Source organism: Hylobates moloch, unplaced genomic scaffold, assembly GCF_009828535.3.
Source record: "Hylobates moloch isolate HMO894 unplaced genomic scaffold, HMol_V3 SCAFFOLD_1, whole genome shotgun sequence".
Classification (NCBI taxonomy): domain Eukaryota; kingdom Metazoa; phylum Chordata; class Mammalia; order Primates; family Hylobatidae; genus Hylobates; species Hylobates moloch.
This window is the reverse complement of record NW_026652276.1, coordinates 55,545,708-55,689,886: the sequence shown is the minus strand read 5'-3', so window position 1 is coordinate 55,689,886 and position 144,179 is coordinate 55,545,708. Positions and strand designations below refer to the sequence as shown.

Genomic DNA, 144,179 nt, shown 5'->3' with positions numbered 1-144,179 from the left:
CTTTTCCTAAAATGGTTGATGTGGTCCTGAGAGCAAGATAGGAGTGTTAAATAATTATTGCCAGGGTTTGTCAGTATGTTACTGGCAAGTGGTAAGGAATAATAATAAAACAGAGAAGAAACTGAAACTGTTGGGTGTGTGTTTGTGTGTGAAAGTTTACAAAGGGCAGCCAAGCAAGGTCTCCCTAGGAGAAAACTTGTCAGTAGAGACCTGAAGGAAATGAGGGAGCTATGGGATGTGTGGAGGACTGTTTGACACAGAGGAACTGGCAGTTTCAGCAGGCCTGAAGCAGAAAATGTGCTCAGTGGTTGAGAAACAGCATGGAGGTCAATATGGCCTAGTAGAACAGAACATGAAGCAAAATAACCCCGGGTATTCACCCAAATTTGAAATAAAGGTCAACTTTTAGAGAAACTTGCAACGTGAATTCTGGTTTTAAAGATTTGCACTCTCTTAAGAAACTATTTAAAGAACTGAATCTTACAAGGCACTAATCCTAATTGCTACATCCTTGTTTTACAATGATTCTTGATGTATTTAACTGTTTGATCACTTGCTTCCTGAAGGCATATTCATCTGACAATTTGATATGATAGCTTCACTGGAAGCAGGAGTTTCAAGTGGGGCAAACTGTTCATTCATCACAGTGTTTAATATGATGGTATTATTGAGCAATACTTCTTAATCAAAATCAGCAAGACTCTTGCTACTTGAATTTATGGTGGAAGTCTTAATTCACATGTTTCATCCTCTGGATTTCCTCCTCTCAGCTTAAATTAAAAGATAGCATTTCTCCTGTCTGATAATTGGCTTACTACTATCATTTTTTGGGGGATTATTTATGACATTACTTTAGGGAAAATTTGATTAATTATTTAATTATTATTAAATATTTTTCAGAATTAATATGTTGTAGTCTCATTACAATGTAATGACATTTTAAATTAGTTAGAAGCAATTTACTTCTTAAGGAATAAAGATCTCTGTTTACATGAAAACTCTAGAGTAGGATAGATAGGTGTCCATAAAGAATATGTTGGTTATAAATCCTTTGGTTTACATAGATTTCCAGGTGGAACTTCTTTTGGATAAACTCAAGCAAAAGGGAGCAATTCGACGAGCACTGTTTCTCTACAGCAGGTCCCCAAGTCACTCCAAGAACATGACTATTTCAAGGGGGGGACTGATGCAGTGTGAGGAATTGATAGCTTATCTGCGGGTAAGAGATAACTTATCTGCTACCTTGCTGTTCCTTTTTAGTCATTAGTTTTTCTTTTTTATCTAAATGATTTTCATTTTCTGTAAATTAGTGTTAGATCTAAAGGAAAAACAGAAAAATACACAAAGGAAATTTAGCTTTGTAAAGTGTCAAACCTGAATTATGGACTTCTACTTCTGGCAGATTGGATATTCCAAATGGCCTTTCCACAACAATACTACTGAACAAATTATGATAAACATATTTCTTAAATGCAACTGGACTTTCAAGACATTAAAAGAAATCGCCAGAGTCCAGAAAAAAAAAAAAAAAGAGCAATCAACTAAAAAACTCCAGTGGCAAAAATCTGAATTGTGAGTTATAAGCAAATATATGAGCCAGAGTTGCTGGCAAAGGATGAAGCCTAAGGAGAGGGCAGGTGGTAATTGCAGACACCAGCACAGGAATTCTGACAGTTGTATAAGGCTAAGTGTTCTTACGACAGAGGTGCATCTGATTCCAGCAAGAGCCAAATGTGAAACCTTGCTGAAGGGGATCAATCCAGTATGGGCCCCAGGATTTCCACAGGTTAAGTTTGATCAAATATGAATTCATTACACACACACACACACACACACACACACACACAGAAGCCACTAGAAGAAGCATCAGATTTTAGACCCACAAAGGCCAGTTACAGAGTACAAATTTGTATAAAATGTTTAAAGAAACAAAGGGGCTGGCACAGTGGCTCAAGTTTATAATCCTGGCACTTTAGGAGGCGACAGCAGGAGGATCACTTGAGGCCAAGAGTTTGAGACCAGCCTGGGTGAGACTCTATTTTATTTAAAGGAAAAAACAAAACAAGATAAAAACATCAGTAAATATTTAGACAACAACATAATTAATGAACTTAATTTAACCGACATATAGAATCTACACCTAACAATTAAAGGATATGAGAACTGACCATGCATAGGCCATAAAGGAAGTCTAAACAAATTTCAAAAAGTAATTTTATAGAATACATGCTATCACAGTGCAGTTGTTAGAAATCCATAACAAAAAGATCAACTGGGAATTGGGAAGTGTGATTTTTAAATAACTTATGGGTCAAAAACAAGATCATAATAGAAATTTACTTGCAATTGTATTACAATGAAAATATGACATCAAAATGTATAGGCTGTCACAACAGTAGAATGTAAAGATAAATGTATAGCCTTAAATGCTATTTAATTTAAATGGAAGTTAAGAAAAAATGAAGGTAAGAAGGAAACACCACAAAATTAAGAATTGAAATGGGACATCACAGATAAGGGAGGAATTAACAGAATATTATGAATAACCTTGGGCCAGGACATAGGAAAACTTTTAGGCAAAACATGGAAATTCTTAGAAAAACAATACAACTGTCATAAGAAGGAACAGAAAACCTAAATAATCCTCTAAACACTTAACAAATAGAATTGACAGTTAATCTTTACAAAACGACAAAGCCCAGATGGTTTTATAGGCAATATCTACCAAACATTCAAGAACAAGACTTCTCAATTTTAAATAGCTCTTTGAAAGAATAAAAAAACTAAAATATTTCAAAGTCAATCTGTGAAACTAGTTTAATTGGTTCCTGGACTGGTCGAGAATAGCACCAGAAGGGAGAATTTCATTCTAGTCTTACAATAGATGTAAACTTACTAAGCCATTATAAGCAAATAAGTCTTAGCAGTTTGTAAAAAAAGATACGTAAACCAAGTTGGATTTATCCTAGAGTGGGTTAATATTAAGTCTAAAAATGTAATTTACCACATGAATAGATTAAAGAAGAAATATGTGACTGTCTTATTTAAGTACAAAAAAGGTTTTAGAGTAAATTTTAAAAACTTCATGATTTAAGAAGCAAGACAAATACCCCAAATTATGACGAAGAAGAAATAGAATCTGACATTTAAACAAAGTCTGTCAATACCTATTAATTGGTCAAGATGTGAATTAAGAATTCTTATACATTGCTGACGGCAGTGTGAATTGTTTTGAAGACTTTGGAAAATAATGTGGTACTACAGAACTGACAAATATACTTGTCACTATGTATAAGAATAATCACAGCAATTTCTGTAATAGCAAACAAACAAAACCCATAAACAATCAAAATAGCCTTCGACAGAATGGATAAATGAATTGTAGTATATTTACATGATGAAATAGTACTCAACAGTACAAAATTAATGTAGGCTACATGCAATAGAATGGATGGATCTTAAGAGTGTAGGACAGAAAGCAAGTCACAGAAGACTACATGTAATCCTATTGAGAAGGAATGCAGAGGGAGGAAGAGAAAGAAGTAAGTGGGTAGCTTCAGCAGTATCAATAATGTTCTTATTATGTTGGGTGTGTGTGTTTGAGTGTTCATGTTGTTAACATGTCTCGTACTTTCGTGTGAATCAAATAGTGTATTGTAAAACAAAATTGACTAAAGATTCTTACTTGATAAGGATAATCTTCTTTTGGATATTCTATTTCTACATAAGTATAATTTTCCGGAGAATTTTGTTAGAATTGAAGGCTTAGGGATGAATACAGCTGGCTTTGTAATGTGCACTTATGGATTTCTCCAGATAGTTTAGGTTGATGTTATCATTAATTCAAAGCGTTTCCATTTCTAGGATGAATCCGAATTTAGAGACAAACTCACTCCAATTACTATTTTTATGGAATATCGGTTGGATTATAGAACAGCTGCTGATACAACAGGCTTGCAACCCATTCTTAACCAGTTCACGCCTGCTAACATTAGTCGACAGGTACTGTACTCAGTTTACCACTAATGTGATATTTTTTTTACAATTCGTGTTTTTAAATATTAGAGGAGATTTCCTTTATCATATTGATAGATGTTTAGTCAAAGTCAGAAGGTTAGGAATCTGAATTTTCTATTTTTTTTTCTTTTTGCTTTTTATTTTTTTGGGAATCTGAATTTTCAAGTCAGAGATATTTAAAGCCAGTCAACATGGAGATATACAGAGAAAGACAGGATCACATTTCATATACATGAAATAGGAAAGTAATTCAAGGAGAACGGCAAAGTGCCAGTCTGTTTACATAGTATTTTAGTATTTTGCTAAATATATTTGATATCTATGTTATCTTTGATATTTTAATTTTAAAAAGTGCATATATAGTAAATAAATAATTCTTTTCAGAAAACCAAAGAAAGCAACAAAATTTGATAGGTGGTATTCTAGTTTTAGAAAATCTTATGTGTAATGTATTTAAATATTGTTAATTCTAGTTACTATTTCTCCTTTTTAAATTACATGTTCATGTTTTTACATTAATATTTCTTCTTTCATAACTCTTTGCCCTAAATTTAGTTTGTCATTTTTTTTTTTTGTCTTTCTAAGATCCCATAAGCTCTTTTTTTTTTTGGTTTGTTTTCTGTATCTGTGACAATAGCAAAAGGCAAATTAAAATATTTTTTAAAGTCTTTTCTAATTTTTATATTTTAACAATTTCATATTTCATCCTGTACCTTAATAATCATAGTATATGTGCCATTTTCTAGTATTCATTAACATAGAACTTATAACCATACTTCTGTGTTTATATTCTTTACATCTTTTATTTTTAATGAATGCACAATAATGTTGATTAATAGTTTAATAATGACCATCTGAGCCTCTTAATGTCTGTCATTCAGTATTATACTTTCTTTAAAAGTTAATTGTTACTTGTCCCTTTATATTATGTGCTTTCATATATGGGTTATGGTTATTTTCTGTTTATAGTTTTATAATTTTTTAGAAATCTTTTATTATCATTGTTATCACTGCTTTTGATTAATTTTCCAAACTCTCCATCCAATTTCTTTAATGCCAATACCATATTAAAACCAACTGATCAAGTAGGCTAACTTTTGAAACACCTTGGAGGGCAAAAATAACTGCAGTAATATTTGACTTCCTTTTTTTCCCACCTATTCTCATTCTTCATTGTTTGAAAAAAATTTTTTTTGGTCTCCTCTGTGTCCTACATTTGTTCCATCAGTGACATTATTAACTTTTAGGTATGTTTCTTTCTGCATTCTTAGCTTTGTTATTCACTCTTGTTTTTATGTTAATTACTTACCCCACCATTTTTATCATTTCCTTTTCTCTAAAATGGATCCTTCTTTTCGCTGGTTACATTACAAACTCTTCTTTGCACTCTCTTTTTGCTGTCAAATAGAAATACAAAGTTTTAATTGTAATTTTAAATTTGTAATTTTTAATTTGCTGGTTAGCAACATTTTTTTAAAAGGTAGAAAAGGTATAGGTGAAATTTATTTTAAAAATATATCTATATTAGTTTTCTAGGGCTGTCATAACAAAGTACCACCGAATGGGTGGCTTAAACAACAGAAATTGGTTCTCTCCTAATTTTGGAGCCTAGAAGTCTGAGATCAAGAGTCAGCAGGGCTAATTTCTTCTGAGGCCTCTCTTCTTGGCTTGTAGACAGTCACCAGTCACCTTCTTGTGTCTTCACATGGTCTTCCTTTTGTGTGTGTGTCTGTGTCCTAATCTCTTTTTAAGCATCAGTCATTGGATTAGGGCCCACCTTAAAGACATTTTAACTTAATAACTTCTTGAAGGACCATATTGCCAAATACAGTTCCATTCTGAGATACTGGGGATTAAGGCTTCAACATACATATTTTGGGGGGACACAGTTCAGCCCTTAACGATATTTAAAATATTGTCATTTTTACATGGAATCAATTAAAAATTATCAGTGGAATATTTTGCATTCTGTTTCTTACTGTCTTCAAAATCCCGAATGTATTATATACTTTTAACACATCTAAATTCAAATATTTAGGTTTTATTAGAAATTTTTTTTGTATTTAGAATCCATATAATTCACAGTTGAAAAAGTAGATTCAAATACTCAAGTTGTTCTAAACATACTAAATGTTTTGCAGTAAGAGAATTAAGCATCAGCTTTTAACATTAATTAAAATTAAATAAAATTTAAAAATCAGTTCCTCAGTGACACTGAGCCCATTTCAAGTGCTCAGAAGCCACATGAGGCTTGCAAGTGGCTACTATATTGGACAATGCAGTTCTAGTGTTTCCCATTCTGCTCCCTAATCCTTTGGTGTTAGAGATTTAGTGTTTTCTGCAGAAAGAGTTGGGTTTTTTTCTCTCATTTTTTTTCATTCAAATACACATCAAGTTTTTTTTTTTTTTGAGACGGAATCTTGCTCTGTTGCCAGGTTGGAGTGCAGTGGCGCAATCTTGGCTCACTGCAACCTCCGTCTCCTGTGTTCAAGCGATTCCCCTGCCTCAGCCTCCTAAGTAGCTGGGACTACAGGAACCCACCACCACGCCCGGCTAATTTTTTGTATTTCAGGAGAGACGAGATTTCACCATGTTGTCCAGGACAGTCTCGATCTCCTGACCTCGTGATCCACCCACCTTGGCCTCCTAAAGTGCTGAGATTACAGGCATGAGCCACCGTGCCCGGCCTCAAATACATATTAATTTCTTAATTTGTGCAAGATATAACATATATAACTGTAGAGATTTAGTTGAGCATGGAAGACATTGCTTTTCCATCTCTGAAACTATCTTTCCTGACAGCATATTTAAATACTATGGCTGCTTCAGTGCCAGCTAAGTCCTTTTTTTCCCCTATAGAGTGATATTAGCCAAATATCTCTATATTACAGTTTTATTAATATTTTATACATATGTCTCATTGCAAACTTAAGATACTCATCTAACATTCTAACTGGGAATGTTATACCTTATCACTAGTTAATTTGTTATCTGCAAAGTCCACACTTTCTTCCTGATCTAATCAAGCCTTGATTTATATTTGGCATAATGTAAAGAATCACCATATAGTTCTTCTAATCGTCCTTTTTAAAAAAGGCTTATAGCAACTGCTTATATCTAGGTAATTGAATTAATTCACATATATTTTTGTGTTTCCTTCAAATTAAAACGACAATTAAGAATCTTTGTCCAATATAGTAGCCACTTGCAAGCCTCATATGGCTTCTGAGCACTTGAAATGGGCTCAGTGTCACTGAGGAACTGATTTTTAAATTTTATTTAATTTTAATTAATGTTAAAAGCTGATGCTTAATTCTCTTACTGCAAAACTTTTAGTAAGTTTAGAACAACTTGAGTATTTGAATCTACTTTTTCAACTGTGAATTATATGAATTCTAAATACAAAGAAAATTTCTTTCTTTTTTTTTTTTTTGAGACGGAGTCTCACACTGTTGCCCAGGCTGGACTGCAATGGCGTGATCTCGGCTCACTGCAAGCTCCGCCTCTCGGGCTCACACCATTCTCCTGCCTCAGCCTCCTGAGTAGCTGGGACTACAGGTGCCCGCCACCGCGCCCGGCTAATTTTTTGTATTTTTAGTAGAGACGGGGTTTTACCGTGTTAGTCAGGATGGTCTCGATCTCCTGACCTCGTCATCCGCTCGCCTCGGCCTCCCAAAGTGCTGGGATTACAGGTGTGAGCCACCGTGCCTGGCCTACAAAGAAAATTTCTAATAAAACCTAAATATTTGAATTTAGATGTGCTAAAAGTATATAATACATTCTGGATTTGGAAGACAGTAAGAAATAGAATGCAAAATATTCCACTGATAATTTTTAAGTGATTCCATGTAAAAATGACAATATTTTAAATATTGTTAAGGGCTGAACTGAGTTCCCCCAAAATGTGTATGTTGAAGCCTTAATTCCGAACATTCTTTGTGACTTGGAAGTTTACAATCATCATCCTTTTTTTAAAGGACTCTATTATTCTTTTCCTTTAAATCCTTTTCTCTCTTCTTTTTGTCTGCTTCTGTGCTTGAAGCCCTTTGGATGTTACCAATAGACAAAGCAAAAATGGCCTCATCTTTATTTTCCATTCTTTTCTTAATTTTTATGTTTCTTCTTTCACATCCTATCCAGCTCCTCTGCTTTTTTCCCACTGTTTGTCTCTTTTGGGTGTTTCCATTTTGCTCTAGCTGGAACATTCTCCTGGCCAGATCTAGTGGGGAAAAAGTTCAGGTCTTTGCTTTTTTCACCTACCCTGATTGGCTAACTATAATGCTTCAAGTTCCTTTTCCTTCATCTTTTTCCAAATGACCATGCAATGCTGGACTCATTTTATCCAGTTTGTTTTGCCCCTTGGTCTCTCTGCCTGTCTGAATTGCTGCTGAATATCTACAGCTCCTTATTCTTTTATCCTCTGCAGCCCTATTTCCTGATATTGGTAGAGGCACAGTCCATAATGAGAAACTCTAGAAGGGAGTCTATTTTGCCCAACATCTCACAACTTAACTAGCAGCAGGGTAAAAATGAACCCTCATTTCTTGACTATTACTTTCTCTTCTACACCAGTCTTCTTTCAAAGATGGTAACAGCTTAATCTGAGATAAAACTGAAAGGTTCCAAGGAAATGTATTATATTCCTATGAATCTTTTTCTTCTTTCTCATTCTTGACTGGCTACACTGACCTGTTTAAAAATAAGTGGCCATGGTCTCTTCTGCATTCAGGTATACAAACAAGCTGATGAGTATATGAAAATATATACATGTGTACATATAGGCATAACCACATAGATATTGATAAACACTGCTTATGCCACCTGCATTGGTATTTTTCATGTAGAAAAATAAAATGTGTTTTTCTAGGCTCACATTCTACTTGACTGTGGTGAAGACAATGTCTGTAAACCCAAGCTGGAAGTTTCTGTAGATAGGTAAGTTTTGCTTGAAATAATAATGTAGTAAGAAATTTAAATGGAAGGGCACATTTTTCTATTCAAAGGACTAACATATTTTAACGAGAATTAGTTATACTGGAGAGTAATGCGTGATTTTCTATAATACTAAAACTATCAATATTGAGCTTCTGAAGAAAATATCCACTGTGTTTTTCACTAGTTACCTGGGTTGAAAGAGTTATTACCATTCAACTTTGGGTAATATCACAAAGTAATATTGTATCATTTTAAAGATACACTTCATGGTAAACATTCTTTGAACTCAAGGAATATCCTTACCATTTTGTAAGGCATATGAATTATAAAGAATATTGTGAGAATTCTGACACATGTTTAATTTAGCTTTTAGAAAAATATTGGGGAATTACAAAGTACATATAATTCACTTCAGTAATAGATATGAATGATAGTGATATATTAGTAGCATCAATGTTTATTTTTATTGAGAGACGCATTGGATTTTCACCCAGTGTGCTATTTTCTGTTTCCTGTCAAGCTGTGAAGTAGTCTTAAAATATCTTGAGACACTGTTGAACATGTCAGTGCTGTGTATTTATCTCTTGTTTCTTTGAACAGTCATACTTTCCCCATGTAGTCTTTTTTTTCTCAGTCTGGATTTGTATTGTTAACTTGTAGTGATCAAAAGAAGATCTATATTGGGGATGACAACCCTCTGACATTGATTGTTAAGGCTCAGAATCAAGGAGAAGGTGCCTATGAAGCTGAGCTCATCGTTTCCATTCCACTGCAGGCTGATTTCATCGGGGTTGTCCGAAACAGTGAAGTAAGCAGGCTGCCTCTTTAAAAATTGAAATGCACTCACAGATCTTATTAACATTAATGAGCTGTTCCCCTATTTAGTGAAGCACAAGCTTAGCTGTTCTACCTAAGGCTAAATTGCTAGACAATGGAGTGCCTATCTTACATAATTCCTTTTAAGCCTAATACTTTGCATAATGCATTGATATGACATTTTTAGAATTGCAAGCTAAGTGCCTGGAAACGAGGTTAGATAGATAAAGTGTGTAAGCCTGTCCATCAAATTATTTGTCAGAGGCTATATGGTTATGTATGGTAGTCCTCTAGGGATCTTTCAGAAACACTTCTGCCTTTCCATGTGGCAATTGTACCCAATTCTGGCTTTTTCCTTACCTCCTGGTTTGCTCAACTAGATTTATTTGCTTAGGACAAGAAACTGAAATATCCAACTGCATGATACTTTATTTCTTTTCATATCCATTTTTATTTTTTATTATTTATTTATTTATTTATTCATTTTTTTGTCTATCAAAGGCCTTAGCAAGACTTTCCTGTGCATTTAAGACAGAAAACCAAACTCGCCAGGTGGTATGTGACCTTGGAAACCCAATGAAGGCTGGAACTCAAGTAAGACAATTTAATTAAATGGATTTTTCTACCTGGCAAATAGAAAAGCATATTGTTCTCTGGGCTCATGGTAATTTTTAAAAACAAACACTTCAAAACAATGTCATTAAATTGGTTTCGATATAATAGTTAAATGATTAGCAGAGTTTTGCTTAGTTTTAACTAAGATATGAAAACAATTGGTTGTACTCCTACACGGTTTGCAATCAGCTGCTCTTTATGCCTCCTTCACTTTAGCAAATGGATGAGAACATGGTTTAAACTAAGGACTGAAATAATAATTTTTGCTATTTTACACTGATGCCTTAATGGATCCTGAAAAGCTACTCTGGCAACTACCAAGACTGTCAATCCTAGGTGAGCTAGATTCCATCACAGGCCCCACACAGAGGATCAAAGCAAAGGTCAGTTCAGGCTCCCCTTCAGATGGTGGAGCAGGGTGCCCAGGAGTTTGAAAAGAAGCAGCCAATGGCTTGCTTTCCGAATCCTCTAAAAAGTAAACAAAATATACCTTGTAGAATTTCTAGTCGCAAGGGCAAAATGGCAGTATATGCTGTGTGACTTTTTCAATAGAATTTATTTAATGACATATTGATACTGGTACTTTGAAGATCTGTAGTAATACAGGTCTAAATATTCCATATTTCTTTAGTATGTTTTCTATTACAAGTCATTAGTGTTTCTAGATGTACGGTATCTTAGGGATGAGAACTTGAACAAATTACCCTAAGTTCAGTTTTTCACATGTATTCAATGTTTTATTAACAATGAGCATGCCTTTTATTTTCTCATATTCTCATTCTCTCTAGCTTTCTGGTTATTATATAGTTTCTGCTTATTCCAAGTAGCCAGTTCCAGGTTTTGTGGAGTGGGAAGCAGTACCCAGGAAGTACTGTTTTTAAATGTCATTTATATGATCCCCAAGAAGACTTCTTTTTTGTACCTGGTGGTTCAATTGTTTTATTTAAAATCTACCAATTTTCTGCCTGCAGGAATTAGGATATTTGGTGTTGGGAGTGTTATGAGAGGTGTGTGGAGAAATTCTGGTTGTGGCCCTACTCATGCCTTCTTTAGCCAGGTTCCCTTACTCTAGTAAACCATCCATTTCTTCTTTCCTGGCCTGTGAACACAGCACATACTTTGGTTGTTAGCTTCGTGTTATCAAAGTTTTGTACCCAGTTGCTAGACTTTCACTGGATCAACAAACATTTAGTTTTGCACTTTTTAGAAAGATGGTTAGTATTATAAGGAGGTATAATTATGATTAATAATTGTTGTTAAATAGGCTCTCTTATGGATTGGCCCAGGTATATTATGTAAAATAGGTTTGATAGAAAATAAGATTTAATTATCTTTGTTCAGTATTATTGTAAGCTCAGAAAAACCCCATTTTAGAACATTATTTTTTATTTAGACATTGAATTTGAAATTTTGCTAATTAGACATTGACTAGCATTACTATCTTTTCCTCTCTCCTTCAGCTCTTAGCTGGTCTTCGTTTCAGTGTGCATCAGCAGTCAGAGATGGATACTTCTGTGAAATTTGACTTACAAATCCAAAGGTATGAAAACAACTTATATTCACTTATAACTATCAAATAAATATTATTTGTTGTAAATATACTATGTAATATACTTTAAACATAAAGTAGCACAGATTAAATTTTATTGCTTGATTATAGCATTTTAAAATCAATATTTACATTATAAGAATAAATTTTATTGTCAGATTTGAGTTTGTAAAACAAAATTTAAAATCCAGAAATAAAATGTTCATCTTCTTGGAATTAAATGTTAATGAAAATAACTATTTTGAGGTATAAGCTTCACACTTGTTTCTTTTGTTTGTTAATTTTTAGTTTCACTGGGTTTGCCTCTGTATGTTTTTGGTGGTTATGCATAATTCATTTTTGGTTTTTTTTTTTTTCTTTTTCAGCTCAAATCTATTTGACAAAGTAAGCCCAGTTGTATCTCACAAAGTTGACCTTGCTGTTTTAGCTGCAGTTGAGATAAGAGGGTCAGTATGAATACTTAGTTGAGTATCTCATTCTTATGATTGCTTTTTAAAGGTAACTATCAGGCCTTAGCCTCTTCTGGACAGTAGACCCTACTTGTTTAGTGGTGGTTTTACTAGGGCATTAGCTTCTGTAGAAATAAAATCCTAGGTATGTTCCAATCCCCCAATACTGGGTGATCCTCAAAAGGAACAAGACATGGCAACAACATGCACAAAATAATTTTATTGAACTTTTACACAAATTGTCGATTCAGCTGTTACATGTACATTTCATAAGAGCAGTTTTTGTGCATGTGTGTGTTCATTAGTTTTCTTTTAAAGTATTTTTTAAAATTAGATCTAATTTTATTTATTTGAGTAATGAATACGGGGTACTTTTGAAAATGAACTGACTATATCATTTTGATATTCATGGTAGGTTTTCTTTGGTCATTGTTTAGAGTCTCAAGTCCTGATCATATCTTTCTTCCGATTCCAAACTGGGAGCACAAGGAGAACCCTGAGACTGAAGAAGATGTTGGGCCAGTTGTTCAGCACATCTATGAGGTTTGCAGTTGTTAGATTTTACTCAAACCTAGTGAGTGAGCCAATGAAGAGAGGAACAACTAAGCTACCTTTAAAAAAAAAAATTCTATGTAATTTTTATGTAAACTCTACATTGGTTAAGTATGTGTCAGATTTCTTTGAATATTTTCCCTGTACATAAATTCATTTTTATTTGACAAATAGCTTTGTTTAAATAAAGCAGTTTATATAATTTGTTGCTTAAAATCAATTAGTTCTACTTGAATAAAAGAAATGTCATTGGTACTTTCTCACGGGCGTTTTGTAGTTCTGGCTAAAAATTGAAAATACCTATGGCAAATAACCAAAACTGTTTCTATAGGAAGAAATTTTCTTTGTCATCCTTCATTAATAACTTTTAAATATTTTGTGTTTTGTTTATACATACATACATATATATATATATGTGTTTGTTTTTTTTTTTTTTTTTTTTTTTTTTAGGTGGAGTCTTGCTGTGTCGCCCAGGCTGGAGTGCAGTGGCGCGATCTCAGCTCACTGCAAACTCCACCTCCCGGGTTCAAGCGATTCTCCTGCCTCAGCTTGCTGAGTAGCCGGGATTACATGTGTGCGCCACCATGCCCAGCTAATTTTTGTATTTTTAGTAGGGACAGGGTTTCACCGACAGGTTTCACCACGTTGGCCAGGCTGAACATGAACTCCTGACCTCAAGGGATTCGCCCGCCTCTGCGTCCCAAAGTGCTGGGATTACAGGCATGAGCCACTGTGCCCAGCCTTGTTTATATTTTTATCCTGACACATATTACTCTGTGTTAGAGACAAATGTTGAGTTTGATCATTTTTTGCATAAAAATGGTCACATTGTAATTAGAGGTTAACTGTGGAAACTGCTATTATTCAAAACCTATTGCTAACATGATTTCTAAAGTTGATGTAGGGGAAGGATTATGGAATAGATTTTTGCCCAAGGTGTAGATGCATTTTCTTTTTTCTCCTTAGCTGAGAAACAATGGTCCAAGTTCATTCAGCAAGGCAATGCTCCATCTTCAGTGGCCTTACAAATATAATAACAACACTCTGTTGTATATCCTTCATTATGATATTGATGGACCAATGAACTGCACTTCAGATATGGAGATCAACCCTTTGAGAATTAAGGTAATATGCTTAATAGCAGCTCTTCATTACAATGATATTTCATTGCCTTCTTTCTAAACCTATAAAAGAAATTCATAAAATAAAACAACTATTTTAATATAAAACCCACTCTGCAAAAAATGGTTTAGTTCATAAGCAGTACACTTAGGATAAGTTCATTTGTATAATGGGTAAGAATTGATTCTGTGACATCCTAGTGAACCACATCTTCATGGAGTGCTTACTGAGCCTCATGAGATGTCTTTCAGTGACTCAGTTTGACCTTGGCTCCATCACATTGTTGTTTGTTCAAGGCATAATATCACATCAAGGGTGTTTTGTTGTTAAAATGTCTACCTTTGGGATAAGCTATACCATTTTACTCATGATTCTCTTGACTTTTGGATATAGTCATCTCCATCACAGATTTGCACTAGACACTATTATACAATATGGTCTAAGGAAATGTAAAGAAACAAAATAAAAGATATACCCATGATTGACATCACAAATGTACTGTGGAATTTCAGGCCATTTCTGTGTGTTTCATCAGTTTCCACTCTAGCTAAACAAGGGCTGAAAATAATGGTTAGGGAGAAGCTAACTTTTTTGGTACATATTAAAGACTCTAATCTTTATTTTCTGTCCTTACTGCTCACCATATACTCAGTGGTAAATATTCTGTCATACTAAATTTTCATTCACTGTTTTTTAATCATATCTAAGAGTTTATATCAAAATGCTGATATAAAATGTTTTTCATTATCATTTACCACCATTTTGTTAATGTGATTGCATTAGATCTCATCTTTACAAACAACTGAAAAGAATGACACGGTTGCTGGGCAAGGTGAGCGGGACCATCTCATCACTAAGCGGGATCTTGCCCTCAGTGAAGGAGATATTCACACTTTGGTAAGTGCCATTCCAAATATGTGCACCATAGACATTTAAAAATATGTGACTATAGAACTGATGCCAAAGAACATTTCAAAAATAACAACAGCTGTGCTTGAACAACTACATTTATTTTTATACCATGCATTCCTCTTACTTTCCTTTTTCCTAGTCAGATTAATGCCATATTTTCTTCAAATGATCTATTTTTGTAGATAGCTAATAAAACTAGTTTATGTCCCAACTTGATTTTCCTACTCTAGTTCTTTAACTGTCCTCTTTCTTGGCCTCCTCCTAATCTCTGAGGCTTTAGTACAATACTAAAAATTCCAGAAGGTCCCAACAAAAATACATTGGAATAATAATTAGCACTTGATTAACCTTTGTTGAGTTAGTCTATATAATGGCTATAATGTTTTTAAAGGCAATTGCCTTTTTTTTTTTCTTTTAGTTAACAAATCTCCAGATCTCTAGTAGAGAACCTGGTATAGTGTTTTTTGTTTGTTTGTTTTTTGACACAGAGCCTCACTTTGTCACCCAGGCTGGAGTGCAATGACACAAACACAGCTCACTGAGGCCTTGACCTCCCAGGCTCAAGCAATCCTCCCCTCTCAGTCCCCCAAGTAGCTAGGACTATCGGTGCTCACCCCCATGCCCAGTTAAGTTTTGTATTTTTTTGTTGAGATGAGGTTTCATCATATTGCCCAGCTTGGTCTCGAATTCCTGAGCTCAAGTGATCTGCCCACCTCAGCCTCCTAAAGTGCTGGGATGACAGGCATGAATCACCATGCCCAGCACTGTTTATGTTCAATAGTGATCACTAGTTATTTTTGCATCACCAAATTCTGTGGTTCTTGTTAATCCTCATCCATTCAATTGCCTAGTGGCTTTGGTTCACTTAATCACTTCCTTCTATTGACTCTCATGGCTGTAAATACCATGTGGTGTAGATGCTTCGATTCATATTTCCAGTCTGATCTTCTGCATTGAATTTCAGATTCCAATATCCAACTGCTTACTAGAAACTGCTTTTAAATATCTAATAGGAATCTCAAACAATTGTAAATATATACCCTTGGGTTTTCCCAAGTCCGCTCTTTCCATAAAGTTGTTAGTTGATTTTAGTAAATATCAACTTCATTCTCTAACACCTGGACCTCATGCTTGACTCCTCTCTTTCTCTCATATCTCACGTGTTGTATTTCAGCAAATTGTATCAATATTTTCTTTGAAAATACCTAGAATCTGGCCCCTTCTCACCAGTTTCATCACTGACACAACCTAACCCAGGCTACTTTCCCTTCTCGATTGGACTATTGCCAAACCCCTAGTTGGCCTCTGTATTTCTGCATTTCTCCCAACTATACTTTGTATGCTATAGAAGCCACAGTGATCCTTTTAAATATAGGTCAGGTTGTGTCACTCCAGTGCCTTCCCATCTAACTCAATGAGAAAGCAAGAGGCTACAATGACCTTTAAGCCCAACATCAACAGGCCCTTCCTGCCTCTCTGCTTGCATCTCCCCTCCTTACTATTCTTTCTCAAATTTTCCACCTTGCTTTCATTGAACAGATAGCCCCAAGCATGTTTATTCCTCCATGCTTTGAAAATTGCTCTTCCATCTGCATGGAATTCCTTGTCTAGATATCCTTGTGGCTTATTTTCCCATATCCTTCTTGTGTCCTTAAAAGTAAAATTATGTCAGAGAACTTCCCTGACCAACCCATGTGAAATAGAAACTGCCTTCTACTTCCCAAACCCACTTTTGATCTTGCACTTTCTGTCCTCCTTCAGAATCTGTTTTGAGACAAAACTTACACAAAATTAACCATTTTAATGATTTTAAAGTGTATAATTTAGTGTTTTTTAGTATAATTACAACATTGAACCACCATCACCACTATAATTGTAAACATTTTTGTCACCCCAAAAAGAAATGCTGTACTCATTAAGCAGTTTATCCACTCTCCCCTATCATCAGCCCCTGGTGACCACTAATCTGCATTCCTACTGATTTGCCTATTCTGGACATTTCATACATATATTATCATACAACATATGGCCTTTTGTGTCTTGCCTTCTTTTAACATGTTTTTCAGTTTTATTGAGTTTGAGACAGAGTCTTGCTGTGTCACCCAGGCTGGAGTCCAGTGGCACAATCTTGGCTCACTGCAAGCTCCACCTCCCGGGTTCACGCCATTCTCCTGCCTCAGCCTCCCGAGTAGCTAGGACTACAGGTGCCTGCCACCACACCTGGCTAATTTTTTTGTATTTTTAGTAGAGACGGGGTTTCACCGTGTTAGCCAGGATGCTTGATCTCCTGACCTCGTGATCTGCCCGCCTCAGCCTCCCAAAGTGCTAGGATTACAGCCCACCAGTACTTCATTTTTATGCCTGAATAACACTCCATTGTGTGGACATACCACCTTTTGTTTATCCATTCATCAGTTGATCAACATTTCGATTATTTCTACTTTTTGTCTATTTTGAATAGTGTTGCTATGAACATTCATGCATAAATTTCCATGTAAACATGTTTTTCAGTTTTATTGAGAATAAACATAAGAGTGCAATTGCTAGGTCATGTGGAAACTCTATGTTTAACTTTTGGAGGAACTGCCAAACTATTTTCCAAAATTGCTGCAGCATTTTGCAATCCCAACCAGCAATATATGAGGGTCGTATTTTCTCCACATCTTTGTCAACACTTATTATTTTCTGTTTTTGTTTGTTTTAAAATTTTTATAATCATCCTGGTTGGTGTGAAGAAGTAACTCATTGTGGTTTTGATATGCATTTCCCTGTAGACTGATGATATTCAGCATCTTTTCAGTTGTATATCTTTTTTAGACAAATGTCTATTCAAATTTTTTGCCCATTTTTAAATTGGGTTATTTGCCTTTTATTGTTGAGTTACAAAGAGTTCTTTATATATTCCGGATACTACCTTCATTAGATATATGATTGCACAGGTTTTGTCTCATTCTGTGTGAACTGTGTTTTTACTTTCTTGATGGTGTCCTTTAATGCACAAAAATTTTTAAATCTGAAGTTAAATTTATCTATGTATTCTTTTGTTGCTTGTATTTTTGTTGCCATATTTTTAAAACCATTGCCCAATACAAGGTCACGAAGATTTATACCTAGGCTTTTTGGTTTTATAAGTTTTACACTTACAGCTCTTACATTTACATCCCTGATTCATTTTGAGTTAATTTTTGTGTATGTGAGGTAGGGGTCCAGATTGATTCTTTTGTGTGTGGCTCTCCATTTGTCTGAGCAACGTTTGTTGAAGAAATTATTCTTTCCCCTTAAATGGTCTTGGCAGTCTTGTTGGAGATGAATTGATTATAAATATATGGATTTATTTCTAGACATTCAATTCTATTCAATTGACCTATATGTATATCCTTAATACAAATAACAAATTGTTTTGATTACCATAGCTCTGGAGTTCAGGTTTTGAAATAGGGAAATATGAATACATTTTCTTCCTTTTAAGATTATTTTGGTTATTTAGAGTCCCTTGCAATTCCATGTGGATTTTAGGATCAGCTTGTCCATTTCTGCAAACAAGGTAGTTGGAATTTTGGTAGCAATTTTCTTGAGCCTGTCTCAATCTGGGGAGTATTGCTATCTTAACATTACATATTTTAGTTCATGAACATGGTATGTCTTTCTGTTTATTCTACAATTTTTTCAACAATATTTTGTCACTTTTAGTGTACTTGTCTTGCACATCCTTGGTTACATGATTTCTGTGTATTCTTTTCAATGCTTTTTATTATTATTTTTTTCTTTTTTTTTGAGGAGTTTTTGCTCTTGTTGTCCAGGCTGGAGTGCAATGATGTGATCTCAACTCATTGCAGCCTCTGCCTCCCAGGCTCAAGCAATTCTCCTGCCTTAGCCTACTGAGTAGCTGGGATTACAGGCACCCGCCACCAGGCCCGGCTAATTTTTTGTATTTTTTTAGTAGAGACAGGTTTCACCATGTTGGTCAGTCTGGGCTCGAACTCCTGACCTCAGGTGATCCACCCACCTTGGCCTCCCAAAAGTTCTGGAATTACAAGTGTGAGCCACCGCACCTGGTCTATTTTTATTTTTATTTTTTAGAGACAGGGTTTTATTTTCTCATCCATGCTGGAGGACAGTAGCATAGTTATAGCTTACTGCAACCTCGAAATCCTGGGCTCAAGCATTCCTCCTGCCTCAGCCTCCTGAATAGCTAGGGACTATAGGTGCACCCACCACACCTGGCTAATTTTTAAATTTCATTTTTGTAGAGATAGAATCTCACTATGTTGCCTAGGCTGGTCTTGAACTACTGGCCTCAAGTGACTTTCCCACCTTGGTTTCCTAAAGTGTTGGAGTTAACGTGTGAGCCACTGCTCTTGACCTCAATGCTGTTTTAAAGGAAGTTTGTTTTCTTGATTTCTCTTTTGGATTTCTTATTGATAGTATACTGAAATATGACTCATATTTGCATATTGATCTTGTGTCCTGTACCTTTTCTGTACTTGTTTTTTTAGCTTAAATAGTTTTAATATGGATTATTGAGTGTTTTCTATATGTAAGATCCTGTCATCTACAAAGAGATAGCTTTACTTTATCATTTCTAATCTGGATTTTTTTTTTCTTTTTTAAGAAAGAGTCTAGCTCTGTCACCCAGGCTGGAGTGCAGTGGCATGATCTTGGCTTAGTGCAACTTCTGCCTCCCAGGTTCAAGCAATTCTCCTGCCTCAGCCTCCCAGGTAGCTGGGATTACAGGTGCCCACCATCACACCTGGCTGATTTTTGTATTTTGAGTAGAGATGGGGTTTCACCATGTTGGCCAGGCTGGTCTCGAACTCCTGACTTCAAGCGATAATGCCTGCCTCAGCCTCCCAAAGTGCTTGGATTACAGGAGTGAGCCACTGCATCTGGCCTTAATTTTTCTTACCTAATTGCACTGGCTAGAACCTTCCGTACAATATTGAGTAGAAATGGCTTGATTTCTATTGTCTTATTCCTGACCTTAGAGAGAAAGAAGTATGAAGTAAGATATTAGCTGTGGGCTTTTTATCAATGCCCTTTCTCAGGTCAAGGAAACTCTTTTCTACTCCTAATCATCAACAAATGGTACCACTACTGGATAGCATTGTCGTGAGGTGTATATATGTGATATGTCTAATAAAGTGTGATCAGCATATAGAAGGTGGTGAATATTTATTTCTTTTGGCTGCCAACCTTGAAGTTACTGATTAAAACATTAAATGTGTCAGAGGCCATCAGCATGCGATTTGATTTCTGTAGGCCCTCCATGGAATAACCATTAAAAATTCTGTTTTCTTTCCCACGGGGATGTTGAGATCTGGTTATTATATCTTACAAATATCACCATGTTCTGGGTTTGCCTAAAGAATACTGAGTTCTAGTCATAGAATGAATCTTTTAATATTGTGGATCTTATCTTCCTATAACAAATCACAATAAAACCAACCCTTTCATTTACAAGGAACTACATGTGTGGCAAAAGAAGAAAAAGAAAAGAAACATACCAACCCCTTCACAATAAAAAGCATTCATAGACTCAACTATTAGCTTGTTTATTTTCAAGACAAAAGAATCTGGATAATCTCTTTGGCCATCACACAAAAAGAAAAAAAAATGGCGAATTTTCAAATGTTGAAGAGATGATAGAATGACCTTTTCTTATAAGTAAAGGATTTGTTTTGGCAGGGTTGTGGAGTCGCTCAGTGCTTGAAGATTGTCTGCCAAGTTGGGAGATTAGACAGAGGAAAGAGTGCAATCTTGTACGTAAAGTCGTTACTGTGGACTGAGACTTTTATGAATGTAAGTAGGCAGGTGCAGCATTTAGCAAACATACCCAGTGTTTTCAAATAAATATAAAAGACCTGATATCTGGGAAATCATCTAATTGTTATTTCCAAACAGAAAGAAAATCAGAATCATTCCTATTCTCTGAAGTCATCTGCTTCATTTAATGTCATAGAGTTTCCTTATAAGAATCTTCCAATTGAGGATATCACCAACTCCACATTGGTAAGTCATTGGTTTAGGCGAATAGAATAAATTTACTCAATTCAAATGCTGTACATGCTTTTATTTTGTTTTTTAAAAAACGACAGCTTAACTCTTTTGATAATTTAAACTAATGAAGTTATGTGATAGCATTATAACCTAGTTTAATATTATCATTTTACTCCTCTACCCTGGAATGATTAAAGCTAGACCTTTTAGTTTAGTATCTTGTCCAGTGTAAGAGATTTCTTAGTATATAGTAAATTATATTGGGGAAATTTTAGGAACTTTCCTCTAGAAAGTTAGAAAGTTGGAAATTAACTGCAACAAATGAGGCATTTTGAAGATATTTAAGGAGTAAAAATGGGATCAGCACATGATAAACTGGATTGGATTATTTAAAAATCATTTCAAGCTGAGTGTGGTGCCTCACACCTGTAATCCCAGCATTTTGGGAGGCTGAGACAGGTGGATCATTTGAGGCCAGGATTTCAAGACCAGACTGGCCAACATGGTGAAACCCCTTCTCTATGAAAAATACAGAAAAATTAGCTGAGTATGGTGGCGCAGGCCTGTAATTCCAGCTACTGGGGAGGCTGAAGCATGGAGGTTGCAGTGAGCTGAGTTCATGCCCCTGCATTCCAGCTTGGGGTACATACAGGGTGAGACTGTGTCAAAAAAAGAAAAAAAAATCATTTCAGATGCAATCAGAAGTCAGCCTATCATTGGGAGTTTCATGTGTGTATGTGCATGCTCTTGATATCAAATGTGAAACCACTAAATTATCATATGCAGGAAAAGAATATACTGTGAATTCCATTAAAATAAAATACAATATTTACTCAGATATTTGTTGATTAAGTCAATGGACTGTTTTAAAAACTAAAAGCTTTTTTCCTTGATAGGTTACCACTAATGTCACCTGGGGCATTCAGCCAGCGCCCATGCCTGTGCCTGTGTGGGTGATCATTTTAGCAGTTCTAGCAGGATTGTTGCTACTGGCCGTTTTGGTATTTGTAATGTACAGGGTGAGTAACGGACTTAGAAAGAGAGAAAGAAGGAGAGATGGAAAGCAGAAGAAAAGGGAAAGGGAAGAAGGAAAAGAAGAATGAAAAGTAAGGGAAGGAAGAAAGGGACTGTAATGATGATACTTGATGAGCATTACTTATTATATGAGGGAAGATAAATTGTGTGAAATACAATTTAAATGTTCTTAGTGGTAATATAGTCACTCAAAAAATACTTTTCGTATTCTACACTGATGTGACAGTAATAATGGTTTTTCTTTAACTGACAGATGGGCTTTTTTAAACGGGTCCGGCCACCTCAAGAAGAACAAGAAAGAGAACAGCTTCAACCTCATGAAAATGGTGAAGGAAACTCAGAAACTTAACTGCAGTTTTTAAGTTATGCTACATCTTGACCCACTAGAATTAGCAACTTCATTATAGATTTAAACTTTCTTCATGAGGAGTAAAAATCCAAGGCTTTACTGCTGATAGTGCTAATTGGCATTAACCACAAAATGAGAATTATATTTGTCAACCTTGTCCTTATAAATAAGTTCAGACATACATTTAATAACAGAGGGTGACTTGTGTTTTTAGGTATTTAAATAATAAAATTTCAAGGGATAGTTTTCATTCAATGTATATAAGACAGGTAGTGCCTGATTTACTACTTTATATAAAATAGTACCTCCTTCAGTTACTGTTTCTGATTTAATGTACGGAACTTTATTTGTTGTTGTTGTTGTTGTTGTTGTTGTTGTTGTTGTTTTAAAGCAGTCCAAATTTGGACCTTAGCAATCATGTCTTTTGTATAGGTACTTAATGTTAACACATATTACACTACAGTTTACTTTTCAGGATACTAAAGACTTTATAACTGCATGAACTTGGATTTTTTTAATCACTTATATGGTAGAATTTTATAAACACATACGTGATACCATCAAAATTCTTGCTTTGAATAACAAAGGTACAATATTTTGTTTTAATATGAAAATCTGGTAGATCCTATTACACTTTTGTTTATATTAAATCCACAATATTTTATTACATCTTTAACTTGTATAAATTTTATGTCAAATCCTTCAAGCCAACCTATACTAAAAATTAGTTCCATAATCACAAATGCCTCTTTTGTGTAATTGTTTAATTTCACCCGAATATCATAATGCTTAAAGCCATATGGAGTTGGAAATTATTTCCAAAGCATATTTATTCCATTGTTTTAGTCTGGCTATTTACAGTACAAAAAAAGCATTTTTATTAAAATACTGTGTAGTTCTTTGAGATTGTTGCTTATGCATGTAGTAAGTATTACATTCTTAGAGTAGAGCAGAGTTTTTAGTTAGTACTAATTTATTTTCCTCCATTCATGTACTTTTCGTTATATTTCCAAAACTGTTACTGAGAATGGGTCAAGATCAATGAGAAATCTTTACAGTTGACAGGAACCTGGACCCCTTACCCCAACCTTATGAGTAATGCTTGGAATAAAAACTCTTAAGGCAACTCGCTGATTTACTTCTAGCAATAGCATGATGTTACGGGAATATTACCTCTGTTTAAGCAAGGTAATGTGTAAAATCAGTCTCAGCTATCAGAATAACTTCTAAAAGGTATTTTTATAAGCAGTTCAAGTTATTGAAAACCTTTTAAAGCTTTCTGAAGTTTGTTAGTATAAATTACTTTTCTAGGATTATTAATAAAAGCCACATAGGTGGCAAGTTGTAGTTTTATATGGCTCTGTAGAGTGGTGAACCTTCTAGAGGAATATATGATTTATTCACAGTTCCTCAAGGCCTGGGGATGATGATCAGTTATACCTATTTTTGTGCAATTACATCATGTTGTGCATTAGAAATGGAGAGTTTAATAGCTCTTTAACTGCTGTCCTCATTAGTAATGATAAATATTTCCCTTAAATAATTGACTATTTTGCTGTGTTTTAAAAATGATTGAAATTTATCTTGCCATATCTCATAATTTCATGCACAAGTTGACTGAGCTAATCTTGAGAATATATTCGTCAAATAGGAGCACATTTAGTTGAGGTATACAAGGTAGGACTCTAGACAAGACTCTCTATTTTAGCTTTAGTGAATTTCAAAAGTAATGGGTCTTGGAGTATAGATTTTTATTAGTAGCTTGAAAGAGCTTAATCATATGCAGTAAGTATTTTTATTACCAATAAATTTAAAATTTTTTAAGAAAAATATTTTTATCCTAGGGCCAAGTGTTGCCTGCCACCAATCAGTAAGTTAATCTATAGCAAAATTTACCTTAACAGTTTTACCACCTAGTAACAGTCATTTCTGAAAATATGTTGGATAGAAAGTCACACTTTGACAAAAGTATTAGAATTTGCTTTTCTGCCATCTATTCCTTTTATGGCATCTATCTTGAAAGTAATCTTGTATTGGAGATTGAAAGATGCTGTAATTTGGAAATTAACATGATTTCTTAAATTACCTTTATGAAATATAGTTTTGTATAATAGCATAGATTTTCCTTCAAAAAATGAACATTTATATATCTACAAAAATATGGAAAAGTGTAATTTGAAAGCCTACTTTCTGAAGAAAATGATGGGATTTTTTTTATCATGATTAAATATCAAAAAATTGCCCTATGAAAACTTTAAATCTCTAAAACATTTGAAATACTACCTACCATATTTGTGATTTATTGAGAGTAAAAATCCATTTTGAAATGTAAAATTCTTATGATCTGATTCAGTTTTAAGAAAACATGAACGAACTAGAAGATATTAAAAACATTTGACATTGGTAAGAAATATTGATACTGATACTGATTTTTATATAGGTATTTATTTCAGAATTGATATTTTGAGAAAAATACATGTGAGTCATTTTTTCTTTTTCTCTTTTCTCTTAACGATTATCACTGTAATTCTGAATCTGGAAGGTAAAACAATTAGTCAGAATATTATTGCTGTCATTCTACCTGTGTTATGAAACTACTTATTCATAGTTAATTCTCGTTAACACTTACATTTCCATAAAGAAAACTCAAGTATTAGTAAAAGAGACTTTACTGGCTTAAGAGGGCTGTGAAAGATTTTTGATAGTGAATCATGACCCTAAGGGAGAGATTTGTGTGATGAAAGTATTGTATATAATAGATCAGCGATTTTTGTAAGGCAAACAGAATTTGTAAGTTGGTAGATCTTCCTAAGTTGCAAAATGTAATAATGATGAGCTTGGTGGAGAAGAATGAGTCGTTCTTGGAATACCTGTGTGCAGCCACTACCCATCTCAGTGTCACCTTGTTTGTATTCTTGGATAGCTTGTATATGTAGTAGTTTGATGAATAATTTAAAGAAAAACACCTAAAATTTGAAAAATGATTGTAGGATCAAAAAAGGTAGATGAAATTACTTAATACTCGTGTTTTGGAGAGTACTCCTTTTAGTTTGTTGGTTGGCTGGTTTGAACAATAGAAATATGCAGCATGCAATATATGCTTATATTTCGTTTTAATTTCTGATATATGATGCACTTCTTGGGAGAGGTACTGAATCTTTGATGCTTTTTGTCATTGTTCTCAAGTGCAATATAACAATGTAACCAAATCTAGATAATTTCAAAGTCGTCATTAATTTAGTAAGCCTAATATAAACAAATATGTGTATTATTTTTGTTAGCAGGAGTGATTAAGTGAGGTTATTTACCCCTAAATGGTCCATTCTGCATTGTATTTCAGGCTGGAAATGAATTATTCTTTACCAGTTTTGAAACCCTTTGAAATATCCTAAGGTAACTTGGAAGCTGTGTAGTATATCAAATTAATTTGCTACCTAATAACATAGAAAGTAAATATCTTTGTGGTCACCCACATTGGGTGAGACAGAAAATGAATCTGTTCTAAAATTTGTAATTTGCTAACTTGAGTTAGTGAAAACTGGTACAGTGTTCTGCTTGATTTCCAACATGTAACTTGTGACTGTACAATAAACATAAGCATATGGTGCCACTTCTGTGTATGGAGTTTATCCTTTCTGTAATGTGTTTTTGTTTTTTAATTACATGAGCTAGCAATAATGCGCTAAAAGGTTGACCTCAGAGAGGTAACTTTCTCTAAAATTTCAAATCTTGAATGTCATTTATTTGATGAAAAGAAACACAAAAAGAGCAAAATGTACCACATTAAAATCCATCCTTAGAAAGACAAATATGTATTTGCCTGAAATATAAGAATTATTTCATTTCTAAACAAACATTTCTAAATTCATTACGCTAATCTTTATTATTTTTACGTTATCAGATTGCTTTTAAAATGCACGTTTACATCTTTCTTTTATAGTTTTTAATTATAGTGTATATATGTCATTGCATATATGCAGTTGCAATATACATATGCAAATACCTATTTTTATAAATGAAAAGTACCAAGAAGAAAATTAAGTGTTGAGATGCTTGGGAAATTATACTGAAGTAGCATGATACACCACCGTAAATTACTATGGAAATTATAAAATAGAGTATTGCCAGCATCCACAAGCCCCCTTCTGTCTCTTTCTAATCATATCTCACCCTGCCCTGCAAAAGTAACCACTGTCCTTACTTCTAACACTATATGCTTAGATAGATGTTATATTTCCCCTGGACCAGCAAGTCATAACTACCCCTATCCTGACCACCATACTTGATATTTTGGCTTAAATTAAGATGTAAAATGTACCGCACCTACACATGGAAGTATTTTGAGTGTGAGAATTAGAAAATGGGCAGACCCCTCCTGTCCTGCCTGACTTACTAGTTGCTCTTTAGGATCAAATGAGATAACACATATGAAATGATTTTATTTTTTTTGAGACGGGGTCTTGCCATGTTGCCCAGGCTGTTCTCAGACTCCTGAGCTCAAGTGATCTGCCTGCCTTGTCCTCCCAGAGTGCTGGGATTACAGGCATGAGCCACCATGCCCTGCCTGAAATCATTTTGAAAACCGTTGAAACCACTTGGGTTCAAAGCTCTTTCCAGTCACTTAGAAATTTACCCTCTGTGGAAGTATCTTGGTCCACAGAGGGTAAATTTGTGAGGATTTTGTGAAAATGCAAGAGGCATATGTTAAGTGCTTATCCAGTAAGTCTCTTCCATCATTCGCTTTACTGGTCCAAGAAGAAAATTTTGAGCCATGGAATTCTCTTTTCCCACATTAATTTTAAACATCCTTCGAACCTTATAATGGTGATAAATCATTAATGAGGCAAGCCATTACAGAGAGTTGTATTAGTCTGTTTCACACTGCTATAAAAGAACTGCCTGAGACTGGGTAATTTATAAAGGAAAGAGTTTTAATTGACTCAGTTCAGCATGGCTGGGGAGGCCTCAGGAAACATAATCATGGCTAAAGGCAAAGGGGAAACAAGGCAGCATGATGAAGAAGGAGGAACTACCGAACACTTATAAACCGTCAGATCTCGTGAGAACTCACTATCAATAGAACAGCATGGGGGGAACTGCCCCCGTGATTAAGTTACCTCTATCTGGTCTCTCCCTTGACATGTAGGGATTATGGGAATTACAATTTGAGATGTGATTTTGGGTGGGGACACAGCCAAACCATATGAAGAAACATTCTTGAACAGGCCTGAAATACAATAAAATTCAACCACCGGCAGCCATGTTGGCAAAAAGTGACAGAACTGTATGCATTTTAGAAAAAGAAATTATACTACTTATTTCTAAGAAGTAGCTTTGGTTTTTTGCTTTGGTGATATGTCTATTTATTATGAATAATTCATATAATAGCTAATATAGATACTATATTGATACCCATTTTATTGATTTGAAAATCAGCTCAGAGAATGATTATCAAAGCTCTCAAACTAGCATGTGGTAGAGCTTTGTTATGTCCCCAGGATGTTCTCTCTTAATGTGTTCTACAGTAGTGTCTTTCCTTGCACAAACCACCTAGCCCCTCCATACCTTTTTATTATATCCTATATAATGGACATCATAATAGCTACCTCATTATGTAGTGTTATCTTTGGAAATATTAAATATATGCAAAGTACTTACATATATTAGTATATTAACATATTAGAAGACAGAATGATGGCTGGCAATATTTTCATATTACTGCCAAAAAGAGGTAATAAGGGCTTAAATAAACCAGGCCAGGAACAATGGGAATGGAAAGAAGGAGACATTTAGGATAATGTATGATGTAGAATCCATAGGGTTGGGTGATTGGCTGGACTGAGAATTGAGACAGGAAATAGGAGCCAAGGGGCAGAGATTTGGAAAAGAGCAGAGAGTTTAGGAGGGGAAAAGATACATTATATTTGAGATACTTACGGCATATCCAGATGGAAATTTCCAGCAGTTTCTTGTAAACATAAGCCTTGGTATTCAGGAGAAAGATCAAAGCCAGAGAAATAACATAGGTATTAGTAGAAGCTAATGGATGAGATTGTTCAGGAGAAATATGTAAAGTAAGGAGACAGGAAGAAGGCAGTGCAGTGAATCTTTACATTTAAAAGGAGGATGGGATGGCCAGGGGCCAGGAGGCTTGGCTATAGAAGTAAAAAAAAAGTCAAGAGAGACTGTGACATGAGACCATAGAGAAACAAAGTAAGATGAATGGAGAAGAGTAGGTTATTGGTGACCTTACAAAGAGCCATTTCAGTGGGGTGGTCAGGCACTAAACCCAGATTACAGTGGGTCAAGCAGTGGATAGGCATTAGGCTTGGCTTGGCTTAGAAAGGAAGAGAAAGGGCTGTAGTTTGAGGTGAAAGCAAAAGTAGGAAAGTTTGTTTTACAGATGGAAAATACTTGAGCAGTTTTATACATTAAGGGGCAAAACACATTTTAAAGGATATGATGTAGATACGGAAAGAAGAAAAACTTGAGAGCAGATCTAGAACATATTGGGAGAAGGAGGGTCAGGATTAGCATCAAGAGATGAGACAGAACAATCCCAGGGAATATCTTGGATCAGGAGCAAAATCACAAGTTGCAAACAGCGGCCTGATGTTGTTTTGTTTGGCCTCAAAGTATTTTAAAAATAAATGAACTAGTTGGCACCATTAATGTATTATAAATACCCCAAAGACAGAGATTCTGAATTCTAAGAGCCACAATATTCTTGAGGATAGGAGCCTGTGTTCTTGCTTGGATACAGCATTGGAACTGAGTAAGGTCTGCACTAAGATGGTCAAGCAATTTTGGGGTTACCGTAAATCCTAGAGAGACTTCCGTTTATTTCACAAGACTAAGTTCTCATTACTCATTTGCCTAGCCATTGTAGGAATTTGAGTTTGTAACTCCTGATGAGGAGCCTCCTGAAATCATGAATGGATCAGAATTACCTGCTGAGTTTACCATACCAAACACTCTTTGGCTAGGTTATACCCCAAATACCCTTTGCATTTGTTCAGTTTGTTACTTGTACATAAGCTAAATCTAAAAACAAGGCAACCAGCTGGGCACAGTGGCTCATGTCTGTAATCTTGACATTTTGGGAGGCCAAGGTAGGAGGTTCACTTGGGGCCAGGAGTTCTAGACTAGTCTGGGCAAGACAGTGAGACCCCCATCTCTACAAAAACAATTTTTTTTAATTAAAAACTTTCTTGTAAACAAAGCAACTTGATCACAGATATCATAATACTTTGACATGCTTGATTAGAAAAAAAGATTATAAATAATTTTAGTGACCAAGAACAGAACCATAGCCATTTAAAGTTTAATAGGGGTTTCCAATTTCAGTAATGGCAGGATAGCTTTTATCAGATAACAATGATAAATTCTTAACAAAATAGGGTGGAAAACAATCCTTTGAAGACATTGAAGTTACTGAAAGCAGGCAGAAATTGGAGGGGATTTAACTATTAAAGAAGGCAGCTACACTTACCCCTGAGGTTACTCCCTACGGAGCAGATAGAATACAACAGAAAGCTGTCTTTCTTTCTGGAATGATGAGACTGCCACTATGGCTAGAAATTGAGGAGAAAAATCCAGGAAAGGAAGCAGCCACAGGGTGGGAGGTGGGAAATATTCCCTCAAATCCTTGGCTGAACCCAGCACTGAGTGAGGCTGTAAGGGGCCCAGAGGAAAACAACAGAGGGAAGGCTGAAAGAACGGAGCAGTTATTCAGCTACTACTGTCCACTGCACGAGAAACAAGAGATGAAAGTTCAAGCCTTACTCAGTTGGAGGGCTTCAAAAAACCCATCTTTCCATTGAAACCCCATTGGATCTATGCCTTAGGAATAAGTAGTACATCCAAAGATTAATTAATTCACCCTAGGATGAAGGACAAAGCCAAAACGGGCCCACCCTAACAAACCATAAAACCAAGCTTCCCCAAGTTTATGATACACCTGTAATTTAACTGACTGCTGGTAAAGACTTACTTTCAGAGGAAGATGACACAACACAGAGACTCTGCAATGTATCATCCACAATGTCATGGAGGGGAGGAGGGTGGGGAAGAATGGGAAGAAATGGGAAAATGTGAGAAAATATAGCCCAGAGTTTTGAGAAAAATCAGTCAATAGGAACAGACCCACAAACAATTTAGCAGACATGATTTTATTTTTTCTGTTATTTTTATATTTAAAAATATTTTATCTTTCAATTTGTATTTTTTTTTATTTCAGTAGCTTTTGGTGTACAAGTGGTTTTTGGATACATGGATGAACTGTATAGTGGTGAAGTCTGAGATATCAGTGTACCCTTCACCCGAGCAGTGTACATCATACCCAATGTGTAGTTTGCTATCCCTCACTCCCTCTCACCTTCCCCACTTCTGAGTCTCCAGTGTCCATTCTGTATGCCTTTGTGTACCCACAGCAGATATGACTTTAAATAACTATGATGAAAATCCTCAAAGGTCTGTAGGAAAACATGAATATTATGGATGAAGAGATGGGCATTTCAGGAAAGATTGGGAAACTAATTAAATACACTTGAATGAATATTTTGGGATTAAAAGTAGTATCTGAAATCAGAAATCCATTGGAGGGGGATCAAAAGTAGAGTGAGGTAGCATAGAATAAAAGATCAATGAATTTAGATCAACAGAATTTATCCAAACTGAAGCACAGAGCGGAAAAAAAAAAAAAAGAAAAAATAACAGCCTCAGTGACTTGTGGGACAATCTAACTAGGTGGAAAAACAGTCTCAGAGAAAGAATGGGGCAGACAAATTATTTGAAGTCAAAAACTGCAAATTTGATTACAAAAATAGCAACCTACAATTCTGGAAGCTCAGTGAACCCTAAACAGGACACCTTTTAGGCACATCAAGGTCAAACTCCTCAAAGCCATAAGTTAGAAGAAGTTTGCCTCAACCCCTTCTTAATGTTAATGCCCAGATAATTCATTACTTGGCCAAGGCAGTTACTAGCAGGATTGGGACTAATGCTTACACATTCAAACTCCTGGTCCAGTATGCTTTCTGCTGTGCAACATTACCTAGATTACTAAACATAGCTCATAAAATAGAATTGCTGTTATCTAGTAGTGAATAGGTTGCAATGCCCGAATATCAATTTATGCAACAACAATATTTTTCCAAGTAATGTTTTATTCACTTTCTAAAGTGTTCTGACTTTCCTAAAAAGTTATTTGGTTATGGTCCCTTTCATACCATTTCCTTATCAACCCCATTTTCCTGAAGCATAGCAAATATATAATCAGTTTTAATAAAAGTGTGTTTAGGTTTTGACTTTGGTCATTACATAGTAATTTACCTTCACGTTATTTAAAAATACCTATTTCGTTTCAAAGTAATTAATCTTAAAGTTATTTTACTTACTTTCTCAGATATTAGGGTGTTAAAATGGAGCCTTTAGGGGTTACTCTTTAGTTAATCCTGTATTCAGAATATTAATTAGTTATCACTAAGTTATTCAAAAAGTGTCAACTGATCTACATTATTATTAGTAGTTTTCAATTTGGAGAATTATGCTCTTCACCAGAGTAACAGAAATTATTTTTGATCTTGTGTATGGTACATGGTAAATTTTTCATAGAAAATTCTGCTGGCTTATACTTTTTTTCATCTTTGAACAATGCAGATATAGTTGTTTTTGAGATTATAAGAGACATAAACATCTTTAAAATTCAGGGATATTATCACCTAGTCTGCAGACAAATCAGTAATTTTGAATTTTTCAGTATACTTTAGTGAGGAAATAAAAAGGAAAAAATTATTAAATAAGTAAATTTCCTATTTGATAGTAATACCAATTTTGACTTTCTGACTTGCACCTTGACTATTAAACCAGATCCAAGCACTTCACCTGGTGCTAAATTACTAGCACAAACTGAACCAGAAAGGTCTTTTCTCAATCATCCCACAGGTATTTAATGATTCCCAACAAATAGAGATGACATACCAGTAACTAATTTTACTTTATTTCCAATGGACAGCCCTAGCCTTTCAAGGGAACCCTAAAGCAGCTGCAGTATAGCAGTGATTCAATGACAGAACTGAGAATCTGGTTTTTTACCATACAGAAATAATCCTGTCTTCTCACTTTTAATTCTCCAAATCCAGCTCTTCTCCCTACCGATTCTCTATCCTCTCCTAGTTGCTTGCAGTCTTGTCACTGGATAAGCTTCATTACTTTATCATGTATTGAATGATAAATTAGTTTTACATTGCTGCCAAATCCTTTTAAGGCACTTTGGATTTTAAAGTCCAAACTATGTGTAAGGTAACATATTCACAGCTCCTATGAATTACCTCATGGACATCTTTGGGAGGCATTTTTATGTCTACTGAAACCAGGCCAATTGTCCCATAGAACTGATATTTATGGTTTATTTTTAATAAACATAGAAATAGACCCTACCAGTCTTAAAACTTGAAAAATTTACATTTGTGTTATCTGAGTTCCTTTCTCAGGAAAGCACCAGCAGCCCTCCCAGACAGTATCAAGGAACTGAAACTTAACAGATCACGGCATCTGGACAATAAGATCTCAGACCTCTTTCTTGTCATGATTGCCTAACCAACCACCTGTTTCCTGTTGATGAACTCTTCTGCCTTACTCTTCCCTAATCCCCGTTTTCCAACACATAGTTCCATTTCTTCCCTGCTATATAACCCTTAATTTTAGTCTAGTTTTTGAGGAACTGCCAAATTGTTTTCCACAGCAGCTGCACCAGTTTACATTTCCACCAGCAATGTATGAGCGTTCCAATTTCTCCACATCCTTGCCAACACGTGTTTTCCATTAAAAAAAATTATAGCCATCCTAATGAGTGTAAAGTTGTATCTCATTGTGATTGATTTGCATTTTCCTAATGACTGTTGATGTTCAGCATCTTTTCATGTGCCTATTGGCCATTTTTATATCTTTTTTGAAAAAAATGACTATGCAAGTCCTTTGCCCATTTTAAATATTGTTGTGTTGTCATTTTGTTTTAAGTTGTAAGAGTTCTTTTTATATTCTGTAGGTTGTCTTTTCACTTTCATGATAGTGTCCTTTGATGCATAAATGTTTTAATTTTGATAAAATTCAATAATACATTTTTCTTTCTTTTGTTGCTTGTCCTTTGGTGTCATATCTAAGAAACTATTGCTGAATCCAACATCATGAAAATGTATCCCTATACTTCTTTTAAGAGTTCTATAATGTTAGTTCTTATATTTATGTCCTTGATCCAATTTTAGTTAATTTTTGTAAATGATGTGAAGTAAGGGTCTAACTTCATTCTGTTGCATGCAGCTATGGAGTTGCCCAACATGAACATTACCAGCTGAGGTCAAACGAGAAGATGCTCTTCCTTCTTGTTCAGCTCTTAAACTGGAAATGTGTCCTTTCTGTGGTCTATTTAGCACCATATTTTTCACAGTTGTGTGCTTTTTTCCTGGTGATTTTGTTGTTTAAAACGGCTCTCCAGTATAATACTGGAGTGCTGTCTAGCTCTCCTTAGTACCAGAAGACTGTGATGAGCCTTAGAGGCAAAATACAAGTGTTAGGTAAACTTTGTTTAGACATGAGTTACAGTGCTATTGTCCATGAGTTCAATGTTGTTGAACCAATAATATATATAATAAACATGGTATCTTTAAACAGAAACACACATAAAACGAGGTTATATATTGATCTGTTGACAAAAATCTTGTGATGAGAGGTTCACAGGAACCTAACTTGCATTTCCCCTAGGAGGAATGGTTCAGTATTTGCTAATTCAATGTTTACGGTGACTTAATAGAACATTGACTACCGACAAGAGGTTCACAGGAAACTAACTTGGTATTTCCCCTAGGAGGAATGGTTCAGTATTTGCTAATTCAATGTTATGGTGACTTAATAGAACGTTGACTACTGAGAAAAATGAGAAGTGATTGCATATAACATGCATTTTGTTTTGTTTTTAATTTTTTCTTTTTATCTTCAGATGAGCATCATGATCTAGAAATTGTATATACGTATGAGATACATATAAACAAAACAGAACAATCATATACAAGTTTAACAAAATAAATAACAGTCAACATTTACTGAAGACTTCCTCTGGGCAGAAATTCTAAGTGTTTCACATGTTATTTTATTTTGTTAGCTCCTTTAGGTTCTATTATTTCTCCCCCTATACAGTTGAGGAAATTGAGGCCCAGAATCTCATGTAAATTACATCAGTTGTGAGTGGTTGATACCAGAGCAGTCTGATGCCATGGTCCTCCACCCTTAACCAACAGTTCTGCCTCTTAAAATTGTTTTATTGATTTAATCAGCCAAGTAATCAATCAAACAAGCAATGTCAGGTATCACGGTAGGAGCTGCTGACACAGCTGTGAGCATAATGGTCCTGGCTCTTGTGGGGCTAGTAAGTGAGGATACAGACAAGTAAATGCCCATTTTAAATAATAAGATCAAAACAGGAAATATAGGTTGCCACGCAAGCTCATAACAGAGGCACCTAATCAAACTAAGGGTGTTAGGGAATGAATCCTGGAGGAAGTAATATCTAACCTGAACTCTTCAGGCTGTAGGGGAACTTGTCAGTTAAATGGGTAAAGGAGTAGATTTCTAGGCAGGGAAAATCACATATTTAAAAGTCTAGAGGCAACTCAAATCTAGTTCAAAAGAATAGAAGAACCTCCCGTGTGTGTGTGTGTGTGTGTGTGTGTGTGCAGGAAAAATTTTAAAATGAACCTGAACCTAGGTAGTCAGGGGACATATTGCAAAGGGCTTTGTAAATCATGTTAGGAATTCTGGATTTGTGCTAAGAGTAACGAGGAGGTACCAGTAGGTTTTAAGTGGGGAAGAATTATACGTGTATAGTATTGTGCTTTGCTTTCTGATGGCTCTTGGGGCATTTTTCTAAAAATGATGAATTTCTAACCTTAATGATTACATTGTGTTTAGCATAAACTTTATCATGGACTATGTACCTGAAAATAACTTGCTGGATTAACTGGCATTTTTCATTCCTTTGTAAAACACACAGACAAACATTTAGGGCAAATGTAGTTATCAGCTTACATCCTCCTGAGTGTCTGCCTATGTTTACTCCTATCATTTGGTTGTGCCTGTGCCAAAAGTCAGTTATATTTTTCACAAACTTTTCTTTTTTTTTTGCCAGTTATATGTGTGATAAGGAATATATACAATATGGATTTGAGAGAAGTAAATTTTCCTATTAAAACTAAGTTTAGGCCAGGTGTGGTGGCTCACGCCTGTAATCTCAGCATTTTTGGAGGCTGAGGCAGGCCATCACCTGAGGTCAGGAGTTCAAGACCAGTCTGGCCAACATGGTGAAACCCCGTCTCTACTAAAAATACAAAAATTAGCCAGGCGTGGTGGCATGCACCAGTAATCCCAGCTACTCGGGAGGCTGAGGCAGGAGAATCGCTTGAACCCGGGAGGTTGAGGTTGCAGTGAGCCAAGACTGTTCCATTGCACTCTAGCCTGGAAGACAAGAGCGAGACTCTGTTTCAAAATATAAAATAAAAAAAAATAAAATCTAAGTTTAATACTAAGTATATGAGAAAATTCTACAAGCTTGGGAAAAAAATTGAACATAGAATGACTTGGCACTCTAATTGTGTGGCAAGGGTCTTTGAGAACTTCCACTTAAACTAAACCTGCAAATCATAGTGGTATATCATAATTGTGGTTTATGACTTCAAACTCTAGGATGTGGTTGAAATTCTTGGCCCTACATCAAAAGATTTGTGAACAAATACATATTTATTTATTCTAGGGTAAAATATGTGGCTTAAGATGTATTTAGGATGTATTGACTTTGGTCTCTTGATGAACTTTTTTCATTTGCCAAGTACTATCCCCAGTTGAATCGGATAATATGGCTTTTTTTATATTGCACAGAAATTAAGCATAAACTACACGAATAATGAAGCACTTGAAAACTATTTAAATACTCTTGATTGACAACACTTATCTCTTGAAACAGTCCATAGTATTGAAAGATTTGAGGTCCACCCTCTACTGGGGTCCATGACCCAGTGGCTTTGCCTCCAGAAGGTCTGCTTCTACTATATTAAAAATAACTTGGCTACCCCAAGGCAGGATGACAGAAATCCTGGCAGCATTCCTTTCCTTCTGATCCACCAGTCAGGTTTTTGGAGCCATTTCCATTTTCTCCGTTCTTCTCTCCAGGAGCAGAGGTAACTTGGAAGAGATTGCCATAAAAACAGCTTGATGAGACTAATGGAAACTTGCTGCCTTCAGCGCTGGAGCCCCCTCCCCCAATGGCTCCTGCCTCACACAGACCAGGGAAAGAAAGTCCTGATGGAAGAATGATGTTTAGTGTGAGGGGCCTCACTTTAGTATCTATTTTCCTCAAAATTATGTGGTTCACATACCTTATTTTTGTTTTAAAATCACTAAAAAAGCAATATAAACTCATAGCAGAAGTCTCAAACGGTGCAGAAAGGTAAAGTCACACACTGTAAATGTAGCCTCTGGCAAGACACGGAGCCTCTCTGATCTCCAGTGTTTCCATTTGCTAAATAGGATAATGAGAGCTAATTTGTAGAGATGCTCTGAAGATATAATGAGATAATAGATGCAAAATACCTACTGTTATTTTATTTATGGTTATTGTGTCAGTCCATTTGCATTGCAGTAAACTTTGGGTGACATAAAGAAAAGCAGTTTACTTTGGGTCAGTTCTGCTGGCTGTACAACGCAAGTGTGGTGCTGGCACCCGTTCTGGTGAGACCTTAGAAAGCTTACAATCATGGTGGATGGTGAAAGGGAGCCAGCGTGTCACATGATAGGAGAGGGAGCAAGCGAGAGAGAGAAGGGAGTTGCCACACTTTTAAACAACCAGATCTCTTGTGAGCTCAGAGCAAGAACTCAGTCATTACCATGAGAAGGGCACCAAGCCATTCATGAGGGATTCTCCTCTGTGAACCAAAGACCTCCCACTAGGCCCCACCTCCAACACTGGAGGTCACATTTCAATATGAGATTTGGAAGGGACAAAACATCTAAACCATTAGTTATATATACACTATTTTCATTTGCTTAACCAAAAAATACTTTTCCAGTACTGAGAAGTTTGTTGTTTTCCAGCATATTGAAAACACTGGGAGGGACAAGGTAAGAATGATGAGGGTGGAAAAGGACAATGAACTACGATGGTAAATGGGGTGATGTCACAGCAGGTGACATTTATATTGCACTATGAGATGTCCCACAGGTACTCAAATACAAAGAGACCACAACTGAACAAGCCAGGGCTCATTACTCCAGGCCAGTTAATGTTGATAAGGTCATAAGCAGCCACCTAAGATCTCAATTTGTCAATTTAGGTGCCACACTAGGCATATCTCCTCCTCTTCCAATTAACCGTATCTGTTTATTGTAGTCTTGTATACTGTGTCTCCTACTCTTTTCTTTTCCTTTTCAGTTTCAATGACCTTTGGCATCTCCTGTGGGTTTTGGCAAACACCTCTAAACTGGCATCTTCTCTTCCAGTTTATCCCCCTTTCATCCATCTGCCATACTGAGAGCAAAGTGATTCTTCTAAAATGCACAACTGGTAGCAAGTTTCTTCCCTGATTAATTTCTTTCATTATCATCTACAGTGTAAATTTCAATTTCTGTATACACCATCTAAGTTTATTACAGAAGTTAACAAATACTTGAGCACACAGTAAGTACTATAGAAATGCTTGTTATTATTATTTTTTTTAATGACCTGGTCTCCACTCTCCTCTTCAATCTAAAACACTGTCATTCCTTCATTAGAATAATTGCTCACACTTTTTCAAGCCCACTGTGCTTACACATATGTGGGCTTCACACACACACACACACACACACACACACACACACACATCCAAGTTCCTGATTTCTCCTGTGGGGAAGTCTTACACTTTTTTACATTCTACCTCTCCTGGTGTTTCATCGCCCCTACATACACAAGATATTTTCTTCCAATTCTGAGACCTCTGGACTTGCAATGCTTTTGTTTGTAGCCACCACATTGGGTTCTAATTTGTTTCTGTGTTCCTCTCCCCTAATAGATGGTGAGCTCCTGGAATGCAGGGATTGTATTTTACTTATTCCAAGCACCTGAAGAAATGCTGGCACATGGTAAGCAACTAGTATTTAGTAAGATTTTTTTTTTAACAAATGAAAAGGATAGGCTAGAATTAGACAAAATGTAATTAAGAATATTTTATGATATGGAAAGAAATTCCCACTAGGGCAGAGAAAAGAAGTTTAGTCAAAATCTGGCGCGCTGCAGTTTAACTTCTAGCTAAGCAATGATGGCGGTGATGCAGCAAAGCCTATTTGGCTGAGATCCTGGCTTTTTGATCCGTTGGTGCCACCCACGTTATGTGCTGGATGGGGGTAATCAATATACCACCTTCTCTGCTACTTTGGGCTCAGGTGGAGGGAATTTTATTCCACTCTCTGCAAATCTTCCCGGTGCCTCAGTGGGAAGCGGAGGCTGTGAGCGTCTACTAGCTCCCAGAAGGCCTCCCCTTTCTCTTTCCCCTAGGGCCCTCCACCCGGGCTGCAGCCCCAGCATCCGCGTCCTCTCGGAGCAGCCTGGCCCCAGGTGGCTGCGGGGCGCGGGACCGCGGGGCCCGGCTCGCCCCTCCCCGCGCGTCACATGCGCGAGGATGCGAACTCCCCTTCCCTCCTCCTCCGCCCCCTCCGCCTCTCGGGCCTCTTCCTCCTCCCGGTGAGGGAGTGCTTGGCAGATTGCGCGAGGGGGAGCGAGCGAGCGGGCGCTGCCGGGAGCCCGCAGCCCTGGCGCCCGCCGCCGCCCGGAGCCCCGCAATATGCCGCCGCGGCCCTCTGGCTCTCGGCCATGGCGAGGCTCTGCCGGCGTGTCCCTTGTACCCTGCTTCTCGGCCTGGCCGCGGTGCTGCTGAAGGCGCGGCTGGTCCCGGCGGCAGCCAGAGCGGAACTCAGCCGCTCCGACCTCAGCCTCATCCAACAGCAGCAGCAGCAGCAGCAACAACAACAACAGCAAAAGCAGCTGGAGGAGGCTGAGGAGGAGAGGCCAGAGGTGCCTGGGGCAACCTCCACCTTGACGGTTCCAGGTAGGTCCTGGCTGCCCAGCTCGGTCTTTCAGTCTCGGCCGGCGATCTCTTAGGGCCTCGCCGTCTTCCTCGCCCCTTCCCTAGCCATTCCCATCCTCGTTCGTTCCTGTCACCATCCCTCCCGATCTCTCTCCCCAGACTGGCTGCCCAGCCTTTGGTCCCTTGATCTGGTGTCGGGAATCTGCCCTTCGGGTAACGAGCTTTCTGGGCAGCTCAGAGCACTGCGGCGGGTTGGAGAGGGGTCGGGAAGGCGGGGGGTGGGTGATTGCCTGGATTGATGATCTTTTTCTTTTCCCTCCCTTCTTCCTGAATTCTACCTTCCGCCCTGGGAATGACTGTACACACACACACACACACACACACACACCCCGTTCTTAAATCCCTTAAGCATTTTGTTCTCTATCCTTTTCTCTCCTAGAGACTGAGAAATCTTGCCATGGACACCCACACACCCCTTTTCACCATTTCTCCATGCCTGCTATATTTAAATTTAGCCACGAAGAGAGAAATCTTTTTTATTATTTATTTCTCTTTCTCCTTACCCCAAGAAGGGTTTAAGGGTTCATCTTATCGCAAAGAATGCGTTTAGTACAATAAGATGAAGCAAAACAAAATAGGAGTTTGTAATTGAAGGAAAGGGAAAAGGAGAGGGGGACACATAAGGTGAAGTCTGGAGTGGTATTAGTACAGCAAAAGCCTATCCCTGGAGAGGGAAATCTCCTTACTTGTTAGTAGAACTTAAATGAGGCAGATTCTTGACACTGTTCAATGAAGGTGTAGAAATATGGCTGTAGTATAGGTCGCTATAACAGTTCCACAGTTCCTTCCTCTTTCCCCCCATTAAAGCTCCATCGGTAAGCAAATAGCTGGATTATCCATGTATATTGCATCTTCCTACCCCGCAACCCACTTCGCTTCCTGGCTGTAGATTCTGTCTGCTATTTGGAAAGAAAGCCTCCAATTTTCTGGCACGAGGGCTTAGGTTTTGTGAAACCAAAGTGAATTTTATTATGACGTTTGTTTTTGTTTTAAAATCCTGCCTTGTAACACTATATGAGTGCTGAAAATCAGATTTTAAAGAGTGGAATCAGCATCACATTTTGTATTGCTTGCTCATCATCAAAAAGCAGTACACAGGCATGCCAGCTGCGATTCATGACACAGCCAGGATGATTTAATTTATCAGAGTGCTCTGAGCATAGGATGAAATCACCAAAGTGTTCAGGAAAGCATGTGTTTCTGACACCCCCTTAAACCAATTAATAACACTCAAGTGTGGCTAAAAGTCTTGAAAGGTATACAGTGTATGGTGGTTTTCCTACCCAGCTTTTAATAACTGAAAGTGATAATATGGTTTGGGTGAGGCTGCTGTTAGACATACTGTTCTCTAAAGTTAAGGAAATTGGATATATCAGATTGATTGGCCTCATTAATAGAGATATTTCATAAATTCACTATGAAGCAGAAGTCTGGGAGAGTGTTGGTGGGTTTTATGGTTTGCAGTATATTTTATTTCAATGTACGTTTCAGGAATATTAAATGAGTTTTGACTACTATAATATATATATGTTGTGATTAGGGTTATGAATAACTGCAATAATATGAAACCTGAATCCAGCATGCAAATTAAAATGTTTGCTTTCTGATATTTGTGAGGGAATATTCTGAAAAAGATGATTGTCTGGGAAATTAGCAGTTTTTGTTTTATTTACCTATTAGATTGAGATAAAGGAACCACACTCTTCAATAGATCAAACTAGAACCTGAAAAGTAACCTATGATGATTCTTCTTCCTCAAAAACTCTAATTACCCAAGCCAGTGGCAAACAAGGGAGTAATTCAATTGACTGCTGTTTTAGTTATTGGAATATTGAGTCTTATAATGCAACACAGCTTATAGACAAATGAAGTTAAAATATTCCTTTGAATGCATTGTGATCTCTCCATTGAACTGGTCTTCCTGTTTCAACCTTTGTTTCCCTACTGCCTGTTCTCACACAGCTAGGGATCTTTTAAAAAAAAAAACATTAGGGTCATTTCTGCTCACACTGCTCCAATGGCTTCCCGTCTCTCTCATACTAGATGCCCAGATTGTGAAAATGGCCTACCAAGGTCTAGATCCTTTGTATCCTCCTTTTCCTCCAGTCTCCTTTAGCCCTTACCCTAACTCGCTCCACTGTAGCCACACTAGCTCTATTTTCTTTAGCTTGCAAGTGGACCCAAGTGTTTGGCCTTTGCACTTGCCATTTTCTCTGCCTGGAATTCTGGAACTTCACATTTTTCAGGTTTGCTCAAGTGTCTCAGTAACTGACAGACCTTTTCCTGGCCAGGTGTTTAAAATAGTAATCTGCACATTCTTTTTGCTCTTACCCAGATTAGTTCTCCTCCATGGTACTCATTATTCTCAGCTGTTCTAATAAGCCTGTTTTTCCCTTGATAGAACATAAGCTCCGTGAAAGCATGGACTTTGTTTTGTTCACTGCTATATTTCTAGTATCTCGAAGAGCACCTGGTTGGTACCCATAGACATTCAACCATTTGTTAAATGGATAGATGGATGGATGGATGGATGGATGGATGGATGGATGAATGAATTCACTTTCTCAGCATTTGTTCTTCTTCATTGGAGAAATTCTCCATTGGAGTTTAGCGGGGGACTTATAAAAATAAATGTTATCTAGGAAAATTTGTAAGTAGAAGTTATAAAGTATGTAAATTTTGGATCTTTAATTTTAGTTAATTTCAGTGTTTATCTTATGCTGACTACAGAAAACTGATTGATAGCTGTACTCGGGCCTACTTATTAGGTTCTGTCAAGAATTTTGGGGTTTTTTTTGAGACAGGGTTGAGTGCATTGGCGTGATCATGGCTCAACTCAGTCTCAACCTCCTGGGCACAGCCTCCTGAATAGCTGAACCACAGGTGCATGCCACTGCGCCCAGCTAATTTTTAATATTTTTATTTTTTGTAGAGATAGGGTCCTGCTTTGTTGCCCAGGCTAGCCTCAAACTCTGGAACTCTGGGCTCAAGCAATCCTCCCACCTCAGCCTCCCAAAATGTTGGGTTTACAAGCATGAACCGTAATGTAATTCTTTACCTGAGTATACTTAATCTTCTTATGACCTAGGAGGATTTTAACATATATACCTTTAAATAGCTGTGATTGAGCTTGTGTTCATTCTTTACCACTGTATGATGCTTCTGATTCTTTGGATGTACTATACGAAAAACTGTAGGACTTTTCTCAGTCAAAATTTAGAAAACAAATATGACACATTCAATGACTGATATATGACTAAGCCTTATCAGTCCATAGTAGAGAAACTCTCCATTGCCCTTGCTTAGTATTCTCTGGATTTTATTATTCTAAAAATTTATGTCTCTTTGTATTGCTGGGAAACAAGAAAGCAAGATTAAAAAAAAACTTGAATGTGAAAATTTTTTAAAAATCAGATTTAAAAAAGTACATTTCCATTTTCTCATTAACTTATAAAAACACCATCTTCAGAGAGCAGTGAAAATAAAGACTAAGGTTGGTATCCATCAAATCAATTTTTTTCTCCAGTGTATACAACAGCTCTTATTTCTCCATCTGTACCAGTATTTGTTAGAAATAAATATTTGAGGGCCCTGAGAAGAATTAATCTGGGGGCTAGTGGTAGTTGGGACAACCATATTATATTCATTCTGATGGCCCATTAGATGGGAGGCATGCTGGGGTTGGGGGAGAGAGGAGCTGAGGAAAAATAATGAGCTCCATTTAAAATTCTCCATGTGAAGCAGAGGCACAGGGGATCTCCAGGGATCATAGAAATGTCTTTTCAGTACAGAGAAAGCTTCTTGAGAGGCATATTTTCATGGTGTGAAAATTTTTGATTGCATATTTCAGTGATATCTATTTTTAAACTTTTTATTTTACAAGATGTTAAATATATAGAAAGTAAACAGGATAGTGTAATAAAAGCCTATACCTGTCACCCAGCTTTAACAATGGTCAAAATTCTGCCATTGTTTTTTCACCCATAATTCTCCCTGTTTCCACTACATGGGATTTGTTTTTAATTTTTAATTTTTATGGGAACATAGTAGGTGTGTATATTTATGGGCTACATGAGATATTTTGATACAGGCATAAAATGTATAATTATCACATCAGGGTAAACATTTATCATTTGTGTTACAAACATTCCAGTTATACTTTCAGTTATGTTAAAATGTACAATAAGTTATTGTTTACTATATTTACCCTGTTGTGCTCTCAAGTAGTAGATCTTATTCGTTCTACCTGACTATATTTTTATACTCATTAACCATCCCCACTTCTTCCCCACTCCCAATACCCTTCCCAGACTCTGGTAACCATCATTCTAATCTCTATCTCCATGAGTTTAATGGTTTTACATTTTAGTTCCCACAAATGAGTGAGAATATGCAAAGTGTGTCTGTGCCTGGCTTATTTTACTTAATGTCCTCCTGCTCCATTTATGTTGCTGCAAATGAGAGGATCTGATCCTTGTTAATGGTTGAATAGTACTCCATTGTGTATATGTATCACATTTGCTTTATCCACTATCTGTTAATGGACACTTAGGTTGCTTCCAAATCTTGGTGATTGTGAATAGTGCTGCAATAAACATGGCAGTACAGATATCCCTTCAATATACTGACCGGCTTTCTTTTGGGTATATACCTAACAGCTGTATTGCTGGGTCATATGGTACCTCTATTTTTAGTTTTTTGAGGAACCTCCTACTGTTCTCCATAGTGGTTGTACTAATTTACATTCCCACCAGCTGTGTACAAGGGTTTCTTTTTCTCCACATCCTCATCATCATTTCTTATTGCCTGTCTTTGGATAAAAGCCATTTTAACTGGGATGAGATGAGATCTCACTGTAGTTTTGATTTGCATTTCTCTGATGATCAGTGATGTTGAGCACCTTTTCATATACCTGTTTGCCATTTGTATGTTTTCTTTTGAGAAATGTCTATGCAGATCTTTTGCCTACTTTTACATAGGATTATTGGATTTTTTGCCTATTGAATTGTTTGAGTTCCTTATATATTCTGGTTATGAATCCCTTGTCAGATGGATAGTTGGCAGATACTTTCTCCCATTCTATGGGTTATCTCTTCACTTTGTTGATTGTTTCCTTGGCTCTGCAGATGCTTTTGATGTGATCCCATTTATCCATTTTTGCTTTGGTTGCCTGTGCTTGTAGGGTATTACTCAATAAATCTTTGTGCAGACCAATGTCCTGGAAAATTTCCCCAGTGTTTTTTTGTGGTAGTTTCATAGTTTGAGGTCTTAGATTTAAATCTTTAATCCATTTTGATTTGATTTTTGTATATGGTGAGGGATAGGGGTCTAGTTTTATTCTTCTGCATAAGGATATCCAGTTTTCCCAGCACTATTTATTGAATAGACTGTCCTTTCCCTAATGTATGTTCTTGGCAACTTGGTTGAAAATGAGTTCACTGTAGATGAATAGATTTATTTTTGGGTTCTCTGTTCTGTTCCATTGGTCTCTTTGTCTGTTTTTATGCCAGTTACAATGCTGTTTTGGTTACTATGGCTCCGCAGTATAATTTCAAGTTAGGTAATTTGATTTCTCCAATTTTGTATTTTTTTTTAGCTCAGGATGGCTTTGGCTATTTGGAGCCTTTTGTGGTTCCATGTAAATTTTAGGTTATTTTTTTCTATTTCTGTGAAGTATGCCATTGGTATTTTGATAGAGATTCCATTGAATCTGTAAACTGCTTCTGGTAGTATGGACTGGGTTTTTTTTTTCTTAATAGGTCCTTTTAGAGGTAAAATGTACATATGTGAAATGTACATATTTTAGTGTACACTCTTGACAAATAGATATGCCCATGTAAACATCACCCTATTGAGATATAGATGTTTATATCACCTTAGAAAGTTTCTTCATATCCCCTTCCCAGGCAACTCCTGTCCCTCACCTGGAGACGTCTGATGTGTTGATTTCATTTTCATCATAGATTAATTTTGCATTTTATAGAACTTCACAAAATGGAATCTATAGCGTGTGTCCAGCTTCTTCAGCTTAGTATAATTCCCACAGATTTTATTCATTTTGTAGCACATTTAGTAGTTTATTCCTTTTTATTGCTGAATAGTATTTCATTGTATGAATTACCATAGATTAGTTTATTGATTCTTCTGTTGAGGGGTATTTGGGTTGTTCCCAGTTTTAGCTGTTCTAAATGAAGCTGCTATATTCTTATACAAATCTTTGTGTGAATATGTTTTCATATCTGTTGGATAAATGCCTAGGAGTGGAATTGCTTGGCCAACTGATACACTTTTGCAGTAAAAAATGTTTTTGTTCCCCAATATTCTATGTAGCAGGAACTTACCTCTCTTAAGATGATTACTTTAAAAATAATGAAATTTAATGTGTAGTATTACTGTATACTTTTTCTTAAAATAATTTAAACTTCTTTTTAACTTTTTTTTCATACGGATTCTTGCTCTGTTGCCCAGGCTGGAGTGTAGTGGCACAGTCTCAGCACACTGCAACCTCCGCCTCCCAGGCTCAAGTGTTTCTCCTCCCTTAACCTCCTAAGTAGCTTGGATTACAAGTGCCTGCCACCATGTCTGGCTAAGTTTTGTATTTTTTTTAGTAGAGACGGGGTTTCACCATGTTGAACAAGCTGTTCTCGAACTCCTGACCTCAGGTGATCTGCCCACCTCAGCCTCCCAAAATGCTAGGATTACAGATGTGAGCTACCACACCTGGCTAACTTTATTTTTTAATTGTATGTATTATATTATAACAACATGATATTTTAATAGGCTTATACATAGTGAAATAGTTAACTATAGTCAAGCAAATTAACATATCCACCCTCTCACGTAGTTACCTTTTTTGGTGTGGTAACAACACCAAAACCTACTCTCACCAAATTTCCAGTATACAGTACAATATTCTAACTATAGCCCTCATGCTGTACCTCAGGTCTTTAGACTTACTCATCTTACATATCTGCTACTTTGTACTTTTTGTCCTACATCCCACCATTTTCTCTTGCCCTTGGTAGCCACTTAAATCTCCCATCCATGAAAGCACTTATTTACTTACTTTTTTCTGTTCCAGGAATTTGAAAAATCAATAGGAAAAGTGGGATTCGAAATTAACCAAGTAATCATGCCTCAAAGGCCATATTCCCAGATGGGGTAATTATGATTTCTTTCCAGGATTTTAATAACCAAAAGGAGTTATTTCTTGGTGTTGATAACAGGTTGAAAAACATATGCCATTGTGTTGAATTTGAGTCCAGTTTGTTTTAGTAGCAGTTTTATAGTGTTCTTAATGTAAGTGGAAACTGTACCAATTATTTTTCTGAAACAAAGCTCTTCCCCCAAGTATATAAATATTGAACTTGATTCTCTTTCAATGTTCTGTCTGACTAGGTTAGCCTGGTATTGTTGTCATTCATTTACTTGGCTTAGTGTAATGTTTCTTAATTTCCTTTTGTCTAAGTTGCCTTAGCTAGGAAATGGATACACTATTTTCCATTTGCTATTGGTAAAGTTTGCTTTGAAATACTTACCTGGAAGAGTCTAAAACCATGAAAGGTATGTGTGGTAGTGAAATGCAGTCCTGCATTATTGAACAACAAGGACATTTTCTGAGAAATGCGTCATTGGGTGATTTTGTCATTCTGTGAACATCATAGAGTGTACTTACACAAGCCTAAGCGGTACAGCCGACTACACACCTATTCTGTATAGTATAGCCTATCACTCCTAGGCAACAAATCTGTACAGCATGTGACTATACTGAATACTGTAGGCACTTGTAACACAATTTTAAGTACTTGTGTATCTAAACATAGAAAAGGCAAAGTAAAAATGGTATTATACTCTTATGGGACCACCATTGTCATATATGTGGTCTGTTGACCAAAACATTAATTGCTATATAACTGTGTGAGTGTAAGAAAACAGCTCTGTTTGCTTTGAAGATTCTGTTTGGAGATGCCTCTTAATTGGCGATTTGCATCAGCACAATTCACATGTCCAAGACATATCAGATTCTGTGCCATTTAATTTATTTTATTTTGTGATTGTTCGTGTCACAATGACTAGGCTGTATTTTTACATACTTGTTAGTAATGTTTGTGAATATAAGGCCAGTTTATTTGGGCCTAAAATGAGTGAGTGATTCAGAGTGCCATTTCAGGTAGGGCAGCGAGTGTCAGGGAAATGGTAATCACTTTCCATCATTATTAATGTGTCAAATATGCCTCAGGGACCTAGTGAACCAGAACTGTAACATGCCTCAGTAATGTATTACTCTTCAAACCTTGAGTTAATAATGCCAAAGTTCTCCATATTAAGGTTCTATATCTTACACCAAAAGTAAGATTTAAAATTAATATCATTTATATGTGACATTTCAATTTCGATTTAATATGCTTTTTTTTTCCTCAAGCAGATTTCTATATCATAATAATTTAGGGAATAATCTAAAATTTAAGTAAATATTTGCCAGTATAATCACTTCTTGTTCAGTTTTGTTCCTGTTCAGTAAAGAAATATCATTTATAAATTGTATAATATATATGTGTATATATATATATGTATACACACACAAGATCTCACTCTGTCCCCCAGGCTGGAGTGCAGCGGTGCAGTCTCAGCTCACTGCAACCTCCACCTCCTGGGTTCAAGCGATTCTCATGCCTCAGCCTCCCAAATAGCTGGGATTACAGGCATTAGCCACTGTGCCCAGACAAATTATGTATTTTTAATTCACTTGTTAGCTCTGCTGAAATGTAGAACATTTACTTGGCTAAACCAACAGCAATTCGTATGCTAGCTGGGCTTTACGTGAGCAGTTGACCAGTCAACCGGTAGAAATGTTCAGCTTCAACTCATAGCTCATGCTGTGAGGACCCTGAGCTCCAAAGACATTATAAAATTCCATATCCTTTGTCCTTTCTAAAATAAAATAAAACCAGTGTTCATGCTTTTATTCCCACTGACCTATTCCTCTGCTTTTTAATAATAGGAACACGACACAAACAGAAACAGGATGGGTAGGTAGGTGATTTGTTTTTCCTAATGGATTAGCTATAACCAGGAGGTAGCGACAGCAGATGTCCTGGAGTTTGTGACCCATTCCACTCTTGCCTCCTTTCTTGTGTTTTGGGAAAGGGTAAAAATTAAGATGTCAAATTATGGCTCAGTATAATTAAATGAATTATGTTTCTTTAAAACTTGAAACATGCTGCTAATGTTCTTTGACATTTGCATGAGTAGGGTTTGTTTATAAATGTCTGGGTGACTGAAACAAGATTACCAGAAAAATATCCATTTACTGTAAGAATGAAATAGATGAAGAACATGCTTTTGTGTAAGGGGAAAAAATATCACCAAAATAATGGGCATAGTAGAATTTATTTAACTATTTAAGTAAAATGAACCATTCATGGATCAATGATAAGGGTGTGTCATGCAAGGGATTATGGTTAATTCAGTTTGTATATCTGAAGTTAAAAAACCCATTTACTTATTTATATTTAAATGAACTGGTACTTTCAAAGTATTTGTATTTAAAGACAAATAACTTCTCTTCATAAAATAAGTACTTCCTGAAGTATATTTTTCAATATATTTGTGCTGTTTGATTCTGGAGGTTTAGCAGAAAAGCTATGACTTAATACTTCTAAAAATTTCACTTTCTTTATATTAATCAGATTTTGACTATAAACATTATTGTTATAGTATTGTATGAAACAACTAATCTGATCTAATGCTATTTACAATAAAGCAATGCCTAATATTGATTAAAATATGTAATATATTTTTTTTAAAAAGTATTCCCTTCCCAGGTTATACTAATATCTATGCTTTATATTAAACTTTCTTGGAATCATAGGCTCTTAGAACTAGAATGAGGTAGAAATGACTTTCTCTTATGTTCTTTGCACTGGCAGTGTTTGAAAAGTGTAAGACATGAGCTAGAAACTCTTGAAAGACATTCTTTTAAGGTAGACACCCTTAAAATAAATTTTTCATTTTTCATTCCAGTGTGGTAACACTGGAAGTTACAAAGTCTGATAAAACTGTTAGTTAAAGAAAATTTGCTGCTTTCCTTCATAGCAAGTTTGACAAAGGTTGAGCGTGTTCATAATCTAAAACTTTCACTACCAACTGCTTCAAGTTTGGGAATCAGAGGAGTCAGAAAAATGCGTATTTTAAAATTGCTTCTGCACCGTAGTATAATATTTCAAATAGGAGAGAAGCCTATGCACCAATAAAGCTTGGCAAATGTAGGATGTAAAGATGTTGGAAGTGAAGACTTTGGAGGCTCAAGAGAAGAGAGAGGGAGTCAGTTAAGTCAACAGTCTGTGGAGGAGGAAGGGCATCCCAAGTAGTGAATCTTTTTTCCCCCATGTATATGTAAAGGACTCTCATTCCTTTATACTTTATTGATGCAGAAAAGGCAAGCCCCAAAGTGGGGCTTAGCCTGTGAAGGTTCTTGGCTTCGCCCAGGAAGGAATTCAGTGGTGAGTCAGTGGTAGAGTAGAAGACAGCAGCTTGATTAAACCATCAGTGTTACAGCTCCTATGGTGTTATAACTTCGTGACTGCTCCTGCAGCACAGGGCTACCCCATAGGCAGAGAGTAGCAGCTCTGGGCAGTTTTGCAGTCATATTTATACTTACTTTTAACTACATATACATTAAAGGATGGTTTGTGCAGAGATTTCTAGGGAAGAGGTAGTAGCTTTTGGGTTATTGGGTCTTTGCCATGGAAAGGGGCGGTAACTCCGGGTTGTTGCCATGGCGCACTGGTGGGCATGTCTTATGGAAAGCTGCTTCTGCCGTGCATGTTCTAGCTAGTCCTCTGTTTGGTCTGGTGTCTGAGTCCTGCCTCCTACCTCATGGCAACGCACAGGTTCTAGCGACCCAATAGAAGGGTGTAGGGCGTTCCTGGGAACCCTGAAATTAATTAGACAATCTGCAATTATCTAATGTTCAATGTGCTTTGAGATTTTCAAAGGCATCTCTGACCCCTGAAAGGGGTCAGAAAACCTACCATGGTTAATTAAGCCTTTGTAAGTGGACTCAGTAAGAGAACAAAGGTAACATTCAGACTCAAATAACATTTAGACTAAAAAAAAATTGTGTTTTCTTAACATGTGAAGGTTTTTTGTTGTTATTGTGCAGATATGATGGGTAAAGTAAAATTAGCAAGCATGACAGCCATATAACCAATCCAACCAGAAGGCTCTAAACCCTTAAAAGATGTGATTGCTTAGAATGCACGTATCTCAGTCACTTCTTTCAGCATTAGTTTCTCTATTCTGTTGGTGCAATGGCTGCCAATATGTAATAAATATCTTCTGATAAATCGCATGACTTGGAATTGATTCATATCTAGCTTTTGTTATATAATAAACAGGTGGGATACCTTATACCTGAAAAAACCCTTTATTCAGAATTCGTTGGCAGTAAATCCAGAAACTCTGCATTTTGGCTTATGGCTCTTCCACTGAAAGATAGTCACTGAGATTGAGTTAATCTTAATATGGGCTCTGATGATTTTACAGTCATCTAATCCTTCCAGGCCTGATTATAAACCTCAATCAGTTTTAGCAGATGAGGGCTTACCCTGGTTGTTAGTAATTCCCAAAGAAGGCATTTATAAAAACCTAAACCTTTTCCTCTCTCCTGAGATAAGTATTAATCTTTGGTCTCTAAGCTGTTTTGGGGTCAAAATAGTAATTTCAGTCTTGAGTGATTTAAATCTGTAATTTAACTTGCTATTTTTATCACCAGTGCTGTTCCAGGCTTTTAGAATTAATATCATCTCTAAATTCAGTGAAACCCATATTTTTCTTTTTTTGATTCACACTTCTCATGATATCATTAATAACTGATTACATTGGAAATGCAAGAGACTATGAAGAGTGAATGGCAGAGAGAATTTCTGTACTTTGAGCACTAGCTGTATCTTACAGAATTTATCTTTCACTTGGAAATCCAAAGGGAGAAATTTGTATCTCAGCACATTCTGATGTTCCAAAGATAAATAATAGCATGTGTTGAGTTTGGAAAGCTGCAGCTTTAGAGAACAAGCTAGGGCATAGAAATGAAGGTGAAAAAGATATAGACCCCCCTGACAAATCCCAGTCCTGTTGTGGTGATTGTGCTTTCTGTTTATAAGCAGTGGCTTAAAGATCAGGACGCTATGCAGTGACTGTACATGGGCCCATCATGGCTCTAACAACCTTGGCCCAATATACTCCCCTTTCTTCTTTATCAATACTCCTTATCAATAGTACAGTAGAAAGTCTATAACTCAAATAATTTGTTCTCTAATAATTACATTATATTGAAAATTATATATTAATATTATAATCATAATATTTGAAACTAATATACAGGTCATTAAAATATCCTTACATTCCAAAACATGAAAGTAGAAACAAAATTTATTTTTCTGTTTAACATTCTGTGACTGTCTTCTCAGCCTCCTCTCCCGAGGTGGTCATATCCACTCCAGTTGCTTTAAATATTGTCTATATTCTAAGACTCCCCAGAGCTCACTCCTGAATATATCTACCAATTATTTTGATATCTTTATGTGGATATATCACAGGTATCAGAGTTTAATAATAAAACTAGACTTTTGATTTCCTACCATGCCAGCCAAAATAAATATTTCCTTCCTCATTGTTACTAAAAACCAATAAAGTGCTCCAGCAGCCAGTGAGTGAGAGTAGTTGGTGCTGTGCTTGATACCAGCTCTACACTCCTCTTCATCTATCAGCAAACTCCATTTAGGAGTCTACTGTCTAAATAGATTCCTCATCTGTTAATTTTTCCCCATCTTTACTGCCTCTCTTCTAGCTCAGGTTACTCTTAGCACTAGCTCATATTAGCACATCAACCGGCCTCCTTATGTCCATTCTTGATGCTCTGAAATCCAAACTCCACATTGAAGCCTCGGGGATCGTTCCCCACCCTGCCCTTCTATGCTGATTACTATACTGATTATTTTTAAGTACACATGAGTTACATTGAGAACCAAGTCAAAAATCGTAATGTGACCTGTAAGGCTTTACATGATTCTCTACTGCAGTCTCAACTCCAGCTTCTTTCCCACTTCATCACTGCTCCAGTTCTCTGTACCTCGAGTGACAGGTTTTGTGCCTCAGTGCCTTAACACAGCTTGTTTCTCTGTTTTTAACACTACCCACATCCAACACAGGCAGTGCCCATCCGCCACCCCAATCACCTGGATAATTACATTCAAACTTCAGATATTAGCTTAAATACCACTTTTTTTAAAAAAAGGTTTTTCATTGACTTTCCTGTCTGAGCTAGGTTCCTCTGTTGTGCCCTCTCAGAGGCACCTCCTACTTGTGAAAGGTCTGTAATTAATTGGTGGCTAGGCATCTGTTCCATATTTCCATATTTATCTTTTCCTTTAGTTTGGAAGCCAGATCAGGCCAGGTGCAATAATTGATTTGCTTGGGGCTATATCCCTGTATAAATATTTATTGAATGAATAAATGAAGGTCTCCATATAGATAATTATTTGGGTAATTGAATATGTTCTTTCATTCACATGCTTGAGCTGGCTTCTCCAGAGTATATAAGAAAAGGATCTTATGTAGGGAAAAGGCTGTAGGACCTTAAGACTGAAGTGGTCAAAGTATACAGGTTTTGGAAGAAGAGCAATACCTGCTTTGAAAAGCAAAATTTGGCGTTTATGCAAATTTAACACATCATATGCCAGTTTATCCATGGGGTTTGTGAGAATATACAAGATTCCTACAAGACTGATTTTACTATTTTTTTTTCTTTTTGAACAAAATTCATTGAATGTCTATTTGCCAGATACCATGCCAAATATATAGAAATAAAATACATTGTCACTGCTTGCAGAGAACACTCACTTGGGACATAGATAAAAAGACCACACATAATAATAGTGTGATAAGTATATTTGAGGTGTGTATAGGCTACTGTGGAGACAGGTTTGGGGGAAAGTAATTTGGCCTGAGTTTCCCAGAAGAAAGCACACTTAAAGTGAGTCTCGAAATTATGTAGAAAGGAAGAAAAAGGAAATTATTTCAATTTTTGACTGAGATCTATTTTATCTTTCTGTGACAATAATAAAGTGGCAGACTTAAGCTCTGACATATTAACAATTATATTAAGTATCAGTGATCCAAATGCAGCACTTAAATTACAGATTGGAAGACTGGACAAAAACCAACCAACCAAAAGAAACATAACCCAACAATACGCTGTCTAAAGGAAACTACTTCAAATATCACGATATACTTAGGTTGAAAGTAAAAGGATGGAAAAAGATACACCACGTATATTAAGCCATTCTTGCACTGCTGTAAGTACCTGAGACTTGGTAATTTTTAAGAAAGGAGGTTTAATTGGCTCATCGTTCTACAGGCTGTACAGGAAATATAGCAGCATCTGCTTCTGAGGAGGCCTCAGGGAGCTTCCAATCATAGTAGAAGGCAAAGAGGGAGCAGGCTCATCACATAGAGGAAGAAGGACTGAAAGAGAGTGAGTGGGAGGTGCCACTTTTAAGCGACCAGATCTTGTGAGTACTGACTATTGCAAGGACAGCACCAAGGGCATGGTGCTAAACCATTCATGAGAAATCTGCCCCCATGATCCAGTCACCTCCCACCAAACCCCATCTCCAACACTGAGGATTACATTTCAACAAGGATTACATTTGGGCAGGGACACACATCCAAACTTCATCAAGTAGTCTCTAGAATTTTACATTTTATTTCCTATTTTTAGGGCTTATCATTCCCTATTAGAAAATAAAAATAAATACAGCTTCTTCCATAGTGCCCACATTTCTTGAAGAAACCAGACTGGTAATGCATCTTCCTTTCTTTTTTTTTTTTTTTTTTGAGACGGAGTCTCTCTCTGTCACCCAGGCTGGAGTGCAGTGGCGCGATCTCGGCTCACTGCAAGCTCCGCCTCCCGGGTTCACGCCATTCTCCTGCCTCAGCCTCTCCGAGTAGCTGGGACTACAGGCGCCCGCCACCACGCCCGGCTAATTTTTTTGTATTTTTAGTAGAGACGGGGTTTCACCGTGGTCTCGATCTCCTGACCTCGTGATCCGCCCGCCTCGGCCTCCCAAAGTGATGGGATTACAAGTGTGAGCCACCGCGCCCAGCCGCATCTTCCTTTCTTAAATAAGGAAACTGAATTCAGAATTCAAACATAGGCCCCATTTCCATCAATTTATTGGGATCTACTATGAGCTAGCAATTGGTACTTTTTGCCTTTACATTGATATATAATAGAAATACTTTCCCCTGCCACAAAAACAGTGGGAGTGCTACCATCTTACCCAGATTGTGCTGTTTTCTGAACATGTCAATCCTCAACACAAATACAACACAGACCAGTTGTGTGTTGATGTCTCCTATAACCTCTCTTTCCCACCTGCACCAGCCTCCTGGCCGTTTCCCCCAATGTATCATGAAACGACTTCTCTTCTTTCCCCTTCAGTGACCTCAAATTTCATTTCCACACCCCACCACAAGGCAGTGAGGGATTTAAAATATATTATGTTAATTATTGTGGTTGCAATATCTAAATTGAGACTTTTAAAAAATGTAATTGCATATAGCAGTTGCCTGGGCTTCTGTTAAATTGGAAAGTTCATGAAAACTAATAAATATCAAGAATTTTAAATATTCATGAAATTTTCTTTTTTTCAGGTTAGCCTAGAGATGCACTCATAGCAAGAGGCCACTTAGCTGGAAATTACTGAAGCAGAAAAAAGGGCATCACATTTATTTTAAGCTATATGCATTGATGTATTTTGTGGATACAATTGAAGTTTGTTCTTATCACATAAAGCACCTGTCATGCAGTTTTTGCACTTTTCAAAATCCCTGAAATTCTGTAACTGTTCCAGGCTGGGGGAACTGAGACACTGAGACAGGTGGCTTAAGAGGAGAAGCATATGGGCTGACTATGGCTGTTCTCCCTCGGGCTCTAGCCCAGTGTTCTCAGGGTACTTGTGTGGTGTGTTGTCTTTTTGGGCTTTTACAGACTAAGCGGGAGATTATGCCACTTGCATCACCATTCAGAGTGTGAATTGTGAAGAGGCAACGTATAAATCTGTTTAACGAAAGGTACTGTCTTAACGGAACAGATTTGCTTCCTCTTTAGACCTTATTTATTTCCATCATTTCTATACTCATCCAATTTGGAGGGCATGGAATCTTCGTTGATTCTGTCTTCTTCTTCTTTTTTAAGTGTCCAATGACAGTGTTTTTAGTATCTGTTCCTGCTGTTTGATTTTTATGGCCACTTTCCCTGTCTAGGCCCCAGCACCATCTGCTTGGATGATTACATCTGTTAGGGCTCCTCATTTTTTCTTCCCTCTAACTCAAACCATACCCTTGCTGCATGCATCTTGCTGAAACATTGTTGTCTTTCCTAAATTTTCATTTAAATTTGAAGTTTCCATGAGGCTTCTGCCTCCAATTGTTTATAATGAATACTTTGAAATATACTGAAACATTGGAATTGGGTAATGAATATCCATATGCCCTCCACCAAGATACAACTGTTGTTAAAATTTCATATTTGCTTTATCTGTATTACTGTCTTTCCACACACACACACACACACACACACAATATTGCAGAACCGACTGAAGCTTACTTATATACACCAGGAGTTTTCATCTCTAAAAGCTTCAGGATGCCTTTCTTAAGATCTGGTTAATTTTCAGTGTACAAGTCATACTTTTTAAAAAACAAATGGTAATGGTAAAACAATTATTAAAAACTTTTAAATGAGTGATGTAAAAATGAGGAAAAAGTATAGAATTTCAAGTAATGAATGAATAAATGAATCTTATAGACTGGTCTGTGGCCAAAAGAAGGTTTAATTTGGCCTGTTTTATTTGTGCAAATACCATACTTTATTTATATTAATATTATATGTAAGTCCAAGTGTTGTATGAAGGTAACAATTTAGCTACATACTCTCTTCCAGGCTTTCCATTTATTTTGTTCTTTGGTCATTTCCTACCAACCTGGAGTCATTTTCCATTGGTCAACTCTGCTCTTTGGCTGTAACTTTTATGGTGAATGTATACAGCATTGGCTGTCTGCTACTTCTTCCCAAGTTTATTCTGATTATACCACCATCATCCTTCCATATTTGATGATGGAAATGGTAAGATGTAAAAACGGAGTTGTCATCTGCCACAGTCCCCACCCTGAGGAGAAAACCAGCCAGGCTATTAATGGAAGGGATGAAGCCAGTACACAGAAATGGAGTTCCTGGTTCCAGTCATTCCCAAGATCTGGATGGATAGTTAACTTCCCCTGGCCTGCTTATATAACCCTTCCTTGTATTCCATGACTTAATAAAATTTTTTTTTTCTTTGGCTTCAGCAAATTCTGGTTGGATTTCCATAACTTTAAACAAAAAGTCTTAACTAACTCTATATATTATTTCTCACACTAAGCCCTAACTTCAAGCAAATTTTAAATCTGTTGACACTTTTCTCTCATTGGCACTGCCCTACCTCTTTTATATTCCAAACTCCAGCAGAAACCAACTTAGCTGTGCTTTCTCCATGAGGCTTTTTGGTCCGTGATTATCTTTATCTAACTGTATCACTTATAATCTCTATTTGGTGAGTCAATATTTGATAATATGTCATTTTAAATTAGTTTCTAATTGTTTCTGGTGTGTTTATCTTGTCTTTCTCTTGAGCTTATAAATTTCTTTAAGGCATAGGTACTGTATTCACCCATTTTATGTCCCAGAATGCCTTGTGCTCAGTAAGTGCTCTATAAAAGCATGTTGGTTCATAATATGTTATGAATATATATATTAAGGGAAGTATCTGAGGAATTAAGTATCTTTTGTTGTTTATGTATTTGCTCCCAAAATGTTCAGGATAATTTAAACAATATTTACTTGACTTGTTATTATCTTCCTTTTTTTTGCTAATTTTCCTAGAGTTTTATAATGTTTAATTATCTAAGTGCATTGCTATGCAACATAATCTCTCATTCTGCCTTTTTCTTTGTGCCCATAGTATGTCCCAACATATGTTTTTTGTTTTGTTTTTTTTTTTGAGACGGAGTCTCGCTCTGTCACCCAGGCTGGAGTGCAGTGGCGTGATCTTGGCTCACTGCAAGCTCCACCTCCCGGGTTCACGCCATTCTCCTGCCTCAGCCTCTCCGAGTAGCTGGGACTACAGGCGCCTGCCACCACGCCCGGCTAATTTTTTTGTATTTTTAGTAGAGACGGGGTTTCACCGTGGTCTCGATCTCCTGACCTCGTGATCCGCCCGCCTCGGCCTCCCAAAGTGCTGGGATTACAAGCGTGAGCCACCACGCCCGGCCCCAACATATGTTTAAATGGGACTAATGGATAGTTGTCTGTCTCCTTGTGAGAGTAAGCTCCATGGACTGTATCTCTTTGTTCTTCTGCTCTATCCTCATGCCTCTCACAGTGCTAGACACATAATAGGTATTCCAACATTCTTTTTCATTAAAAAATATTTAAGATACATGAGTTTGGGGTAAATGCTGATGGTGTTAAAATGAATGGGAAGATGATGACTTGAGTAATACTGTAAGATGCTTTGAGTTGGAGAACTGTCAATCATATTAATATACTGAAGTACAATTCTTAAACCTGGGGTACTTTTTAGAGTCACTTTCTTTCCCTGTTCTGTACTTTTGTTTCTTTCCATTTCTGCCTTTATTTTTGTCTCTTATTAGCACTGAGTTTTGTCACTTTTTGGGCCGTGATGATAACCTTATGCCTTCTCACTCCTGCTCACATTCTTTTTCTCACTTTTGTTTATTTGTTCACTTCACAGTACTAATTTAAATGTCCTTGGATTCTGTCTTCCCAACATGAATCCCTTTTTTTCTCCTCAAAATACTGCCCAAGGGCCTCTGACTTATAAAAACACATTTCTAAATCTATATTGCAAACAAGTACATTTAATTATTCACTCTTCAATAATTATCAAATGAAAGTTCTATTTTCCACAAATAGCATAACAAATGAGGGCAATCAATCAACTGCTTTTTGGTACTTAAAAAAACTGGGTGACCAGCTAAACCTCAGTTCATGGTTGTGATGTTGGACAAGAAAGACCTTGGTGAGTTTGAGACTTGAAGGAGGGCCTGTGCAGCTGCCCTGGAGAGCATGAAGTGAGAGGGTGGTGGTCTGAAGGGTGGTTAAGGGAGGTGGGACTCAGGGATGGTCAGGGTTCTGTGCATTCACACGGGCATCTGCCATTCATGTAACCAGTAGGACTCATTCTAGGGCTGCATGGTTTGGTGGCTAGAGCATGGACTTTAGTGTGATGACAACTGTAGTTTAAAATCTATTCTTCCCCTTCTGGGGGGTGATCTTGGGGAAACTCATTAAACTTCCTCTGGGATAGAATTACACCCTTTAGAGTTATTGTAAGTATTAGAGATAATATGTGTAAAATACCTAATTCGAAAGATACTTATCAATAATTATTAGAGATTACTTTTAGTAAATTAAATTAGAAGTACAAACCTTTTATTTCATTGATTTATATACTATTAGTAAGGGTTGAATAGGTAGGGAGAGAGAAAAGGTATATACCCATTTTATAACTTTCTAATAAATGAGGCCAGATTTGTTTTTTAATGAAAACAAATTGTGCTTCCTGTAAATTCACTTTAAAAAGTACATATGATCGCTTCTTGGCCTTTTGGCTAAGATCAAGTGTAAAAAGTACATATGTTTCTGTAGTAAGAAGTATTAAAGCATATCGTGCAATAAAATTACTGGTTTTCTTTTAAAACAACCTAGAAACAATATTGTCTTTGGAACATTATGTAAAGTAAGAAAGCAAGAAAAATATATTTGAAAGCCAAAAATCAGTGAAGTATTCATCTGAGCTTTGACTTTTCACTATTGTTGATGCTTTTTGTTTTGAATTTAAACAATAGTTTTTATTCTTCTGTTCAGAAAATCTTAACATGAGCTAGAATATTCCCAGCATACTAATAAGCCAACAAGTACTGGCTGTGGTCCCGTGGAAAACTTTTTATTGAAAAGATAATGTTCTTCTTTATGCGAAAAACAAGAATATTTTACAGCTTTCTTTTTCCTTTGCTAGCCTTGGCATTGTGTTGGACAGTGTGACTTTCAACAGTCTTTTTAGAATTCTGCTGCGGAGCAGATGAAATCTTGTTGTTTTTTTTTTTTTTAATACTTACCTCAAAGGAGTAGTAAATTATGTTTGTCTCTAGTATTGCAGTTACCGCTCCACAACAGAGAAGGGCATTAACATTTTAATGGAGGCAGCAGATTGATTAATATATTGATTAGATCTGGAAGATTGTGTTCTGTGAAATTTGAGGCTGGTTGAGTTCTCAAATTGGTAGGGCATTTCCATCTAAATAGTTAAAAAATATTCTAATGTTAACAATATTCACAAGTAAAATAACACTTTGTGACTTTTGTTAAAAGATGAGATGAAAGTAACTACACATTAAGAGAAAAGTGTCTGGAAATTATTTACTATTTATTCTCTGTCTACAAGTAGGAAGCAGAAGAAAGTCATGAATTATAAAGGCCAAACAGGATCCATCAGGAGTTTACTAAAAATTCTTAGTCATGATATAAATTGTGTCCAAATTAAAGTAATACATCAAATGAAAGTTTAGAATTGGTGGGACAAAAATCAGAGTGTTATTTAGGAATTATTTTTAGTCCACTTTGGTTGTAACTGAAAATAAAGGATTCAGTCACGTTAAAATGATCTTTTTTCTCTGTGCTTCCAGAGCCTAGCTAATGGCAGGAAGGCATCACCCCTGGACTTGTATTGAGTTCACAGTAATTGCTTCCTGAATAGTTAGGCCGATGGATAAATGTTTGCTTCTTGATCAGTTAGGTGGAACTGATTGACAAGCGTGGCAAAGGCTAATAAGGCAGCTGTGTCTAGATAGCCAGCTAAATAAAAGATTTGAAGATTGCTCAGTTCTTAACCCAAAGCAGTTTGTGTTATTCTCTCAGGCTTTGTCAGAAGAGCAAGATTTAGAAAAATTTACTTCAGAGGTGGTAATTCCTTAAAGTCTATAACATCCAATAATTTAAAAAATATGATATGCTGAACTGCAAAATAGAAAATTATTCAATAGTCAAATAGAGAGATGGGCATAGACTACAACTCTCACATTCAGTACAACAAAGGCAGGTAAACATTTACTACGCCCAGAATCTCTTTGGCTTGCTTTTTGAAGGAACTGAGGGGTTTTGTGTGTGTGTGTGTTTTGTTTGTTTTGAGACTTGAGTTTTGCTCTGTCAACCAGGCTGAAGTGTAAGTGGCACAATCACAGCTCACTGCAGCCTCGACCTCCTGCACTCAAGCCATCCTCTCACCTCAGCCTCCCAAGTAGCTGGGACTACAGGCACACACCACCATGCCTGGCTAATTTTTAAATTTTTTGTAGAGACAGGGACTCATTATGTTGTGTAGGCTGGTCTTGAACTCCTGGGCTCAAGCAATCCTCAGGCCTCCTCCTCGCAGAATGTTAGGATTACAAGTATGAGCCACCACACCTAGCGGGGACTGATTTGGTTTCAAGGTACTGTGTATAGGCAGAGAGGACATAAACATAAAAATATAAGGTAGGATGTCATAATATACTCTGTTAACATTTAAAAGTGCTGTGGGAACTCAGGGAAGGAGAGACAAACTTTCAATTATAAAGGGACTGATTTCCCAACAATTTACTATGTAATTACCTGCTTTTTGATTACCATATTTTGATCGCCTACATAAAAGAGGGTGGCTGGAAAGTAATAGAAGTTTTCTTTGCTATTTGTCTCTAGATAGAAGTGTAGCTATTAGAATTTAAGCAGGAAATAGGAACTAAGATTCGGTTTGTATTTTTATATTCACATGTTCAGCATAGTAATGAATTCTTCCACTTCTATTTTGTTTTTATTTTTAAATGTTTAAGATTTCAAACATAGAAGCAAAGTCCATATGTAATGGGTACCCATGTGCTCACCACTGAGATTAATCAAATGTTAGCTTTTTGCTCTGTTTGCTTCACATTTGTCTCTCCCTCTTTTTAAAATCAGAAGTTTAAATTTAAATTGTTTTTTAGAGATAGTCTCGATCTGTCTCTCAAGCTGGAGGGCCCACTGCAGCCTCAAACTCCTGGGGTCAAGGGATCTTCCCACCTCAGCATCCTCAGTAGCTGGGACTATAGGTGTGCACCACCACACCCAGCTGATTTTTAAATGGTTTTGTAGAGATAATACTTCAGGACCAGTTACTGTTCTAAGCACATTGAGTATATTATTTTAGCAATCCTCTGATAACCCTGTGAGGTATATCTGTTAGGTGCTGTCATTGTCCTCATTTCATAGAATGAAATTCAGGCAGACAGGTAGTATAACTTGCCACGATGACATGGGTAGTGAGAGATGGAACTGGGATTAGAACCCTGTCTGTTTGGCTCTTAAAATAGACTATACAGCCTCTCTGGGAAAAGGGCCCATCCTTACTCATGAAGTCGGAACACATTTTTGAAAATAGTAGTGGTACTTGAAACAATTACTCTTCTTTTAAAAAATGTGAAGAAGAGAGCATGATTAAAAATAAAATAAAAATAAATATTTAAAACCTTAGTTTATGGGAATCTCTGAGCCCAAGAAATTGCATGAAAAATTTTTGTGTATTTATGAGTGCATGCTTTTCTTTGTTGGGGGCGCAGTTGAGATGGGAGTGAGGAGAGATCCATACATAAATAAGATTCTCAAAGGGATTAAAGAATTAGTGTTCTGGTATTAAGAGGAGAGATCTTTTACATGGAGTTACATCATTGAATCACCAAGATGGACTGACTTTAAAAGTTCATTTATGTTTCTTTCCAGGAGGACAGTAGATGAGTCTACTGTAATGGATGCTTCTGATCAGATGCCCCTCCCGCTTCTGTCTCCTCCCTTGCATTCTATGCTCTAGTCAGGCTTTGCTCTCTGCAGTTTCTGCCAGCTGCTATCTTAGGCCTCAGTATTTTTTGTCTCTCTGCCTGGAAGTCTCTTCTGTCTGGACAGCTTCTGCTTGCTAAGGTGAAGAGAGACTGTCTTTCTGGTGTTACCTTTCACTTCTATCAGGAATCTTTCTGGACTTTCCCAGTCTGGGCTTTGTGTCTTGCTGTGTGTTTCCAAAGCACATGACTTATTAATGCAAGCTTTCTTCATGCTCAGTTGTAATGACGTACGGATTTGTCTGCAACCTCCTGCTAGACTTTCCAGTCCTATGGAGTACGGTCTATTGCTATTTTGCTGTTTGGCTGATGGTCAGTGCCTATCACCTTGATTGACAATTATTAGGTGCTCAATAAATGTTATTATAAGTAAATGAATATTATTTCTGTTTACCTGGTTATTGAAACGGAAAAATCTCAGTATCATTTAAAATTTTCCCCATCTCAATATTGTGTCATTTGCCAGATCCGAAATGCTTTTGCTTCTGATTCTCCTTTGTCACTGCCTCTGCTCTAATTTTGCCTTTCTTTTCTTGCTCCTAAACTATTTCAATAGCTATATCTAGTTTCTGACTGTCTAAGGCCATTTTGCAAATTGCTCCCAGAGAGGTCTTTCTATACCAAAAAGGTCTTGTCACACACAGCTCAACCTTCCTTACATCAGCAGTGGAATGAAATCCAGTCATCTCCATTGTTCCCAGGCTTTTTTCTTGCTACAGCTGACTGTCATTCCCTCAACATGGCATTTATTTTTAAAAAACTTTTGTGCCTTTTCTCACGCTATTCCTTCTTTCTGATGTGCCCTTGACTCAACTGTAGGTTTTCAAATCTACTCTTTCAAATTCAGTTCAATTATCTTCTACTTGAAACTGTCCCATATTCCCTCATTTAGAATTAATATTTCCCTCTTCTCTATCTGTATAATACTTTGTTTGTATAATTTTGTATGCTTTTCCCATTAGATTTTGAATTAATTCAGGCTTGAAATTGGGGAATATTAAATATACTTACATACACATCTAACATAGCTAGCTACTAACTCAAAGAAGGTGTTGAATAAATAGAAGCTGTTATGCCGTATACTCCTACTGGACCTGGCATTTTACTTAATTCCTGGTCAGTATTCATGTTTACTGAGGCAAATTTAATTGATATCTTAAGTTTTACAAAATACTGAGATGCTACCTACGGACTTTTCTTTCGTATGAAATGTGTATTGCACATGTGTTGTGTCATATCTGCTTTTTCCTTTAAGATATTTCAATTTAATATTTTTCTTATTTTGCTTAAAATTTCCAGGCCTTCCTGGCAATATAGTTGCTATCTGCTAATGCTGTAGACTGCATCTCATTCATGCTGTGCTATTCATGCTGTGCTATTCTTTAAGGCACTCAATGTTCTCATAGCACCTGAATTTGTATTTACTGGTCAGGATTCCTTTCAGATGTTAAATTACAGGGAAAACCCTACAATTTACTAAGGTGTCAGAGAAACATTGGAGAAAATGCTCCATCTAATTCTGTTTAAATCTAACCACTTTCCCCACTCTCCCAGCATGGTGTGTCTCATCTGCTTAAATGAAATCCTGACAGAAGGTTTCAAACCCTTTCTAAAAGACATGCTGAAGCTTGTATCTTGCAGTTTCTGAGTTCCATTTTTTCTTCATTGATCTAAACATACTTCGCGCATTGATAGAACAAGGAGAGGAAGGCTTCTGTAAAAGGGAAAAATGGATATTTCATTAAGTTTTCCCCACTTTATTTCACTGTAAATAAATTATGTGAGTTTACCAATGGAATCCCAAAACAACAAAATAGTATATGGACTATTGTTGCTCTCTATCAGGCTATTGTTTGTGTGTTTAGTTTTCTTTATAAGAAGCTCTCTTAACCTATCAAGAGACTGTTGTGAGAAAAAAACAAAACAACAATCTTGAGAATGAAAGCTAAGTTAACGGAAAATATAATTATTTCAAAGCATACTGAGCATTAATTTCCCTGTTAACTCCCTGCGGAGACAGGAGCAGTCACATTGATATATTGACTACAGTAAAATAATATAGGAATACTTTCCTGTTTACATTATAAATTGGCATCACATTCTGGAAAGCATTTTAGCAATGCACATCAAGAAGCTATGAACAGTTCACAGCTTTGACCTATTATTTCTCCTCCCCAGGAAACAATTGTAAATTTAGACAAAGGTATATTAAAATATATTTTGAATAAAGCATTGTTTCCAAATGTGAAAAATTAGGTCTAAACATACAGTAATAAGAAAATAGTTAATAATAACCCATAGAATTTTCTTAAATAAGAAACAAGATAATTTTAGAAATATTTAGTACCATGGTTGTATGTTTGCAATATAATCTTAACTGAAAAACACAGCATATAATATTCTTTTTTTTTTTTTTTTGAGACAGAGTCTCGCTCTGTCGCCCAGGCTGGAGTGCAATGGCGCAATCTCAGCTCACTGCAACCTCCACCTCCTGGGTTCAAGTAATTCTCCTGCCTCAGCCTCCCAAATAGCTGGGATTACAGGTACCCGCCACTATACCCAGGTAATTTTTGTATTTTTAGTAGAGATAGGGTTTCACCATGTTGGCCAGGGTGGTCTCAAACTCCTGACCTCAGGTTATCTGCCCACCTTGGCCTCCCAAAGTGCTGGGATTACAGGCGTGAGCCACCACACCTGGCCATAAAATTATCTATTGGCTAATTTTCTTTTTCCCCTCCTACTTAATACATGCTCACTGTAGTTGTCATGTCATACATTTTGGTGAGTCACATAGTATCCCCTCTCCAGAATGGCTCCTACTGATATAGTCAATATTAACAATTTGGTGAGTTTCTTGAATACATTACTGTGCTTATACAAATGTAGACACGAGTAATCACAGGGACACAATATGATCTGAATTTTGTAGGTCTGCTTTTTTCAGTGTGCTTTTAAAAGTGCTGGATGGAAATCAAGTTAACTCTGAAAAATGGGATTAGGAAATATTTTTATTTTTCTCTGTAGTTTTTGGTATTTTCCAAATTTTCTGTGTAGATCATGTACCAAAAAAAAAAAAAAAAAAAAAAAACCACAACAAAAAAAACCTCTCTAATTAAACATATTAAATGTACCCAAACCCTGAGTTAACCAGACATTTCTAATACGGGAAGGACGCAGAAATAAATGAGCAGAAAATTGCAGATAACAGTAATTTGTTTAAAAAAATAATAATAACTATCAGCAGATCTGGTAGCCATCGAAGGTCAGCTTTCATTTTTGTCAGTATCTTACCTCTCTGATTCTCTAGGGTGCTTGTGCCTCTAGGGGTATGCATCAGGATTTGGGAGTAAGCCATAAAATATCAATGATATTGAAGATAAGCAATTTCAATTCTTATTGTTTTAGTAAGAGAAACAGAACAATTAAATATGAACCGAAGAAGATGGCTTTAGGTCATATCCCTATCCCTTCAAGATATTACCTATTTATCATTTTAGGTCAGTGGTTCTCAATCTTGGCTGTGCACTAGAATCATCTGGAACCTTTCAAAAATATGCTTCTCGGGACTCCATCTGCAGTGATTTTGACTTAATTGGGACTGGGGTGGGGCCTGGGAAGGTGGCAAAAGTTTAGTCTCCTAGGTAAGTCTAATGTATAGCCAGGGTTGAGAATTGCTGTTCTGGGCCAAGAGAGTTAAGCATTCTAGAGAAGGTTAACAATAGTAACACATTATGAAAATTGATAGTCTCGAGGTTTTATAAGATTCTCATTCAATATTTCATTTATTCAAGCAATCAGTCATGCATTCAGAAAATAAACGTATATTTAGAATACTAAATGTTTTTTTCAAAGAAAACATGTTTTCTAGAATGTTCTTACTAAGACAAAGTGAACAAGCACCTTTTAGATGTACACTAAGAGTTTGTAAATGACTGATTTCTTGCTTAACATTGTTAGCCAGAAGAATTTAATTATACAATTCTCTAAACTCTCACTTTACCTGTAATTTTCTTGGTACTATCACTCTCTCCTACTGACTTGTAAACATATTAAAGGCAACTAATTTATTTGTGTCTCTCTCAGTGCCTAGTACAGATCTTGCATATAGTAGGTGCTTAATAAAGTATGTAGTATTAAGACTGCACAAAACAAAGGCTCTAAAACTTTCTTGGTTCACAGTCCCCTCAGTGTCTCAGTAGTATTTTGGTAACCAGACAACTTGATGTCTAACTTAGTCATTTGCAAAAAAAAAAACATATTTGCTAATTGCTTAATGGGATATGTGTGCACAACTTTGCCAACATTGGAATAAGATTGAACATTTCCACCTTCATTTTCTGCTCAACTTTATTTTCATGAAGTATTTACTTTCTATCAGAGCAGTTACTGAAAACACAGCTTTACAAAGAACAATGTCATTAAATTGAACATAGTATGATCTAATGCTGAAATTGTAAACTCCCTGGAGTTTATGATGTCTAACAGATGTTAGTATTATTGTGCTTGCATGGAAAATTTAAAATATCTTCTGGCACCCCTGTAAGTTCATTATATCACCTTTGGTAACTTTGAGCATAGTTTGGGACCTGCCCCAAATCTCAGGCTTTTGATGATTTTCTGTTCTAGGTATGACACAGAGTTTATTTACTAAGTTTTTGTCCATTATGTTGTTCGTTTTAGATGTTCAACTGAGAAGCCTGTATACATTCTAAGAAAAGATTGATCACACTGTTTCTTTTCGGCATTAAAGATATGGAACCACTAAAAATAGGTACTTAAAAAAAAAGGGACAACTAGATTCAAGGCACTGTGCTCATATATGCTTTACAGTACCTTTTTTTTATTCTGTGATCAACTGTTTCACATTTTAATGTTTTTGAAACTTGAATGCATGATACAGTGATCAAGTTTTGAATGCATGATACACCATGCATTCATGTAGTAAATGGATGTTTACCATGCAGTAAAGAAAACTTCTCTGCTGCAGGATAGAAAGGACTGGGTTGCCCAGTCGCATAGGGCATAGGTAGAGATGATGGCCTTTGGGCTGTACTAGACAGTTCTCTTGGCAGGAGGTGGAGGCCACTGGCCATCCCAGTTGGTACAGACAGTTAACCCTATCTTATAGCTCATTCAATTGAAAAGTGTTAACATGGACTCCAATAATGAGTTCAGTCGTACCCCATTTCCCCTGGCTCAGAGTTGTGCAGCTCAAAATAGTAATCACACTTTGCAATTATTTGGTGTTGGGGATATTGCATCCTTTTTAGGAACTTTGGGGGAATTTTTTTTTGTGGGCATTTTCAGTTTTGGACAATAAATCCTTTTCAGGGTATTAATTGTATAAATAGTAATAACTTGATTATCCTTTTGGCTTGGAGATGATATAGTCGTCTCCAGACTTCATTCATCAATTATACTAAATTGGGAATACTTAGGGGCATTGAGTCATTAAGTTGCAAAGGAGGCTAGGGTACTCTGTATCCAATTCAAGTAATTCACGCTTAATTCATCCCCAAGGGAGTATTGTACCCTAGCAAATGGATTTAACCAGATTTCCATTGTTACATTCATGAGAGGGAACATTCAGTAATTGTTGATTCCCCAAAGGTCCTTTTGTCTCTCTCATATAGTTTTATCAATAATTTGAAACACCTAGAGGACGAACAATACTGTTGAAAGATTCCCAACAAATGACTCTTTTAAATAGTAATTTATTAGAAATAGTCTGTGTGAAATAGATTTTGTAATTCTATATTCAAAAATTTGTTTTCTCAAATGAGACTTTCCCCCTTATGTCTTTTTTTTTTATTATTTTCAACTGTATTATTTATTCTCATTTTTATTGCCAACTTCAATTTTGGTTCTAGTATTTTTCCAATTAATTACTTAAAGTTGGGTAAAGATAAATGATGAATTTAATCTTCATATGTTTGTTTTTCTAAGGCAAAGCAACAATGGTGGTCCTAATCTTGCATTTTAAATCCTTTTTTAACCTCAAAAGAATTAGTATATTTATTGAAGAAGTTGCTGAAGGAAGGAATGGTAAAGAATTAAAGAATTTGTACTTTGCTTACAGTACAAAACTTACAAATGTTCCGTGCCAGAAATGATTGCTTACCCATCTTCTTGTCCCACCCTGTACTTCAAGGCCTTCTACCTCATTTCACACATTTGCATCTCTCCTTGCAATTATTAAGTGGTTTTGAGCCAGTAGTCCCATCTACTGGTATAAGAGTAAGGAGGTCATTCATTAATTCAAATATTCATTCATTCAAAAATAAGTATTGGTATTTGAGGATACAGTAAATAAAATGAGGATGTCTATGACCTTATAGAGTTAGCATTCTAGTTGGGGAAACGGAAAATGAACATAATGAGTAAGTTATATATGTGTTAAGAAGGTAGTATGGAAAAATATTGTGGAAAAAATAGATCAAAGTTGAGAAGTGGGTTAGCACAGCAGGTTTGGTTGCTCTATCCTTGCTTGTCTTGAAGCCTGGAGCTATGATTGTCCTTGGCCGGCTTCTGGGAATGTGGCCCTCAGAGTGTTCTTTATTTTACTGATTGGTGATGATATTTTATATACCTGGAGCAACGGGGTATGCTGTTCCAGCTTGTCAAGACTTCTTAGAATCATTTAGCAGGATCATGATATACACTTGATTTATGCTGGGGGTCCTGTGTTTTTCCTGCCCTGGCTAGTTATGTTACAGGAATGTGTCCACATGACCAATGCCTTGACAGCTTTGGACCCTGAGACTCAATTGGCCTTCCCTGTACAGAGACACTTTGCCTGTGTCCCTGCAGCTCACAGCTAGAAGAAATATGTTTTCCGTGGTGTTTTACTCTTCATCCTTTACTATAATAAAGCACAGTTGTGAGTATAACCTGTCAAAGGACGTTTGATTCCTTTTGGTGAATCACCAGCCTTAAGGTGGTCTTGGGACCCCTGAAACACAGGAAAGTCAGATTGGGAGGACAGGAGTCATGAGAAGTGTCATTTTGACAAAGACTTTCAGAAAGTGAGGGAGTAAGCGGAGAAGACAATTCTAGGAAGAAGGAATTACCAATGCAAAGACCTGGAAGTGAGAGTGTGCCTGGAGTGTTCAAGGAAGGATAAGGAGGTCATTGTGGATCAGAATGGATGAAGATAAAGGCGGGGAAATAGCCCAGAGATGCAGTGGGCTCAGAAAAGGACATTGAGTGCAAAGGATGATGTCAGTTAGCACATGCTTGCTGAATGAATTGCCAAATTCCCATCTTTCCTCTAAGGAGGAATATCTTCTTATGTTTCATCAGCTTATGTATTTCTATTTTTGGCAGAGCCTTTACATATTCTTCTTAACATCTTTATTCTTTCCTCAGTTTTTAAGAATTTCTGCTGAGTAGGCCGGGCGCGGTGGCTCACGCCTGTAATCTCAGCACTTTGGGAGGCCGAGGTGGGCAGATCACGAGGTCGGGAGATTGAGACCATCCTGGCTAACACAGTGAAACCCTGTCTCTACTAAAAACACAAAAAATTAGTCGGGTGTGGTGGTGGGCGCCTGTAGTCCCAGCTACTTGGGAGGCTGAGGCAGGAGAATGGTGTGAACCCGGGAGGCGGAGCTTGCAGTGAGCCGAGACCACGCCACTGCACTCCATCCTGGGCGACAGAGCAAAACTCCGTCTGAAAAAAAAAAAAAAAAAGGAATTTTACTTTCTCTGTCTTCTTTTCATCTGTTATGCCAAAACATGACCCTGATCTTAGGTAATAACTCAGTTTGTGCTGTTTCGATTCAAAGGAAGGGGAAATCAGTCATACCATGCCTCAGCGCAGAGGGGATATCTGAGCTGAGTCTTAAGGATAAGTATCTGTGGTTGAATTCCCAGGTTCAGGGAGCTGTGCTATTCACTTCTTCCCCTCACACTGCATTTTCAAAACTCAGTTCTGATTTTGTCTTCACCGAGGAGCACTCTCACATTAGTCTGAGTTAGGTGCTTAGTACTTACATGGCAGTGGTGACCAGTGCTTTTTCAAACACTTAAAATTATCTTGAGCTTTCCTCACTGGGCTGAAGGCTCTTCTGTCTCTCTCTACCTAGTGCCATCACATAAAGTATCCTTAATAAATGTTGTATAAGCGTCTGAGTGAGTGAATAAATGCTTGTGATTCTAAGGAAGGATGAAAAATTGGGAAGAAAAAACAAGTGAGGATGACAAATGCCTGTGGAGTGAGCTTGGACAATCTGTTTTAGGAGCTTGGGTCAGATTGATTGATTTCCATTGAGGAAAAGGGTCCTTTAGGTAGGCAAGAAGGACTGGAGTCCAAATAGTAATGGCTCAGCTCTCTCATTTGTTCTCGAGTTGTCTATTGTGTGCTGGTTCTTAAGTTGTAAAGGCTCTTTTTATGTTATCCATTTCATTAGCTTTGGTGAATCACACTTAATTAAGCCTTCAGTCCTAATGGATAAAAAGTGTATTTTATTTGCTCCATAACATTTTATACCTTTGGAGATCATGCGTTTATTCTCCCTCATTAATTTCTTCTTAGAATTGACATTTTCTCTGTAATAAATATTAGTTTACTGCAAGTAAATTTGTTTTTTATTCAAACACACACATATTTTTTTCTTTTTCTTTTAAACCTCAAAGCCAACAAGAGTTTGGATCCAATCTGGGGCTTAAGCAATGAAAGGGAGGCTTTTCTATTTTACTGATTTTTTTTTTTTTTAATTCAGCACCCTTTTGTTTCTTTAAAAGAAGGAGGCTTGTGTGTCCATATTTGAAATGCTGCAGAGAGTAAACTGATTAAACCCTTTCCACCCTACTTTTCAGAATGCATAATAATATGGTCCTTTTTCTTTATAAGCTCCTTCGTTGTCCTCAACTCTTTTCTGAACTTTCAGCCCTCATTCCAATTAAATAGGGAAATTGTGCTAGTACCCTGGGAGAAAGACTCGTAAAACTACTTTGATGATTTTTTTTATAGTAGTAAAAATAAAATTTTTAATTCACTCCTTGCCAGGATACATTTGCCTTATATTTATTTACGAAGTTTTGCTACTTCCTAGTATCATTCTTTAGTCCAAACTGTTTTTTCTAGTCAAAATTTCCAGGTTAAATATTCTTATGAAAAAAATTAGCATTAATTTCTGAAAGGAAGAGGAATCTTATTATTTACTTCTTGCTGTAATTATTATAGCAATGTAAAATATTTTTCATTGTCAACTGTGGGATTAAGCTTAAAATCTTGTACCCGATACTGGGGCTGGAGAGCTGGCTGTAATTTCTGATGGCCCCTGCCGAAATCCTGCAATTATCATTCCTTTTTTCAGATGCTTGGCCACTTCTGATCTCTTTCTCCTTTTTCTACCTCTCTCCCTTCATTCCTTCTCTCTCTGCAACTCCTCTTCTTCCCTCTTTTCCCCCCACCCCTCTTTCATTTAGTAAGTATCCACATGCTAACTCTTATTTAGCTCAAGCTTTAGTATGACTCATGGCTGAGTTGGAAATAATAGGGGCTGTCAAGAATCTGACTTTTGCCAAGAGAAGATGCACAGAAAAGGAAAACATACCAGAATATATCATGTGTCATTAATCTGGTCAGTACAGAAGAGGAGATCCCATTTGGTTGGGCTAAGGGGACATTTATTTGAAAAGTGGGCATTTGACCATACTCTGAAGGATAGGTTAGGATTTTGACAGGTAGAGATTTTTAAAAGGGTATTTCAGATGGAAGAAAGAGATGAATAATTATGTTGTAGCAGGAAAGTGGGTTGTCTTATTTAGTGACCAATGACCCATCTATGAGACAGTGTAGAACAGGGTTCTGCAAATTTTTTCTGTAGAGTGCCAGATAGAATTGTAGCAAACTTTGCCATTGTAGCAAGTGTAGCCATAGGTAATGTATAAATGAATTAGCATGACTGTGTTCCAGTAAAACTTTATTTACAAAATCAGAGTGGGTCAGAGTTGGCAGGCAGGCTATAATTTGCCCATATCTGATATGAGTATGATGAGTGGGGAAAAAAGACTGGAAAGGGAGGTGGTGGTCAGATCTCAGAGGATTTTGAATGCTAGCCAAAAAAGTTAGAAAACAATTGATATTGTGTTTAGTGAAACCATGATGGTTATGTTTCTACTAATGGTTTAAATACATAGACATTTAAATTTGGAATTAAATTAAATTTGGAACCAGATTTCTTCAGACATTTATATATATATAGTTATATATATCTATATATTTATATAGATATAGTTACAGGTATACCTACCTCTAAACTAAGATTTCTTAGTAGCTGAATATTTTGTGTGAAAATGGTGGGTAGAGAGCAAACTAGGCCTCTGAATAGACCCCAAAGAAGGCTGATTTGGGAGATAAGCAGAAGCCTGGTATCTTTTGGGTTCCTACCACAACATCTCCACAGAAGTAGATCAAAAAGTCAGATCATGAAAAATAGGTGAGAATTGATGGGCAGGCCCTCAGATGATCTGGACTCAAAATGTTGACATTCTTCCTGTTAAAAAAAAATGGTAGTGTAAACTGATAGCAAAGTAGATATTAGTGTCATTATTTTTTGATACTTATAGGAATTTTTATACATATTCTAAATTAATTTCTACATAATTTCTGGAAGATTGTGTTAGATACTATAGGAAGTTCTCTTGTCTGTTTCAGTATTGCTTTTCTACCTCCTTTATTGTAATATCAGAAATTCTGTATTTTTTTTCACGTGTTGTTTCCCCTCAGAATTATACGTTAAGGAAAGTCTGTTTTCTATTGCTGTCTGTATCCCCAATCCCCATCTCATGCAGATCTGAGGAAAAGTAGGTAATCAGTAAACATTTGTTGAATGAATTCATGTAAATGAACATTTCTGTTGTTTCCAACCAACTATTTTATTCCACTATATTTTTGTGTTCTTCATTTTTCCTAGTTCTCAGGATACATAAACCTCAATAAAAATTTTGAATTTATCTCATTAAAATATTGTTTTAAAAATTTGACCTATAATCTGTTTATAAAATCTTTTTATTTTAGCAATGTATTCCTATAGGAGATAAAGTTGTAGCATATGAAATGAAATTATTATAGATACTTGCTTTTGAAACATAATGGAAACGAAGTAGGTGAGTTTTTGTACTGTATAAATCTGAAAATGAGGTGGCTTCTCCATGTGTATAGTTGTAGCCTACATAATGGTGACAACATAATAGGATGATGTCGGAGTCTCTTGAAAAGAAGTGGGATTGTGATATTTTCAGCCCACCTACATACAGATGTAAATGTCACCCAAATATATATATATAGTTAGCAGTATTTTTAAAGCCCTTTTGGACCTTTAGTTACCTATTTGTATTCCATAGGAAAACCATAATATAGTATTGGTTTTAATATTTTTTTCTAGAATATTCCTTTCTACCCATTTATTATTATTTGAATTTTAGTGATTCTCACTACTTAACGATGCTTGTAACCATCTGCTAAATAGTTAAATCTTCTCCAGCAACCTCAGGACCTACCTCACTGATATGTATTTTATTTTTACTTGTTTCTCTCAACATTTAGATTATATGTTTTCTAAGGGTGCAGTTGAATCATTTAACATTGAACCATTTTAAAACGAATAGTGATATGTTGAAAAGATGATTATGTGGGCAAGACATAATGATTATAATTAAGTGACAGAGAAAATAAATATGCTCACTGAAAGCTAAAAAAAATACACTGGAGAAGGGTAGGTAGACAAAAGTACCTCCGGCTGAAAATCATACATTTAATCATGGAATCTGCCCTGTCTAAATGCCAAAATATTTTTTTTTTTTGGAGGAGAGAACTGGTAGAGGGTTATTAGGGATATATATTGCTTCTGGCTGACTGTGCTGCTTGCTTGATCAAGCTGTTGACACCATGGAAATCAGAAGCATCCCGTTTAAGTCATAAGCAGCTAATTCTTTATAACTTTTACTTGAAATAGAAAAGAGTTGTTCATACCTCATTAATTACTTTGACCAGGCTTTCAGCTGAGGTTTTTTTTTTATTATTTTTAATGCTGCTTTTGCTGTGGCTTGTGCTGGGGTGAGAGACAAACCAAGTTTGAGGATGGGGAGAAGAGGCTCAGAGAGTCGGTGAATGAGAATTTCCTTCTGAGCATTGATTGTGAGAAAATAAGTTAGTAAATATGATGAAAACCAAATCCCTAATGCTTTTCAATAAGAGTTAATGTGGAACATGGGACTTGGAGTCAGAGGGACTTGCCTGTGAATCCTGGCTATAACCTTATTAGCTGTGCAGTTTTTCGTTTTTTGTTTTTCATTTTGTTTTGTTTTGTTTGTTTTTGAGACAGAGTCTCTCTCTCTAGCCAGGCTGCACTAGAGTGGCATGATCTCAGCTCACTGCAAACTCCGCCTCTGGGTTCAAGCAATTCTCCCGCCTCAGCCTCCTGAGTAGCTGGGACTACAGGCATGCGCCACCACACCTAGCTAATTTTTGTATTTTTAATAGAGACAGGGTTTCACCATGTTGGCCAGGATGGTCTCAATCTCTTGACCTCGTGATCCACCTGCCTTGGCCTCCCAGAGTGCTGGGATTACAGGCGTGAGCCACCGCACCTGGCCAGCTGTGCAGTTTTAATCTCAATTTCCTTGCCTTAAAGTTGGGAAATGTCTTACAGGTGTGTGTTAGGATGAAATTGGACAATATGTGTAAAGTTTCCAGCACTGGGCTGGATATGTGTGTGTGTCACACAAGTAAACATGTATGCATGTATAAAACCTGTAATTTCTTACGTCAGCTCTAACTGAGTGGGATTAAGGAGGAAACAACTGCAAGTCAGTTGTTTCCATTTTGAGCCAGAGAGGACCCTGTTGGTCAGGCCTGTATTATGCATTAAGTCTACTAAGTACTTTAAGATATAGATATAGGCGATCTCATCAGAGAGGGGGATTGTGATTTGGATCATCAAGACTTGACCTTTGCAAATCTATTTTTTTCTAAATATGATATTTTCTCATCAGATTTATATTAACATTATTGCATGTGAAAAAATAAAATCATCCATTCTGGATTAGAAAACGTTTTAGAAAACATTTTATAAATCAAATCCAGCTTGAGAATGTCAGGAGGGTTTTAGTGTGTCTTATTTTGGCAACTGTACTTTTACAAGGATGAAACAGATGGAATATGCAGGTTTTTTTCTTTTGCGAATTTAACTTAAGATCTTACCACACATTGGGATTTGTCTCTAAATCCAAAGGCTGTGAGAATCTCTGAAATTGATCTTTGAAACAAACGAATTAATAAAAATTCCCTATTGAATATGCTGTTGAAGGAGCCATTGTAGGTACATTTGGTTTGAACAAGATCTCTTATTGAACTGGAATAGAGATCCTAATTCCCTTATGAGTTAGTTATGTTCAGTTTGTCTCTCATGCGGTTTATCGTGTTTTTGGTACTCAACATTATCCTTAATTCCTTCACATTCTATAACAGGTATCTATGTCTATAAAATAGTGGCCTAGTAAATAGTATCCTTTATTTAAAGTTGTACATATTTAATGTGCTTAAGGAGCAAGCAACAGAAACAAACTCTGGCTACAAGAAATGAAAGGGCTTTCTAGGAAAGATTATTATGTAGTTCACAGATCAGCTGGAAGGGCTGCACAACCCAGCTTCTGGAAGGAGAGGGACTAGGGAAGCACTAGAAAGCACAATGGTAAGGCCTCATAGACTTTCCAAGGTAATTCAGTTCCAGCAACCATTAGCATCTGTGTAACTGTATTCACATTTTGAGGTCCTGATAGAATCTGTCTGGCTTATATTAGTTGGGTGCTTTATGCTAGTGGCTCAGTAAATTTTGACTGAAGGATTAGGGGCTGGGTGGCTGGGGGAATTATTTCAAACTGAGCAGCAGCTACTTTTTCTCTACACTTATGGTTTTTTTATACTATCCAACTACTTATCCAAGAAAGCCCATCGTGTCATATATATCAGGGGTCGGAAACCCCTGGGACACGGACAGATACAGATATTGAGACCTATCAGGAACTGGGCCTCACAGTAGAAGGTGAGCGGCGGGTGAGTCAGTGAAGCTTCATCTGTGTTTACAGCCATTCCCCATCACTCACATTATGGCCTGGGCTCTGCCTCTTGTCAGATCGGTGGCAGCACTAGTTTCTCATAGAAGTATGAACCCTATTTTGAACTGAGCATGTGAGGGATCTAGGTTGCATGCTCCTTATGAAAATCTAATTCCTGATGATCTGTCACTCTCTCCCATCACCCTGAGATGGGACCATCTAGGTGCAAGAAAACAAGCTCAGGGCTTCCACTGAGGGGAGTTGTATATTATTTCATTATGCAATAATAATAAAGTACACAATAAATGTAATGCATTTGAATCATCCTGAAACTATCCCCTAATGTGGTCCATGGAAAAATTGTCTTCTCTGAAACCAGAGTCTGGTGCCAAAAAGGTTGGAAGCCACTGATATATCTTACTATTATAACCTTTTTTTTTTAAACCCAAGTATTATATTTTCCATTTAAGTTTGAGGACACGGTTTGGCATGAGTATGTGTGTATATGGCCAGGGGGTGCTTTTTCTTTTTAATTGATGTTTTATAAGAATTTAAGTTCTCAATGATGATTGCAATCATATATTACTTGAGTTAATTTAGTAGTGTCACCCCAAGCCCCACTGTTCCATAGTTCCAAGATGGCTTTGGAGTCCTTCGTGGTGTTGGCAGTGGTGAATCCATATGGGTCTGCAGCCACCTCAGTTCTTGCCTTCTCAGAAGAAAGAATTCAACTGATGGGTGTAAGGCAGAGAGACACCAAGGCAAGTTTTAGAGCAGGCATGAAAGTTTATTAAAAGGTTTTAGAGCAGGAACAAAAGTAAAGTGCATGTGGAAGAGGGTCAAGCAAGCAACTTGAGATTCAAATGCACAGTTTGATTTTGACTTGGGGTCTTATGTGTTGGCAGCTTCCAGGGTTGCTTTACTTCTCTGATTCTTCCTGCAGAGTGGGCGGTCTGCATGTGCAGTGGCCTGCTAGTACTTGGGAGTGGCTGCATGTGCAGTGTGTTTATTGAAGTTGTACACATGCTCACTTGAGGCATTTTCCCTTACCAGTCAAGTGTTCCTAGAGGAAGGTCATATTTCAGTTAAACTCTGCTATTTTACCTCTTAATGCACATGCCTGGGCTCACTCACCCAACTCCTGAGATCTCATCAGGAAGCTGCTGATCACCAGTTTCAGATTTTCTATCTATTGAGAGACAGCCCTTCCCTGGTGCTGGTTGTGACCAGTTATTATTATAGACAGACAGCTTAACAACTGCCTGACCATTCCCTGATGTTTGCCTGACATTCCTGGTGAGGGTGGTCTCCTGCCTTGCTCATGTCTGACTACTGACTGTAACAGTGGTTGTATTTGAAGGCTGACATGGCCTCTTACCATCTGTGAGACTTCAGTCAATTTTCATGACCTATTTGAATCTTCATTTTTAAAACCAATAAAATGGATTTGATGTTACATATTTACAAAGGTGTATTGAGATTTTTGTGATCTATACATACAAGACTTGGGATATAACTGACCAGTGGATTCTTTTTGCCTACTTCCCAGATAGAGCCGATTTATCAAGGCAGGGGAATTGCAATGAAGAAAGAGTTTAGTTCACACAGAGCCAGCTGAACAGAAGATCAGTTTATTTATTACTCAAATCAGTCTCCCCCAAGAATTTGGAGGTTTTTCAAAGATCATTTTGTCACAGGATCCTTGGGGTGTCACTTTGCCAGCCAGAAACCTTTGTGGCTGGTGGCTCCTTTGCCCAAGTTTTGCTCGGGCCCACTGGGCTCATTCTTCCCACTTGGCCCAGGAGGCTGCATTCAGCTCACACTACTGGCCTGGATCCCATGCCTGCCAAGGGTGAGCCAGGCACAGAGCATTGAGAGGTGCATGAGCAAGTGAGTGTGGGTGAGTGAGGGGTGTGTGAATGAATGAACGGCCACTGCACACAGCTAGACATACCAACTGTGACAGGGCAGGCAGCTCCAGGCGCTGGCATGGGTGCTAGCTCCCTGCAAGGCTATGGCTGGAACAGGTGTACCTCAAGTGGCTTCCACTACAGGCACCAGGGAACGCAGTGGCCCCTGGGAGCTTGGAGACCCCAGGAACCACAGAACCTCAAAGAGGGTATCTCAGCCTTGGCACAGCCTAGGTCTGGGCTCCCTGAAGGACTGCAGCTCTTCTCTTTCCTTCTTGTCACCTGCAATGTGGTGAGTGGAGAGGCATATTTCAGCCCTGTATGTGTTACAGCTCTTTCAGTCCCACCATTCAGTGGGGCCTGAGTTCTTATCCCACGTCCAGGAAAAATGAAGTACACAGACAACTGGAGGGTGAGCAAGATGAAGAGTACATTATTTAGCAAAAGCACAGCTCTCAGAAGACTGTAGGATGGGTGTTATCAGTGTAGGTATAAATGATACCCCGAAGTGGGTAGCTCCTTTCCACAGGCAGGTCATCGCAATGAGTACAGCCCTCAGCAGAGAGGAGACCTAGAGTGGGTAGCTCCTATCCAGAGGCAGGTTGTCTCAATGTCTGTAGCCCTCAGCAGAGAGGAGACCCAGAGCGTGTAGGTAGCTCTTACCCACAGGCAGGTCATCCCGATGAATACAGCTCTCAGCGGAGAGGAGATCTGGAGTGGGTAGCTTCTATCTGCAGGTAGGTCATCTCAATGAGTGTGCAGCCCTCAATGGAGAGAGGATACCTAGAGTGGGTAGCTTCTATCCATAAGCAGATCATCCCAACATCTCTGTGGCCCTCAGGTGAGAGGCAATCTAGAGTGGGTAGCTCCTATCCGCAGGCAGGTCATCCTGTCCTCTGCCTGAGTGTGGCTGAGTCCAGGGTTTTTATGGGCTTCAGATGGGAGGAAGTACATGCTGATTGGTCCATGAGTGGGCCAGGAAGATGCACCATAAGTTCTCATTCTGGTCTGTGGAACTGGCAGCCTGGCCCCCATGCTTCAGGCCATACCTGAGGGGTGTTGAGGGGTACCCGCAATCCTGTGTGGAGCCACCCTCAGCCTCTGCTGTTTCCCTCCTGTGGCCATCAGTGCCCAAAGTCCAGAAGGGGCCTAGGCGGCAGGGGGCTGGCCTATCATTGCTGCCCTGAGTGTGTGCACATCGAGCTGGGTTGCAAAAGTACCTGTTCTTGACCACAACTTTGCTTTGCCCGAGGGCAGCACCGGGAGCAGGGAGAGGCCAGACAGTGGAAGCAGGCACTTTCAAGCCTGTGAGGGAAGGGAGCTTCCTGGGCCCCTGAGAGCAGAGGGATGCTGGGGTCTGCAGCTGCAGCTGACAGGCTGCAGCTGTGCCCAGAAGTGTGGGCTCCTGCTCCACCAACTCGGTAGGGGCAGGGCTCCCTCTGGCCTTGTGGATTGTGCAGCCCTAGCTGTGCCTCCCCTGCTGCAGCTGGCATCCTCACAGTGGCTGCTCCACACGGGCTGTCACTGCCATCAGTTTGGGGGAAGCAAGGGGCAGGGTGGCAGTGGCTAGGCAGTGGGTGCTTTCTGCTGATTGGCTGGGTTGGAGATGAAATCATAGGGAGTTAAAGCTGTCCTCTTGAGCTGAGTTGCTTCTGGGTGCTGCCACTGGAGTGGTGGAGCCATCAATTCAGACATTAAAAAACCTGAAAAGACATCTCAAATGGCCAGTCCTTAGGTTCTACCATAGTGATGTTATTTGCAGGAGTAATTGGGGAAGTTGCATATCTTGTGACCTCCGGAAAAATGGCTGGCAATCTACGCCTTAGAATTCAGGCTCCTCACATCCTCCTAACCCGATGATCTCATTACTTTACAAAGGCAGTTACATTTTGAGGAAGGGCTATTATTATTTAAACTATAAACTAAATGTCTGTCAATGCTAGCCCAGCCTTAGCCCAGGAATAATTAAGGCAGCTTGAAGGCAACAGGCATGAGGAAGGGGGTTGGCTAGATCAGATCTCACTAACTGTTATAATTGTGTTATAATTTTCGTAAAGGCAATCTCAGGCACATATATTTATTCTTTACCTTCATCTTTTGATTTTAAATTGTTACATATTTATTTTATAACAAAATACTATTAATGGGCTGAATTTATGATACGATGGAAAAATAGTTTGAGGAACAGCTTAAGACCCAAAGCTTATTTGGCCTTTTATTACTGAATGTTCTTCAATTTATCTCTTAAAAGTAATGATACTAATGACTACTCAAAGTAATTTGACCTCTCACAAGGTTTTCTATTATCATTAAAGATGCAAAGCAGATGTTTGGATAAACTTTACTTATCTCTATATCACCTTGGAATCTCTTCCTCATATTTACATTTGAATATATATGAGATTGTTGTTCAGGAAATTCAGTGTTTCAGGCAGACTAATGGAACCTCATTTTAAGGTATGATTTGATATAATCTTCTCTTTGCTTTTCTCAATCAATTCTTCCCATCTCCACACTCTAAACTGAGATGATAATTGCTTTTAAGAGAGTAACCAGGCAGATGTAGGGCAATGGTTTACAAGCATAAGCTTTGATGAGAGGTGTCCTGAGTTTATGTCCTGTTTCCTCCATTTACTGAGGGTTAGCCATGGTTCATTTTCAATCCTCCGCAACTCTCAGTTACCAATATGTATAAAACAAAGAAAACAACATTATCTCTTCAATGAGGTTTTTTTTGAAGAGTAAGTAGAATAACGCACTTAAAAACTAACACAATGCATGGCTCATTATCCCCCAGCAGATTTTAGTTCTTATTATGGTTAAAATTTTTATGAGGAGGTATACTGAAATATGTTTGTGGCTGTGTGTGTGTGTGTGTGTGTGTGTGTGTGTGTGTGTGTGTGTGTGAGAGAGAGAGAGAGAGAGAATAAGAATAGTGTTTGGATAACATTTAACGTTTTAGACTCTGGAAGGGATCAGAGCTTTTTTTTTTTTTTTTTTAGTTTGGTGGATTGAACCTTCCCTAGGACTGGGTGATTATTACAAAGGTTATATTTGTATTTGTATTTGAAATGTCTTTGTTATGATCCAGAAGCAATTTAAGGCCCAGTTTAACAAAGAACAGACAAGCTATAACAACATTTTGATAGCAATATTGAGGCTCAGTCAACATTGACTAGAATTTTTTATCTGATGTGCTGTTCTTGATACAAATTTTGGGTAAAAATAGGTTTATGCAAATGTATTGCAGCATAATCTTTATATTTCTTATCAGTGTACTCTAATGTTTGAAGTGCTCTCTAATCATGGAATACTAATTTTTATTACCAGTCACATTAAGTGATACACAAGCTCTGTACTGGACACATTATTTCATTTTATTATCTCAAAGTAGCTATTTTCCCAATTTTACATATGAGCAAATGGACTTTGAGAGCTAACTTACCCAAGGTCACATGTCTAGGGAATGGCAGAGGTGGATGGTGACTGACTCCAGAACCCGTTTACAGGGGAAGAGAAAGCATCTTTCACAGAGATGTGATACATGCTTACAAAGGCACTTTCATGGTGATACAAGCTCTTTCTTAGGCAGACGTTATCAAGATCTGTACTTAAGGAGTAAGACCTGAGGTTTAAGTAAAAACAGGCTTTAGTTTTCATTTTCCTCAACATATGTTAGTTTCTTTTCTTTTTTTTTAGGAGACAGGGTCATGCTGTGTTGCCCAGGCTGGAGTGCAGTGGTGCGATCATGGCTAACTGCAGCCTTGACCTCCTGGGCTAACTCATCTTTCCTTCTCACCTTCCCAAGCAGCTGGCATGTGCCAGTACACCCAGCTAATTTCAAGTTTTTTGTAGAGATAGGGTCTATGTTGCCTGGGCTGATCTTGAACTCCTGGCCTCAAGCAATCCTCCTGCCTCAGCCTCCTAAAGTGCTGGGATTACAGACATGAGCCATCACGCTCAGCCTTGTTTTCTTATATACCTAATGGATAATACTTTTTGATATTTTAGAGAAGGATTTTTGATATTTTGTGTATTTGGCACTGAAAAACATCTTCTGCTTTCCAGACAACAGAAAAAAATAAAAGAGCTAGCCATGCAGTAGTGGCATTTAATTCTAAGAACTTTGACTACATTTGGAATGTGTTAAATCTATGTAACTTGAAAGTGTTACAAGATTCCTACAGTGCTGCTGTGACAATCAGAAATCCCTGCAGCTGCCTCTGTCTGGGTGTTGCACAGCCCATCAGGCTGCACTCGGCTTGCGCCTGCTTAGATCCCACACCTGCTGTGGCTCCACGCCCAGCCTGTGGCTGGACTGGGCATGCCACAAGCGGCTTCTGTGTTGGGTGCTGGCATCTAGACTAGGGGAACATGGTGGCACCCAAAAATTTTGAGATGCCAGTGATCACAGAGCCCCAAGGGATGTTACAGCTCTTGCTTGGGGAGTCCTGAGGTCTGAGCTTCCAGAAATGTTGTAGCTTTCCACTCCTATAGCTTAGAGAGTGGGAGCATGTTACAGCTATTTTATTTCCACCATCCACAGCCCATTGGGCAGAAGTTAGGGTTACAGCTTGTTTGTTTCTGCTGCCCGCAGTTTGGTGAGTTCCAGGTTCTTGTCCCATGCCCAAGAAGAATAAGGTACACAGACACTGGAGAATAAGTAGGGCAGAGAAGAATTCTATTGAGCAACAAAAGGAAAGTTCTCAGTGGAGAGGGGACCCTGAAAGCAGGGTAGCCATCTGTGAGGCTGAGTCTGGAGTTTTTGTGGGCTTAGAATGGGGAAGTGCATGCAGAATAGTCTATGGGTCATCTTGGAAAAAGAAACATTCAGTTGGTTAAAAGGCATCATCCAAAAGGAACCAATCAAGAGACAGAGCGTAAGACAAAGATAGAAGTTCTCACTCTGGTCGTGGACTCTGTCCAGAACTGGCAATTCAGTTTTCAGGTTTCAGGATTTCTTTGGCTTGAAGGTTGGCACTGAAAGGGGACCTATTTTTGACTGTCTAGGAATTTGTCTGTCTCCTGTTGCTATTGATAGCACTAGAGTTAGTGAAACACAATAAAAATGTATTTTCCTTAAGAGAAAACCTCAGTCTTCCCATTATTCACTGCTGTCCTTTCTTCTTTTTTAATTGATAGGAAAAAATAGAGTAATATTGTGCCTTAATAACAAATACAGCCATGTGTAACTTAACAATGACAATACACTATGAGAAATGCATTGTTAGGTGATTTTATTGTTTTGTGAATATCATAATGTACTTATACAAACCTAGATGGTATAGCCTACTGCACACCTAGGTTATATGGTATAGCCTATTGCTCCCAAGCTACAAGTCTGTACAGGATGTTACTGTGCTGGATACTGCAGGCAACTGTAACACAATTTTACGTGTCAGTGCATCTAAACTTATCTAAGCATAGAAAAGGCACAACAAAAAGACCATACAAAAGATTTTTTTAAAAAATAGTACACTTGTAAAGGGTACTTACCATGAATACAGCTTGCAGGACTGGAAGTTGCTATGGGTGTGTGAATGTGAAGCCCTAGGACATTACTGTATACTACTGTAGACTCTGCAAATACTCCACAGTGGTATACTTAGGCTATGTTAAATTTAGGAAAAAATATTTTTCTTTCTTCAATAAGTTAACCTTAGCTTACTATAAGTTCATAAACTTAAACTTTTTGATTCTTTTGTAATAACACTTAGCTTAAAAGAAACACATTGTACAGCTGTACACAATTTTTTTCTATCCTTATTTGATAAGCTTTTTTTCTATTTAAAAAATGTTTTACTTTTTACTTTTTAAACTTTTTTTTTAAAACTAAGACACAAATATAAACATTAGCCCAGGCCTACACAGGGCAGGATCGTCAATATTATTGTCTTCCACCTCCACATCTTGTCCCACTGGAAGGTCTTCAGGGGCAGCAGCATGCATGGAAGTGTCATCTCCTAAGATAACAATGCCTTTATTTTTTTTGGAATACCTCCTGAAGGACCTGCCTGAGTCTTTTTACAATTAACTTTTATTTTTGTATGTAGAAGGACTGCATTGTAAAATAATGATTAAAAAGTATAGTAAATTCATAAACCAGTAACGTAGTAATCTATTATCAAGTTTTATATGCTGTACCTAATTATACATGCTATACTTTCATAAAACTGGCAGCACAGGTTTGTTTATACCAGTATCACTATTAGCACATGAGTAACACATTGCACTGCAACACTATGATGGCCATGATGTCACTAGGCAATGGGAATTTTTTAGCGCCATCATAATCTTCTGGAAGATTATATATATGGTCCATCATTGACTGAAATGTTGTTATGGAGCACTTAACTGTATTGAAATTTATTTCGTTTTACCAAGAATAATGAATTCTTCGTTATTATATGTATTTGTGTGTAGTTCCTAAGTTTAACAACAGTTTTGTACTGTTATTTAGAGATGTTGAATGACATTTAAAGACTATGACATATGCATTCTAGGATACAACATGCTGCAATTTGTACCTTTTTCTCTCCAGTGTCTGTATTTATGTTGAAAGTCCAGGTGAATGACATCATCAGTCGTCAGTACCTGAGCCAAGCAGTTGTAGAAGTGTTTGTAAACTACACGAAGACAAATTCCACAGTAACTAAAAGCAATGGAGCAGTGCTGATAAAAGTACCCTACAAATTAGGACTTAGTTTAACTATTATTGCTTACAAAGATGGCTACGTGTTGACCCCTCTGCCTTGGAAAACCAGAAGAATGCCAAGTAAGCACTTAAACAGTTTTTTTTGTTTGTTTTTGCTAAATGTAAATGAATTTTTTTCTCTGTTTGGGGGATATCTTGTTCTGGTAAGCTGAAAATGAGAATGCTTAAGTCAATATAAGGAGGTTAGAAGGGAGTGCTACTTTGAAGAAAACATTGTCTTAGTCTTTTCAGGCTGCTATAATGAAATACCCTAAGCCGGGTAGCTTGTAAACAAGAGAAATTTATTTCTTGCAGTTCTGGAGTCTGGGAAGTCTGAGATCAAGGTGCCAGCAGATTCTGTGTCTGGTGAGGGCATTTTTGTTTATAGATGATATCTTCTGTGTCCTCACATGGTAGAAAGGGCAAACAAGTTCTCTTGGGCCTGTTTTAGTTCTGAGAAGCTGCTTGCAAGCAAGGGTCTTATGTCCCAACAGGTAAACTATCTGAAACCTCCCTAACATATTATTATAGATTTATTTTTAAAAATTGGCAAAAATAATCTTTAAGGAATAAATGTATAAAGATACATGGGAATCTTTTAAAAATACATCTCCTAGGGGCAATTTGCCATTACAGACAACTAAAATATTATATATCTACAAAATTAAGAGTGAGTGATATTATGCTATAAGTTGTATTATGGTACAAATTGGACATTTAGTATTTATAAAATATTATCTATGATAAGATGCCATTAGAAATCATTGAGAAAAGGTTGCATAGTCATTAAATGATAGATATATTTTGGTTAACTATTTGGAATAAATTAATTGGATCCATATGTGAAAATATATTGCTTAGATCAAATGTGGAAAATAATTATATTAAATATAAGAATATAAACTATCTGACCTTTCAGTTAGGATGGTCTGTTTAAACTTAAAAGCAATAAAAGATGCCATAAGCTATATATGAACATATTATTTTAATAAACTCCTGTATGTCGTAAACATAAAAAGCAACTGAGGTTGGAAAAATATTTGAAACAGTAAGGCATAAAGTCTTTAATATGTAAATAATTCATACAAATCAATAAGAAAATGCCAAGACCCTAACAAAATAAGGTAAATGGACAAAATCATGGCCTATCAATTTTCAAAACAGGAAATACAAATGGTTAGTAAATATGACAACATGCTTTAATAGTCTAAGATCAGTACACCAAAGAAATACACACTTAGATTTTTTTACCTTAAAAATGTTGTTAAATGATTATCTTTAATATTGTCAAACAAGATAGGATCAGCATTCTCAAACATTCTTGGTAGAAATACAAACTGGCAAAATTACCTGGATAACAATTTTTGAAATGTATGTGTCAAAGTCTTCAAAATCTTCATAAACTTTGACCCAGTATTCCACTTTATGAATCTGCACAAATAAAAGTATGTTAAAATATTAAATACAGTGGACAGGCATTCATGTACCAGGAAGCTGATGCAATATTTTTGTAATAATAGTGAATGGAAGCATTATAAATCTATGGGATTAATGCAGTAAATAAGTGAATCCTGATACCTTAATAAATGAAATATGTGGGTTAAAAATGTTATGAAAAGTATCTTTTGAGAGAAATACTTATGTTATTAAATGAAAAAGGCAGGGTAACAGTATTCTGTATACAATATCATAATTAACTATTTTAAAAAATCACAGGAATACCCAACAAAGAGCTATAATAAAATATTATTAATGATTGTTCCTGTGGTGGTATTGCAGTGATCATCACTTTCATCTTATTTTCTGTGTTCAAGTTTTTCACAGTGGGTATTCCATCCCATTTATAATAGGAAACAATTTTCACGTGAAAAGAAATCTGACTGTGTTTGAGGTTCAGAAAGATTCTCCTCATGTTTAATAGAGGTATGACTGAGAAAGTATCCAAATATGGAATAATCACCTTGAGGTTCAAACTGTGACCCTCCCACCTCTCCAATTTAATGCATTAATCAGTCTAAATGTTAATGTATTCTGAAATTGAAATTACATTTTTATTTGGTAGTTCTCTTTTCCTATGAAAGAAGAAAAGTATATTTCATTTTAACTCCACCCATCATTGTATACTTTGTGTTTTACTTTTTTCCATATTTTCTTTAAATTCTTTGAAATATCTCAAATAAAAGTATTTCCATGCAACTGTGTTTTCTCTTAAAAGATCTGAGGATGCCATGCTATTTCTATTAATTTTAAATACACAGCATAGAGGAAAGATATCAAATGAGAACTCGTGCTTTGGGAACTCCTCAAAACTGATTTTTCTTTTGGAGAATTGAGAACTCCTCAAAACTGATTTTTCTTTTGAAGGATTGATAAGTTTGATTTGACTTGCTTATAAAATGGTCTTTTGTCCCAGCTTCTTGCTCCAATCTTGAAATAATATCTTTCAGGTAATCTGCACTTAACTCATCCCAACAGGTAGTTCAGCTGCCTATGTTTGTAGGCAGGTTCACCTCCATCCTGCATTACTACTAAAGGTTGCCTTTGAATCATTTTGTGCATTAAATTGTTTCCTTCTCTGCCAACTTGGGATCCTTTTGGCAAACCACACCATGTGCAGAAGAGCATTGTGTTCTTATGTGGGATGGTAAAAATGAAAAGTGGATATAGTTTATATCTAGAGAAGCTTGAATCATGGAGCCAAGAAAAAAAAATTTTAAAAAATCTTAATAAGTAACAATTAGAGAAAATATATCAGGGGGTTATTCAAGCATTTAACTTGATCATTTATATCTGGGGTTACAGAACATCATTCATCACCTTGGTATATACTACTACTATCAAATAGAAAAGATTAGTAAAATAAATAGTGATAACCAATGTTTTCTTCTCACTTTGTGACTTTTCCTCCATCGTATTTTACATCCATTCTTCCTTTGTTTTGAATTGCTCTTCCCATCAAACATTTGTTTCCCCGCCCACACAAACTTTTTGAGACTTGCTGTTACAGAACTATATTTGTCCTTGTTTTTTTCCCCCTCGCATTAAGTAAAATATTCTAATTGTGCTATATTTCACAGTATATTCATCAGTTACACTTTCACTGTTCCCGCAAAGCCAAGCAAATATATGGCTATTTGAAGACACTGTTTTAATTACTGGAAAATTAGCTGGTAAGTACCATACTTCTTACTAAGTAAACACTTAAAGTTATTGTCGTATAACTGTACTTCTTCACTAATAATCAGTGTGAATTATAACTTAAGAAAAATCTAAATTGATCAGTATGATTAGCACTGACTGTAAGTTGATCTGAACTGATACTTATTTTACTGTCAAATGAATGGTGTGGGTTTTTTGTGTAGCAGGAGTCATTTTTTCCTTTACTATTGTAGCCCCTCGAATAGGCACACTGTAGAGAACTTCTGTTCTTCTTTCCAAATCACATTTCTTACTGGGGCTTCCATGGTGGGAGAAATTGAGGAAAGGGCAGGACACATATTGTTCAGGCCTTTGGGGCTAATTTACAGATTGCCTCCTTCCTGCCTCCAGCATTAAATTTGTCGCTTTTTGGGAGATGCCTAAGACTTGGTAGTTAAGTATCTGCTCTGTAGATGTGACTTGCCTCACTTGTGTATCCTAAGGAGAAGGGTGCAGAAATCATGTTTTGGGTACTGATTCAAACTGTGTCCTCCAATTCTGCTTTACCAACTATGAAGATGATTGTTTCATCCTAACTCCCCGCATGCCTTAGAAACCTCAGAATTCTATGACTCTTTTATTGCATATTCTAGGAAACCTCTATAAATGACAACAATTTGCTTGTTTGTTTTGTATTGGTAAATTAATGTTTGGGTCTAAAGTGTAACAGGAATGACTGATAAAGTGAGAAAGCCCTCAAGGTAGAGTCCAGTAAGAGCGTCATGGTAAAAAGAACTCTCTGTGAAAGTTCTTTTCATTTTTAGATGCTGTCTTATCTATTCCTAAAGTATTCAACCAGAAAATTTACTATTATTTGGGAAAAAAATAAACTAGGGCTTGATGAATCTTGAAGCAATTTACTGAGTGAGGCTGTAGAATCTCTTACTTATGAAATACCAAGACATTTGAAATACCAAGACAGTTGCCAGATTTTTTTTTTTCTTTGAGATGGAGTTTTGTTCTTGTTGTCCAGGCTGGAGTACAATGGCACGATCTCAGCTCACTGCAACCTCTGCCTCCCAGGTTCAAGTGATTCTCTTGCCTCAGCCTCCCAAGTAGCTGGGATTACAGGCATGCGCCACCACACCCAGCTAATTTTGTATTTTTAATAGAGATGGGGTTTCTCCATATTGGTCAGTGTGGTCTTAAACTCCTGACCTCTGGTGATCCACTCGCCTCAGCCTCCCAAAGTGCTAGGATTATAGGCACCTGACCAGCACTTCTTTTTTTTTTTTTTTTTTTTTTTGAGACAGTGTCTGGCTCTGTCACCCAGGCTGGAGTGCACTGCTACAACTTCTACCTCCTGGACTCAAGTGGCCCTTCCACCTCAGCCTCCCAAGTAGCTGAGACCACAGGCATGTACCACCATGCCTGGCTAATTTTTTATTTTTTGTAGAGACAGCATTTCACCATGTTGGCCAGGCTAGTCTCAAACTCCTGACCTCAAGTGATCCATCCATCTCAGCCTCCCAAAGTGCTGGGAGCTACCATACCTGGCCTTGCCAGAATTTTGAGCTAGTAATTTTTGCTGTGTATGGCAGAATGGTGGATGTTGAGCTGTGTGTGAAAGAATGGAAAGTAAATAAGAATCACAAGTATACAGAGAGGCTCTGTTTAATGCTGTTGGGGCCTTAATGAAATTAGCTTCTTCACAGTCCCTCTTCAGTGTTTGTTTTGATGCATCTCTACCCCTTACTGGCATCTTCAAACCCAATTAAAAATCATAGTTTATGCTGGAATACATGAAATGGATCTGTGTGACCACGTCCCGTACCAATCCTTCGCCACTGTACCAAGCAATGGTAAGCACTCATTTGTCTGGAAAGTACTGGCCATGCCTTGGCAGGTTTCCATGCGAACACTGTGAGTCCTCTTGAATTCTCAGATCACTTCCTTTTACTGTCTCATTATCCTAAAAGGTGACCCACTTGTAAGGCCAGGCAGGAAAGTATGACTGTTTCATAATGATGTTAAATCTTTCTGTAAAAAAATACATATCCTTACTGCTGAACTTCCATAACATGTTTCATTAGGTTTGTACAGTGGAAATTAAGCCTGTGTGTTTATGTATTTATGGCAAAAGGAGAAACTAGAAAATTTAGGAATTTATAAAACCTTACAGAAGCTCAGCTAGACATTTTGCTTAGTGTGCATGTATTCAGTTGTAAGAAATGTGGTCTTCAAAATAATTAAGCCACATATTTTAAAAGAGCAAGTCGTAGGTAGTACCTGTGAGTGATCAGAAGGCTTTAGATTGTATCCTCAACAACCAAACAGCATATAATTATGTTACTTTTCTTAACTGTTTTCCAGGTATTATTTTTCTAGCTTCACACACACACAAAAACTATAAACTGAGAAGTCTTACATTGTTTCATTTATCCTTTATTGTCATGTAGCTCTTTTAAAAACTGATGTCTTTTCTATGCCAATAATTTAACTGATTGCTTCTGTCTTCATCAGTGACCTTCCTATAAAGTTCAAAGCAAAAGCCGATGTTTCTGATAATTTTCAGTTGTAAGAGTTGATCTTTGAATTATTGAATTCAAAATCTGTTGATTACAGAAATATCAATATTGTCACTGAATTCTCACTTGATAAATAATGTTAGAAGATACTGAGATATTTATACTTAGGAGAAATTCAGTTACTGAGATATTTACAAATTGAGTACCTGGCATTTGAAAGACTTTTAATGCATGGTTAGTTAACTGATAAACTTACCCACTTAAGTATGTGACTGAATATCATCAGAGACACTTTTCTGTTGCAAGTTACTGAAAACCCAGTCCTAATCTAGCTTAAGCCCAAAAGAAGCATTTATTTATTTCTCTTATAGATGTTAAGTGTAGGAATAGGACGAACTTTAGACATGGCTCGATCAGGACTTCAGTAGAAATAATTGAAAACTGGTTCTCAATTTCTCAACTCTCCACTCTTTAATGCTGCCTCGATTTTTAAACAAGCTTTAATTTTTGATTGCAAGATGGCTGTTACAACTCCTGGATGTGTACCTGCTCACATAAAATCCAGTCCAAGCAAAACACACATTACATCTCATTAACTGTGCTTGGGACAGGGCCCATCATTGAATAAATCACTGTGGCCAAGAGAATGAGATGCTTTTAATTGGTTTCAGCCCATTCTGGCATGCACCATCAACTCCACTACTGTTACAGAAATGAGACCCCAAGTGAAACACATGGGCTAAAAATGGTCAGTGTGGGGTTCCCTAGAGTGGAAAGAAAAGGGTGAGGAAATTCTGGGCAGCAGAATCAATCAGTACAAAGGTGCCTTGTGTCATCTAAAGAAAGGAAAATTTCTTAGTTCTGCATTTAAAATAATTACATGAGAAGATGCTAATGATGTTTAGCAATAATTATAATTGCCTCTTTTAAAGTAAAACGTCCTGACCAATGCGGCTATGCTTAACATGCCTTTATCTCTTTGTTAATGAGGTTTCCTTTTTTCCAGATGCCAAATCTCAACCAAGTGTTCAGTTTTCAAAAGCCTTAATTAAACTTCCTGACAACCATCATATTAGCAACGTTACCGGCTATCTTACAGTTCTACAACAGTTTTTGAAAGTGGACAATTTTCTACATACAACTGGAATTACTCTCAATAAACCAGGTATTATCTACTTTTTGCATAATAAGTTATAAGAAACATTAGTACACAAATCTTTCATCAAATATTTAGTTATTTATAATAGCTTATAATATATAAGCTATGGATAATACACATCATTTGAGACATAAATCTAGTTATTAAAATGTATATAATAAAAAATTCCCTTTAATGAAATATATATTATTCAATGAAAGAAAAATTCAACATACATTATTTCAAATGCATGGAAATTTTTATTTCTTTTAAATTTATTAAATTTTATTTGATCCAAAGCAGGTAAGGTATAGAAAATAGTTATGATTATTGTATAGCTTTGAAAATTTAATACATTTAAAAATTAAAATTCATTTTGTATTTTTTTCATAATTTGACCTATTCATTTTTATCCAACTGATGAGAAGTGTCAATAATTGAGATAGAAAAAAGTTTATAGATTGGAGTAAGCTATTGTAAATATCTGCTATTCTCTGTGTAAAATATAAATATTGAAACTATATGTATTCCAGAGTCAACAGCACTCATATATTTCTATAAGGCTGTCATAATATAAAAGTTAGTGGAACAATGGAATTTTACATTTAAAAATACATTCATAAATAAACCCTTTAAAAACATCATTTCCCTCTGTACATCCACACTTGTTCTACCATTTTTTTTTTCTTTGGAGACAGGGTCTTGCCCTGTTTCCCAAGCTGGAGTGCAGTGGCATGATTTTGGTTCACTGCAGCCTTAACTACCCAGGTTCGAGTGATCTTCCTACCTAAGCCTCCCAAGTAGCTGGGACTACAGGCATGCACCACCACACCCAGCTAATTTTTTTTATTTTTTGTAGGGATGGGGTTTCGCCATGTTGCCTAGGCTGGTCTTTAACTCCTGTGCTCAACAATCCGCCTGCCTCAGCCTCCCAAGGTGCTGGGATTACAGGCATGGGCCACCTCGCCAGGCCTGTTCTACCATTTTTACCACTCATTGTAACCTAACTGAAAATCCACTGTTTAAAAATCACCTCAAACAGTCTATAATTCTGATAGTTTCTTTTTTTTTTTCAGATATTTTGTTCATTTCATTTGAGGAACACCCAGCAATGAGTGATAACATGAAATAAGTATTTTGGTTAGATAGAGTTTTGTTTTGTTTTGCCTGTTGGAGTTGATGCTATCAGTGCCCCAGCCAGATGACACTTACTCTTCTGTTACAAACCTGCTTTTCCTGCTGCACACATCTGTGACTGCCTGAGGGCATTCCTTGGTTCCAAGAAGCAGACTTGGCCATCACGTGGGGCAAGCTGTCAACCAATGACAGACAAGAGTTGGTGTGGTTAGGACAACTCTGAGCCAGTGTGTGTCCCCAGTGGAACTGAGCTGGAGTTACCACAGTGATAACCTGCTTGTTAACACATCCTATATTGGCTCCCTTCCTTCCTGCTGAATTACGCTGTTAGTGATAGGTGCTTCCTGGGATTACCTACCAAATAAACTATTTGCACTCAAATTATTATCTCAGGGTCTGCTGCTTGAGGAAGCCAAACTAAGACATCTGCCAAGATTTTCCAGATGTAACCTACAAGATGCTGTAAATAAAAGCATTTACTAGAATGGTATCTGTACACACTATCACAAATGAAGCTCATGGCGCTGGAGGATGTTCATGGACAAGACTCACTAGATTCAGTGGGAAGGGTCAGAATGAACTCTGTTCCCCAACACTCTATTACCTGCTTTTGAGAGTATTCATTAAAAGTTTTGGTTATCCTGAGAATGCTGCTATCATTTAAAAAGTTCTAGAGCAGTGCTGCCAAATGGAAATATTCTTCTCTGTCCAACATGTGGCTGTTGTGCTCTTGAAACATGACCAGTGCACTGAGAAACTTAATTTAAATAGCCACATGCAGCTAGTGGTCACTCTATTAGATTACACAGTTCTAGAGTTCTGTGAGGATAAAAATGTCCTTTCATAAAAGTTCTGTTCTCCTTCTCATTGTTTTTTTCAGTCTTTTTCCCTTGCACCATTCTTTTCTCCTCTGACTTGACTTTATCTTAAATGCTGGTGTATCAGTTCCAACAGTTTGTAAAGCCACTGACTGCACAGAGCTGAGGGGTGAGGTTGAAGCAGGCACTTCAGAAAGCCAGCCAACTGGTTTTACTGAGTAGTTTGATGTAGTTACTTAACAATTTATATAACATTTGATTTGTGCTTGCAGTGGATGACTTACCAGCAATACCAGCCTATAAAATATGTATGGCACTGCTTTGCTCATTTAATATTAGTCTTTCAGGTAATTTAGTATAGTTAATTCTTATATCTAATTGAAAATTTTCCGTAAGCCACTACTTGCCCTGTTTGATGGCTGAAGCCATTCCAGATGATAAGTAGTCATGATAATGAGGACTCTTTCTGTGGCTGCCAAGGCCCTCCACTCTTGCTTGTCTCCCCTGCTGCCCTCTAGCCCTGTGGCCACCTTTCTTTCCTGCACCTGCCAAGATCACTTCTAATTTGGAGGCTTTGGACTTGTTTATTCTGCCTGGAAAGTTCTTGAAGGTTCTTCCCATTTGGCTGCAGCTTAGATGTGCCCTCCTCAGAGAGCAGGCCTTTCTTGACCACCTAATTATGTTCCTTTTCTAGATTATCATGCACTTACATTTGGGTGGGGGGAAAAAAAGGATATTTGATAGGAATTATTATGAAAAAAGTATTGCAGACAATATCAGAAATTATATATTTACTGTGTCTTTGGGGCCCATATGAGTGCATGGTGCTAGTAGGGACTTTGTAAATATTTGTTAAATGAATGAACAAAATTCTAGTTTTGAAGCCAAAGATTCAAAAGTGTAGACCAAAAGCAAATAGATAAAAAGTATACTTTCTCCATCTATTTGTAGAAATACTGTAATTTTAACATCTATAATATTTTTATTCTTCACAAATATTCTGGTATATATTATAACTTTGTTTGGCATTGCTAATATTTCAAAAGCAAAAGAAAGGCACTTTCTGCTCCCTCTCTCCGCCCAGAGTAGCAGACATCTATAGATAGTTCCTGATATTTAAGAAAGCGTACTGTAAATTGTATAATTAAATCTTTAAAACCTTAGGCAAAACAATATAACCAATTCTGTTATCTCCCTTTCTCCTACTTTTCAAGCTTTGAAGTCCAGTATTATATTTAAAATCTAAGTTTATATTCTTTCAATTGTATGAATAATCAAGTATATTATTAAGACAATTTTTATCAAGTAATATTACAGAGATTTTGTTTCACATTTAATTGACAAACCTATCCATTAAAAATTGTACTTTTGATCTGAATGCTTTTTATGTAAGAAGTACAACTTTTAATCTGAATGCTTTTTATGTAAGAAGTGCAGCTGGATCTGTGGGTTCTAGCACTCCTTGAAACAGATGGTCTTGGAAAAGAGAGGGCGAGATATTTCAAATCCACATCTGCATTGATGGTGTATGATAGAGCCTTTATTGAGTATGGTACTATAATGAGATGGGGTTTTTTTGGTTGTTGCTTTTTAGATTTATAAAAATATTGAATTGGATTCTAGTGCCCTTACATCAGATGACTTAGATAACTTAGGCTCGTATTGATTTGTCAGTGTTACATTGCATAGCCTATATTTAGACAATATTTTAAAATTACATTTAAAAAATCCTTAATGTGTATTCAGTATCTATTTGATGTTAAAAATAAATAGTTCCTCTATTTCACCAAGGGTTATCTATTTTAGACCTATAATAATTAGGTAACTACCACCTCTGTTTACATATTATTTTAATAAACCGTCTTCTTTTATAGGTTTTGAAAACATTGAATTGTCTCCTCTTGCTGCAATATGTGTGAAAATATATTCTGGAGGAAAAGAACTAAAGGTCAATGGCCCTATTCAAATTTCTCTTCCTCTTCTACGTCTGAATGATATAAGTGCAGGGGATCGCATACCTGCTTGGACATTTGATATGAACACAGGTATGTGAGCTAGGTTAAAATATTCTGAATATTTTACATATTTGTCAATTGACTAGCTGGATGTTTTATCTTAGAACTTGATACAGCTCTAGTTTTTTAGTAACATCACAAATGTATTTGTTAGTGACCAAAATTGACTTCACTTTGATTAATATAATACAACCATTGGGGAAATGATGGGAATACACGTCAAAAAATAGCATTATTTATTCATTCCCTTACCTTTTCGTAGCACCACCATTTTGAGGTAGAAATAATTTTTTTAAGTTATCTCTCTTCTTAGAAGTTTGTTTTTGTTTTGATAAGCTCGTAATACCTATCTAAAAGCGTGGTTTAAGGCAATTGGGAAATGTATGCTAGTTTCATGAAAATAAATAACATTATGTTATTAAGAGATAGAAAAATTGTTTTTCCAAAGAAACCCCTTAGATACTAGTTTTGTTTTCTGTGTTTCACCTCCTAAATAGCAGCTGGAAATATATGTATATTTTCATCCTCAGCTTCCCTTTGTTTTTGTTCATGGGTTCCCATGTAAATAAGTAAGAGTGTAAGTTACCAAAAAAAGAAAGAAAGGAAAATGATCAGCCCACAACTGAAAAGTTTAGAGGTAGGACTTCCTTGGGTGAGTCATGCTACAGTCTAGATAGTTTCACAGGGCTTGGGCTTGGTGTCTCTCCTCCTTCACTCTCATCTGTTTGCTCTGTATTAGCACCTTTCTAGGATAGGATTTCCCTTTAGACTGACAAGAAGGCTGTAGGTGCCCTAACGTTATACTTTGCCAGGTTGAAGGCCAGTAGAGAGATTTTCTTAGGAGCTATATATATAGCAGAAGCCCTTGGACTCACTGCATTCCCATCTTAGAACCTGTCTTTGTGACCTGCAAATTGAATGCACAGATTTATTTAGACTTCAGGTCACATGTTGAAGCTGGATGGAACCCTAAACTAATCATGCTGACTGAGAATAGGGCACAATAGATCCTCAGAACTTGAAACAGGATTTCCTGTAGGTAATAAGGCCCCCAAAACATAAGTTTTCACTATAGAGAATATAAGCAGTAATATATCTATGTTTTAAAGAAAGTGTGGAAACTATATTACCACGATAGTATACTACTCAAATCATTAGATTAAGAACTCTAAGATTTAGAGTTAGTCTGTTTACCAGCAGTACTATTTGGAATAAGTCATTTAACTTATTTGGGCCTCAGTTTCCTGATTTGTTGAATAAGGAAGTTGTGTTAAGGCACTTAAAAAAAGAATATCTGTTGTTTGAGTCCTAGTTGCTGATTGTTCTTTCTGGCCAAGGCATTTATCTCTAATGTACCTTTCAGTGACATTTTTTGAATTGATTTATCACTGATGTAACACTTGTGGACTATTTAAAAACAATAGATTAAATTATTCTCATTTTCAAGTTTCTCTACCTTATTACTTTTTTACATGTTGTAGATAATTCACTATAATAAATCAATAAACCATAATACAAATATACACCAAACTCAAATAGCTTTGTTATGCCATTTATAAATAAAACTTATAAAATGTACAGGTTTTACTGAATTCTTTTTTCTTTTGACAGCAAATTTTACTGGATGAGGTAACATTTATTGAAAGTTTAGAAGATCTAGTTCTATAAGAACAATACCAACAGTACTAGACCAAAACAATATTTAGTAAAAAATTAAGGCCATAAAACAGTATATTTAATCAGAGTATCAGATAAGAGCTATCTTAATATGCACAGTTTAAATAGAATCCGGAGAGTCATGATTTTTCTAAGTATGTCTATGTCCTTAGTTTATTATTATTTTTTTTTCGAGACAGAGTCTTGCTCTGTCACCCAGGCTGGAGTGCAGTGGCACACTCTCAGCTCACTGCAACCTCCATTTCCCAGGCTCAAGCAATTCTCCTGCCTCAGCCTCCTGAGTATGTGGGATTACAGGCATGTGCCACCATGCCTGGCTAATTTTTGTGTATTTTTAAATAACTATTTTGTTTTAATATAAAATGACAACTTTTTTGGAATGACAATTCTTAATTGGTATGCCAAAAACATGTATTAATATCAAGAAATGTGAAAATTGGTAGTACTTTTTAATTTTAAAACTCACAAAATTGATAAGTTTTTCATGAATTCCATGATTAAGGCTTTGTGATCCACTTATTTGAAGGTCTGATTCTAAGGTGAGTTTCTTTCAGTACCTATTACAATAATAGGTGTCATAATTGATAATTTTTGTGTTTTTAAAAGAGACAGGGTTTCACCATGTTGGCCAGACTGGTCTTGAACACCTGACCTTGTGATCTGCCTGCCTTGGCCTCCGAAAGTGCTGGGATTACCAGCTTGAGCCACCTCTCCTGGCCATCCTTAGTTTATTTACAGTGTTTTTTTGGTCACAACAAATCATTCTAATTATTCTATTATAGTATATACTATATTATAATATGATATGATATATATTAGCCTATGATAATATATTGCCACAGTTTTCATAATCTTTGAAAAAGTTCCATAATGTATTCTATGCATGACCATCAGTTCTTAAGATATAACTGTAACTAGTATTTTTTACATACCTTTTTAGGTGCTTGGGTAAATCATGGTCGGGGAATGGTCAAGGAACATAACAATCATTTAATCTGGACATATGATGCACCACATTTGGGCTACTGGATAGCAGCTCCACTTCCAGGAACTAGAGGTATTGTAAAAAATGAAAGTAATTAAAACATGTAATCCAAACAGTCTTGCTGGAATGGATAGCAGCAGACATCAGTTTTATTCTAAGCATTGCCACTTACCAGCTATATGACAATGGGAAGGGAACTTGATCTCAGCTTACTTTTTTTTTTTTTCATGTGTATAAGACCCCTTTCCAGTATTTTTCTTATACTGTTCCTGATCATTCTAGGGCTGAAGAATGATCATCCCATTGGCCCACTTTTGGGTCTCGAGCACACATGTTACTTGGTGGGGATTGAGGAGGAGAGGAAGGGCTCTTGGAAGTCTGCAGACACTATCATTCAAGAAAAGACTGAGGATGCATTAAATCAAGCTTGTCCAACCCCCAGCCCACAGGCTGTATGCAGCCTAAGACAGCTTTGAATGAGACCCAACACAAATTTGTAAATTTCCTAAAAACATTGAGGTTTTTTTGTGATTTTTTTTTTGAGCTCATGAGCTATCAATGTATTTTATGTGTGGCCCAAGGCAGCCAAAAGATTGGACACCCCTGTACTAAGTGAAAATTGGTCTGACATTTTGAATAGAAGGAAGATGGAGGCTGGGGAGCAAAACCATGAATTGTCCACTAGGGAAGATCTGTTCATATTCTAGGAAAAATGAGCATTTTATTTCCTTATATTTAACATGTTGTCAAATTATCTAGATAATTTGTACCTCAGGAAACCCTACATTGATCTCAAGTTGTGTACATTCCTCAAAATATTCAAACATTGCATAGTTTAGCCATTAAATTTTGAAAAAAGAAAAATTCTCTAACCTGCGGTAGTCTAGACTGGTTGCACTGTCAGCCTGCTACCACTTCCTGGGCCTTTTCAGTATGTGTTGGCATAAATCAAATTGCTTCTTGGCTTTCCCTACCACCGGCCTTGGTGAGTCAATTATGATAGCTTATTTTCCTTTATTCTTGTAGGTTTGTGTTTTTACAGAATAAAAACAAAGCAAAACATTTAGTGTTATTTTAGTGAAGATTTTAGAGTAAAAGTTGAATGCATGTATATCATAATCTTCAGTCATTTTTCAGAGATAATTCTTTTGGTTTTTCAAGTGTTTTGGCTCACAGCTGAGGGGTAGTTGCTACCTGGGTATTTCATACTGATTAGGAATAGTCCTAGTACTTACCCTGATCCAGAACATGGATGACATTTTACATATGTTTATCTGCAGCATTTTGTCATCTAACATTATTATGACTGTCTATTATTTTGAAGGCTATCGGTTTTCTCTAGTTTTTAAAATCAAGTTTGATTTTTATTTTCATTCTGTGTTGGCAAGTTTGAATTTTCTTTTTTGTTTGGGTCTTGCTATGTTGCCTGCTCAGGCTGGGCTCAAACTCTGGATCCTCCCACCTCAGCCTCTTAAGAAGCTGGGACTAATTAGCCATATGTAATCAAGAGAAATGTTATTTTTATCTCTATTTGAACTTAGTGCTTATAGGATTATTTATTCAGAAACCAGAGGGTGGTTACTTTTGCTTTTCATGATGCACAATATCATACAATCTTGCCAGCTGTCTGGCCGTATCCCATTCTATATTTGCAACTATAATGAAATATTGATGAAAAACAATATTTAATTTCATACAACTCATTTCATTTTTAATAAAAATAACGAGCATTTCAGTTTTATAGAGAAATGTACGTACACTAAAAATATTCTAAAATAACTGAATTATATAAGATAGCATTATGAATTACAAAAGCCAAAATTATTTTCTAAAACCACATGGAAGTTCTGTTCCAGATTATTTGTTGGAAAAGATGTTGTTTGGATGAGTACTAAAAGTATGGGATTCTTGTTTAGTTTGAATTAGAGACCTTCTAGTGATGCTTTTGAAGAATTTATTCTGCAAGCCCATCAGTCAAAGGAATACTACATTAGAAGTATGGATAACTTGATGATAGCCCTTACTTTGTAATTAGCTGAGTGAGCTTGAAATAGGTACTTACTGAGCATTAGTTTTCTTGTTTCTAAATTGGGAGAGTTGGATATTGTGTTAGTCTTCTCAGGTGGCCATAACAAAATAACTGCAGAGTAGTAACTGGCTATTAACAGAAATTTATGTTTTCACAGTCTGGAGGGTACTGTCCATGGTCAAGGTGCTGTCAGGGTTGGTGAGGCCTCTTCCTGGCTTCTAGATGGCCACTTTCTCAAGATGTCTCCACATGGCCTTTCCACACACCAACCAATTCTCCGATTTTCAGTGGACGTTGATTATATCCTATAATTCAATTCAATCCTGACATTATCTACCTACAGTTAGCATCAGACCCCTCAGGTTAAGGGTTTAATCCCATAGGACCGCCCCCATTTCAGGTGCTCATTGCAAGCAGCAGGTTCTCAGTTTACCCATACCGTCTGATTTGGCTTCAAATGGGGGGTTTGCACAATTCTCTCCTCAGGTTTGATAATTTGCTATGATGGCTCACAGAAATCAGGGGAACACTTACTTACACTTACCAGCTTGTAATAAAGGATACGGATAAAGAGCAGATGAAGAGGTACATAGGGCAAGGTCTGTAAACGTCCTGTGTACAGGAGCTTTTTCCCCCATAGAGTTGAGGTATATCACCCTTCTGGCCCGGGAATGTGTTCGTCAACCTGGAGGCTTTACAAACCCCATACTTGAGGAATGTTGATGGAGGCTTCCTCGTGCAGGCATGATCAATTATTAACTTAATCTCCAGCCATTCTCCTTCCTGGAGTATGAGGGGTGGTGCTGAAAGCTACAAGCTTCTAAGCAGGGCTTGTTGGTCACCAGCCCCCAAGCATGAGCCTGCCCAGAGTCAAGTTAGAACAAAAGATACTCCCAACACCCAGAAAATTCCAAGGGATTTAGGAGCTCTATGTTAGGAAACAGGGTCAAAGACCACATAATAGAACAAAAGACACTCCTAGACTCCCTGTTGCTCAGGAAATTCCGAGTGTTTTAGAAGCTCTGTGCCAGTAACTAGGGACAGAGACCAAATATATATATGTTGATTATGACACAATCCCTAATGTCCCTAAACATTTTAGGATGTATTACTATAAAATCAAAATTGTCTTATGATCAGCTAGAGTTTGCAGAGCTGCTTTAGTTATAAATATGGTTAATTTGTTTTTTAAAGTTTAAATAGAATTCTAGAATTCCTTGGAAAAAAACTTAAGTGCAAGAGATTAATTTTTCAGATTGCTGTAGGAGAGTAGGTGGTTGAGTACAGAGTTTAATAAACAAGTGTTTTAAATGTGCATTTTAAATATACTTGAATGAAAATAATGGTTTTCTATCTAACTCCTTCTAGACATGCATGCACACACATGCACACGGATACAGATACATTCTCTTGCTACTGGCATACATATAGGATTTGGGGCAAACTCAATATGTCAACATCCTGTTTCCAAATGTGAGTTTTGTTGGATTCCTGTGGAGTGAACATTGTTAGCATTACTCCATTCTGGAAGCAAACTCATTTATGCCTAGTTATAATCAAACCAATCCTTCATACAAATCTACAGACAGCAGAAAGCTGCTCTCATTTCTTTTTTGTTTGACAAAATTTCATATTGTACAGTGCTGTGCTTGTTTGTCTATTAAATAAGATAGATCAATCACCATCTGTGAAATCATTGCCAATATTAGAGTGCCCGTTTTAATATAACCTTAAAGCTTCATTCAACAATAGTGTGGTATAGCTAAAACTGAGTGCTTATCATGAGCCAAGCACTGGTCTCAGTGTTTCACAAGTATTTACTCATTTATTCCTCAGCAGCTCACATGGGTTAGATATAACTGTTACTGCTCTGCAGATAAGGGAACTAGACACAAAAGAAATGAAACTTTCCCAAGACTACATAAAAATAAATGGTGAGGTGAGAGTTCCAATTCAGACACTTTGGCTCTAAAGTCTACATGCATAACTGCAATACTGTTTCTCCAAATCTTTTATCAAATTAGTGCAAAATTTGAAAGATAAAGAGGTGGTGGTCCCTCAATTTCTTCAGTGTGCTCAGTGCAGGTGGGAGCCTCATGCTGGATGTTTTCTCATGGTAAAGATGACCAGAAACCAGTTGCGCCACCACTCACTCTTCTTACCCTGTCTCCCTGAATACATATTAGAATGTAATTGATACTGATAAGTAGACTTATTATATACCTTTTTGAGCACAACGAAGTCTTTGTGATATTGAAACAGATTACCTCAAGATTAGCTGCCCAATAGCATTCATTTTTATCATGTTTTTAAATTTTTTATCTTTATGGGTACATGATAGGTGTTTATATTTCTGGGGTACATGAGCTATTTTGATACAGGCATACAGTGCATAATAATGCATAATAATCACATCAACATAAATGGGGTATTACCTCAAGCATTTATTTGTTATAAACGTTTTAATTATACTCTTTATTTTTAAATGTACAATTAGTACATTGTCTGTGTTCACTCTGTTGTACTATGAAAATACTAGATCTTATTCATTCTAACTAACTAACCATACCTACTCTCCCCCCAACCCCACACTACCCTTCCCAGCCTCTGGTAAACCATCATTCTACCCTCAATTTGCAGCTGTTTTAATGTTTAGCTCCCACAAAGGAATGAGAACATGCAAAGTCTGTTTTTCTATGCCTGGCTTATTTCATTTAACACAATGTCCTCAACTCCCATTCATGTTGTTGCAGATGACAGGATCACATCCTTTTTTATGGTTGAATAGTACTCCATTTTGTATATATACCACATTTCCTTTATCCATTCATCTGTTGATAGACACTTCGGTCACTTTCAAATCTTGGCTATCGTGAACTGTGCTGCAATGAACATGGGCGTGCAGATATCTCTTTGATATTCCTCTAGCGCTTCTGGGTTAGTGTCTTCCCGACCAAGGTGGTCTCGGCAACTGAGTTCCTTTGTTTTGAGTATATATCTAGCAGTGGGGTTGATGGGTCATATGGTAGCTCTGTTTTTTTGGGGAACATCCTAATTGTTCTCCATAGTGACTATATTAATTTACACCCTCACCAACAGTGTATGAGGGTTCCCTTTTCTCTACATCCTCACCAGCATTCATTATTGACTGTCTTTTGGATAAAAGTCATGTGAACTGGGATAAGATGATCTTATAGTAGTTTTGATTTGCAGTTATCTGATCAAGTATGTTGAGCCTCTTTTCATATTCCTGTTTGCCATTTGTTTGTCTTTTTTTGAGAGATGTTCTATTCAAGTCTTTTGCTCATTTTTTAATGGGATTGTTAGAATTTTTCCTCTTGAGTTGAGTTCCTTATATATTCTGGTTATTATTTTCTCCCATTCTGTGGGTTGTCTCGTCTCTTTGTTGATTGTTTGCTTTGCTCTACAGAAGCTTTTGATGTTATCCCATTTTTGCTTTGGTTGCCTGTGCTTGCAGGGTATTACTCAATAAATCTTTGCCAAGATTTATTGGAGAGTTTCCTCAATGTTTTCTTTTGGTGATTTCATAGTTTGAGGTCTTAGATTTAAGTCTTTAATCTATTTTGATTTGATTTTTGTATATGGTGAGAGATAACAGCGTAGTTTCATTCTTCTGCATAAGGATATCAAGTTTTCCCAGCACTATGTATTGAAGAGACTGTCCTTTCCCCAATGTATGTTCTTGGCACCTTTGTTGAAAATGAATTCACTGTAGATGTATGAATTTATTTATAGGTTCTCTGTTCTGTTCCATTGGTCTATATGTATGTTTTTACCAGTAGCATTCATTTTTATGTTGAAATCATCCTAGTCAGCTTTTACTGCAGTAAAGCTTATCACAATGGCATTCGTATACATATGTTCTCATAACAGGAGGATAGTGGGTCAGTTGTGCTCAGTTTACTCTATAGCCCAGGTAGAAGGAGCTGCAACTCTTAATCCTTCAAGTCTTTCAATTTTTGGATTCTATTTCTTTAGACCCCTGCTTAATTTGGTAAATCCTTTTTTTTGAATTTTTCTTTAAAATATTTAAAGATTAAATATCTAGATAAAAAATAAATGCAGCTGATCATCAACATTCTATCTTAAAATCTCTTTGTACAAAGCTCAAATTAGTTAAAAATATTTTCGCCCAGTTTATTTTACCAATTTTTTTGTTACTTGGGTCACCAGTTTTACTGCCTCTTGAAACAGTTTTCTCACTGCCTGGCCTAGAAGCCAATGTCATATGTTTTAAGCTTTTTATGGCTTTTGCATCTCAGCATCTTCTGTCATATCCATTGCTGCAGTAACAAACAACCCTGCTGTCTCGGTGGCTAACAGTATCAAACACTTATTTGCTACTTACATTTCATGAGTGTATCAGGTTGTCTGCTGCACTGTTGGACTTGGCTTCGTTCAGTTCAACAGATATTCTCATTCTAGACCCCAGGTTGGAGGAATAACAACTCTCTGGGATATGCTATTCACATATTAGAAGTCTTGAGCGAGACGGCAGAGCCACACCATGCAAACTCATTTAATATGCTCACATTTCATTGGTTAAAGCGAGTCAGTCAATTAAGCCAAAGTGTAGGGAAGGTATACTTCACCCATAGGGAAATCTGTCACAGGAGGGGAGCAAACAAATAAAAGTGTGTACACTTACTCAATTTGCCTCACCCAGGATGTGACATAGTTGAGAATTTGATTTAAAATAACATTTTCTCTTTGTTTATATTGAACCATGTAGGTTCAGGTATAAATGAAGATTCCAAGGACATAACTGCCTACCACACAGTGTTTCTTACAGCCATATTAGGAGGAACAATAGTCATTGTCATTGGATTTTTTGCTGTACTACTTTGTTATTGCAGGTAAGAAAATGGCTATAAACACAGAAAACTATCAGGTTATGGTATCATTTCAGTATATTCTGTACATTGAAAAGTTTATTTGTAGAAATAAATTTAATCTTACAATATATCCTTTTTTATTTTTAATCTACATATCTCACAATAGCATTGCATATATGATATGTAGATTGTGGAGTGATTTTTTAAAAATGAACCATTTGTGTCATAACTTTTAAATACTTTTTGCCTTCTCTTCTACTGTAGGGATAAGTGTGGTACTCCACAGAAAAGAGAAAGAAATATCACTAAACTTGAGGTCCTCAAGAGAGACCAGACAACTTCAACAACACACATAAATCATATCAGTACAGTTAAAGTTGCATTAAAAGCTGAGGACAAGTCGCAGTTATTCAATGCCAAAAACTCGTCGTATAGTCCTCAGAAAAAGGAACCATCAAAGGCAGAAACGGAAGAAAGAGTTTCCATGGTAAAAACTCGGGACGATTTTAAAATCTACAATGAAGATGTTTCATTTCTATCAGTCAATCAAAATAATTACTCAAGAAACCCAACACAGTCTTTGGAGCCCAATGTAGGGTCCAAACAACCTAAACATATTAACAACAATCTATCTTCATCTCTAGGTGATGCTCAAGATGAAAAGAGGTATCTCACAGGTAATGAGGAGGTGTATGGGCGTTCCCATATTCCTGAACAGCTTATGCATATTTACAGCCAACCCATTGCCATCCTTCAAACATCTGACCTTTTTTCCACACCGGAACAATTACATACTGCTAAGTCAGCTACTTTGCCAAGAAAGGGACAGTTAGTCTATGGCCAATTGATGGAACCAGTAAATCGAGAGAACTTTACGCAGACCTTGCCCAAAATGCCAATTCATTCTCATGCACAGCCCCCAGATGCCAGGGAAGAGGATATCATACTTGAAGGTCAACAGAGCCTGCCATCCCAGGCTCCAGATTGGAGCCGATACTCAAGCAGCTTACTGGAATCCGTCTCTGTTCCTGGAACACTAAATGAGGCTGTTGTAATGACTCCATTTTCATCAGAACTTCAAGGAATTTCAGAACAGACCCTCCTGGAGCTGTCCAAAGGAAAGCCCTCCCCCCATCCCAGAGCCTGGTTTGTGTCTCTTGATGGAAAGCCAGTTGCGCAAGTGAGGCACTCCTTTATAGACCTGAAAAAGGGCAAGAGAACCCAGAGCAATGACACCAGTCTGGACTCTGGGGTGGACATGAATGAGCTTCACTCAAGTAGAAAGCTCGAGAGGGAGAAAACATTCATCAAAAGCATGCATCAGCCCAAGATCCTTTACTTAGAAGATTTAGACCTAAGCAGCAGTGAGAGTGGAACCACCGTCTGTTCCCCTGAGGACCCAGCTTTAAGGCACATCCTAGATGGAGGGAGTGGAGTGATCATGGAGCACCCTGGAGAAGAGTCCCCAGGAAGGAAAAGCACTGTTGAAGATTTTGAAGCCAATACATCCCCCACTAAAAGAAGGGGCAGACCACCACTAGCCAAAAGAGATAGCAAGACTAACATCTGGAAGAAGCGAGAGGAACGCCCACTGATTCCCATAAATTAACTCCAACGGGGATTGTGCGTCTGCTGTCTCGTGCTGTTTATACTTGCTTCTTGTTGTAAATTGCAGTATGAATTTAAGAAAATGAGACTGAGCAATCTCATGGTTCTTGGACATGTCTCAAGCAGAGTAAATGGTAATTCAGTAATCAGAGAGAAAGATACCAAGGAATGCTTTTTCTGGCCTATTCATTTATTTTTGGGTGATGAATTTACGGTATCCAAGTTTTCAAAATGTAAAATAGCATCAAGATGTTAGTTATCTGAAAACGTTGCTCAGCCAGCCAGTTTGGCCTTGACTCTCTTAAGAATAACAGTGAAATACATACTCCTCAAGTTGCCTCCAAAAATGTTGCCTCTACCGTGGTGACTACCCCATGGAACATTTAGAAACAAAACTCACTTCAGGCATCATATTATTTTAAGTGTTACTATTACGTCTTCTGCCTATACTTAAAAATAACTTGATAAATGACTTGGACTGATGTTACTCTGGAGTTATCACAAAGAAAATGTTGTTTGGTCTTTAAAGAGCATGTGTATTGTATCATCCCAAACGTAAATCCTACATTTATATAAGATGGTCAAGAAGCTACTTGGTCATTAGAGAGGGAGACACCAGCTCTTTGGTTGTTTTTGGATGTAACTTTACAAAATAAGTAAGATGTTCATTTGTAATTTAGAAATTTGAGAAATTAATGCTCTAATACTGAGTTTTTATTTAAAAATTATTTTTTCTTCCCCTCAACAATGAAGCAAGCTTAGCTGTCAAGGAAAACTTTTTATAAATCTGAAAAAAACCATCTATGACTTTGGTTTAAGGCTCACTGATACTTTTAGGCTAAATTGGTTTTAATATATTTCTTCTATTCTAAAAACCTGAACTCAGTCACTTAAATTAGGCTATGAAATTAAAAAAAAAAAACTCAACGATGTGAAAGTTTCTTTTGAACACTAAAATATGTGGAGATAAAATAAACATTGATTTATTTTTCTTAAATTTTGATGAGAAGAAAAAGAAATGCCATTTTCCTGAGGCTCAAAAATACTTTCAGGATCGTAGTTGTATATCCAGATATTGATTTCTTAAAAGATGTTTAAGGAAAACAGTTTCAATTTCAGGGGAAAAGTAAAAGTTTTTCCCTAAGTCACTCACAGCCTTTGCAACTTCTTTTTTCAATTTTGTAATATATCCATATTTTTTTCATCATAGCAAGCATTCAATGAGAGCAACTTTTTAATTAACTCTGAATTACCATTCATACCTCCTAAAAATAAAAGCTCATTATTCATTAAAATCAACTGATCCCATTTTTCTTAAAATTTCCCTGAAGGCAAATGTCTGAAGCACCTTTCCCTTGTGGGGGTAAAAATCCTAAATTGCTTTATTTTTCATTCCCTACTATTCAGCGTGGGAGCAACATAGAGACCCAAACCATGTTAACAAGTTCAGTGAACCAAAATAGCCACATTAGCTTCAGTAAAATTATAGCTAGATGTGTAATTTTTTGCTCCAACTTCTGACGTGTCAAATAACCTTCCTACTGTTCTGTGTTAACCCAAAGAACATAAAGACCCTAGGCAAATATTTGCTGTATATTACCCCAATCCATAGAAGAAATAAATGTTTTGGGTAATACCTAGGCTTCTTTTTTTTTTTTTTTTTTTTTTTTAGTGATAAGGCTCATAACAATTAGAGAAGGCTTCTTATTGGTCTTACACAGAAAGATACATCAAAAGCAGCATGACTCAAAATGATTTGGAAAAGGTTAAAGTTAGTGCTCTGCTGAAGTGCCTTTGATATAGACTTGCATTATTAGAAGGATATAACATCTTTTTTAAGTGTGCATTTTCTTTCAGTTAACCAAATTAAACAGATGTGCAGTTTTATTAAAAATATAGACCTAGTGTTTCATGTTGGAACAATAAATATTGCATGTGAGTAGTATTTCTTGTTTTTTGAATACAGTATATATTGATAAATTGTTTATGTTGGAATGAAGTTAGAAACTAGATAGCAAAACATTATATTTTAAGTGTTTATTTTTCCCACCTTTAAATAATGTTTCATCTCAGCTTGGTAATGAAATACATATTGATGTAAGGGTATACCATTCAGGTATGCCACATTTTATTCATTTTTGTGTAAGGGAAATGAGATGATGTATCCCAAGGGCTTTTCTAGAACTACCTGTTTGGTTTCAGAATAAAACCTTATTATTTTTTACACTGCACATGCTGTTCTCAATTGGTAATTATAGGCAATTTATCTTTTCTAATGATCAAAAGAGTGTGACTTCTCATTTGTGAGTAGTTCACAAATTTCCTGTTAAAAAGCTGAAGCCATCTACTTTTTCTTAACCCAAGTGATAATAAACAATATTCACAACTTTCTTAAATTTTTAAATTGAAAACCAAGGTTTTTTCAAATATAAACCTAGATGATTTTGGTCACAAATTGTTAACATTTGTCGATCCTTTGTATATACTTTGGATATATATTAAAGGCAAAACTATCTCTCGACTAACTGATGGATTCATTTACTAAAACACAGCTATATGTATTTTTGAATACATATTATGATCTTGAGACTTTATAAATCAATTTTTATGACTTTATGCAGTTGTATAGGGATTATGCCCTTTTATAATACATAGTATACCACAAAGATCACAAATATTGAGGAATGAAAGCACTTCTTTGCTTTGGCAATCATTTTCAGACCACTATGTGTTTGAATCCTCTGGTATCAATATGTATTATAGGGTTTTAGAGATCTGTGGGTCAAACGATGTCCCTCAAAACTTCCCAGAAAGGTGAAGCTCAAAGTCACACATTCATTTATAAGGCGCATGAGTTTCTCATTTTCCCACGTACCAGCATTGTAAAGGAATTCAGCTGTATTAATTTCTATTTCAGAGCTAGAATTGACATTTTGCCTTCTTGTTTCCAGGTGTTTCTATTTTTTGTATTCTTTCAGAGAAATCTCATATTTCGGTGTATTTATTGCTGTTACTACTATATTTACTGCTAAAAACTGTAACAACCTGAAGATTTGTAAAATGTTAAACATAGTTCAATAAAAATAATAAAATAAATCTAAAACGTACTTGGTGCATTGTTTAATTTTTGGTGAACTAGAAAACATTCCTCCCTACATTGCCATTTAATCTAGTAAATGTTCGATTATTACTTTTTACTTATTACATCTCCTACAGTAAAACCTTTTGTTTATATAATGAACTTGATATTTCTTTATATTTCATGTCTCCAAAGTTCCCATTTTTACTATTAGAGCTGAGTGTAGACAAATTGTTTTCCATCTACTGAGGAGACTTAAAGACAATCTGATCGAATCTAAACTAAATTACAAATCCCAAAACACCTAAGTGAGAAAATGATACAGCAAAACCTCAACCCCCTTTTAAAATATTCTTCGAACTCTAAACCTGAGCCTAAATGATAACACAAAGGCTGTTTATACTTAAAGAGTTAGCTCTTCAAGAACCTTTCTGCTTAATCAATTAAACAATATTTAAGTTCATGCAGTTTGTATTAGGGGACTTTACTTTGTAGAATTATCTTGACTGCCATGTTTTTAGACATTTCCTGTAACTTTTATAAATTAATAAGGTACTAAAAATAGCTTTGGTCAGTTCTAATGGGAATTGGACTCTGAATCCACTCACCAGTAGAGATTGTAATTCCCAACACTGGCTTTATGATAAATACTTTCACTTGGATCCCTGCCTGTGCCAGCCAAGCTATGGCTACCTTTGTTAGGGAGCCTGGTCTCCATCCAAAAGAGTCTTAGTCTTACCAGAAATGATATAGCCCCTGGAGGAGCCATAGGGGACCCTAACTCACATGGTACTGGTTTGTAACAAAACTACTCATAAATCAGAAACAGCTGCCAAACATGATGGTCATGAACTGATCATCACATTCTCATCTCAGAAGAGAAACTAATATGGGAAGACTGAGATGTAAGAACTGTAAGAAAAGTAGTTGGATCTAATTAACAGACATTTTAATCAGTTTATCAAAAATGGTTCACCTTTTGGTACTTAATAACTGGCAGATAATCAGGGATCCTTTCCTTGAAGTAAATGTTGGAAAAATATTTAAACTACACCCCAGTGTTTGTTTACCTAGACCCCATGAAATCACCTTGTGGACCTCTTTTTATAGGTGGATTTCTTGATAGATGGATACACAGTGAGACAGCTTACTTATATCGGTAAGCTCTCTCTAAATCAACTAGAGGGCTAATTTCTTCTGGGAAAACTGCCTTATTTTCTTAGTTTTGAATTTCTTTGCTCCATCAAAATAAATATTCTTTCTTTGACTTATCTTTGTCTTTTCATTTTGAGCCTCAGTTTATTTGGGGACTGTAGATTTCTGCCTATTAAGATTTTTAAAACATAACATCTTCAGAGTTTGACTAGAAGAAAATAGTCTAGAAGTCAACCACAATTTGCCATATTAAATGCTGAAAGCTAATAATGACAAATTATGGAAAAACATTTTCAAGTATATAATGGTACGTGTGTTAGAAAAAAATAACTATTTTCTTTCCAAAATAGCTAAGCTTAAAGATTACATTTTAAATCTACCTGTGATGTTTGTTAAAATATTGCAATAACACATTCCTGCACTTTGTTAGCTATAGTAGATGAATAGCTTCCTATTTCTTTTGGGAAAGTTTACATGATGATGTAAACTCACAGACTATTTTTAAAAAAGAAAGTTCGCATCTTTAGACGCATATGCTATTTTATCCCCCTAGGTAACCAAACCTTTCTTAGTTGAAACCTATTATTTCCTGGTTTTCAAGCCTACCCCTGCTGCGGTTCTGAATGGTATTCCACAGTCTTGCAAGAGTACCACATTTTCCCCATGAGTCAATTTTTTTTCTGTTCTTCAGGTTGACTGGGGGTTTCATAATTCATATGTTGACTAGTTCTAATCCTTGTAGACCTTATTAAAACACTAGACTAACTGCAGACAGTCTGATTCAAAACAAACAAGGTAATTACATTCCTAAGAGTCTCTGGACTTATTACGCTTCAACAGCTTAGCTAGAAACCTTTTCTAAATACTATACAGAAAGGGTAATAGTGGCTATTAGGCAATGTAGAGTAAATATCTCAGAATTTTTATTTTAAACGTATTTCCATATTTCAGTCCAATAATGTAGATTCTTTTGTTTTTCATGGAAAAATACTTAAAAAAATTCAGCTTAAAAAATTAGCTTATCAGTATCCAAAATTTTATAATAAAGACTATTTCAAAACCCTGATTTCTGATTTAGATAATTTCTGAAAGGTTTGTATCCATAAAATACAAAAAAGGATAATTATTAATATACTTGTGCAGATATTTTCTCATTGTTACTTTTAAAAATTTAGTATTTCTGGTTTTTAAAAGATTTGCTTGTCATTATTCCATGGATTATTTAACAAAACACTATTGATGTGAATATTGACCATTGAAGAGGATGTTAATGACAAGTAGATGAGATCTATAATTAAGGAGTTTACCAATTATTTCTAAGGAGTGCTTATAAAAGGAAGGGAAAAATTATTTCTCTGAACAAGTTTTTTTTCCTTAATGTTTAAGTAAAATGACAAGAAAAGAATCTTGAAAGTGAATTTCATGCTAACAATCTTTAACACATACCTGTTTTCTGAAACTCTGGTTTCTCAAAAAGTAACGCTTGCCACTGTTCTATTTTCTTTTTTCACAATGAGACATAAGAGCAAGCAGTAATGAATCAGTGAGAAGAGAATTGTACTTACTCTTCTTGAAATTGGGACCTGTCTTTCCTGCCTTTTTTCTTTTTTTAAGTCAAGGTGAGATTTGATACTATTAAAATTAGCGTTAGTAAGAAATTAATCTGAATCAGGAAATTTTGAAAATTCCATCTGCCCCAAGATGAGCTCATTTCACTTCTAAAGAAAATACTGCCTGATTGCATGTACTAAATTGTTATGTTGATATCTTGCTTATGTTTGTCTTCTTAGACCATAAGATCCTTATGGACAGAAACCATGCTTTACAATTCCTCCAATTCTTAACAGTACCTTTGTTATAGTATGTACTCAATAAATATTGATTAATGGAGTTATGAATTAGATGAATGATAATGGATTTTGTTCAATGGAATAATTGGAAGTGTTTTGAGAAGGGGAGAGAGTGACATCAGCAAGATGGTAAAATAGGAGCGCCCCTGCTTGTATCCTCTCAAGCAACAAAGGCAAAAGTGCCTTTGGGGGAGCTCTGGAATTCAGATAAGAGTTTGTGAAAACCTACTGGAGCTCAAGACCTAGTAAGGCCATTCTAGAGGGTAGAACTGTGCCCATGTAGAAAGCTCACAGGCTATGGTCCCAGTTCCAGACCTGGAAATGGCCCTGTCATCCTGAGGACTCAGTTGCAGCCATGTTGGCCTTGATCCAGCTACCACAATCACCCACCAAGGAACCCAGGTACAGTCACACCATTTATGCCTTGAGTGACAGGCCTGCTGACTTTGTTTCTTTCTGTGGACCCTGAAATGGCTAAGAGACTTGTCTTCAGCTCTGTCAGCTGCAGACTGCAAGCAGTCCCGCCCCATGAGGTCCCCAGGGGGAGACATGCTTGTCTGAGTTCCTGGAGGCAGGCCTGTCAACCTTAGTCTCAGCTGTGGAACCTGAAGCAGCCCTGCAACTGTTTAAGTCCCTCTCATCTGTGGGCTGGGGACAACACTGCCTGTCCAGAGAACTACCCAGTGACCCAGGGAGAGCCTTCCCAGAAACCCACAGGAAGCCACACCAGTCTGTGCACCTGGTAATAGGCTAGTTGTCTGAGCCAACTTGAATACAGGTAAGTGGAAATTACCCAATTATAGGAAGAAAAAGAATGAAGGAAGCATAAGGGGCTTATGGGACACAATCAAATACAAATGTATTATTAATTATGGGAGTTTCTGAAAGAAGAGAGAGAGAAAAAGCTAAAGAAAGCTTATTTCGAGAAATAGTAGCTGAGAGGGGTGTGGAGCCAAGATGGCCAAATAGGAACAGCTCCGGTCTACAGCTCCCAGCCTGAGTGACACAGAAGATGGGTGATTTCTGCATTTCCGCTTGGGGTACTGGGTTCATCTAACTAGGGAGTGCCAAACAGTGGCTGCAGGACAGTTGGTGCAGAGCACTGTGCGTGAGCCAAAGCAGGGCGAGGCATTGCCTCACTCGGGAAGCGCAAGGGGTCAGGGAGTTCCCTTTCCTAGTCAAAGAAAGGGGTAAAATCGGGTCAGTCCCACCCTAATACTGCGCTTTTCCAACGGGCCTGGAAAAAGACACACCAGGAGATTGTGTCCCGCACCTGGCTCGGAGGGTCCTATGCCCACGGAGTCTCACTGATTGCTAGCACAGCGTCTGAGATCAAACTGCAAGGTGGCAGCAAGGCTGGGGGAGGGGCGCCCGCCATTGCCCAGGCTTGCTTAGGTAAACAAAGCAGCCAAGAAGCTCGAACTGGGTGGAGCCCACCACAGCTCAAGGAGGCCTGCCTGCCTCTGTAGGCTCCACCTCTGGGGGCAGGGCACAGACAAACAAAAAGTCAGCAGGAACCTCCTCAGAATTAAATGTCCCTATCTGACTGACAGATTTGAAGAGAGTAGTGGTTCTCCCAGCACTCAGCTGGAGATCTGAGAAAGGACAGACGGCCTCTTAAAGTGGGTCCCTAACCCCCGAGCAGCCTAACTGGGAGGCACCCCCCAGTAGGGACAGATTGACACCTCACTCAGCCAGGTACTCCTCTGAGACAAAACTTCCAGAGGAACTATCAGACAGATGAATTTGTGGTCTCACGAAAATCCGCTGTTCTACAGCCACCGCTGCTGACACCCAGCCAAACAGGGTCTGGAGTGGACCTCTAGCAAACTCCAACAGACCTGCAGCTGAGGGTCCTGTCTGGGAGAAGGAAAACTAACAAACAGAAAGGACATCCACACCAAAAACCCATCTGTACATCACCATCATCAAAGACCAAAAGTAGATAAAACCACAAAGATGGGGAAAAAACAGAGCAGAAAAACTGGAAACTCTAAAAAGCAGAGCACCTCTCCTCCTCCAAAGGAACGCAGTTCCTCACCAGCAATGGAACAAAGCTGGACGGAGAATGACTTTGACGAGTTGAGAGAAGAAGGCTTCAGACGATCAGACTACTCTGAGCTACGGGAGGAAATTCAAAACAATAGCAAAGAAGTTAAAAACTTTGAAAAAAAATTAGATGAATGGATAACTAGAATAACCAATGGAGAGAAGGGCTTAAAGGAGCTGATGGAGCCGAAAGCCAAGTTTCGAGAACTATGTGAAGACTGTAGAAGCCTCGGTAGCCTATGCGATCAACTGGAAGAAAGGGTATCGCTGATGGAAGATGAAATGAATGAAATGAAGAGAGAAGGGAAGTTTAGAGAAAAAAGAATACAAAGAAATGAACAAAGCCTCCAAGAAATTTGGGACTATGTGAAAAGACCAAACCTATGTCTGATTGGTGTACCTGAAAATGACGGGGAGAATGGAACCAAGTTGGAAAACACTCTGCAAGATATTATCCAGGAGAACTTCCCCAATCTAGCAAGGCAGGCCAGCATTCAGATTCAGGAAATACAGAGAACGCCACAAAGATACTCCTCGAGAAGAGCAACTCCAAGACACTTGTCAGATTCACCAAAGTTGAAATGAAGGAAAAAATGTTAAGGGCAGCCACAGAGAAAGGTCGGGTTACCCACAAAGGGAAGCCCATCAGACTAACAGCTGATCTCTCAGCAGAAACTCTACAAGCCAGAAGAGAGTGGGGGCCAATATTCAACATTCTTAAAGAAAAGAATTTTCAACCCAGAATCTCATATCTAGCCAAACTAAGCTTCATAAGTGAAGGAGAAATAAAATACTATACAGAAAAGCAAATGCTGAGTGATTTTGTCACCACCAGGCCTGTCCTAAAAGAGCTCCTGAAGGAAGCACTAAACATGGAAAGGAACAACCGGTACCAGCCACTGCAAAAACATGCCAAATTGTAAAGACCATCGAGGCTAAGAAGAAACTGCATCAACTAACGAGCAAAATAACCAACTAACATCATAATGACAGGATCAAATTCACACATAACAATATTAACTTTAAAGGTAAATGGGCTAAATGCTCCAATTAAAAGACACAGACTGGCAAACTGGATAAGGAGTCAAGACCCATCAGTGTGCTGTATTCAGGAAACCCATCTCACATGCAGAGACACACACAGACTCAAAATAAAGGGATGGAGGAAGATCTATCAAGCAAATGGAAAACAAAAAAAGGCAGGGGTTGCAATCCTAGTCTCTGATAAAATAGACTTTAAACCAACAAAGATCAAAAGAGACAAAGGCGGCCAATACATAATGGTAAAGGGATCAATTCAACAAGAAGAGCTAACTATCCTAAATATATATGCACCCAACACAGGAGCACCCAGATTCATAAAGCAAGTCCTGAGTGACCTACAAAGGGACTTAAACTCCCACACAATAATAATGGGAGATTTTAACACCCCACTGTCAACATTAGACAGATCAATGAGACAGAAAGTTAACAAGGATATCCAGGAATTGAACTCAGCTCTGCACAAAGTGGACCTAATAGACATCTACAGAACTCTCCACCCCAAATCAACAGAATATACATCTTTTTCAGCACCACACCATACCTATTCCAAAATTGTCCACATAGTTGGAAGTAAAGCTCTCCTCAGCAAATGTAAAAGAACAGAAATTATAACAAACTGTCTCTCAGACCACAGTGAAATCAAACTAGAACTCAGGATTAAGAAACTCCCTCAAAACCGCTCAACTACATGGAAACTGAACAACCTGCTCCTGAATGACTGTTGGGTACATAATGAAATGAAGGCAGAAATAAAGATGATCTTTGAAACCAACGAGAACAAAGACACAACATACCAGAATCTCTGGGACACATTCAAAGCAGTGTGTAGAGGGAAATTTATAGCACTAAATGCCCACAAGAGAAAGCAGGAAAGATCCAAAATTGACACCCTAACATCACAATTAAAAGAACTAGCAAAGCAAGAGCAAACACATTCAAAAGCTAGCAGAAGACTAGAAATAACTAAAATCAGAGCAGAACTGAAGGAAATAGAGACACAAAAAACCCTTCAAAAAATTAATGAATTCAGGAGCTGGTTTTTTGAAAAGATCAACAAAATTGATGGACCGCTAGCAAGACTAATAAAGAAGAAAAGAGAGAAGAATCAAATAGATGCAGTAAAAAATGAAAAAGGGGATATCACCACCGATCCCACAGAAATACAATCTACCATCAGAGAATACTACAAACACCTCTATGCAAATAAACTAGAAAATCTAGAAGAAATGGATAAATTCCTCGACAAATACACCCTCCCAAGACTAAACCAGGAAGAAGTTGAATCTCTGAATAGACCAATAACAGGCTCTGAAATTGTGGCAATAATCAATAGCTTACCAACCAAAGAGTCCAGAACCTGACGGATTCACAGCCGAATTCTACCCAGAGGTACAAGGAGGAACTGGTACCATTCCTTCTGAAACTATTCCAATCGATAGAAAAAGAGGGAATCCTCCCTAACATACTTTCTGAGGCCAGCATCGTCCTGATACCAAAGCCTGGCAAAGACAAAACCAAAAAAGAGAATTTCAGACCAATATCCGTGATGAACATTGATGCAAAAATCCTCAATAAAATACTGACAAACCGAATCCAGCAGCACATCAAAAAGCTTATACACCGTGATCAAGTGGGCTTCATCCCTGGGATGCAAGGGTGGTTCAACATACGCAAATCAATAAAGGTAATCCAGCATATAAACAGAACCAAAGACAAAAACCACATGATTACCTCAATAGATGCAGAAAAGGCTTTTGACAAAATTCAACAACCCTTCATGCTAAAAACTCTCAATAAATTAGGTATTCATGGGACATATCGCAAAATAATAAGAGGCTATCTATGACAAACCCACAGCCAATATCATACTCAATGGGCAAAAACTGGAAGCATTCCCTTTGAAAACTGGCACAAGACAGGGATGCCCTCTGTCACCACTCCTATTCAACATAGTGCTGGAAGTTCTGGCCAGGGCAATCAGGCAGGAGAAGGAAATAAATGGTATTCAATTAGGAAAAGAGGAAGTCAAATTGTCCCTGTTTGCAGATGACATGATTGTATATCTAGAAAACCCCATTGTCTCAGCCCAAAATTTCCTTAAGCTGATTAGCAACTTCAGCAAAGTCTCAGGATATAAAATCAATGTACAAAAATCACAAGCATTCTTCTACACTAATCACAGACAAACAGAGAGCCAAATCGTGAGTGAACTCCCATTCACAATTCCTTCAAAGAGAATAAAATACCTAGGAATCCAACTTACAAGGGATGTGAAGGAACTCTTCAAGGAGAACTACAAAGCACTGCTCAATGAAATAAAAGAGGATACAAACAAATGGAAGAACATTCCATGCTCATGGGTTGGAAGAATCAATATCGTGAAAATGGCCATACTGCCCAAGGTAATTTATAGATTCAATGCCATACCCATCAAGCTACCAATGACTTTCTTCACAGAATTGGAAAAAACTACTTTAAAGTTCATATGGAACCAAAAAAGAGCCTGCATCGCCAAGTCAATCCTAAGCCAAAAGAACAAAGCTGGAGGCATCATGCTACCTGACTTCAAACTATACTACAAGGCTACAGTAACCAAAACAGCATGGTACTGGTACCACAACAGAGACATAGATCAATGGAACAGAACAGAGTCCTCAGAAATAATGCCACATATCTACAACTATCTGATCTTTGACAAACCTGACAAAAACAAGAAATGGGGAAAGGATTCCCTATTTAATAAATGGTGCTGGGAAAAATGGCTAGCCATATGTAGAAAGCTGAAACTGGATCCCTTCCTTACACCTTATACAAAAATTAATTCAAGATGGATTAAAGACTTATATGTTAGACCTAAAACCATAAAAACCCTACAAGAAAACCTAGGCGATACCATTCAGGACATAGGCATGGGCAAGGACTTCATGTCTAAAACACCAAAAGCAATGGCAACAAAAGCCAAAATTGACAAATGGGATCTCATTAAACTAAAGAGCTTCTGCACAGCAAAAGAAACTACCATCAGAGTGAACAGGCAACCTACAGAATGGGAGAAAATTTTTGCAACCTACTCATCTGACAAACGGCTAATATCCAGAATCTACAATGAACACAAACAAATTTACAAGAAAAAAATAAACAATCCCATCAAAAAGTGGGCGAAGGACATGAACAGACACTTCTCAAAAGAAGACATTTATGGAGCCAAAAAACACATGAAAAAATGCTCATCATCACTGGCCATCAGAGAAATGCAAATCAAAACCACAATGAGATACCATCTCACACCAGTTAGAATGGCCATCATTAAAAAGTCAGGAAACAACAGGTGCTGGAGAGGATGTGGAGAAATAGGAACACTTTTACACTGTTGGTGGGACTGTAAACTAGTTCAACCATTGTGGAAGTCAGTGTGGCGATTCCTCAGGGATTTAGAACTAGAAATACCATTTGACCCAGCCATCCCATTACTGGGTATATACCCAAAGGACTATAAATCATGCTGCTATAAAGACACATGCACACATATGTTTGTTGCGGCACTATTCACAATAGCAAAGACTTGGAACCAACCCAAATGTCCAACAACGATAGACTGGATTAAGAAAATGTGGCACATATACACCATGGAATACTATGCAGCCATAAAAAATGATGAGTTCATGTCCTTTGTAGGGACATGGATGAAACTGGAAACCATCATTCTCAGTAAACTATCGCAAGGACAAAAAACCAAACACTGCATGTTCTCACTCATAGGTGGGAATTGAACAATGAGAAGTCATGGACACAGGAAGGGGAACATCACACTCCAGGGACTGTTGTGGGGTTGGGGGAGGGGGGAGGGACAGCATTAGGAGATATACCTAATGCTAAATGACGAGTTAATGGGTGCAGCAAAACAACATGGCACATGGATACATATGTAACAAACCTGCACATTGTGCACATGTACCCTAAAACCTAAAGTATAAAAAAAAAAAAAAAGAAATAGTAGCTATAAACTTCCCAAATATTGAGACGGTCCAGATTCATGGAGCTCAGAAAACCCTAAGCAAGATTGACCCTGTATTAGGCTATTCATACATTGCTATAAATACTTGATACTGTGTAATTTATAAAGAAAAGAGACTTCATTGGCTAATGGTTCTGCAGGCTTTACAGGAAGCATGGCGCTGGCATCTGCTCAGCTTCTGGTGAAGCTCCTCAAGGAACTTTCAATCATGCCAGAAGGTGAAGGGAAAACAGGCCTGTCACATGGTGAAAGTAGGAGAAGGAAATAAAGAGAAAGTGGAGGCAGTGGGGGGGGAGGGTGCGGGCACGGGTGCCACATACTTTTAAGTGACCAAACCTTGTGAGAACTCACTCACTCTCATGAAAACAGCACCAAGCCACAAGGGATGCACCTCCCATCAGGCTAAGAATTACAATTCGACATGAGATTTAGGCAGGGACAAATATCCAAACTCTATCAGACCCAAAGAAGAATATTCTGAGACATATTATGATCAAATTGTCAAAAATCTAAGACAGAATCTTGACAGCACCAAGAGAAAAGTGCCTTATGACACACAAGGGAAACTTCATAAGACTATCAGCAGACTTTTCATCAAAACCCTTGCAAGCCAGGAGGAAGTAAGATAACATATTCAAAGTGCAAAAAGAAAAAAACTGTCAATAAGTAATACTATACCTGGCAAAGCTGTCCTTCACATATGAAGGACAGAGAGACATTCCCTGACAAAGAAAACCTGAGAGACATCATCACCAGTAGACCTGCCTTACAAGAAATAACGAAGTTCTTAGAGTTGAAACAAAAGGATGCTAAATAGCAAAATGAAAACATATGAAAGTACAAAAGTTTCTCAACTTATAATGGGGAAACATCCTGATAAACCCATCATAAAGTCACAAAATTATAAGTCAAACTAATGTAAGTTGGGGACCATCTGTACAAAATTCACTGGTAAAGGTAAATATTTAGTCAAATCCAGTATATTCTAATACTGTAATAATGGTGTGTAAATGACTTTTAACTCTAGTACAAAAGTTAAAAGACCAAAGTATTAAAAATAACTATAGTTACAATTTGCTGATAAATAAGCAAAATAGAAAGATGTAAAATGTAACATCAATAGCCTAAAATGTGGTGAGGAGAGAAGTAGAAGTGTGGGTTTTGTATGCTATTGAACTTAAGCTTTTAGTTCAAAATAGAATGTTATAACAATAAGATGTTTCATATAAGTCCTGTGGTGAACACAGAGAAAAAATAAACCTCTAGTGAATACACAAAGATAACAACAACAACAAAAAAATCAAAGCATGCACTCCAAAAATCTAACAAATTACAAAGGAGGAAGAAAAGAATGGTATAATGGAAAAAAGGAATGATGAAACAATTAGTAAACAACAAAATGGCAAAAGTTCTTACATATCGATTATTACTTTACATGCAAATGAATATATTTTCCAATCAAAAGACACACTGTTTAAATGGATTAAAAAATATGATCTCAGTTGGAGAAAAATGGCAGATAGGAGACAGGACTAATTTCCAGCTCCCACTCAGAGCAGTGTGTGGAGGCTCACACTGTGAACTATTGCTCCAAGGATTAGTGCAGTGACATACCAAGAAAGCCAGAGACTCCACAAGCCCTTTGAAGGAAGCGGCTTGCTGTTGCAGGTTCTGTGAGACAGCCAAAAGAATGTGAGTATTCAAAGTGTAAAAGAGGGAACATCCACCCCCGAACACACATCCTTACTGGGAAACCTGAAGGTTCAGATCACAGGAGAAGGATTTGACCCGACCTGGAGCTGAGACAAATTTAGAGAGCTGAGAAAAATGTGGGGGTAGGGAAAGCACAGGGAAGAGTCCTGTGGGCACTCTCAGTCCCCAGGGAAGCCATTTCTGACTTTATCTCATAGGGGTCCTTGGGGAGGGCTGGCAGTGGAATTGGGGAAAGATGAGGGGGAAAGGAAACATTCAGCTGAACTTTGTAACAATTTCAAATCAAGGTGAAGTTTCCTGGACAGAAACTGGGGGAGGGAGTGACCTGGAGTACAGATATGAACATAGAAGCTGCAGAAGGTGGGGAGGCATGAAACCTGAAAGCCCTGTTTACTTTCTCAGCAGGGAGGCTTCTAGCCTGGGGCAAGTTCTCAGTCCTGCTCACTGGCTGCCTGGAAATAAACTCAGTGTGGTTGGGGGACACAGTGGGAGTGAGACCAGCCTTTCCAGCTGCATGGGAGCTGGGTGAGGCCTGTCACTGCTGGCTTTCCCCCACTTCTCTGGTGACCTGTATGATGCGACAGAGGCAGCCATAATCTCCCTGGGAATGTAACTTCATCAGCCTGAGAACCGCACTCCCATCCCCCACAACGGCCTAAGCATGCCCTGCCCAAGGAGAGTCTGAGCTCAGACACACCAGACCCTGCCCCCACCTGATGGTCTTTCTCTACTCGCTCTGGTAGCTGAAGACAAATGACATAATTTCTTGGAAGCTCTGTGGCCCCACTTACCACCTGAAACACCCAAATACTTATCCAGGTGACCTTAGGGCAAGCTTGTATACTCCCTGCAATACTGCAGCTGATACTCTCTTGAAAGCACTACCTGCTGGCCAGAGGCCAACCAACACAAAACCAGCGCACTAAGCAAAAATCCAACCAAGGACTCTCACAGAGTCCACTTTACTCCCCTGCTACATGCACTGGAACAGGTTCTGGTATCCATGACTGAGAGATCTGAAGATGGATCACATCACAGGACTCTTTGCAGACACTCCACAGAACCAGCCCAGAGCCCACTAGCTCTGCTATGTGGCTGGATCCAGAAGAGAAACAACAATTACTATAGTTGAACTCTCAGAAAGCCCCATCCCCAGGGGAATGGGGAGAGCACCACATCCCCATAAGACAAAAGAATCCAAACAGCAGCTCTTGAGCACCATATCTTCCTTCTGACATAGTCTACCCAAATGAGAAGAAACCAGAAAAAAATCTGGTAATATGAAAAAACAAGGTTATTTAACACCCCCCAAAAAATCACAATAACTCAGCAGCAATGGATCCAAACTGAAAAGAAATCTCTGAATTGCCAGAAGAAGAATTCAGAAGGTTGATTTTTAAGCTGCTCAAGAAGGCACCAGAGAAAGGTGAATACAAACTTAGAGAAATTTAAAAAATGTCACAGGATATGAATAGAAAAATAGATAAACAGCATAAATAAAAAATAATCACAACTTCTGGAAATGAAGGACATACTTAGAGAAGTGCAAAATCCACTAGAAAGTCTCAGCAATAGAATTGAACAAGCAGAAAAAAGAACATCAGAGCTTGAAGACAAGGCTTTTGAATTAAACCAACCCAATAAAGACAAAGAAAAAAATTAAAACAGGAGCAAAACCTTCAGGAAGTTTGGGATTATGTTAAAAGACCAAACCTAAGAATAATTGATGTCCTTGAGGAAGAGAAATCTAAAAGTTTGGTAAACATATTTGAGGGAACAATCATTCCACTATGGAAAAGAGTGTGGAGATTGCTTAAAGAACTAAAAGTAGAACTACCATTTGATCCAGCAATCCCACTCCTGCGTGTCTACCCAGAGGAAAAGAAGGTATTATACAAAACATATACTTGCACATGCATGTGTATAGCAGCACAATTCACAATTGCAAAAATATGAAACCAGCCTAAATGCTCATCAATGAGTGGATAAATTGTGCTGTATATATGCATTAGTCCCTTTTCACACTGCTGATAAAGACACACTGAGACTGGACAATTTACAAAAGAAAGAGATTTAATGGACTTACAGTTCCACGTGGCTGGGGAGGCCTCACAATCATGGTGGAAGGCAAAGAGGAGCAAGTCATATCTTACATGGATGGCAGCAGGCAAAGAAAGAGAGCTTGTGCAGGAAACCTCTCATTTTTTAAAATCATCTGATCTTGTGAAACTTATTCACTATCACAAGAATGGCATGGGAAAGACCTACTTTCTATGATTCAGTTACCTCCTACCAGGTCCCTCCCACAACATGTGGGAATTCAAGATAAGATTTGGGTGGAGACACAGCCAAATCATATCAATATATACCATGGAATGCTACTCAGCCATAAAAACGAATGAAATAATGGCATTTGCAGAAATCTAGATGGAACTGGAGACCATTATTCTAAGTGAAGTAACTCAGGAATGGAAAAGGACACATTTTATGTTCTCAATCGTAAGTGGGAACTAAGCTGTGAGGATGCAAAGGTGTGGAAGTAGGACTTTCGGGACCTAAGGAAAGGATGGGAGCAGGGAGAGGGGTAAAAGACTACACATTGGTACAGTGTACATTGCTTGGATGTTTTGGTGTACCAAAATCTCAGAAATCATCACTAAAGAAGTTATTCATGTAACCAAACACCACTTGCTCTCCAAAAACCTATTAAAATAAAAAAATAAATGTCAAAAAATATGATCCAATAATATTCTATGTACAAAATACTCACTTTAGGCTTGAGGACACATAGAAAGTAAATGAATGAAAAGAGATATTCTATGCAAATTATAACCAAAGAGAGCAGGGGTGCCTCTACTTATAAAAGAAAAAAACAGACTAAGTTAAAAACTGTGAAACTGTAAAATTCTAATATAGTAGTAAATGCCTGCATTAGACAAAACTGTTCATATATAATAAAGATATCAATTTAGCAAGAGGTTATTACAATTGTAAATATATAGGCACCTACCATCAGATCATCTGAATATAACAGACAGATATTAACACAAAGGAGAAATACACAGCAATGTAACAGTGGCGGACTTTAATATTCCACTTTCAACAATGGATATATTATCCATACCAAAAAGGAAAAAAGTCAATAAGGATGAAGTGGACTTGAATGATAAACCAAAGGAACCTAGCAGACATCTAGAGAGAGCATTCCATCTAACAGCAGCAGAATACATATCCTTCTCAAATACACATGAAACATTCTCCAGGATTGATCATATGTTGTGCCATAAAAAAAAAAAAAAAAAAATTTAAGAAGATTGAAATCATCTCAAATATCTCTTCTGACCACAATAATATGAAACTAAAAAGCAATGATAGGAAGATTGAAAAATTCATAAATATGTGGAAATTAAGCAATAGGTTTCTGATCAACTAATGGATCAAAAAGGAAATTAAGAGTGGGTGCAGTGGCTCATGCCTGTAATCCCAGAACTTTGGGAGGCTGAGGGGGGTGGATCACGAGATCAGGAGATCGAGACCATCCTGGCTAACATGGTGAAACCCCATCTCTACTAAAAATACAAAAAGTTAGTTGGGCGTGGTGGCGGGCACCTGTAGTCCCAGCTACTTGGGAGGCTGAGACAGGAGAATGACATTAACCTAGAAGGCGGAGCTTGCAGTGAGCCGAGATCGCGCCACTGCACTCCAGCCTGGGTGACAGAGCAAGACTCCATCTCAAAAAAAAAAAAGAAAGAAAAAAAGAAATTAAAATAGAAATTAAAAAAATATATTAATATAAAAGAAAATGGAAACAAAACATATGAAAGCTTGTGGAATGCAGCAAAAGCAGTAAATGCCTACATTATAAAGGAAAAAAATCCAAATACGCAAACTAACATTACACCAAAAGTGTCTGAAAAAAGAAGAACAAACCAAGAAAAAGTTTGTATAAGGAAGATAATAAAGATCAGGCCAGGAAAAAATAGAAATTAGGAAAACAATGGAAGAGATTAATAAACCTAAGAGTTGTTATATTTTAAAAGATAAGTTGATATACCTTTCACTAAAAAAACCAGAAGACTCAAAATCAGAAATAAAAGGGGAGCTATTACAACTAAAGACACAGAAATAAAAAGGTTAATAAAAAGACTATTACCAATTATACACCAACAAATTGGATAACCTAGAAGGAATGGATAAATTTCTAGATACACATAACCTACTAAGACTGAATTATGAAGTAGAAAATCTGAGCAGATCAATAACAAGCAAGGAGATTGAATTAATAATTTAAAAAAATCACCACCAAAAAAAGCCCAGGATCCGATGTCTTCACTGCTGAATTCTATGAAACATTTAAAGAACTAATACCAATCCTTCTGAAAGTCCTCTAAAAGTCAAAGAAAAAGAAATAACTTTCAAGTGAATTATATGATGCCCTGATACCAAAGCCAGACAATTCCATTACAAGAAAATTACCATCCAATATCTCTGATGAACACAGATTCAAAAATCCTCATCAAAACACTAGTGAACCAAACTTAACAGCACATTAAAATGATTATTCACTGTGATAAAGTGGGACTTATTAATGGGATGTAAGCATGGTTCAATATATGCAAATCAATAAATTGACATGCCACATTAACAGAATATAGGACAAAAATTGTATTATCAATGCATCAAGAAAAATTAACAAAATTCAACATCCTTTCGTGATAAAAACTACCAATAAATTAGTTACAGAAGGAATGCACCTCAACATCATAAAAGCCATATGTGACAAGCCCACAGCTTACATCATACTCAATGATGAAAAGTTGAAAGTGTTTCCTTTAAGATCTGGAACAATATTCGCTCTCACAACTTCTATTCAAGTAGTACTGGAAGCCCTAACTAGAGCAATTACGCAAGAGAAAAAAAATATTAAAATCACAAAGGAAGTAAATTGTCTCTGCAGATGACATAATCTTATATATTAGAAGCTTTAAAGGCTTCAAAGAACTTTTAGAACTAATAAATGAATTCAATAAAGTTTCAGGATACAAAATCAATGTACAAAAATGGGTTGCCTTTCTAAACACTAACAATAAATTATCTGAAAAAGAAATCAAGAAAACAATCCCAATTACAATAGCTACAAAGAAAATAAAATGCTTAGAATTAAATTTAACCAAGGAGGTAAAAGATCTGTACACTGAAAACTATGTAAGATAATGAAAAAAGAAGACACGAATGGAAAGATATCTATGTACAGGGATTCGGAAAATATTGTTATAATGTCTACATCACCCAAAGAAATCTACAAATTCAATACAATCCTTATCAAAATTCCAATAACATTTTTTACCAAAATTTTAAAAATTCTAAAATTTGTAAGGAAGCACAAAAGACCTCGAATAGCCAAAGCAATTCTGAGCAAAAACAAAGCTGAAGCCACCATATTACCCAACTTCAAAATATACTGTAAAGCTATAGTAATCAATAGAGCATGGTGCCAACATAAATACACAGACAAATGGAAAAAAAATAAAAAGTTCAGAGATAAATCCAATATTTATAGTCAACTGATTTTTTACAAAGGCACCAAGAATAAACAGTGAGGAAAGACAGTTTCTTCAGTAAGCTGTGTTGGGACTACTGGATAGAAACATGCAGAAGAATAAAATTAGATGCTATTTTATATCAGAAAAAAATTAACTCAAGATTAATTAAAGACAAATGTAAGATCTGCAACTGTAAAATTACTAGAAGAAAACATAGGAGAAAAACTCTATGACATTGGTCTTGGCAATGATTTTTTGGATGACTCCAAAAGCACAGGCATCAATAGCAAAAATAGACAAATGGGATTACATCAAACTAAAAGGCTTCTAACAGTAAGCAATCAACACAGTAAAAAAAATAACTTATGGAATGGGGAAAATATTTGCAAACCACACATCTTACAAGGGGTTAATATCTAAATACATAAGGGATACAAAGAACTCAACAGTGAGTAAACAAATAACCAGATTTGAAAACTGGGCAAATGACCTGAAGAGAAGTTTTTCTCAAGAAGACATGCAATTGCCAAAAGGTATATAAAAATATTCAACGTAAATAATCATCAGAGAAATGCAAATTGAAACTACATTGAGATATTACCTCACACCTGTTAGAATGGCTGTTATCAAAAAGATGAAAGATAAATGTTAGAGAGGATGTGGGGAAAAGAGAAGCCTTGCACATTGTTGGAAGGAACATAAATTGGTAAGCTATTATGTAAACCAGTATGGAGGTTCCTCAAATTAATAATAGAACTATCATATAATCCACCAAGTATTCTTCTGAATTTATAATCAAAAGAAATGAGTACATTGAAGAGATATCTGCACTCCCATGTTCATTGCAGCATTATGCACAGTAGCCAAATTATAAAGTCATCCTAAGTGTTCATCGGTGGATGAATGGATTAAAAAATATGGTATATATACAAAATAAACACTATTCATCCTTTAAAAAAAAAGAAATCCTGCCATTTGTGACAACATAGATGAATCTGGAGGACATTTTGCTAAGTGAAAAAAGTCTGGCACAGAAAGACAAATACTGTGAGACCTCACTTATACATGGACTCTAAAATGAAACTCATAGAAATAAAGAGTAGATGGTGGTTATTAAGGGCTGGAGAGTGGGAGTGGGGATTGGGACATGTTGGTCAAGGTACAAAATGGGAGTGACATCAGCAAGATGGCTGACTAGAGATGCTTGGTGCTCATTCCCCCTGCAAGAAAAGATCAAGACAATGGAAATACAGCTAAAAATTGACTTGGGTGTTGAAGGGAGAACACTGGAGTGCAGCAGGGGAGTGGAGATGTATCTGTGGTGATTGAAGAACAGGAAGGCAGTGTGGAGGCACCTGGCCTCCGAAGTCCTGTCTACCCCACCCAGATCAGATTGGTCCAGACAAAAGGGACTTCCCCTTGCAGGGGCAGAGGAGGTGAGGGAGGAAGGTAAGCAGAAAAATCCCATCAGCCCCTACTGCCACCGTAAATACCTGAAGTCCTTAGTACAGGAGTATCACACAGTTCTCTCAAAGCCCTGTGCCCAATTGAAAGAGCTGTTAGGGCTTCACATAGGTGCATTGCCCCAGATTAGGAGCACAAGATGTATACTCCCCACCCTACACCCAGTCAAGCTGCTGCAACACAGTGCCATCTTGAGACCAGGGCCACCTCTGGAGTGTGCCTTCCTCTGGTGGCAAGTAACTACTGCACTTCTGATGCACTGGGGCTCCATTTTCATTGCATCAAGCCCACACCAGGTGGAGGTGGTGGGTGGGGGCACTGACCACCACAAACCCAGCTATGTAGAGCTTGGGCCCAGGATCAGATGTGACTCCGGTCCTGCAAAGCAGGGAAACAAACCAACCACCACCACCTACACTTCCAGTTGGAAAAAAGTCTTGCAAACCCAACCAGGGTGAACTTACTCTTGAGCCAGCAGACTGCTGTGTGCCTCACTCCTCATACCCCCAAAAGTCCCCCACTGAGCAGGTGCCATAGCCCTAGGCTGGCAGAGTGGCTACATGTTCATGCCCAGTGCCTGAGACACAGCCCTATGGCATGCCTAACCCCCATAGAAATGCCCCTGCCCTGGCTTACCCAAAAACTCTGCCTGCAATTCACACCTGAGGAACAGCCCCTGGCAGAAATGTCCTCAAGTTGACCAGTGAGTTATGCACCTGTGTTCTGGGCCTGAAAAACAGCTCCACATGCCACCTCTGACAGACATGCACTCAAGCCAGTTGAGTAGCTGTGCACTGACATCCTGGGCTTGAGAAACAGTCCTGAGGGCCACCCCTAAAACACACACCCTTCAGGCCAGCTAAGCAGCTGGGTGGTCATGTCCCAGGCTTGAGAAACAAACACATAGGCTACACCTGACAGACATGTCCCCAGGCTGGTTAAACAACTGCATGCTTATGCCCCAGCCAGAGTAACGGACCTTCAACCCCAGTAAGCCAGACCCCTTGGCTGACCCATCATGTGCCCCGACCTGAGAAACAGCCCGGCAAGCCTATTTCTGGCAAAGCTGCACTGCTACCACTATGTTTCTCAGCTTAAGCCACAGACACACTTGCAAATATTACTAATATAGATTATAGCTGAAGAAACTATATAGAGCCTACACTACTGTGTCCACCTAGAACCAAAGCCAACACACCTCACCAAACCAACAGCCCAATAACCATCTAAATGAATAAATCTTTTCTACATCTACTTCATAAAACTGGAAAAGGTGACCCTTCTGCCAGATGCATAGAAATCAGTGGAAGGACATATCAAACATGAAAAAGTAAGGAAACATGACACCTTTGAGGGACCACAATAATTCTCCAGTAACAGACCCCAATCATAAGGAAATATGCAAAATGTCACAAAAAATTCAGAATAATAATCTTAAGGAAATTTAGTGAAGATACAAAATAATACAGATAGACAATTCAATAAAATCAGAAAAACAATTCATGAATTGAATGAGAAATTCAACAACAAAGTAGATATTGGAAAAAAATACACAAATATGAATTCCACAACGAAGAACTCAATGAGATAAAAAATATGATCGAGAGCTTCAAAAACAGACTAGATGAAATGAAGAAAACAGTCTCTGAACTAGAAGACAGTTATTTTGAAAAAACAGAGAGACCAAAGAAAAAGAGATAAAAAAGAATGATGAAAGCCTACAAATTTAGGTATAGGACACCATTAAACAAACGAATATTCACATTGTGGGCATTCCAGAAGGAGAAGAGAAGGGAAAAGGTAAAGAAAACATATTTAATAAAGTAATAAATTAGAGAGAATTTGAGTTCCAAATTGCTGTGCTAGCTGAAGCACTGCCTACCCTCTCTCTCTCCCAACCAACAGAAAACAAAAAATACATATATACAGCACTGAGATTATCACCAGAAATATCCCAGAACTCAAATATGAAGATGAGACAGTTTCTGGAACCATAATGAAGTGAAAAAACTGAGCAACTCATTAAGAGAATTGAATTTCCACATCTATCATGCCCCTCCCACAATTTTGCTGGTTGTCTGCCTGATTCTCAGTTTTTCCAAGTATGCAGAAGATTTTTTCCCAGCTGTGGTTTCTAAATTGGAAAAAGTGAGATTGAGGTAGACAACCAGCTTCCCCATCATTTTGGGTTTCCTGGCAGGAGACCTGCCTTGTCTCAACTCACAGGAAGCATCAAGGGAGAAATACCCCTCAGGACAGAGACAAAGGGGGAAGGCAGGAATATCATCCCCAGCCTTGGAAACTCTGCCCTATAACTCAGCCAAAGGAGCTGTCAAATCAGAGTGGCTGTTCAGCAGCACTATGAAAGTTCATCCCACAGCTTCCCTGGGCACAAACCCCTAGCCAACCTTCCCATACTGCTAGGATATCAGGGACCTCCTTTATTCAGGAGGGGCAAAGCTCCACCTGAGGCAAACCTTAGCCTAAGATGCCACCTAGAGCCAAAAAGGAGTTAGGGACCTAGTGGTAAAGTACGTCTAAGTAAATATATCAAATAAAAATGAAAACAAACTAGAGATGACTGGAATAAATAATGCATCATTCAATGTGAAGACATAGACATACAAGCATAAGAAACAAAAGCAAACAGGGAAGCACGATCATTCCAAATTAACAAAGTAAGGAACCAGTAATTGACCCTAACAAGATGAGTTTGTTTTTTGTGATTTTTTTTTTTTTTTTTAAAGCTCATCAGCTATCGTTAGTGTTTGTGTATTTTATGTGTGGCCCAAGATAATTCTTCTTCCAATGTGGCCAGGGAAGCCAAAAGACTGAATACTCCTGGTCAAAAGTCAAAGATAGGCTGAGCGTGGTAGCTCACGCCTGTAATCCCAGCACTGTGGGAGGCCGAGGCAAGCAGATCATGAGGGTAAGAGATTGAGACCATCCTGGCCAACATGGTGAAACCCTGTCTCTACTAAAAATACAAAAATTAGCTGGGCGTGGTGGCATGCGCCTATAGTCCCAGCTACTCGGGAGGCTGATGCAGGAAAATCGCTTGAACCCGGGAGGTGGAGATTTCAGTGAGCTGAGATCGTGCCACTGCACTCCAGCCTGGCAGCAGAGCAAGACTCCGTCTAAAAAAAAAAAAAAAAAAAAAGTCAAAGATAAATGTTTGGTGTACTGATATGAAGATGAAACAGTTTCTGGAACCACAGCAAAGTGAAAAAATGGAGCACCTCATAAGAGAATTAGATTTCCACATCCATCATGCCCCTTCACCAATTTTGCTGGTTATCCACCTAATTCTCACTTTATCCAAGTATGCAGAAAAATTATCCCCAACTTATCGTTTCTAAACTGGAAAAAGTGAGATTGCGGTAGACAACCAGCTTCCCCATCATCTTGAATTCCCTAGCAGGAGAGAATTGACCACATGTGAGTACACAAAACAAGTCTCAAAAAATTTTAAAAAACTGAAATCATATCAAAAATCTTATCTGACCACAGTGGAATAAAACTAGAAATCAATACCAAAAGGGACATTTGAAATCATACAAATACATGGAAATTAAACTACATGCTCCTGAACAATCCATGAGTAAGAAGAAATTAAGAAATAAATTTTAAAATTCCTTGAAAGAAATGAAAATAGAACACAACATACTGAATCCTATGGGATACAGCAAAAGCAGTATTAAGAGGTAAGTCTAGGCCGGGCGTGGTGGCTCACACCTGTAATCCCAGCACTTTGGGAGGCCGAGGTGGGCAGATCATGAGGTCAGGAGATCGAGACCATCCTGGCTAACATGGTGAAACCCTGTCTCTACTAAAAATACAAAAAATTTGCCTGGCATGGTGGCAGGTGCCTGTAGTCCCAGCTACTTGGGAGGCTGAAGGAGGAGAATGGCGTGAACCCGGGAGGCAGAGCTTGCAGTGAGCCAAGATTGTGTCACTGCACTCGTGCCTGGGTGACAGAGCAAGACTCTATCTCAAGAAAAAAAAAAAGAAAAAGGTAAATCTATAGCAATAAATGCCTATATCAGAAAAATAAAAAGATTTCAAATAAACAACTTAATAATGCATCTCAAGGAGCTAAAAAAGCAAAAAATATCAACATATTTGACAAATATTAATAAAAGAAATTAAGACCAGAGAAAAAATTAACAACATTGATACAAAAATACAAATGATCAATGAAACAAAAAGTTAGTTTTTGAAAAAGATAAACGAAATTGACAAACCATTAGCTAGACTAAAAAAAAAAACAGAGAGAAGATCCAAATAAAGAAAGTTAGAAATGAACAAGCAGATTTCACAATTGATACCACAGGAATACAAAGGACCATTAGAGATTATTATAAACTATATGCTGATAAGTTTGAAAGCCTAGAGGAAATGAATAAATCTTTGACACACTCAATCTACCAAGATTAAACCAAGAAGAAATAGAAAAGTTGAATAGACGAATAACAAGTAATGAGGTTGAATCAGTGATTAAAAGTCTTCCAACAATAAAAAGTTCAGGACCAGATGGCTTCACCACTGAATTCTACCAAACTTTTAAAGAAGAATTAATACCAATTCTTCTCAAACTATTCCAAAAATTGAAGTAAAGGGAATGCTTTCTAATTCATTCTATGAGGCCAGCATAACTCTGATACCAAAACAGATAAGGACACAACAAAAAAGAAAACTACAGGTTGATATTTCTTTTTTTTTTTTTTTTTTTTGAGACAGAGTCTCGCTCTGTCACCCAGGCACCCAGGCTGGAGTGCAGTGGCACAATCTCAGCTCACTGCAAGCTCTGCCTCCCGGGTTCACGCCATTCTCCTGCCTCAGCCTCTCTGAGTAGCTGGGACTACAGGCGCCCGCCACCACGCCAAGCTAATTTTTTGTATTTTTAGTACAGACGGGGTTTCACCGTGGTCTCGATCTCCTGACCTCATGATCCGCCCTCCTTGGCCTCCCAAAGTGCTGGGATTACAAGCGTGAGCCATCACACCTGGCCCAGGTTGATATTCCTGATGAACATAGACAAAAATCCTAAGACAATATAGCAAACTAAATACAACATATCAAAAAGATACACCATGATAAAGTGGGATTTATCTCAGGAATGCAAGGATGGTTCAACATACAGAAATCAATGAACGTCCTCATTACATAAGCAGAATGAAGAATAAAAATCATATGATCATCTCAATAGAATAAGCATTTTATAAAACCCAAATATCATTTATGATATAAGTTGTCAATAAATTAGATATACAAGGAAATTAGATATACAATGTCAATAAACTAGATATACAATAAAGGCCATATATGAAAACCCTACAGCTAACAGCATACTGAATGGAGGAATGCTGAAAGCTCTTTCTCTAAAAATTGGAACACAAGGATGCCCACTCATACCACTCTTATTCAAGATAGTACTGGAAGTCCTAGTCAGAGCAACTAGGCAGGAGAAAGAAACCTAAATATATCTAAACTGGGGAAGACAGAAGTCAGATTGTTCCTGTTTGAAGATAGTATGGTCTTATATATAGAAAAACCTAAAGGCTCTATCAAAAAAGTCTTCAAATTAATTAATAAATACAGTGAAGTTACAGGCTACAAAATCAACATACAAAAATCAGTAGTGTTTCAATACATGAATAATGAACAAGTTGAAAAAGAAATAAAAAAGGTAATCCCATTTACAATAGTTACCAAAAAAACCCTAAAATACCTAGAAATAAATTTAACCAAAGAGGTGAAAGATCTATACAATGAAAACTATGAAACATTGATAAAAGAAATTGAAGAAGACATAAGCAAATGAAAAGGCATCTCAAACTCATGGATAAGAAGAATATTGTTAAGATGACTATACTACTCAAAGCAATCTACAGATTCAATGTAATCCCTATCAAATACCAAGATGTTATTCACAGAAATAGAAAAATAATCTTAAAGTTTGTGTGGAACCACAGAAGACTCTAAAGAGCAAAAACAACAAAGCTGGAAACATCACACTACCTGATTTCAAAATATACTGCAAAGCTAAAGTAACCAAAACAGCATGGCGCTGGCATAAAACAGACACACAGACCAATGTAACAGAACAGAGAACCCAGAAATTAACACATACATTTATAGCCAACTGATTTTTGACAAAGGTGCTAAGAATACTCATTAAAGAAAGGACAGTCTCTTCAATAAATGATACTGGGAAAATGATATTTATATCCAAATAATGAAATTAGAGCCCCATCTCTCATGCTATACAAAAATCAACTCAAAACAGATTGAAGTAAGACTATACATTTTAAAACTACTAGAAGAAAACATAGCAGAAATAATTCAGGACATTGGTCTGGGCAAAGATATTTTGTGTAAGATCTTCAAAAGCACAGACAACTAAAGCAAAAATAAACAAATGGGATTATATCACACTAAATAGCTTCTACAAAACAACAACAAAAACAATCAACAGAGTGAAGAGGCAACCTATATGATGGGAGAAAATATATGAAAACTATTCATCCAATAGAAGATTAATATTTAGAATATAGAAGTAACTCAAACACCTCAACAACAAAAATTTCAATTAAAACTTGCAAATAATCTGAGCAGATATTTCTCAAAAAATGACATACATGGCCAACAAGTATATGAAAAAATGTTCATCACTAATCATCACAAAATGCAAATCAAAAGCACGAGGTATCATCTCACCCCAGTTAGAAGGGCTATTAGAAAGACAAACAATAACAGATGCTGGTGAGTATGCAGGGAAAGGGGTATTCTATACACTGTTTGTTGGAATGTAAACTAGTATAGGCATTACGGAGAAGAGCATGGAAGTTCCTCCAAAAACTACAAGCAGAAAAACCTTATGATCTAGCAATCTTGTTCCTGCACATTTATCCAAAGGAAAGGAATTTATTGAAGGAAAGGAATATATCTGCACCCTCAAATTTATTGCAGCACTATTTACATTAGCCAAAGTATGAAATAAGCCTAGGTGCTCAATAACAGATGAATGGATGAAGAATATGTGGTTTATGAACACAATGGAATAGTCTGTAGCCATAAAAAAGAATGAAATTTTGTCATTTATGGCAACATGGATTGAACTGGAGGATATTATGTTAAGTGAAATACACCAGGAACAGAAAGTTAAACACAGCATGTTCTCATGCACATATGGAAGCTGAAAGGTTGTTCTCATAGAAGTAAAAATAGAACAAAGGACCCTAGAGGCTGGGAAGCATGGGGCGAAGGAGGGAATAGGGAGAGAATTGTTAAAAGACACAAAATTACAGCTAGATAGGAGGAATAAGTTCTAGTGTTTTATAGCACTATAAGATGATTATAGTTAATAATATATATGTATAACATATATAGTTAATATAACATATATATATAACATATATAGTTTCAAATGGCTAGGATATTGAATGTCCTTAACACAAAGACATAACAAATGTTTGAGATGATAAATATGTTAATTACCCTAACCTGATTACTATGCATTATATGTCTCAAGAACATCACTATGTACCCCATAAATATGTATATTATGTGCCAATTAAAAATGTAAAAAATTAAAAAGGATAAGAAGTTTCAGTTAATAGAAGAAATAAATTCCTGAGATGAATTGAATAGCATGGTGACTATAATATTGTATACTTTAAAATTGCTAAGAGAGTAACTTTAAATGTTCTCACCACAAAAAATCTGATAAATATATGAGGTGATATGTTAATTTGATTCAAATATTACACAATGTGGTACATACATCAAGCACTTTTTATACAATACATACAATTTTTATTTGTCAATTAAAAGAAGAAAAAGGCCGGGTGTGGTGGATCACGCCTGTAATCCCAGCACTTTGGAAGACCAAGGCAGGTGGATCACAAGGTCAGGAGATCGAGACCATCCTGGCTAACACAATGAAACCCCGTCTGTACTAAAAATACAAAAAATAAAAATAAAAATTAGCCAGGTGCCTCCTAGTCCCAGTTACTCAGGAGGCTGAGGCAGGAGAATGGCGTGAACCTGGGAGGCGGAGCTTGCAGTCAGCCGAGATCGCGCCACTGCACTCCAGCCTGGGTGACAGAGCAAGACTCCATCTCAAAAAAAAAAAAGAAGAAGAAGAAGAAGAAAATAATTAAGGTGATAAAATATACTTAGATCACTCTGAAAGTAGTGTCAAGAATGCATGGGAGGGAAGGGAAGATCCAGATTTTGTCCAGCAGAGAACCAACTTATACAATTTTAGGGGTTCTTTTTAAATAAACAACATTCCAATGCAGATATAAAATATAGAATGACAGAAGATGGCCAACTAGGAGCATCTGCAGTCTGCAGCTCTCATGAGGAAAAATGAAAACAGTGAGTGAATTCCGCACCCACAACCGAAATTTCCAGGTTCTCACATTGGGACTGATGAGGCAGATGGCTCAACCCATGGAGACAGGCAAGAAGCAAGGTGGAGTGATGGCCCACCTGGGAGCAGCAAGGAGGAACCCCCACCGCCAGCCAAGAAAAGTGGTGAGTAATTGTGTGGCCCCCACCTGAGAAACCACGCTTCTCCCATGGATCTTTTCAACCCATGGATCAGGAGATTCCCTCGTGAGCCCACACCACCAGGGCCTTGGGTCTGATACACAGAGCTGTATAGAGTTGTGGCAGAACAGCCGCTCAAGCTCATACAGAAAACCAGGAGTTTTACACACTCTGGCCCCAAGAATCCTGGCAAGGTGAGAGATCTATTCATATACTCCCCTAGGAAGAGGGCTTAATCCAGAAGCCAAGCAGCAACGTTCTGTGTGCCTCACTTCCATGGCACCTCATGAGTTATGACCCACTGGCCTGGAATTCTAGACAGCCAGTGCAACAGGATGGAAACTGCATGAGATGGATGAGTTCTCGGGGGAAGGATGGCCATCGTTTCTAAGGTTAGGTCAACTCAGCCATTCTAGCTTGCTGGCTCTGGGGAGTCCAGGCAGTGGATGAGAAGGGATCCCCCATAGTGCAGCACAGCTGCTGTGCCAGATTGTGGCCAGACTGCTTTTTTTAAGTGGGACCCCATTTGATTTCTCCTCACTGGGCAGGGCCTCCCTGTGGGAATTTTAGCAACTCCAGTTAGGGTTATATAGACAGAACTCTGCTCTCTCCCTTGGATGAAGCCTGCAGGGAGAGGGCCAGCTGATGTCTCTATTGTTTAGTCAACTCAGCCTTTCCAGTTTGCTGGCTCTGAAGATTTAGATGGTCCAGATGAGGAAGGGTTCTCCCAATGCAGCACACCTGCTCTACCAAAAAAACAGCCAGACTGCTTCTTTAAGCAGGTCTTTGATACCATTCTTCCTGACTGGGTGAGAATTCCTAACAGAGGTCTCCAGACAATTCCCACAGGAGCATCTGGGCCAGCAACAGGTCAGTACTCCACCTGGGATGGAGCTCCCAAAGGAGCAGGCTGCCATCTTTGCTGTTTTGCAGCCTTCACTGGTGATACCTCCAAGTAAGGGAAAAACCAAGGCAAGTAGGGTTTGAAGCCACCTGCCAGCAAATCACAGCAGCCCTACAGAAATGGGGCCTGACTGTTAAAAGAAAAACAAACAGAAAGCAACAACAACAATAACATCAACAAAAAAAGACCCCACAAAACCCTCAAAGGTTAGCAACCTCAAAAATCGAATGTAAATAAGCCCACAAATATGAGAAAGAATCAATGCAAAAATGCTGAAAACTCAAAAAGCCAGAGTGCTTCTTCTCCTCTAAATGACCACAACACTTCTCCAGCAAGGACACAGAACTTGGCTGAGGCTGAGATGGCTGAATTGACAGAGGTAGGCTTCAGAAAGTGGGTAATAATGAACTTCACTGAGCCAAAGGAGCATGTTCTAACCCAACGCAAAGAAGCTAAGAATCATGGTAAAACATTACAGGAGCTGATAACCAGAATAGCCAGTTTAAAGAGGAATATAAGTAACCTGATAGAGGTGTAAAACACAATACAAGAACTTCACAATGCAATCACAAGTATCAATAGCAAAACAGACTAACAGGAGGGAAGAATCTCAGAGCTTGAAGACTATCTTTCTGAAATAAGACCAACAAAAATAGAGAAAAAATAATGAAAAGAAATGAACAAAGTCTCTGAGAAATATGAGACTATGTATAAAGTCTGAATCTACAACTGATTGGGGTACCTAAAATAGACAGGGAGAATGGAACCAAGTTGAAAAACATACTTCAGGATATCATCAAGAAGAATTTCCCCAACCTAGCAAGACAGGCCAACATTCAAATTCAGGAAATCCAGAGAACCTCAGTAAGATACTCCATAAGAAATTCAACCCCATGACACATAATCATTAGATTCTCTAAGGTTGAAATGAAAGACAAAATGTTAAGGGCAGGCAGAGAGACAGACCAGGTTACCTACAAAGGGAAACCCATAAGACTAACAGTGGATCTCTCTGTGGAAATCCTACAAGCCAGAAGAGACTGATGGTGAATATTCAAGATTCTTAAAGAAAATAATTTCGAATCCAAAATTTCATATCTAGCCAAACTAAGCTTCATAAATGAAGGAGAAAGAAGATCTTTTTCAGACAAGCAAATGCTGAGAGAATTCATCACTACCAGGCCTGCTTTGCAAGAGGTCCTGAAGGAAGCACTAAATATGAAAAGAAACCTTACGAGCCACTACAAAAGCACACTGAAGTACACAGACCAGTGACACCATGAAGCAAGCACATAAACAAGTCTGCAAAATAACCAGCTAGTATCATGATGACAGGACCAAATCCACACATATCAATACTAACCTTAAATGTAAATGGGCTAAATGCCCCAATTAAAAGACACTGAATGGCAAGCTGGAGAGTCTAGACTCATCAGTATGCTGTCTTCAAGAGACCCATCTCATGCACAAAGACACACAAGCTCAAAATAAAGGGATGGAGGAACACTTACCAAGCAAATGGAAAACAAAAAGAAGAGGGGTCACAACCCTAGTTTCTGACAAAACAGACTTTAAACCAACAAAGATCAAAAATACAAAGAAGAGCATACATAATAGTAAAGGGTTTAATTCAACAAGAAGACCTAACTATACTAAATATATGCACCCAATACAGGAGCACCCAGATTTATAAAGCAAGTTCTTAGAGACAAGCAAAGAGACTTAGACTCCTACACAATAATAGTGGGAGAGTTTAACAACCCACTGACAATATTAGATCATTGAGACAGAAAATTAACAAAGATATTCAGGACGTGAACTCAACTCTGGATCAAGTAGATCTGACAGATATCTACAGAACTCCCCACACCAAAGCAACAGAATATACATTCTTATCACCACATGGCACTTACTCTAAATTTGATCACATAATTGAAAATAAAACACACCTCAGCAAATGCAAAGGAAATGAAATCATAACAGTCTCGCAGACCACAGTGCAATCAAACTGGAACTCAAGACTATGAAATTCACTGAAAACCACAAAACTACATGGAAATTGAACAACCTGCTCCTGAATGACTCCTGGGTAAATAATGAAATTAAGGCAGAAATCAAGAAGTTCTTTGAAACACAAGAACAAAGGAACAATGAACCAGAATCTCTGGGATATGGCTAAAGTAGTGTTAAGAGGGAAATTTATGGCAGTAAATTCCCACATCAAAAAGCTGGAAAGATATCAAATTAACAACCTAACGTCACAACTAAAAGAACTAGAGAACAAGATCAAACAAACCCCAAAGCTAGAAGGCAAGAAATAACAAAGATCAGAGCAAAAGTGAAGGAGACAGAAACACAAAAATGCTTTAAAAAAAATCAATGAATCCAGGAGATGGGTTTAAAAAAATCAACTAATAGACTACTAGCTACATTAATAAAGAGAGAAAAATCAAATAGATACAATCAGAAATGATAAGGAGGATATCACCACTGACCTCAGAGAGGTACAACTGACCATCAAAGAATACTAAAAACACCTCTATGCACATAAACTAAAAAATGGATAAATTCCTGGACACATGCACCCTCCCATGACTGAACCAGGAAGAAATTGAATTCCTGAATAGACCAATAATGATTTCTGAAATTAAGGCAGTAATAAATAGCCTACCAACCAAAAAAAGTCCAGGACCAGATGGATTTACAGTTGAATTCCACCACAGGTACAAAGAAGACGTGGTACTGTTTCTTTCTTTTTTTTTTTTTAAATTTTACTTTAAGTTCTGGGATACAAGGGCAGAATGTGATAGTACCATTTTTGCTGAAATTATTCCAAACAATTGAAAAGGAGGGACTCCTTCCTAACTCATTTCATGAGGCCAGCATCATCCTAAGATCAAAACCTGGTACAGTTAAAACAACAAAAAAACTTCAGGCCAATATCCCTGATGAACATTATGCAAAAAACCTCAATAAAATACTGGCAAATGAAATCCAGCAGCACATCAAAAAGCTTATCCACCACGATCAAGTTGGCTTCATCCCCGGGACACAAGGTTGGTTCAACATATGCAAATCAATAAATGTGATTCATCATATAAACAGAATTAAAGACAAAAGCCACATGATTATCTCAATAGATGCAGAAAAGGCCTTCATGTTAAAAACTCTCAATAACTAGGTATTGAAGGAACATACCTCAAAATAATAAAGTCATATATGGCAAACCCATAGCCAATATTATACTAAAGACAAAAGCTGGAAGCATTCCCCTTGAAAACCAGCACAAGACAAAGATGTCCTCTCCTATCACTCCTATTTAACATAGTATTGGAATTTCTGGCCAGGGCAATTAGGCAAAAGAAAGAATTATAGGGTATTTAAATAGGGAGAAAGGAATTCAAATTATCTTTGTTTGCAGATGGCATGGTCCTATATCTAGAAAAAAATCCCACCATCTCAGCCCAAAAACTTCTTAAGCTGATAAGCAACTTCAGCAAAGTCTCAGGATAAAAAATTAAATGTGCAAAAATCACTAGCATTCCTATATGCAAACAACAGGCAAGCAGAGAGCCAAATTGTGAATAACCTCCCATTTATAATTGCTATAAAAAGAATAAAACATCTAGGAATACAGCTAATAAGGGAAGTGAAGAACCTCTTCAAAGAGAACTACAAATCACTGCTCAAGGAAATCAGAGAGGACACAAATGAAAAAACATTATATACTCATGGATAGAAATAATATTGTAAAAATGGCCATACTGCCCAAAGTAATTTATAGATTCAATGCTATTCCGATTAAACTACACTGAAATTCTTCACAGAATTAGAAAAAACTATTTTAAAATTCATAAGGAACAAAAAAAGAGCCCAAATAGCTAAGGTAATCCTAAGCAAAAAGAACAAACCTGAAGGCGTTACACTACCTGACTTCAATCTATACTACAAGGCTACAGTTATCAAAAGAGCATGGTACTGGTACAGAAACAGACACACAGACATTGGAACAGAATAGAGAACTCAGAAATAAGATCACACACCTACAACCATCTGATCTTCAATAAACCTGACAAAAAATAGCAATGGGAAAAGGATTCTCTATTTAATAAATGGTGCTAGGAGAACTGGCTAGCCAAATGCAGAAAATTGAAACTGGACCCCTTCCTTACACCTTATAAAAAAATTAACTGAAGAGGAATTACACACTTAAATGTAAAACCCCAAACTATAAAAACCCTAAAAGAAAATCTGGCAATACCTTTCAGGATATAGGCATGGGAAAAGATTTTATGACGAAAATGCCAATAGTAACTGTGACAAAAATCAAAATTGACAAGTTGTAGTTAAACTGAAGAGCTACTGCACAGCAAAAGAAACTATCATTAGAGTGAACAAAAAACTCTACAGAATGGGAGAAAAATTTGGCAATCTGTTCATCTGACAAAGGTCTAATATCCAGGTTTTACAAGAAATTTAAATTTATAAGAAAAAACAATCCCATTAAAAAGTGGGCAAAGGAATAAACAGACCCTTCTGAAAAGAAGACATTCGTGTGGCCAATAAACAGATGAAAAAAAGCTAAACATCACTGATCATTAAAAAAATGCAAATCAAAACCACAATGAGATACCATCACATGCCAGTCAGAATGGTGATTATTAAAAAGTCTAGAAACAATAGATGCTGGTGATGTTGTGGAGAAAAACTAACACTTTTATGCTGTTGGTGGGAGTGTAAATTAGTTCAACTATTGGGGAAGATAGTGTGGTGATTCCTCAGATATCTAGAGGCAGAAATTTCACCTAGCAATTCCATTACTGGGTATATATGCAAAGGAATATAAATTATTCCATTATAAATATACATGCATGTAAATGTTCATTATAACACTGTTCACAATGGCAAACACATAGAATCAACCCAAACACCCATCAATGATAGACTGGATAAAGAAAATGTGGCACATATATACCAAGGAATATTATGCAGCCATAAAAAGGACCAGGGTCATGTCCTTTGCAGGGATGTGGATGGAGCTGGAAGGCATTATCCTTAGCAAACTAACGCAGGAACAGAAAACCAAACACTGCATGCTCTCACTTATAAGTGGGAGCTGAATGATGAGAACACATGAATGCCTGGTGGGAAAAAACACACGCTGGGACCTGTCAGGGGGAGGAGTGGGGGAAGGGAAAGCATCAGGAAGAATAACTAATGGATGCTGGGCTTACTATCAAAGTGATGGGTTGATCTGTGCAGCAAACCACCATGGCACAAGTTCACCTATGTAACAAACCTGCACATCCTGCACTTGTATCCTGGAACTCAAATGTTGAAGAAGGAAAAAAAAAAAAAGAATGAGAAAGGAAATCACAATATATTACAAAATTTAAAATCTAACACATAACACAAACATCACAAGTTCCAGAAAAACAATATTAAATTCCTGACCACATACACTCTCTATGCCTCTATATTTTTTCCCTTGGCCACAACACACAAGTGTTTTTTTGTGTGTTTGTTTAGTTTTGTTTTTTTCAGAAATTTTCAAGTATCTTTTTCATGTCTATTTTTAAAACATTGCTGGGTGTGGTGGCTCAGGCCTATAATCCCAGCACTTTGGGAGGCTGAGGTGGGTGGATCACAAGGTCAGGAGATCCAGACCA

At 37.2% G+C, this 144,179-nt stretch overlaps 2 protein-coding genes across 3 annotated transcripts in view; both read left to right on the top strand.

Annotated features, from left to right (window-relative positions):
- Positions 1-24,282, top strand: part of ITGAV (integrin subunit alpha V) — an 89,215-nt gene extending 64,933 nt beyond the window's left edge. For both annotated transcript variants that reach the window (XM_032755201.2, XM_032755202.2), the window contains 14 exons: positions 1,065-1,219; positions 3,865-4,002; positions 8,885-8,952; positions 9,613-9,760; positions 10,270-10,362; positions 11,844-11,923; positions 12,298-12,378; positions 12,819-12,924; positions 13,900-14,058; positions 14,839-14,952; positions 20,653-20,766; positions 20,869-20,976; positions 21,861-21,983; positions 22,253-24,282. In XM_032755201.2, coding sequence (XP_032611092.1) covers positions 1,065-1,219; positions 3,865-4,002; positions 8,885-8,952; positions 9,613-9,760; positions 10,270-10,362; positions 11,844-11,923; positions 12,298-12,378; positions 12,819-12,924; positions 13,900-14,058; positions 14,839-14,952; positions 20,653-20,766; positions 20,869-20,976; positions 21,861-21,983; positions 22,253-22,348 — 1,583 coding nt within the window. In that variant the 3' untranslated portion in view covers positions 22,349-24,282. The remainder of the gene's footprint in view (positions 1-1,064; positions 1,220-3,864; positions 4,003-8,884; positions 8,953-9,612; positions 9,761-10,269; positions 10,363-11,843; positions 11,924-12,297; positions 12,379-12,818; positions 12,925-13,899; positions 14,059-14,838; positions 14,953-20,652; positions 20,767-20,868; positions 20,977-21,860; positions 21,984-22,252) is intronic.
- A 14,806-nt stretch (positions 24,283-39,088) lies between these two features.
- On the top strand, positions 39,089-110,242 carry FAM171B (family with sequence similarity 171 member B). The gene is made up of 8 exons (XM_032755200.2): positions 39,089-39,474; positions 85,054-85,287; positions 88,284-88,376; positions 91,879-92,037; positions 95,840-96,010; positions 98,598-98,714; positions 105,425-105,548; positions 105,792-110,242. Exons 1-8 carry the CDS (start codon positions 39,240-39,242, stop codon positions 107,134-107,136), a joined length of 2,478 nt encoding a protein of 825 aa, XP_032611091.1. The 5' UTR covers positions 39,089-39,239; the 3' UTR covers positions 107,137-110,242.
- Positions 110,243-144,179: the final 33,937 nt, after the last annotated feature.

Excerpts from the sequence above, each read along its gene's own strand:
- FAM171B (XM_032755200.2), top strand. The coding sequence starts at position 39,240 with ATGGCGAGGCTCTGCCGGCGTGTCCCTTGTACCCTGCTTCTCGGCCTG. Across the intron at positions 88,377-91,878 it reads AATTACTGGAAAATTAGCTG|ATGCCAAATCTCAACCAAGT; the intron begins GTAAGTACCATA and ends CCTTTTTTCCAG. Across the intron at positions 96,011-98,597 it reads GACATTTGATATGAACACAG|GTGCTTGGGTAAATCATGGT; the intron begins GTATGTGAGCTA and ends ATACCTTTTTAG.